This window comes from Neodiprion lecontei, chromosome 1 (assembly GCF_021901455.1).
Source record: "Neodiprion lecontei isolate iyNeoLeco1 chromosome 1, iyNeoLeco1.1, whole genome shotgun sequence".
NCBI lineage: Eukaryota > Metazoa > Arthropoda > Insecta > Hymenoptera > Diprionidae > Neodiprion > Neodiprion lecontei.
In genome coordinates this window covers 3,250,468-3,394,646 of record NC_060260.1, presented here as the reverse complement: position 1 = coordinate 3,394,646, position 144,179 = coordinate 3,250,468, and the positions used below count along the sequence as shown (strand labels likewise).

General features: G+C 47.5%; 1 protein-coding gene across 1 annotated transcript; it reads right to left on the bottom strand.

Annotated features, from left to right (window-relative positions):
- Positions 1-56,794: 56,794 nt before the first annotated feature.
- LOC107216762 (homeotic protein antennapedia) lies at positions 56,795-120,297 on the bottom strand. The gene is made up of 5 exons (XM_015654048.2): positions 119,808-120,297; positions 118,564-118,667; positions 70,182-70,406; positions 68,955-69,961; positions 56,795-63,196 (listed from the first exon to the last, which is right to left on the bottom strand). Exons 4-5 carry the CDS (start codon positions 69,748-69,750, stop codon positions 62,943-62,945), a joined length of 1,050 nt encoding a protein of 349 aa, XP_015509534.1. The 5' UTR covers positions 69,751-69,961; positions 70,182-70,406; positions 118,564-118,667; positions 119,808-120,297; the 3' UTR covers positions 56,795-62,942.
- Between the last annotated feature and the right edge of the window lie 23,882 nt (positions 120,298-144,179).

Sequence of the window (144,179 nt, the reverse complement as noted above, 5' to 3'; positions counted from 1 at the left end):
CTGTCCAACTCACGTGCAGCTTCCTTTTTCTTACCACTTACTTACACTTCGACTCTACGGGCAAATGTATTTCCGATACATACCGACTCTCTATCTTGATCCTCGCGGAAATAACCCTCTACTTGGCTGTAAATTCGCACCCCCAATTTTTTTCCTACAGGAATTTACGATTATCCATGAGTTGGGGGTGCAAATTCACACTCAATTTGTTTTTTTTCCCCTTCCCCCGCCCCCGTGAGGGTCCGCTACTCGCTTTTACATGTAATTGTATCCCAGGTGAACAACGGTTGCTCGAATAGCGGTGTCTTTGACGATGAGTAAGTACGAGACCCAGACTATCAGAATTTTTGATGTATCGTGGAAGTGATTAAATATTCGTGGGAAGATTACACCGACTCGGAATTCCAGAGTGTGGTAAGTTCGTTGATGATCCTCCGAATGGCCGAAGAACGCGTGAGCACGGAAACGAGCGCATATTCGAGGCATGGAATTACGGCAGGTTGACCTCTAATGGTTTTCCTTCCTTTTGATCAGCCCATTTAGATCATCTAGGTTCGTTAATGCAGAGTCGAAGGAGGGTGTCCGGTACATCAGGATGGCTGATTGCGGAAGGAAATTGTGGTAAATGAATATTTTATACCGCGGCATGGAAGGGCCGAGGCTGAAACTGACTTACTTTCGAGAGCCGAGGCATTCCTAATTTCCGAGGTGAAGTGGGTCGCATGTTTGAGCGACACGGACAGATCGTTCGGTTCGGTAATTAAGGCTGCCTTTTTTCATACTCTCGTACTTTTTCGTCGATTTTCTTTTCTTCCTCGTTTTTCATGGGTTTCACTTCTCGCCGGCCGTCCCGCGGTTGCTCCTCACCGCCGCATCGCCGCCGAGACGAAACCGTACGTACACCTACAAATGGCGACCAGCGCCCGGTTTCTCCTCGGATTGGTTTTAAAATTAATGTTGTTTCTTTCGTTTCACCTCCTAATGGGTTCTGGGAGGGGCTCGCCGAGAGCCAATCACCTATCCTGTCCGCCGCCTAGTGAAAGCTTGACACCCACGACTCAAGCCCGACTACAACCGGATCTGAACCAAACCCGAATCCCCGCATCTTCGATCCGATACGCGCCCGATGGGAATGGCTACATCGATACCCACCTCGATTACTCACCTCGAAATCCCTCTCGTGCCCGTCACGATTGTTTACCCGCTGTTAATAGTATGCAGGTATGCAGTCGCGTCGATCACTTCCAAAGATTACCGCTTCGCGTCCCGTAGATAACTTCACCTAGCTGACGTTGCCACTGTTATTAAAATTGGGATAGGACTAGGTCCGAAGTGTTCAAAATCACACCGTAAGTAGAGCTCGATTATACCTTCGTAACGCTTGACCCGAAAAATTTCATGATAATACTCGACCTTGGTACCAACCCTAATAGCTTGATGCGTACGCGGATTTATACACGCACCAATTATGCAACTGATGGCTTTTTAACAACTACAAGATAGGACGTCGTGTTTTCGTCGTACTTCAAAGCTCTTTAATAATCACTATTTAATTTCCTCCCCAGCTTCAGGACCGTTATTATACATTTTTATTACTCATTTGGTTCATTCTTTGCATGATTCAAAATTTCACATCAACGTAATCGCGTTTGATTAAATCACAGTGTTTCACTCTACCCTGGCTTTCTTAGTCATGGTCAACGAACGTATTTCATCCGCAACATTTTTGAGTATCCAAACAAAAATTTCATGCTTGCGGGATCGCTATTTTCCGTAAACCGACGTGAATCTGGGTAAACATTCGCGCGATGCAGGATAACGATTCAAAGTATTTAAAAAAATATCAAAACGTAAATCGCCTGAAGTCATACCCAGGGTGGGTTATTTATCGGTCAATCACGCCTGTGACACTTGTAATAAAATTACTAAGTCTCGGTGGATGTTTAGCAGGCAGTTTAAACCCCCAGGTTGATATAGGATGCGAGCAGAGGTAGGTAGGTGGGCACTTTGTGCGTGGGCCAAAAGGATTGAGACGTCGAGCACCCGGGGTGTCTGATGGATGTCCAGCATTCACTACCACACGGAACTCGGTGCCATGCAACACACTGGATCATTTCCCTTCGCGGGAATTCTGTACGAACGATTCTACGATGCGGTACTAAAAAGCGTGATTCAACGGTAATAATAAAAAAGAAAAAAAAAAAAAAAAAACACCGATAAGAATCTGAAAAGTACAATAGCCTCATCTCACGGGGCTTCAAAGCAGCATCGCATCAGTGTCACTTGTAAGTGTTCGTACGAATCCATTTCCGAGGTCAGCTGGCGCTAATCGTCGACATAATTGACGATCATTAATCAGACGTTAATCGCCACGTGTGCTTTGAGAAAAGAATATTCATCGTTTCGCAGGATCGTATTTCCCTCCATAGCGTAAACGATCCGTTGAAGTCATGATCGATGCGTGCAATAACGACAATTTCAAATCGATCCCGAACGTACTTCGCGACGGTTTTCGCTCGCGGAGGATGAACGCGAGTCGTTCCTTCGAGCCTGGACTTTCGGGGGTGTCCGGGGGGCGAGCAGGCGAGGTTTTACAAGGGTGAAGAAGGGGACCGGGGGTAAAGAGGAGATGTGCGTATACCTTGAACGTGGCGCGTACAAATTACCCCCCCGTTTCCTTGCATTTGTCATTTCAGCCAAGAGGCAACCCAGCTCGAGCTTCTTTCATTTCCCAAATAATTCCGAACCCTCATTAATAACCCAATGCGTCAGCGACCAGAGGACCGTTGGTGGACAGGTAGCCTCGGGCGAATGTTAAGCGAGTATCCAAGCCTTCCACGGAAATCGAGCCTCCGCAAATTTGACCAAAAAGATTGAATAAAACAAAAAGTTTCAGCATTGCCGTAGTATTTATCAACGGCTCCTTCACCTCGTTCCCACGTCTCACGGTCTCATCTCCCTTCCGTCAATTCATCCGCACTTAAATAACTCGATTCCTTTCGTCTAACGAAGGATCGATTGCCAGTTCAAACCAGCTGAAAAGACCCTGAGAACAAGGTTTCGAGCTTGGGTGATGAAAAACAGGAGGAGGTGAGGAGCGCCTGCGGATGAGCGAAGGAAGCGGAAATTGGGGAATATATAAAGACGTTGTAGATTCGGACAGATTTGACAAGTTGAAATAATAGCAACCGACCGGGGACGAGGTCGAGCGATGGGAATGAACGAACGAATGAATGAGCGGTGGGATTAGGCGAACGGGAACGACTCAATTTAGTTGTGTGGATTATGAGGACGATTATACACGTTCGAATAGTAGCGCCGATGGATAATCCTCCGAATTGAGAATAATAAAGGGTTTTCCGAGCGGAACGTTTGCGTTCGCTCCCCGCGGTTCTGATCGATGTCAGTTTGACTGGGGCTACCCGCGGAGAGCGAGACATTGGATTGAAACGTCTGGGCAGCGGTCTGAGACGATGGACGAGTGTCACTTACGGGGGCCTGAGAGGTCGCCATTTTGAATTTCATGATCGGACAGCCGGTTCGAGTTTGAGGAATCGTTGGCGGAGATGAAAGCCCGCTAGTGGAGGAAGCCGTCACCCGTCAGGGTCGAGGTACCGGGGCGAAGCTCTCGTACGTCTGAGGCTGTAAGCGTGACGTCGAAGCGAGACGAGGGAATACACCTACCCTTCCTTCCAGGTCGAGGATAAGCGGCTGCGGGAGGGATGAAGGGAGGGCGGGAGGGTGAGGGACGAGGCGGAGGTGCGCCTCCCGCGAAGTCATTTATCATTGCGGAGCTCATTAAGGCCGAATCTGCCGCACACTGATCGCCTGGGATTACACTCCCTCCTCCGGCTCGTCCCGCCCCCGTTCGCCCCCCCGATCCACCTCGCGTGGTAACGCAGCTTCTCTTTTTTCCTCTATAACGGAGACGCCACCTACGCAGCTCGCACGCACTCTTACCGAGCCGCGAAATATGACCACCTGGTTCGATTCTGAGGGCTGCCATTCCGTTAGGTGGAAAATTTATGCTGCCCCCATCGTTTTCTGACGTACGCGCGAGGCCGCGGACTCATGTGGGATCTCCGTTTTCCCGGAGCCTCGGACACCGGAATTTACCTAATCGCGGTTTTCAGATGGAACATCCACCGTCACGGGTACAGATCGTCGTTCGAAGGGATGCCGCAGATGATTATCCGTTCGTCTGAAAGTTTTGCTTCCTGAAAATTAGTCTTCTATATTTCGTCTACTCGGTCAGTCATAACAAAGTCCGCGATTGATCAGATTTGAATAAAAATGAAAGAGAAAAAGAAAAAAGAAAATTATATGAAGCATAAGAAGAAGAAAAAGGTGAATAATTAATTGCGGAATGCGTGATAAAAAATGTCTTTCCGTATATTCGGCCACCACCCGAGACCAGCGGCAGAGCATGCGATTCGGACATTGATCAAATTCCAGGATCAGGTTCGCCGGAATTTCTTACGTTGGTGTATATACGTTATACCTGCAGAAAAAGGAGAGAGAAAGAGAGAGAGAAAAAAAACGACGGTAGGGTTCAGGAGGAAATTTACTTTTTATCCGAGAAACGAACCGGCGAATGGCGATCGCTCACTTCGCACGCGGCGACTCCCACGAATTCGCGCTTGTCCGCAGGACCTTTCGTATCGAACTCCAGGTTCCATCGTGCACGCGGTTTTTCCCCCGGTTCGAACTCGCGGGTTTCTCAAAAGAAGAGTGCATTAGTCCGCCTTTAGGCTTCGTCGTTCGCCGCTGAGCTCGGCCTAATGACGCCGTGGCGTCCCTGTAAAGATCTTCGCTCGCGCGCGCTTTATTTCTTCTCTTCTTCTTCCTCAGGCCTGTTTTTTCAACCCCTCTCCCGCCCTTATTCACCGTCTTCCTTGCGCCGTCCTCCGCCTCCGTTCCCTCCTTCTCCACCCCGCGGCACTCCGGTTGCCAGTGATCCATCTCGGGCGAAAAAATCCCTCTATATAAAGGGAGGAAAAATGGCATTTGTTTTTGGACCGCGACGTCGAGCTCTCTGCTTCTTTTCGCCCTTACCCAGCTATCGCTGACAAAGAACCTGCTATCCACCGGAAAAGTGATCTCTGAAACTATTCCCAGAGGATCATCGATTAAGACCCGCCTTTCGCCGTTGCGTTCGTGGTAAACCTTTCGCCTTTAACAAAACTCGTTGTAGGTACGAAAATGAAAAAGAAGAAGTAAAGCCACGATATTTCTCTACCAGTCAATCAACGCGATCGGTGAACGAAGTTCGTAAGATCTCGGGGAATACAAATCCGTCAAACTTTTTGACCGTTTCCGTGGAATCTGTTCCTTCGACGAAGCCCAATGCCTTGGTACAGGGGTGATTCGGGTCTCCCGAAGCCGGGATGCAACTCTCAAAGAGCGAGGCGGCAATCGAGCGACATTTGTCGCGAGAGCAAAGCAAACACTCCGGGCCTCCATCAACGTCGCGCGGAGTTTCTTTCGTCCGTTCCTCGCTCGTAGGCGGCGTTGGTGCTTGGCGCTATATTCGGGACGGAGACCCGGAGGCACTCTATCGCTTTTCGGTTTTTACCGTCGAAACCCCGGGGCCTGGGGCGCCCGGGAGTCGGGTGAGAAATGTTGCTACTTTTATTTTGCCAGTTCCCTACGTTAGCGATTTTTCCATCGCCACGGCAGATATTTCACCGGCAATCTAAGAGTCTCAAATGGAGTCCACAATGAGCCAGAAATGGCTCCGCACCCTGATGGCCTCCACATCCGTCTTTCTTCTGTTCTCGTTCTCTGCGTGGTTCTTTCGTCCGCTCAGCTATCGCCGACTCATTCCTCCGGCACCCTTATTCTTCTATCCTGTTCTCACTTGACACCGAATCGAAGCCATAAGAGTCGTCCTGCAATATCAAACATGCAACGTCCTTCAACGATCATTGATCGATCGGAAAGCGCACTCTTGGCACGTTAATTTCCTTCTCCTTTCACGCATCGGTTTCATTTCCAATCTCTCGGCGAATAACAAGTTACCACAGTATCGTCTTCCAACGAGGGGCGAACATTCAAGGCGTAAACTTGCAGCCGCCGCAGAGACGACGACGAGATTTTCCTATGGAGTCAAACAAAACCGGGTTGCAAAAGGTTCGGTAAAACGAGCGAGCAACGAGCCACTCGCATGCACCACGGACCATCGGCGTTCCTGCAATTATAAGTCCATCAAGGATAGCAAACCGGTACGTTTTTGCCACGCCGCAGCGGCATGACGAGGAAGGACCGCAAGGATCGGAGCAAAGGCGCAGGAGGCAGGCGAATCAGGGAGGAAGGAACGTCGGGGCATCGAGGAGACGGCGTAACGTGGGCATTTCGTGCATCAAGAACGGTTGATGAGATTTTAATCGCGCCCCCGACCCCACCGCCACCCTTCTTCTCTCCTCCTTCCCCGGCCACGTTGGAGATGACCAACCCCTTTATCGTCCTCGAGTCGTGTAGAGCGAATTAATTTCAACACGGCGTACACGCTCCCTTGCCATAGAGAAATCACGAGGTAATAGCCGACCACCGTTAATCGAGTTTCTCTAACTCCCACTCAATACAAGATGGCGTGAAAAAATTCCACCGCTTTCAGAACTCAAGAATTTACAACCGAATGGTAGGAGAATTTTCCTAAAAAATGTCAAGACTTGTCCTATTTTCTTGTTTACCTTTACAAGGTTCGCAAGCCCTGATCTTTTACAAGTTTCTTGAAATATTTTTAAACAAAATCAGAACGACAATAATGAGAAATTTTTCGATGATGTATTATTCCATAAAAATTAAGACCCTGCCACTACGATCATTCAAGTTTACGATCCATCGCAGCTGTCATCCGGGATAATGTTATCAAAAGAGTAAATGAAAAAGCGGATAGATACGTACTTACCGAAAGTCAAGTTGAAAAAAATATTTCATTGCGGTTATCCCTCACTGTGAATTTGCAATAAGCAAATGGTCAGCGGCAGGTACGCGAAGTCGTGTATATGGTCAGGGCGATACGAAGCAGCAATGGGGAAGGACGATCCGTGTCATGGGAAGAGAATGGACACGGTATAAATATGCATGTATCCATCGCGGGCCGGCGCGGCGAGTTGCGATTGTTATATCTTCATCTGACCGGAGTTGGAGGAGGAAGGGTTGCTGCCCGGGCAATACATTCAAACTTGGATATAGAATTGCAGAGGCCGGCGGTGTGCGGCCGAGGGGACAGGCGGGTCTGCCAGGGAGGTTTCTCGTGTTTCATTTCCTGAGCTCCTATATAACTTTGTTGCTCAACTCGACACCAGATTAATAACACCCCTCCCCTCTACCTTCAACCGTCCCGCTCCGTCTCGTTCGCCCCACTCGCTGCTCTCTCTCTTTTTCTCCCTCGCCCCCTCGGCTTATCCTCCTCTCAATCCTTCGCGTTCTATCTCGCATTTTCCTCCTCTCCGAGCCCTCGACGAATTGGGCCCGATACACAAAAATCTCTTATCCGAGCTCGGCCCGGACACCCCGAGATTGTCGCGGGTTTTCAAATTCACATGCCGGAGATCAATGCGAGTTGTCCACCGAATCGGGGTGACCATATTTTATTCCAAGATTGCATACACCGCACAGCTTTTCAGACCACTGTCCAAGGAAATGACCCGGCATGGGGCGGGGGGACATCAAGATAAAGCGTTCGGAAGGTGATCATTTTTCCTGACCCATTCGCTGATTGTGCATTGCACTCGGTTGTTGAGCCGTGTGCGAATTTCCAGGGCCTGTGTGAAAACGCGCCATTCATTTTTCGCTTTTCCACCGTTGACCCGCGACTTGTGCAAGGCACTTGACCTTTCTGCGATTCGGTATCGTGGTAACAATACGTTTCGCATTTCCACTCGTGGCGCGATTGTTCGAACGCAAAAGAAAGTCGGACTGTTCGCTTGTGTACCTACGAGAAAGAACAAACCATCGGTTGGTAGTTGTTAAGTTCACTCGCTGTTTTCCGAGACCACGCGATAATATATATCCGTGCCAATTTCTCAGCGTACGTCCGTACATGTGAAAATTCGAAGTCGTTGATGCGGGTTCAGAACGAGTGAAAAATGCAAAAGTCCATAAGCCGAGATCTCGCGGTGTCCGATAACCTTAAGCTTTTCCTGAGTGACCAAAAGAAGAATCTCGGTGAAGATGACCACGCGGTGCTTTTGTGCACGACGTTCAAGAGGCTACTTCGGAGCTGCAACGATCAGCGATTTTTTTTTCCCTCCGTTTGCACTCGGCATGCCTGAGGCGCCGCGACGCTGGGCGTCGGGGATCGCTGCACGAACGAAACGGGTAGTGGATCGCGGGGTCCACGCTCTCGAGGATACGCCGCTGATTGCAGAGTTGCGTGCCTCCGCATGCGGTCGACTTTCAGGCCGCGGCCATCGTCGGACCTCCGCAACGTCCCAGCGTGTAATATAGGCGCATATACACGCAGAAATACGGCCCTTGGCCCCGCACCAACACCCCTACGTCATAGGCGTACGTGTCGCGAGGGTGATTTGACACGCGTCTATGCAAACAGTTGTTTCGCGGCCGGTCGTTCGGGCGTGGTCGAAACCACAGCCACGAAAAGTCAAGTTTTGAACCAACGACGAGGGGTTGAAATGGGCTAATGCGTATTTGATTACACGGCTGAAGTATATCCGTCGTATCACCGCGCAGAGGGATTTGATCAACGGTTGATCGGCTGCCATGAAACGCTGCGGCGTAAAAACCAATCTTGGATCACCGAAACGAGATTAAAAACTTCTCGGAACTAATGCACGAGTTTGACCGATGGTCGACATTCACCCGGTAATTTTTCAGGGTACGTTTTCTCTGGACACCCTCCATTATCGACGTCGAATGACGAGCGATTTCCAGCCAGAAGATTTGGCATCGCCGAATGAAAACGACAGTGCATGAGAAAACGGTGAATGCCTACTTCGGGTGAAATGATAATGGCACCGAAATAACGCTACGTTTTGGCTAAAATCACTTGGGTAACGGCCACGGAGTACACGGAGTAGTTTCCACGCGTGGATACGCGTTTGTCAAGGGAAAAGACAAATGTCGACCATCTTTCCGCGTAGTTTTAACACGATTCCCGCGATGATCGCCGGTAAACGTCAAGCTGTCATACTTAGGCGTACAATAACTATGAATCAAAAGGCGTCGATACGTCCAGCAATATCGAAGAAAATTGCGGAGAATTTACCCCAGGCTAAAACACAGGCGTCATGGCCTCCCTGTCCCTAGACGCACTAGATGACAAATTGTCATTTTTACGCCCTGCGGTTTCCGTAAACGATCTCTGTGCTTCGCGTGTGATTTTTCACCCTGCGAAAAATCGCTGTAGGTACGCTACTTTTACCCCGCGTTTTGATTTTCTCAAATGTTGCGATATTCGTATATATTTCTGTTGCAGAAGAGAAAAAGTTCCCGATACTCATTTAATTACATAAAAATTATTGCAAACTGACCCTCGCTTGAAACAATCGAACGCAGAAATCGATTCCAAAATTCTCAGCAACTTCATTGTTGTTTCAATTGCGAAAAATTCCGTTTCTGACTCTACTCGAGGATTAACTTGTAAAGCGAACGAGCGCATGTTACAGGGGTCGGTTTCAGTGACGAAGGTCGAGAAGAGCACGCAATGCTCGGGGTCCTCTAGCGCTTGAGTTTGTCGATAAAGTGAGAACTCGACTAGGCTCGAAGCACGCATAGATAACGGCAGCATCAGCCGCGGGAACCACGGCGTCCATCAGTCCGCCCGCTAATAGTCGGTCTTGTGGCACTCCGCTGACACCTAATGATGATGACGCTCATGATTATAGTTAACCGCGGCTACCAACGCCTAACCCGCACCGCTTTTCGTCGTTTCCCACTTATTATAACCGAATAATTCGTCGCTGCGTGTACAGCGTAAAAGGTGAAAACGTGTTTCTTATCAGTACAAATTGCTTGCAATTAAATTATAACAATTTTCCATTCATAATCGTCTTGCTTGTTTGAAAATCGCGGGAGAGGAATTCTGCTTTTTGGAGAGAAAAAAAAGAACGTTGCAGCGCCGGGTATAAAAGCGATGTGTAGCGTCGTATATGAAGAAGGAGATGAAAACATGAGGTATCGATATTTTATAAAGGACCGGGCATAAGGCTTGAGGTACGTACATAACTCCACCTTTGCATATTCAATTCAGTAGCTATCCAGATAGATCGTTGTACGTTACTCCGTATGTATTGACAAATGCCCTTGGTTATTAATTTAATTGCTTACAATTATAACCTGGCTCTAAATGATTAAAGTTGAACCAAAGTGAGCGGCCCATCAGAGGCAGGAACGAAGATTATTCTCTTATTGTAGATGTGTATACATATATATAGCTAGGGTACAGGCTCTGCGAAAATTTTATCAGAAAATAAGCAAGGAGAGGTTGATTTACGCTGGCTAAATAACCACATAAGTAAGAGCCATTCCGTTGAGCAAATTTTTATCGGCTTTTTTACCCCGTTTCGAATCAATCAAGAGAATCAAATGTACGAAATTTAGTGTCCCTGAGTTTGATGATACGGTGAAATAATATTGAATTTAGAGAAAAAAATTGTTTCTCTATTTTATCGTCAAGCAGGGATCGTAAAAACTTTTTGCCAAGGGTGTGAAGGAATCCGCGAAGACGTGTAGAAGCGAAGAACGACGTGTAGCAAGGGAGGCTCTGAGAACGACGGTGCTGTAATGAATTTGGAAAGTGCAATCAGTAGCGAGCCAGGGGCGGTTAGAGGGCGGTTCAGGGGCGGCTCAAGGGTGGAAAAGGGAGAGGCGGATGTGACGCGGAATGATGGAGCGCGGCCCGCGGAGAAAAATGAGAGTGGCGGAAAGGCGAGGGTGGTGGGACGCTGATGGATCGGTGGCCCCTCCCTGGGGTGGCCCGGGGGTGGCTCGGGGGGGTGGAAAACCCCGGCGATATTACTCATAGTCCGCGAGGTTCGCTGCTCGCTCCGCGGCGCTGTGCCGTGCCGGTGCGGCGATGCGCGCGCGTTTGTGTGGGTGCTTTTCCTCCGCTCGCACGGCCACCTCGCAGCCCGCATTATTTATTCATATTTCTATTTGGATAATGCCCGCCCTTGTCCTCCCTTCCCTTATATATTTTATTATTTGCTCAAACAATATTGACGGATTTTTTTGAATTACTAAAACCACTTCTTTCCCCATCAAACTCCCCCGTCGATTTCCTGCCTTATCAGATCCTCACCAAATTCATACACCTTCATATTTCACATTGTATATTTCCTTATGAAAATTTATGGATATAGTAGGTATTTTCACTGGACTGTATTATTTGTGAATTATCTGACATTGAAATCGTTCGCTTAAAATTAAATCGAATCATTTGAAAAATCGGTTTCTTCCAAATTTCAAAACATTTTTATAAAAATTCTGCAATACCGATACTATGCTACGTTTGATTTTCAACCAGAGTATGATCATAACATCACACTTGTAAGGTACGAACCACATTTGAATAGATTCAGACGATTTTATTGTCCTGATGTCGTTTATTTATTTTCTAGGTTGAGCTGAACTATTCTTCAGCGCTACTGGACAGAAATTTTATTCTAATCATCTATTATAACGCTGACTACACAGCACGAAAAAGCAATATAATCCGAGAAGGTTAAATCTCCTCGTAACTTGATTCAATGAGAAACGAAACAGCATTGCGATTTTATTTATCGGTATAATTTGTTCATTCAGCAGACCGAGGATCATGTACCTACCTACATGTTATCGTATACGCGTGCATGGAAGGTGTTACAAGCCGGTGTATTTGGTAGAGGATAAAAAGCGCGGTTGGTTCAAGGCGGAATGGTTATAGGTATAAGGTACTCGCCGGATCTATTGGTTATAGTTGAGGGCAAAACCTTGGCGTAGGTACCGCGTGATCACGTAGGCACGTTATAACATTCACGAACAGGGGGTAGTGGGTGCGACGGGGTACGCACACAGCGTTAAAGTCGTAGGTCCGCGGTTCGGCGGCGGCGGCGGCGGCGGCGGCGGAGGCAGCCTCACCGACCGCCATTACTCAACTATTCACTGGGTAACGCAATCACACGTCACAAAGGCCTTTCATTTGCAAGCGCATTGTGGAAACCCGGCGATATTAATTGCCGCGGCTCGTTACCCGGTCCTCCCCCGCCCCGGTCCGCCCACCCCTCCACCTCTTCTCCCCCTGGAGACAGCCAGCCAGTCCATGTCTATACGTACACCTACACGTAGCCAATACCGACACACACCGTTCGTAGTCGTAGGTACCAAGAGACACTCACCACTCTCTCGCTCTCCCTCTCGCATCTCTTTGTCTCTGTCCCACCGCCCCGTGCCGCGCGTTCAACCCACTGCCACCTACGCCGGAACGGAACGGAACCGAACGGAACAGAACAGAACAGAACAGAACGGAACGCACCGTGCGCGTTATGGAATGCGGGACCGAGAGCGCCCCGAAGGACCCTGAAAGCATTCTTGCGCGCGCGACGAGAGCAAACATCAAGATGCTCCGGATACTCCGCGTTGATTAGCTCTCGAAAGAGGGAGGCATGAATGATGGCTTACACCAGGCGATAGGGATCAGATGCTTCAACGACAGGATCAAATCCTTCTCGAACGCTCCCAGTCTCTCTGTGCTCTTGTTGTCGATCCCGTACCTGGCATGATCGTGGAGACGGCCGGTAATTATCCCACCGTTAATATTCGCCAAGGGGAAAGGCAAAGACTGTAGGGGCACGAGAAAGCGAAACGTTACGGTCCCGCTTTTTGTTTACCCAAAGGTACCCCCCCCCCCCCCCCCCCTGATATTTGTATTTTGAGTCTCGGTCGATCGCGCGAATGAGATTGAAAGACTGCTGGAAACTCCAGTGTCGGACAATGAGTTCCGGAGACGCTGGATTCCTCGACTCGGCATTCGTAAAATACATGAAAAATGCGATTCCGTGACGTTGTGGGTTTGACAAGAAAGGATGAAGAGGGATGCCGAAGATGCGGCAGATTGCTCGCGCGTTCGCCTTTGAATTGAATGATCCTCGTCAGCTCGGTGGGATTCAAAATGGGGTCCATCAGCGCGGCGTACAGGCGGAGAAGCGACCGGAGCTAGGCAAGCAGCTGGGCTTTGGCTTCGGGTTTGGCTGCGGCTGGCTGGCTGACTGGGCGTCACACTCTGGGAATCGAAAAAAGCGATCACTGACGTTTGACGGATCGAGGGCACACCGGCAGGGGCAGGGGGCGAGTTTTTCCGTGGCCTCTGTGCGTGCATGTCGAGGTTGGAAGAGAGGAAGAGAGAATGAGGGAGGGAGGGAGGGAACGGGATGCCCTCATCATCTTCCCCGTCGCGCCTCTGGACCAAGAACAAAGACATCAACTTGATGGATGCTCACCGCCGACTGAACCGTCTACCAACGCTCATCCTCAGACGAAACACACTTCTCTTCTTGCTTTCGTTCGGCAACAAGTCATCCCCGTCCGCTGCCTATTATCTACACTTCTTGCCCCAACCCTCCAAACTGCCACCCTTTTCGAGTGACATTAGCCAAGTACTTAGAGCGACCTGGTTCACCCGGCTAGCCAACTCGGGCCACCTTCTCGCTCCGCGACGTCGGTTCTTTCACGAGTTGCGAAAACGTATGATCTCTGTATGCGGTTAACCCTGCGAGAAGGCAGAGAAGAAGAAGAAGAAGAAGAGGAAGATTAAATTTTTGCGAAAAGCGAAAAGAAAGGTTCAACTTTATTGCAAACCGTCGCCCGATCTAACGAATATTACACTTTCGACTTTCTTGCCGCTCCAAAGAACCTGCCAACGATCTCGATCCCTTCCATTTCGAGAAATTATCATATTCAAACGCTGAAAGCACCTCGTCGACACGGATAATCACGCTTTTCGACAATAACAGCTGTATTTTTTAGCATAATATTCAGACGCAACGAACTCAAGAGCCTGAAGCCTGAGCAGCTGATAATCGCATTCGAACGCGTCGTCGTGGGTAACAGAAGACATTCACAACAGCAGAAAAACAAAAAAAAAAAAAAAAGTCTATGCTGACAGGAAACAAGGCAAAGCCGTCTATTAGTTGACTAAAACGAGATGCAGTAAGGTTTCGTTTTATGATTTATGTGGGAGTTTTGACACAGCCAGCACTTATTCCCATCAACGCTTCTTCGCCCGTGAAATTTGGACGGTGCTCGTTTTGTCTTTACTTCATCGAGCAATATTTCCACCTTCCAATGGCTTCGCGCTCTCTGCTCAATTTACAAACAGTACAATAATTCACCCTCAAGAGCCAAGGCAGCGCACGATGTTCTTCGGAAGTAGCTCAAGGGGTTGAAGGCGCAATAAATGTTGAATAAGAAGTTGTAACCCGAACCTTTTCCACCCTTCCAAGCGTTTAACTGTCGTTAAGGAAGTGAAACAAATCCCGAACAGCTCGCTAACTCGTTACATTAGACCTTCGCTTATAATGCTGTCCAATATTTACCTGGGCACCCGAATTTCCGCCATAAATATATCCAGGCGCATCGAGGCAGGTACACGACTCAATCATCACTCCAGTCGAAGCCCATTAGGCTAAATGATTCGAGGTAGCCGGACGACGTTGCGTTACGCAAGTTTGGTTGACATATATTCTTACTTCAAGCTTATTGTTAGAATGGAAGAGAGTCGTGAATTTGATAAATAGATCCTAACGTGTGGCGGAACAGGGGATTCGGTGACCGTGATTAAATTGTTCTGACAGGTTGAATATCGCGTCATATTGAGCTTGCGTCTTATCGAAATAAATTGCGTATTGTTCGAGGGAATAAACGACGGGATCCACGCTTAATTTGTTCACATATTTTACTAGACCGGCTGAACGCGAATCCGCTTAATCCCGGTTTGGATTCACGGATGAGTTGCTTGCTTCTCTCTTCTTATACACTTGCTTATCTCAGTCGTCTTATATCTGAGGTGATTTCCAGAAGAAGACGGGAGTCGGTTTACTCCATACGTCATCATGGACGTCTTGCCTATAGATTTTAATAGAAATATGCCGCGTTTTCCTGGCAACAAATCACGTCCCAGAAAATATCGTCGTATAAGCTGTCCGTAGGCTCCGCAGTAGCGACAGTAGTACAGAAACATCAGGAAATCACTATTTATGCGTGGCCAGATACGTACGATGTGTGTATAAAAATATTTTCTAGGTACATACAGACATAATATACGAAGCAAGAAATACCGAGAGAACGCAAACACGAATGATGGATGACGCGGTACTAACTGTACTACTACCTACATCATCCGCAAGCAACACTTTGTCCGCCAATTTACCTCTATTATCATCCATCTGCTCGATGGACGGCGAAACAGTCGGTGTGAGCGGATAGACGATTTTATAAATAATCGAAAACCCGTCAGAAGTGCATGATAAGTGAACTTTTTTTCCCATTCGGCAGCCCTTTTTACACATTTCGCACAGCTTACGCGATTTCATCACGTGAATATCGCGGCAGGCGGATCTTGGTGATAAAGATTGATCATTGGGGTAATAAATCATCCGAGTTTGGTTGAAAGGGATCGCGAAGTCGAGATCAAAAGTACGGAATGGAATTTGGCATTTCGTGCGAGAATCTGCCCGGCTGTGATTCGGTGAGAAATGCATGAAACATAAGCGGTGTTCCGAGCAAAGCTTGACCGGCTTAGCGGTCCACGAAGCCGGCTGTCCACTCAGCCATTTTATATTTTCACGTCTCTCGGCGGTTACATTGAGCCGAGAAAATGGCGTTCTCGGCACCGTATTACAGATATTACGAAGCGGTAGCATAACGCGTTGTTCTGCCTATAAATACGGGAGCATGCCGGGGTCGGTCATCATCATTAGGTAGCAAACCATCGTGCTATTATACTTTATCTCTGTAACACCGCGCGCATGTAATGCGTTGATATAAGAGGATGGCGCTGGTCACGATTAAATATGCAAAAGTCAAATTTGAATAATGAGAGCTTAATGATACCTTGGCCGGTGCTACCGAAAGCGGTTCGAGGGAAAGCGGCTTCAAAAACGAAAGGCGCATCGATGCCGGTGACATCGTCCTTATCCTTCGTCCTCATCTCGCCGCGGTCACCTGCGTACGAACAGAACGAATCAACGATAGCCGAAGAATTCAAGAGCCTTGGGAAAACCGAATCTAAGTGGATACACCTTGATTATTCCCTCTGCGACAGCTTTTATCTATTTCAGAAGCACCGGCGGCAACACGGTCGACATCTGTTCAATTTGAAACGTCGCCTTCTTTCCGATACCACGACGTTGATATCCGAGACGTTGGCCGACCGAATAAACGATTTTAATCAGTAATCCATGCTGCTAATCGAACCAGCCTGTTCAACAAAAGCCCATCGCGAGTAGCGAAGAGCTTGCGGAGGGGCTGCCCTCGCTTACAAACGGCAAAACTGGCTGATATAAATAGTGAAACCCGGTTTGATGGATTGGAAGAGCTAAGTAAGGGGTTGTTTCTAATTGCGTAATTTGTTTATTTGTTCTGCTCCTCGGGTAAAGACAGTAGGACCGGTGGAAATTGAAAAGCATTAATAATTCCCCGGATTGGAAGGGGTTCCGAAGGATGAACTCAGAACCGAGTCCCGTACAAGTCGCCGCTGGACGCCAGGTCGTAATTTATTTCCTTTCGCTTCCGCCTCGCGGCCGAACGACGGGGGGCGTCTGGGGGCGTTGAGATGGGGGGCAAACGAGGAGGCCGGGGGGGCCGTGGGGGGCGGGGAGGGGGACGCCATGGTCCACGGGCCGGTGAACCCCCTTCGCTTCGGGACCGACCAAATTTCAAGAAAATCGCTAGACCAACGAATGCGCTTGATAAATAGCTCTAATAATTTTCCTCCTTCCCCCTCCACCGCCGCCCTTCGTCATGAATTCCGTGATTTTTTTCCCTCAGTTTCACTCTCTTCTCTTTATTTCTGTTTACGCTCTGCCTTCCCTCCTCGCGCAACTATCTTACGCCGTTTCAGTTTGATCAGAATTGCAGATGACAAAATCGTTTTTATTGAGCCGTAATTTTGTTTTTGTCACATTTGCTGTTAATACGTGAACACCGAGCGCAGAAACAAGGTTTGGTTTTTTCTGCTGCGTTCGGGAGGATTTGTCAGAGGGTAGGAAAAAAATAATAATATGCCTGAGTAGATACCAAAGCTATCGTTGGAACTAATCATTTGTTATGACGAATATTAGCAGATTCGTATAGTTTATTCCGAAGTTTCAAGAGAGTAATCAAAAGTTGTCCAATCTAACAAATTTCCCCTAGTTGAAATTGCATAATTAAGCGAACGACGAAACTCACGTGTATATTTCTATTTCAGTAAGGCTGTTCCTACAGCTCGTCACGATATTCATTTCAGGCCATAACATCTGCCACATTCATTCACAGCGAATGATCAATGTCGGCGTTACGTAAAAATGCAAATTACATACACCGCATCGAATCAGTTTGTTAATTGTTTGTACATTTACGTATATTGAGTGGCGAAAATTTCTGGCATACGACAGAGCTATGCATGTATAATGAGATTTTGAACTAGAATTCGTAAAATACGCATATCGAGTTTCAACGTAATTCGACGGACATCATTCGACGCCTACCAAAAGGACCAACTGCGCGAAAAATCGATACGCGATAAAATGAAATGAATCACTTTGCTGACTGCGCAGAGTGAAATGACGGGAACATTTATCGCAGTGAAAATACATGCGGGTACCGTAATACGAAACAAGTCAAAATCACATCTCACTGCAATGCAATTGGCGCATTCTGTATTCATACCGTTTGACATTATCTCTGCATCTCACTGGTAATGGCATTCGTCGTTATCATTATTCTGTGATAAAGTAACGAATAATATTCACGTATATACTACAAAAATGCACCCACAAATCGAATGATTATACAAATTTCGTTGCAGCAGCATTGGCACTTTTGCCACTTCAATCCATAAAGCAAATGGGTGAGAAGTACTTCAGGACTTACGGCCAAAACATGAGTCGAATGAAAACTCCATGAAAAAATTCACCTCGCGACACAAGTTGAGAAACTGTCAGCAAAATCCAGGGAGTAATTTTCCAGTACAGGTAATTGTAAACGCAGTTAGCGAGTCAGCCAGTCACCCTTGCAGGTAAGCGGCGATGTCGGGGGTGAAGGAGAGCCGGTACAGCCGACCTGTTTCACTTTGTGCGTTACACATTCCCGCAAGTTAACTTGAAAAGCAAGGAGCGAAGGACACTCGAAGCACCGCCGTTCCTGGATGTTGCGCGTAACTGGGTAGCCTCTTGCATCCCTTCATTGTGCAGAGCGGACACAAGGAGCTGCCGGAGACGATGACCTCGGCAAGGATTTACAACCTGGTCCTTTGTCCCATCCCCTCCGCGTAAGTCAAGGTCGGCTTCGCGGTAAGGACAATTCGCCATTCGCAGCGTGAGGTGACCCACAGCACCCTAAACATTGGATACCCCGTAACGAAGTGCTGCTGAATCGTCAGTGTCATTCAGCCTAAAAATTCGACCTCGAAAGCAAATTTTTGCTCACGAACTGCGAATATTCGTCCACGGTGGCGTGTCATTTCTAAGAAGCATCTCATCTCTCGTATATTTTTTTTTTTTTTTAGTTTGTATAATTTTTGTGAATTCGTGGGGGTATTTTTTCTGACGAGAGTCGAGTTTCACACTGCGTGTATGCGAATGTGCGTGTGTGTGTGTGTGTGTGTTTGCGTCCGTGTGTGCGGGAGTAATATAATACCGGAGAAAGAAATATGTATCTCGGTTGCCGAAAAATAATTCCAATTTCCAATGCATCAACGCCTCTGAATCACTTTTTTTCCACACAGAAGCCGTGCCCAGAGTGAGACTGAATAAAGTGTCGGAACAAAATAAGTAAAAATGGAACACAAGAAGAAGAGAGAGAGAGAGAGAGAGAGAGAGAAAAAAAAAACAAAGAAAAATTTGAATAAATTTCTCGTTTTGGGGTGGAAGAACCCCGCGCGGTGAGTCCAACGCGTAAGATTTAGAGACTTATTCTTATTCGCGATGTAGATGGAAATGATGAAAATAAAAAAATTCCCGTGACTTCTCAGCATCGCGTATAGATACGTTTATACCTACGTAACGTGCAATTATTACCCCGATTTTTCAGCCAAAAAAAAAAAAAATTAAAAAGATAAAAAAAACTGGTTACGTTTTGTCAATCGATAAAAATTGCGAAAGGGAGAGAGAGAGAGAGAGACACCCTTTTGAAAATCGTCGATCTTCCCTCGCCAAATAATTAGTACTGCATTAAATACAACGCTGAGAGCAATAAAATTAGAATGGCATTTTGACAAAGGGGAGGAGGGTTAGCAGGCAGTGAGCACTGAATGTCAGGTGCTTCGCCGGTCGGTGGTAACTCTAATTAAAAAGCCATGTCCGCAGTGGCGTCACGGGCGACCGGAGCATAAATACTTTTTATTTATTTTCCGTCCCCTCTCTCTCTCGCCGTTCTCTCGTTTTTGACGCGGATGCCCCTGGCGTCTGGTTTTATGCCGGCATGGCGGGGCTATTCCTCTGACAGATATACACACGCACGTACACAAACGCAGAGGTATAATAACGCGTCGTCTGCAGCGTCGTCCTGGATGCAGGCATCCTCGCGTTAATTTCGAACTGGAAAAAGTTACGCTTGGGATATAATAAAAAACATTTAAAAAATAAAGAAAGAAAACATTTAAATAAAATTGCCAACCGGTAGCGAAGAATTTTTATTTTTTCTTCAACGCTCTTCCCCACGCGCGTTCTCTCATCGTGCGTTTCATTGCTCGTTTTTCGAGTAGGTATACATTTTCTATTTTTTATTTATTTATTTATTTTTTTCATCTTCAAAAAACAAGCAGGTGATCAAGTCGTACGAAATTATTCAAAACTCTTACGACATTTAATTACACCGCATATCTACCAGCTGCCACCACAGGCGTGTCCAAGCCTCGACACACACGCATTATACACCTTGTGTTTGTACGGTATAAGACAGTGATATAAAAACAAGAGGAATACACAAACTTTCCAAAAGAAGTATTAAAACTGGTTGAAATAAATGACTCGAGTTTAATCCGTTGAAAATATTTGGTGCCTAAATTTCAGGAAAGTTTTGGTATCAAACGCATAACGCCGACCCGTGCAACACCGCCTCGCGTATAGAAAAAGAACGAAAAATGAAAGTAATAAAAAAAGAGAAGAAAAAAAAAATTCAGTCGGCCCCGCGGCAAGCAGCGACTTGAGGCAATTAATCTGTAGCTAACTTTGAACCTATTAATAGAATTGAAGAAGAGGGAGAGAAACAAGAAGTAGAAGATAAAATATAAAAGATATCGTTTCCGCAGGCCATAATAATTTATTTATAAAATACATCGTGTTCGTTTCGTACATCGGTGATAATGCGAGCAAAATATTCTATCACCGGTACGAGAACCAGCCGAACACCGAAAGGTAAACGAATCATTTCCCCCGTCGTATTTCGGGCAAGGAAAGCAAGAGGTCAAGGTAGACCAACGCGGACACGATATCCCGAAGGGTTTAATTGAAATTACTTATTTCCGTAGTCGCGCAGATTACAAGCGATTCAAGAATGGATGCCCGCGCCTAACGAATCGGACGATTTGACGCATGGATATTAAACGATTTATCGAAGGACTCGAAGGAGGAGGAGGAGGAGGGCTAGATGCAGGGTCGTTTCGGAGATCCTTCAAATAATAGGAAGCGCTGAGGAGGCTCGTGTGTGCCTCGTGGATGCGCGTCGATGTGTGAACCCTGCGTCACGTACCCGGGCTATTCCCACCGACACAAAGATCGGCGGTATACCGGGGAACGGGGGGCGGCATGGAGGCGGGTGAAGCGCGCGGAGGCCGCCATGATATCAGTCTTGCTTGCGCCGACAGTTCGTCATTTGTCACTGTCGCAGCCATTAATAACTCCGCGGTCCTGTCACTGTGGATAATACGAGTGGGTCTCTCTCGCTGGGTTTGTAGCTGTAGCGATGCGGCGGTTCGGCCCGGCAGGGGTGGGTTCCGTTCAATTCAGTTCAGTTTAGGGGTTGCCACGGGGATTGGACGGGAATGCAGTGCCGTTGAGGGGACGCCGGTCCCGTCAGTGTCAATCTTAAAACATGGCGCTCCTTTGCCGCCCGTCCATCTTGCCCAAGACGCCTGATCCGGTCCCCTCGACCCTCCGCGATCCGATCGACGGTTAAATATTTCAACTTTCCCGTGTAGCGGAAACGTGTTTGAACAGGTGTGCGGCTCGATCCTGCGCGCCTTGCGAAGCCAAAAATATTCTCATTTCTTAAATTCCAAATCAGCTCCCTCAATTTCGTAAACATTAAGGGAAATCACTGATTAAGCGCCCCGAACTTACCGCGGCAGGCATGTATTTTTTTTTTTTTTTTTCTCTTCAATTATTTTCCTCCGTACAAAGAAGTTCTCTCTACCTAAGATCATGGAAATTTCAAACAGGGATACGAACTATACGTGTACCGTCCGCGAGCAATTGATATTTCGGTGTGAGAAATAATCTGCATCTAGGTACCGAGGAATATACGATAACTATACGAAGCAAAGGAGGCACGGAATCATTAATAATCCTAACTAGGAATAAGCAAAGGACGAATGATCGAGTTGTTGGATATGGGGAGGCGGGATGGAACGCGGCGAGTCGGTAAGAGCGATACGCGTACACCTATGCGTATCTGTGTACATACGTATGTGGATAAATACACGTACATACGCACGATGTGAAAGAAAAAAAGCAAAAAGGAAATAAAACCGCGGGTTGTGTACAAAATCAAAATAAATATATTTACAGATTATCCACGGCAATAACTCATGCGTGGTTTGAATAGGCGGCAGGGGGTCTCTCTCTCTCTCTCTCTTCTTCTGAAATGCTCTCGCGCGCCGCTCTCCTCTCCTCTCCTCTCCTCTCTTATCCTTTCCTCTCTCCACGGTCCTCGTTCCCTCCAGATCCAACGCTCGCGACGCTTTGGCTTCACTCGTTGCTGCCGTTGGCGCTGCTTTGTATTCCGCGTCGCTCGTTCCTTCCCACCTTCATCCCCCCGACCGCCACCTGCCACCCCTCCAACCCTCCACCCGCCACCCACCAGCCGACGAAGCCCCGTCTCACACTCGCCTTCGTCCTTTTCTCCGCGACTCCTTGAAGGCTTGGTGCTAAGGCCCCTTGATCCACCCCTTTCCATCCCTGGGACACCCCTCGATAGCTCCGACGCGTAACGACCAAAACCCCCCGCCCCCTCGGTTGATCCCTGTGAGCGCTCAACTTCGCGGATCTTTCGGGGAGATTTTCGAAAAAGAATTCATAACTCGGCTAACAGTTATATCCTGGGAGATTTTCTCCGGGGGGTCAAAGCTGGGCGATCCAAGACGCCCTTGAGAAACTGTAGGAATAAAATTCTCCGATCACTCGATGCTGATTTGGAAGAACGATCACGAGGATCGTAAAAAAAAAAACAAAAAAACGAACAACACATTTCCCGGAGTCGGTTTGAAAATTAGCACATGCGAACGAGAGACTCGTTTGTACGCATCTGTGACTCTTCCGTTTGATTGGTGAACCGGGCCCGGATCTCGGGGGTTGTTGCAAGGAAAAGGGAGGCAGAAATGGGGGGCGGGAACACGCGATCCGGCTGATCTGCAGCTCCGCAGCGCGGAAATCCCTGGTGGCAACCCGGGGTTCCAAAACATCAGCGTGATTGCGTTCCTCGAGCGAAGGGATTCCATTACCGGGGCGAGCCGCCCGGTTTCTCCCCTTCCAACCAACCCCCGATACACACAATGGGACCCCACCCACCACCCCCGCCCCCGCATACCGACAAACACAACAACGACGGTCACGACCGCGATTTCTATCGACATTGTTCGACGATTCGTGTCTCTCTCCCGCTTTTCTCACCGCATGCACGCATCCGCGAATCAAAAAACATTTTTACCCCATAAGTTTGATCGATGTCCGAGTTTTGAATTGACCATCTCAAATTTTCACCCTCGATATTCGACTGCGATAAATCGTCATTATAAACGAAGTTAAAAGAAAAGTGCATATTTAACCCAAGTTCTGACTCATTTATCTAACGAACTGATATTATACCCCTTACAATTGTCAAGGACGCGGAATGCGCAGAGAGAGAGAGAGAGAGAAAGAGAGAGAGAAGGATAAAAGTCGAAGTCTCTCCCCCCCCCCCCCTCCTCCTCCTCCTCCTCCGCCATCGCCGCCGATTTTAATCGGAAATTGGTACACACCGATGTTCGGCCGGGTTTTCATTAACATTCCACAAATCCTGCAGCAACAAATTAAATTACTTCTGCATAGCTGCGGCCAACGGGTAGACGGGGGGTCTCGGGTAGATAATCAATAGGCCCGGGGAGGCGCGGGCTTGAACGGGTCCTGCCAATGGCAGTTCCCTCTGGAGTAGATACACTGACGACGAGGACCGGGAGGACGAGGAGAAGGAGAGGCGGGCGTGTGTACGACCTGCACGTATGTGCCAATGCTCCAGAAGCTCGAACCGCGAGGGGCGGGGGGGGGGGGGTGAGGGGGGACGCAGAAGGTAATGGGGTTTGCTGGGAGTGACACGGGGCTAACCGAGCGGAATCACGAGCCCCGAGGAATCGAATCCATGCGTCACCCGGGCTGCCAACACCACCCGTTCGGTCCTCCTCTCTTCGCCGAGCTTTTCGCCGAACCGAAGCTCGCGTAGCTCCGCGAGACGATCGAAAGGAAAATTCCCGAACCATCGGCTAGACGGGGTGCGAACCCCTGACTTCTATTCCACCCTCCTCGGAAGTCCGAGATGCAATTTCGAAATAATTGGGTATACTTTGTTAACGGTGTATCAAACAAAAAGCACGTCCCAACGTTCTACGTTTCACTTTTGGGATCCCGGCTTGAAATGCGAGAAAATCTGACGAGGGACCGAAAGGAATTCATCTCGCAGGAAGAGAATTGTGCAAAATCTTAACGTCCAAGGGCGGAGGGTCCGGGGGAGGAAAAGGGGAGGGGTGTGCGACGAGTATGAGAGAAGAATCGTCAAAGAACGAGACGTGGCACCGCGCTTGCGAGCTGGGGCGATATTCTCGTCTGTGTTGAAGCTCCCGCGGGCGTAAGTGATGGCGCGCGGCATTATCTATTGTGCGCCCATTCCATTTAATATTGTATTCCATAACGCAAACAAAGGTAAAATGCGAATTAATGTAGTCGATTTATCACGCTTTTGTGCGCGAGAGCTTGGGACGCGAGAAACAGAGAAGGAGATAGAATAGAGAGGGATGAAACCAGAGCTCAAACCCTCCTGTCAGCCTTTCCCGCCGCGTCTCTCGTACCGGGTTTCCGGCCCTCTTCCGTCCGCGATAGCTTTCGCGGCAAGGGGTTGCATCTACCCTCCTTCGTTCGGCCCCGCAGGCAATGCGCGCACCTCGTCCAGATTTTAAGGTTCCGACACCGTCCGAGTTCGACCCGGTTTGGCAAAGCTGGCAGATATTTTATTATTCATCGAGTGTAAGCCAGTGTTGCGGGCAGCCGTGACCGCCGGTCAGCGTGGGATGAACGGGCGGAAAATTGCGTGTCAAAATGTCGTTTCAATTCCACAACTACCGTTGAGGAATGGGGAAGGGGTAATTCGATCCTCGACAATTAGCAAGTCAATTGTACACCGCGGTTGATTTAATACGGAGGCGAAAGTACCCCATTACATCCCCAACCCTCCACCTATCGTGATGGACGTAATTTAGAGGCACGGTACTCGGCAAGGGATAGTTCATAGCTTCTCCGTGTATCGATCCTGCGACTTACCTACTTCCGGTTTCTTCTGCCATCCTTAATTTGTACTTCGGAAACCGTTGGAGATCGATAATTAACAGTGTCAATTTTCATCATCTATATCCTTACGTATATACGTAGCAGATCGCGAGGAAGAAAACGTATTTTCAATTCGTATAAGAGAAATGAGAATAAGGTGCGGCTGAGAGAAAAACGAAGTGGAAGAAAGAAAGGAGGGAAAAAAGCTACGCAGAGGCGCCGTTCTATTACCGAAACCAGGCAGCAAAACATTTTTCTTTGTTGCTTTTTGGAAGGTACGGTTGAAGGAGGATTGGGAACTAGCAGATGACGCTCATTTTCCTCTCCCTCTTCACCCCTCGTTCCCCTCCCCCGAATCCCAACCTCGCGAGTTCTCTCGTTCCTTTCCCTTCTCTCACTCTATAGATCGTTCCACCTCCAGCTTCCAGCGGTTTGTAATCCCCGAACAGGATGCTGCAAGGATCACCCGCAGCCTTGGTACTCGTTCTTCTCAACCTTCGAACATTCCACGCCACTGCAGCAGAGCTCGCTGTAACGCTTAAAAAAAATTCCACACCCGTTATCCTCGCAGCGTGATCCATTCGTCGTCGATTTCGAAAGCAAATACGACATTTTCGGCGACGCGAGGAAAGGGTGAAAATGAAAAGTAGCGCGTAAAAAAAAAAAAAATAAAAATAAAAAACAATATAAAAAAAAGCGGTTCGAGCTTTCGGGGCATCGCGAAGAGCCCTCAGAGGTGAGTCGAAGGTGGACTCAAGGTGGCCGAAGGTGCGGGTTGAGCCAAAGTTTGCCCCTCTTGCTCGGAGCGTGCGAGGGCGTCGGGACGCCCGGACGCCGGGGGTAGTTCTGCCGGCTAATGCGCGATGATTAAACTAACGTGGCTCACCGATCATTCTGCCACTACTATTCCGCTTCTGTTGCGTGTGTGTCTTACATACATCTCTGGACGCCTGCACCTCTACCTATGCCCGTAGAACCTCCCAGGAATACGCCTATGAGGCAACGTGGATTACAACAACTTGGAGTAACACGGTGCGAAGGTAATACCTGGAATCGCGGGATAATCGGGACAAGCTTTGGGCAATTTGGGCGAGCTTTTTCCCGCCTCCGTTTCGTAATAAAAATCAAACGCGGTATTTTGAGCGATTCGGAAAAATCGGCACGGCTGCGAAGAGGAAGGGTATAAGCAACGTTTTACCAACAGCTGCGGGTTACGCGTCCGGTAAAGCGAATGGACCGTGACGCAACCGCGGGTGTCACGACGATCATATTTAGCGCGAGGGATACGGAAGGTGGTTAACCATCGGTTATTTATTAGCACTACTTAAATAACCATAGCGTGTTAATAGCCGGTGGTGGGGAGGGAGTCTCGGCAACGGGCCGCGGATTTATTTATGGGGGGGTATTTGTTGCCCGGTGTGTAAATTCCCGTGCAATTCCCACCGCCTGAAACATCGTCGTGAACTCCGCGGCGGCGGCTGTTAAGTAAGAGCTGGCGAGCGTGCATAATCCGGCAGAGTGAGGGAGACGCGAAAAGACGACGGCCGCTTCTCTTCCGGCTCCGGAGCGTCTGTTTCGCGGGGAATCAATTTCACCACCGTAATCACGCCGTGCCGCGGATCGCGTCTGCGAGGAGTGAAAATTTCAACGCCCCCGTCGCGTTGGGTAGGAAAAACGGCGCGCTGACCCGCGGAGCGGTTATTATTGGACACGTGAGTCAAATATTTAAGGTGAACGATTTAAACCCGACGTGCCGCAGCTAAAGACGCGAGCACGTGCGGCCGAAAACACACCCGGCATTTTACTCGCAGCCCATACGTTACTCGCGGCTCGCGACGACGACGACGACGCCGCTGCCTTGTTTGAAAAGTCACATAATCTCGATTGATTTACAACCCCTTAAGAGCGGCCGCCCTCGGAGAGGGTTCCTCTCGACGAAGAACGACGTCGGGTTCCCCCGGATCCTCCGGACGTCGTTCGCTCCTCCAGGTTTATACCGATTCGACGCCCCGGTTTTTCTCACCGCGTTCGTACGCACGAAAGAAATTCAATTTCCACTTCGACAATAGGGCCCAAAAAACAGCGGCGCTCATTGTCCGCGGATCGACCGCAACAAGGTGCATGGAATATTGTGATTCCGACTCCTCGATGCGTGCGTAGCGGATGCACAAAGAGACGCTAGATTCATCAATCACCGACCGGCAATGAGGGCGTCGGCAGGATTCATTTAGCTACTTACTCATTTATCATTATTAGAGACTCCATGTTTTCTTTTCGCCTTCTCTCTCTCTCTCTCTCTCTCTCTCTCTCTCTCTCTCTCTCTCTCTCTCTCTCTCTCTCTCTCTCTCTCTCTCTCTTCCCGCTTCACACCATTCAGATATGAACACAGGCAACGGGCTGCGATGGGCTTGGCCAGATCATTCTGCCTCGCTGTCGCTGCTCCCGCTCTTCATAATTTTTCCCTGACGGACAGATGGGCTTCGTTTTACACCTTTCCGAATCCCTGACACCACGCGCAACACACCCCCAACCAGCCCGTCTGAAACACGCTCTGATTATGTTGGCGAAACGAATTAGAACTCCAAACGTAATTTTTTTCAAGGAATTATAGCTGGACGCAACTTTAGTCTAAACTCAAATCATCTGCACGAATTTATTCCGCTAAGGGTTGGCTGTACGCTGGAAACTGTTAACACTATCCAAAGATACGATGAGCTCAGAAGCCGAATGGACAATTTTCGAAAAATATTGCAAGTGCCAAAATCAAAACATGATGCTGGTTACCACAGGCGCTATAAACTGCAGGGTATAATACCTATACCTTAAACGACGAGGACGAAATGCCAGTGAATACGTCTAGAGTTACAGTTTGATTTTTTTTAGAAGAAAGCAGACGATTTGATTACGATTTCGCAGCTGTTTCGAAAAATTTCAACCCATCGAAGAAACGGTTTCGGTCTTTGCAGCCGCAAAACTTTAACCCTGCGCGAATGCGATGAAAGAAGCGGTGTGAGAGGCGTGACAGAAGAATAATCGCACGCGGCAAGTCCTTCCGTAAACCTTGACCGAGCAAAAGTATCGGTGGTAGAATAAAGGAAGAGAGCGAAGAGGGGAGTCTCGGACTTTTGGAAATAATTGAAGCGAGACGAATCGGTGAAGCGGATCGGTCGAATAACGCCGCGGGGTGCGTTTGGCATTTCCTGAGGGACCGCCGAGGTCAGGGGGGCAGGATTCGGTTATAAGGGTTACGCAGTTATGCAAAACAAACGCGGCCCGAGTCTTCCGATATACCTGCGCGATGCGTAAAGTCAAGGCCTGCGGCCGCAGAAGCGAAAGAAAACCGACAGGCGAATTCTCGGGCGACGCCGTCGGCGGCAAAGCCCGGCTCTTCCAGCCAGCCAAATTCCTCCGCACGAGGAAGGATATTGGTTCAAGCTTTGATTTACAGCATCCTACGTAGGCCAAAGGCTTGCCAATAAACCCTGCTCCTAGCCTTGCAGCGTGCGGCTTACCGAATACGCAAATTTCCGCCCTCAAGGTCACCTGCAAGGGTTCACCTTGCGCTTTCCGTACCTGCGATTCAGTTCTCGCTCCACTTTCTGTCCGTTTGCACGCCTGCGGCTTCTACATCCGTTTTCCTCGAGTGTGTGACCCAGTTTTCCGCGCTTCTCCCGTGTACCTTGAATCAAAAGTTAATTTTTTTCTTTCGTCTAAGCGAGTCTGCGATGCGTTCGGAAAAAAAAGGCCTGCAACGTGAGACGAAGAAACAATTTCATCTCCCGAGTCGACTACCAGTTGGACGATAATACTCGGACCGTGAAGTTGGTACCGAGTTAACAAAGTTCGTACAAAGTGTTGCCGGGTTGGGCAGAGTGCCTAAGTTGTATAACCGACTTACGCGTAAAGCTTCTTCGCCGAGATTCAACACGGTTATAATTAATAACAAACAAACCTAGCCGTGGCACCGGAAGCCTTAAGTAACAGGTAACTACCGAAATCAGGTTCAAGTGTTCTCCCCGTGTTAAGTCGACGTTTTCACGTTCCGTGATTAACGAGGGAAATTTGATAACGTTCAGCGACGCGTACATGACCGCGATTTTATATCGAGGTACGAGAGATGCGACGAATAATATTCAAATCAGAATTCGAACGATTCGCGCATCAGTTGTCGCAACTGCGTGTGCCGAGGTACCTAATTCGCCTCTCGACTTATCGCCCGCAGACCGCGATATAATGTGTAATTAGCGGTAAAGTGGCAACTTACATTACACGGCTATTATATTATTGGTCGGATCGTGTAACGATCATGGACAAGGTATTAAGATAAATTGCCTTGAGATAAGAGAACGGGGGAAGAAAAAAGTAGGAGAGGGAAGTGAGCAATGTTTTAGCATCACGGCTTATCCGCTGATATTACGGTCAATCAAGCCGCTGTTCTTTTTTCATCTAATATTAACAACCGCTATTATTACGCCGGAGCTTTTTCACTCGTTTTCGTCAGCACCAAGAGACACTCTCGAAAATAGCAGTACACAGCTGTATCGTACGGCAGTGAAATAAAAAAGATAATCGGCGAGATGTTTGTTGGCCTCACGACCGAAAGTCCTCGGTTGGACATCGTCGCGAAAATTCTTTATTTATTGCCGGGCGATAAGCGACGATAATCACCCACTTAAACACTCGACAATAACGACCGCGTGCGAACATGGAATCGGTTTATCAAACGGAATTTCCACCCTGTGCTTTTCCTTTTCCCGAGAATCAACCACGCGAAAAAAACACGCCGACATTTGCGAATTACTCGCGGCGCGATTCAATTTGCAATCTGATCATCGGTTCGATTTTGAAATTTTCACCGCACGAACGACGCCGCCGCCAGCGTGTGCGTTGTGACGTACGGGCGTCGCGATGGCGGACGGCGAGCGTCGGCCGTCGGACATGGCGGCCTCCGTCGGCGCCGCCTCGTTATAGAAATCTAGCCGGGAAGCAAAATTTGATACATTTCCAACGTCACGGCTCATTAATACGGGCCAGTTGTTCCCGGCCATTGCGATGCAGTTATATTTCTATTAATATTTTTGACACTCCGGATATTATGTACGTGGAATTGCACCCGACGAAGATTGTTATTAATACCGCGGCGTGAAATCGCATCGCTTTCAGAGGCGCGGCCTTCCAAGCCGCGCGTGAACCATGCGAGAATTTTCGTATTCCATCGAGATCTCCGCATATTGCATTCTCGTTCCCCTCGTTTTCATCATCAACTTTTACATGCGTAACTTAATTACAGGAAAACCGCGCTTCTCGAGGTAATCGCGAATCATCTGCATATCCTACGCGATGCGTATCCTCGATAGATGCACGAAAGGCGTTGAATTGTGAAAATAATTCCGGAAAGATTAAGCTCTCGCGATAGTGGTTCCCTAATTACTCGGCGTTAACTTTTCGCTGTCTATTGTTGCGTCTGGTTCTACTACGCGTTGAATCTCACGCACCGTGCGTGATGGAATATAATTTTCCTTCAATTTTGATCACGGTTAAACGATCGCTCGTCGATGATTGTTACAAGAATGGGCGGTGAGCTTGCACGAAGACTTATTTGAAAAGAATAAAGAGAAAAAACGCGTATACGTATAACTCGTGCCGTGCAGCGGTACAAACAAACGATGCGACGGACAAACTCTAACCGTAGTTTGACTCGTTTTGAATAATTGATTACCTTGTCACGTTATACTAATGGTGAATACTTTTCTTTCACTTACAAAACAGTCGAGCTCTGTGCGTATACGTACGTGATACGCGCATATGCAGGGAACCACGACGGAGAATTTATTCATTGATATGTCAACCGCGGAGTTTGAATGAGTCGCGCCGTCGTTCGAGATCGAGTATAACGCCTATAGATGCGTGCGAGAGACCCGTTTTACCACGATAAAAGAACAACTCTCTCTCTCTTTCGCGAACAATACAGTTTCGTTGGAATGAAAGATCGTCGTGCATACCGGCTCGCAGATTATCGGGGATCAAAAAATCACGAGGCGATTTGCGATAAGTCGCGTGGTGTCGCGGTGAGGCCCAAATCGACGCGTCAGGGAGAGATGAATTGTTCGGTAGTCTAATTAGCGATTTCAGAGAGTTTTGATCGGATCGAAGAATCTCGCAAGGCTCGAATGAACGCATCGTTGATTCGAAAACAGTAGCGAGTGAAAAATTTCACACACATTCAACAAGAACTTTGTCGCCGATTTATACGGTGAAAAATCTCCACGCGATCCCGTCGTCATCGAAATATCAGCAGCTCTGTGTTGTAAATTCGGTATCGGAATATTCAAGACGACGTATATACGCTCGTTCACGGAGAGATGCAGAAATGAAATATAAGGAATATACGTACCTAAGAGTGTGAATGCCGCATGGGCGTCATTCTAACGAATAGGCTACAAACGCAACATCATTATTCTCTCTTTTTATCTTTCTCTCTCTCTCTCACTCTCCATCTTTATTTTCGTGTAGGCATAAAACACGAATGACCCTGCAAGCCGACGTACAAGCAACATAATCGCCTCCGCAGTGAGAAATAAAACTCGAAACGGAATGCGCCTACGCGTATTTCCATCAAACAATTTTATTATTCATTCAACGGATTGCGTCCGTGTTTCGAAATTTGAGTGCGCGTGCACGGGTAATGGGATTTTTTTCTTTAAATTTATTTATTTATTTTTTTTCATCATCGAAGTATCAAAAACAAAACATCGTGTAGGTACATATTCGTCATTCACAGACGCGGTCGGAAGAAACGATTCATCTTCTCACGATATTTTTGCAACATCGCAGCGAATCTTAGCCGAAGAGAAAGAATGCAGCCTGCGTAAACCGAATCACTCCACGAATCCGTCCACGTTATCTTTCTTTTAATTACGATTGTTCCCGACCCAGCGTTTTTAATCCCGCAAAATTGATCGACAATCCGGATTCCAGCTCTACGGAAAAACTCGTCGCTAACCGCAAATACCGCGTTCTTCGTAAGCAGGCGCGCACGCGTTCCGCACCTTATGACAAACGCGCGTACATTTATTAAGCCCATTTTTGACCGCGGGGCGTAGGTGAGTAGGTGGGTAGGTGTGGGTGTAGGTACGGTGTGTCTATACACGTATTTCGAAACGAATGCTTCGTGACGCGCCACCGCGACGCTGTCGTCAACGCTGCATGCGAAAAGTGAAATATTTCCGTCGTATTTTCACATACGTCCCCGACAAATGACCTCCTGTGCGTCTGACGGAAAAATCCCCCCGCCGTCCCTCCATTCTGTCCGCCACTACCGAGCGACGAGTTAAAAAATGCTACCGAATATGTGACTGTTTTATCAACGAGACTCTACCCTGTCCCTCTCCACCCCCGCCCCTGCCACCGTTTTCCCCTCGCTGACCAAATGCCCTCGGGCCGTTACAAGCTCCTTCCTCTTTCGCCGCCCCACGTCAGTGACATCGTCCATTTTTGGTACAAGAAATTATCGCAGAATATCATACGTATCACGAAGTTTTTGCTGTCACAAATTGACCCTGGAATTTTCTATTGGAAAGCAGATCAATTGAATTGCGAAAGCTCGCGAATATGATTTAGCGAAGGAATAGAAGAGCCGGTATTGTTAATATTTATTCTAGGATTCAACGTCAGTCGTGAGATTACATCGATAATAAATATGTAATTGATCAATTTCACCGCGTAACACTTGTTGTACAAATATGGAAGATAATTCATTGACACGTAATTATTCGAAAAGATCTTGGTATTTCGTTGAAAGTTAATATTTTTCACGCGACGATCAGCGAGCGTGTGCGGAGAGAAAAAAAAAATGGCACGCGAGGATCGGCGAGGTTTAAAAAATGTCTAACATTTGGCGGATGACACGTTACCGGGGATTGATTTACCATCCGGATAAGCCGGGATGGAGCAAAGAGCATCGTAGGTGGAATGAGAATAATATTTTCTTTCTTCGACCCCCGGAGACCCCGACTGTAACGGCAGTTGCCAGTCGCGCAGCGAGGGGTGGTTTCTTCCCTCCGCACTCCGCGGATCCCGTTCTCGCGGATGTTCGCGAACGAGCGAGCGACAAACCAAACAATGAGACGGTGCCGCGGTTGGTTTTATTTTTGAAAAATGGAAGACCCAGCCTGCCGAGCGGACTTCCGGAAGCCTCGGCCCCCGAAACCACCGCCGCCGCCGTCGCCACCCCGAATTTTCTCCGCACGGAGGACATAACCACGGGAGGATACACCGCGCGGTACGAATATAGCCGTGAGTGTGTGTATAAATATTACGGAAAGACGTAGGCGCGTGTGCGTGAGTCACAGACACAAGCGGAGGAATCGTCCGTTTGCTCGTTCGCTCACTCGCTGCTTCCATGATTCATTGCTGCCGCGATGGATGATCCATCTTTTCCCCTAACGCCTGGCTAGTCAGCCCCGACCATCCCCTACACGCGGCTTGGTCCAGCCTCGGTTTTCTCTCTTTCCCTATCCTCTCTCTCTCTTTTTCCTCGACTCCGAAGAGCAATATTATCCCACGTCTTGTTATTTCTCCGTTATCTTCCCGCACCTCTGCAGCATGTTCAGACAAATTATCGCGTTTCCAAACGAACGCCTCGCCTCGCCTCGACGCGCTTAATTCAGCCGCACACTCCGGCGACCAGATACGAAATAAATATACGTTTGCAGAAATTCCCCGATGATTCGAGGACACCCTCGTTTGACGGGAGCCGCGAATATTTCTCCCGACAAGTGGCCGTAATTGGGCAAGTCGCGAGATCCTTGCGTCAAGATACACTTCCGAAACAAGGGTAGTCGAGATCGTCTCTGCGTCGGAGCTGCTAGCGACAGGGATGACGACGCCACGCGTCGGACGGGTAGCAACGGGGTAATTAACGTTGAGGATGGTTCATCAGTCAAGACTCCCTCTCCTCGTCACCAACCGTCTCTAGACGTTACCTGTCATCTCTTCATTAAATAAGCCTTGCCGAAAGCCCGCGATCCCAAAAGGAAACGTCTGTTGTTCGCACGCGAGACGGCGAGTGGATCGCGAAAGCACACATTGTGACGTAAGAATTTTTTCTCCTCAAGGTGATCCAGGCGTGAATGATTTTTCGTGAATATATTTGTCCACACGCGGAATTACAAAGCGGGACGTAACGAACGAGATACATCTGCACAACGGCGTGACGATGCAGGTTCTTTTGATTAACGAGGGGGCTGCATGCACCGAAACTCCGAAAGTTTTCACCGCAACGTACCACAAACACAATACACCGGCGGGTGAACGTAGCTTGCGCACATAATAGTGGAAAATGGAAAATTAATCTAGTGTAACGGGAATGCCACACCCGCGTGTTCATCGACGCGGACGAACGCGATAATACAAAAACAAAAGCGGAAGAAGCATTATCAGGATGCACGAGATGCGGATGCGACATATACCGGCGGAACAGCGGGATTGATTCAATTAGGCGGCAAAAGCTCGTGACTCGGGAATCTGCGGTGCATATTGGAAATCGAATTTATCAGGGGTAAAAAATTCTCACCCATAAATAGGAACCGGTCGTTTCCAAGCCGGTACTGCGGAGAGTCGGAGACCGGAACTGACCCAGTTCCAGTTCCATTTCCCGTTCCGTCGTAGAGTCCTGCGAAACCTCTTACGTGTCTGAGTGGTCGTGGTTCGTGCGCGCGGACTCACACAAGAAATGCGAAAGCGTGTAGACCCGACAAGACAATGCGGTCCGAGATCATAAATCCTCGGATGAGGTAGCTGCAGGACGAGCTGCACGTGTGTACATGAAACGAGACTGAAAACAGCAAATGTGCAGCCACGGAGTTTAGGGAAATGACAATGCTGCTGCACCGCTGAGTTATTCTTTCCACATCCAGCAAGAAATATTATGCTAACCAAAAACTCAGACCAACAAATAAAGAAACGCTTTGGGATAATGGGTTTCTGCAGAAACACGGCGGAATGAAATCGGACAGAAATTACCGTTTCCGAATCTTATCCTGATTATCTGAGATTGAAAATTCGGTGAATAATTCGGTATCGTGTCACCTCGAGCCTCGTACAATCTGTGCGAAGTGTGGGTGTGTCCGAAAGGAACGTCTCAATGAGTCATTGTGAATTTTGTTATTCATGTGTAAATGAAACGTCCATTCGAAATGAATAATTCATCACAACGATATTGATATTAATTGTATGATCCTGACTTTGACTGCGCAGAAATTAACGCGTTAGTTGCACAGAGCACAGAGAAAGATTCTTTCAGAAATACGGTACAAACCATACGAGACCTCGATTGATTTGAGGAATTTAACCGTGCAGGTCTCGTTTCGAAACCACGCCATAAAAACTCTCACCTGAATAAAGTTCTCGGGCGACCACCCTCTCCTCTTTTGGCAGACCATTCTGCGGCGTAAAACTTGGCGACAATAATCGTAAAGAGTAAGTAGAGAGCGAGGGGAAAGAATATAAAGGCACTTGGAGGATAGAGGAGAAGCAATGAAAGCAAGAGAGCAGCAGCAAGTGGCTCGTTCGTCAGCCGGTGGCTCGTAAACGTCAGTATAGTGTGGCGCCCGTAAGCGTAAACGTGCGATGCTGTGCAGGGTTTACGTAGCGAGTGTTTCCACTAGAATCCGACGCGCAGAACGGATAATAATCTCGCCTCTCGGCGTCATTTTCGCGACACCTTAAATCCCGAATGGATCCCGAATTTTTTTATCCCCCGAATCGAGACGCACGGGGATCAGAAACGAGAAATCGGGGTAACAAAATGGCCGCCGTGAGACGTTTTCGAGACGAAAATCACCCCGGAAGACGGAGACGAGACGGATCCGTGATCGATCGATCGATCGTCAAATTGAGTTTCGGACAAGCGTTGAGACGGCGCGAAGTAACGAAAATAACGAGCGACGATGTACATATAATTGTATCGTGGGGTGCGGATAATTGGGTATTCATTATCTTCCGCGATAACATCGGTAATTGAAATGTAACTGGCATTAATTCAGCAAACTCGGGACTCCGAAGTGGGCGCGACGTCGGGACTCGGCGGGTTTCATTTATCAGAGCACAGAGGCGTAAATGAATATCAATTTAAATTAGCGATAAGAAGTCGATCCCTCTCCCTCGGTTCCTCACTTTCCCTCACCCTCTACCTCTCTTTCTTTCTCGCTCGGAATCAAAACAAAGCGGGATAAATACCGGGGGTGCGAGGGGGCGCCGCGCATTATTGAATGGAATAAAGGCGGGACACGCGGGGGTGAACGAAACGGAAATACCGAGGGCGAGAGGGCCGGGAAGGGGGAGGGCCAAGAGGGAAAGAGCTATCGCCGAGGCCGAGCGCGGGTCGCGGGCAACGAGCTTTGGGTAGTGATTAAACTGGGGGATGAATTCCACGAGCTGAGCTCTTGCTGCCGCGGGAAATACGCGGAGGGGCGCCGGCGGAAGGAGCGAAACACCGGCGTTCTGTGTTTAATCATGTCTGAGCGAACCGAGCTGGGGGACCTTCGAACGGGGGGTGGGATTTGCATAGCCGGGCCCTCCGTCCGCCGCAATGTCCTACCTTCACCCGCCATCCTCCTCCGCACGCATACACGTGCACCACCTACGTTGACAGAGATTGCGGAACCGGCGGACAATGCCGGGGTTCCTTGTGCGAGGTTCTGACGCGGGCTCCCCGATAGCTGGGGGTGCATGAGAATTCCCGCTGTTCCTCCTCGTGCTCGGAAAGTAAAGCCAAAGGTTGCCTGAACTCGAGGAAAGCTCTTCATCGAGATTCTAACCCATGCACGCTATCGCAGAGGACAATGGATGCAGGAACCATCCTTGTTCGTGTCGTAAGACTTTGGTGTGAAACATTCATTTTATAACATGTGAAAGCTGGTTAAATAGTCTTTTACAGATCATTGGAAAAAAGCACAAAACGGGCGATTTCACCATTTGAAACGATATTATTATATATTGGGTACGAGCGTATCGGAGATGCGGAAACATTTCATTCGGTGAATGTAAGACAAGGAATATTTTCAAGACGATGTCTTGATCGTTGTACACTTATACACAAGCCTGTGGGTATACCGCGTTTCGCCAAAGGCCAAGAAGGGCGAATCGTTCGGACATTGACCAAGACTCGACTGATCACGATGCAGGATCGAAATTACGAGAGAACGATGGGTCTGCGGTAAAAATAGAGGAAACCTTAACGGTGAACCGAAATTACGATAATGATTCGGAAGAGTTTTCAGTTAAGACATTACGCCCGGTAATATAATTTGCCTGCACGCGGAATATCCTGTCTTGTACGCGAGAAACGTGCAAGGCACGTAAAGACCGAGGGGATGAGGGCCGGCCAACGGGGTTGGAAAGGCGCCGCCGAATCGGGGACACAGCTGTAATGACGATGAGCGTTAACGCGCGTTATGCAGATTGTTTGGAAAGAAGGCGAGATGAAATAAAAATTGAAACGAGAAAGTGTACGGAAGAAATATCATCTGTATATTCCTGAAGGACGGGATAACGAATCAGGATAAACGAAGAGGAAAAACCAGCATCCTTGTGGAATGTGCATCGTTCCTAAATTTCCGAATTTCGAAGGGGTAGGTGAATGTCAAAAACGCGATCAGGTTCAGTTGCTTCGTTATACTCGTGTACGGACGTGATGCAGTGCGCTGTACCAAGGACTGGATAACGAGCGAGGATTTCACTTTGTGTAACTGCATGTTTGAAGGATGAAAAAGAAATTGAGAATTAAAGAGCAGATCGTGAGGCGGAGAATAACGGGGAGGTGGTTAGGGTGAGATATAACAGTCTTTAGCCTGTAGGATCGAAATTACAGGATAGGATAATCGGGTGGTTTGTAAGAGCAGCAAGGAGACGAAAATTGGTACTGAATGAATTTCTTTCCATTTAATCCCTCGGCATGCCACATCCGCTGCATGACCGGGCGTTGCGCGTGGAGAAAGGGAAAATTAAAGAGATAGAGAGAGAGAGAGAGAGGTACGCGAGGGCTGAGAACTCGTGATTCAAGGTGAACAATAAAGAACAGGGGGATTGATCGTCGCGGGAGGCTTCGGCTCTCGAGGCGTGGGTACATCAAGGCGAGGCCCGTAACCACGTGGTTCTTGACAATCAGAAATGATTTTTATGAATCACCTAACGTGTCGTTCCTGATGAAGGTCCGTGTCGGTTTCGTGTCGGTTTCGTGTCGGTTTCGTGTCCGTCCGTAAGTCTCGCCTCGCGTTGGACAATCATCAATCTTTCCAGCCTTTTAGGATGTTTGCTTTGCTCCGGGCTGTGATGTATAGACGGACGGCCATGCACCATCGGCACGTTACAAATGAGATAAGCTGCCATATTTATACACGCAGAGAATGGCGCGATGTGGACCGACGCCGATGATACACTCCCAGCAACAAGGAACTATCCTAGAGATCAATAACCGCACGCGGATTTCGAGTCGTTGCAATTTTCTCAAAACCATACCGACCCCTGAACCCGCGGGAATTTTAAGACGCTCGTTAAGAACCTGTGCGGCGATATTTCGAAACCGGTTTACGGTCTAGGTGCCGGCGAGAATTAAACGCAATCCCGCACCTGTCGCAGCGTTTTTGAATAAAACGCACGTTTCCCAGTTTTATTCCTCACCCGGATGAACACCTCTGATGACCACGTTTTGCATATAACACGACGGCGCACTCTCGCCGTGTGTATAAACGAGCGTAATTACCCAGCGACGAGTGTATTTTGAATAAAAAATGAGGAGTGAGGATAAATTCGTAATCGAGGTGGAATTTTTTCGGACGAATGCTGCGCGTGTAATTAAAATACTCGACAACACGCGCGTGCACGATTTCAAGGAAAAACGTGGTACGCACGGTACGGGATCGATACCGGAGTAAACGGTTAATCTTCGGGATTCGGTAAAGAGTTCTTTTCTCTCGGTTTTGAGGAATATGAGCGTGTAGCGAGTGACACCCCGGAGAGAGATGGCGAGGAGGGAGAGGCTGATGGATGACAAATAGCTCCTCCACGGCGCGTCACTCTGGGCGCTGCTAGGGGCTGTCTCTCCCCTCTCTCTCTCTCTCTCTCTCTCTCTTCATCTCCGTCTCTCTCTCGTTCTCCCGGAGAACCACCCTCACTCGTTCCTTCCTATACGTGCGGCAGGGGGGTGGGGCGGGGCGGCGAGGGTGAACGGGTCGGCGGAGATAAAGTGGGACGTCTGATCCTCCGACGGAGCGAGCAAAAAGATCCCGGTGCTCGGCGTCCCGAGAGACGGGAGCCGGGAACGAGAAAAACTCCCCCTGCCAACCCCCCGTCGCCCCCGATGCGATGCGATGCGATGCGATGCGAGCGGCGCTCTCGGCCACCCTCGGGGAAGAGCGAGAGGATAAAGAAATAAAGAGAGAAAGAGCGAGCGAAGTAAAATGAGAGAAAAAAAAGGGAGAGACACGAAACGAAGGAGAAAAAGAAGGCACGAAAGTGAGGGAAAAAAAAGGGATGGAGAAGGAAACTTTGACGAGGAAGAATCTCCACTTCACTTCTTCCGAGCCCGGCATTAATGAGTTGGAGCCAATCTCCTATAAATAAAACTCCCGAAGCGCCCGTCTCGCGACCCCCCGGCATCACAATAGCCACGCGAACGTCGCTGGGAATTTCCTAGCGATTTCTAGATCTTACCACCACGGGGAAGAAGAGACAAAGTAAATAAAAATAAGAAAGAAAATCGCGTACCGAGAATAACCGAGAGGTCGATACGTCGGTGCGAGCTCTTGACCCGAACGAATACCCCAAGTTCCTCCGCAAGCTTGGAGCGAACCCTTCGCTCCGTAAATTCATCATTTTGTAACATGCAAGTACAGATGCGGCGTATTCCAGTGAATTAACGATATACGCGACGGTTAAGGTCTCGCCGACGTTGATCCGTCTGGGAAAAGCGGGAACTTTTTAAGCCAGGGTGAGCCGTGTTAGGATCTTTTGATCAGAGTTGAAGGGGGGAAAGGAAACCCTCTTGTACTTGGCAGTCTGTAGCTGGAATATGTCGCATGAGTAGGCGATGCACGATGCCTCGAGCAGCCACAAATCCGTGGATAAACCGAGGCGAGCGAGATGTCCCTGGCTCGTTTTCTCTCTTTCCAATTTTCCCTCTCCCACTCACTCTCTCTCTCTCCCACTCTCCCTCTTCCTCTTCCTCTCGCGCGGTTGCACCAGCGGATGAGAGACGTTGTTCCAGCTACACCGGGATGCTGCGGGCGAGAGGATGAGCGCGGAAACGAGAGGGAGGGAGGGAGGAAGAGGGATGGGCGACTGATCGAATGTCGTTATTACAAATGACGTGACAATCTAGAACACGAGCCGCTGTATATATATTGCGCGTTATACCCATTGCCTACCCGGTCCAGGCTTCGGGGCTGCAATATAAATAATGGACGCCACCAGCTACCGTCGACCTTCAACCTACAACCTTCAAATCTCGTTCTTCTTCTAGCGGTGCTAATGAAGTGAACAGGGGCGATTTCTCTCTGATCGGAATAAGACGGCCGACCCGGTTTAACCTACTAAATCCGCCTTGTCTCAATGCGCGATTTTTTATCGTAAATATTTTCGTATTGTTTTTTGGTAACGAAAATTTATAAAGGTCAACATCATTTGAAACAACGATTACTCACAATAAAGGATACGTATCATCTGAATAAATTAGAAAATGTTCTATATCATATTACGATACGAAGATTATAAATAATTCCGTGTATTTTTTTTTTAATCAATCTTGTAGCGATTACAGCCGCAAACCACATTGTATATTTATTTACTCTTCCGGGTAATCATTGTCTCATTCGGTGCATAAATTATTTGTCAAAAGGTGTATAGCGTTAAAATTGTAAATGGAAATCGTCTTTATTTCCATAAAATTGTCTCCCTGAGCTTTCGTTATTTATTTTTAAATAGTCTGTCTTTCATTTTTATACATTTCGGTGAAGCTTCGACTTTTTAGTTTTTTAAATTGTTTTCCTGATAGTAACTTAACTTTTTGTTACAATTAGTGAAGATGTTCCGTCGATGACGTTAATAATGGTGACACGTTCGTTGAAAGCGTAGATCCACGTTGTTTCATTTTTTTAAGATAACTCAAACGAATTTTATGTTTTACTTCACACTGACTTGGTTTTCATGTAATAGAATCTAAGTCGAAATACGTTATATGATGATGAGAATATTATACTACAATTTCGGGTGGGCATGTTTGAATCGTTATATTAAACATATTTTTCATTTTCTTTTGTCGGTCGACACTTGCTCATGGAATTTATTTCATTCTTCAATTTGCATTTTATACTAGGATTTGATCGATAAGGAACACCGAAACTGAACAACCCTATGCGAATCGAATCTAATTGTGAGATTAAAGAGTTTTCAGATTTTGTTAGATAAGTAGGGATTAGGAATTAACTGTTCATTTTATTTCTCTTACGAGAAAACATATTCTAATAGCCATGGCAAGTTTTTTTGATTCTACGAAATGTTTTTTTTTGTAAGTTCAAAATATATATAATATATATATATATATATATAAATATAAATAAGTTATTATTGGATTGTGGCGACTATAATGCTTTTGTAAATTTGTTTCGATATTACCCACGAAATAATGGAGTAGCAAAGTGTACAAATGTATTTAAATATACATACACGACTCTGTACTTTATTACTTTCAAATATCTTAAAACAGATATTAATTCATTGAATTCACCACATTAATGTCAAGACTTCGTTCATATCGTGTAAGTACATGTATTTCATTTAATAAAATTTTCTCTGCCATTCCAGCGCAATTATTTAGTCGATTTTTGGATTTGCAATGAAACATTGTTTTCCTTTGAAAAAAAAAAATCCACATACTTCGTTTACGAATTGGATTTATCAAAGAAACAAAAATCGTACGAGCTCGTGTGTTTCGCAAAGAGATCGTATGAAAATGGTTGAAAATGAGCTGTGATAGAAGGTAAAGAAAGACAGACTGCAAGTTTAATCTCTTCCAGTGTGTTACACAAACTTCTACACCGCTGATGGCCAGATGTTCCGAACGTTTGAAACGTTTGTTCGAATGAGAGTTTTTTTTTTTTTCTTTATTTTATATCAATTTCCATTTGATTGTTGACGGTATTTCCTCGGAGGTTATTTCCTCTGCGGCATCGTTCTCGTTAAACGTCCTCTTTTCATCAGGTTTGTTATTTCTCAAGTCACGGTTTGAAACGCGTTCGGAGATGCATAGCTTTGACTTCTTAATCACGAGCCCTTGTCAAACGGTTGACGAAGACGAAAGGGCTTCTTTTTTCCGTTCCTCATCTCCACCGCACCAAGAGACCTTGAACCGTCACCTCAAAACGAAGGGGATCTCGAAGCGAGGATCGCGTGCGTACCTGGTTACGCATACCATGCACAAGAGGCCAGTACCAATTCACAGGTATAAGTCAGACGCGCCTAAACCTCGCCAATTTCTCACAGGCGGTCCGCAGGACTCTCGAAAGCTGCGTAAGAAAACGGCGGTTTTCCGCGCGAGGACGCGCTCGCAAAGAGGATACAATAACCGCTGGCTCCCTGGGCGAAAAAAGCTCTTTCGAAAAGATCCGAGGAGCGAGAGAGAGAGAGAGAGAGAGAGAGGGGGACGGCTTCGAAGCGACTCCGTCATTAATAAAAGTGTCAATAGTGTCAGTGGACTAATGTCGGCAGTCGCTCGCTCGCTCGCTGGCTGACTGCCTAGCTGGCAACGGTCGGCTCGTCCTATCGGAGCCTAGAATTCCTCGGCGAGACCCTCTCCGCGCAGCATCCCTCGCCAGGCGCGGACGACGTTTCTCCTCGTCTTGCACGCGAGACGCGTAACGCTCGAAACCTTCCTTCGCAAAACGCACCGCCGATCACCCCGCTTGCATCGCGACGCGGATACTTGGCTCGGCTTCGTCCCGCCGCGATTCGAACCACGTTTTCACCAAGTACTTCCTCGACTTGACGCACCGAGCAGCTGCACTTCGAAATGGCGAAACGCGTAACGCGTCTGCACGCCTGTTACGTCGAAGACGCCTCGGCCACCGGGCGCTGATTTTCCACTTTGCGCGTACGAATTTAGACTCTCAGACTCGAACCGCGTCGCGTTTCCGTCCGATCATCATTCAGAGGTCGGTCTTCCGATAAGGGTGCACCGATGATCTGTCAACTCGGGCCGTCGAACGGGGGGCGGAATATCTAATCAGAGACGCGCTCATCCATCGTCGAGGTTGGGCGAAATCGGGGACTGTCACCGTGGACGTTAGCCTTCTCTTCTTTTCTCTTCTCCTCGCTCGGTGATTTACATAGTAATAATATATATCAGTATATAGTCCGCCGGAGAGTTCTCCCCCCTCCGCATGTGTTACCGCACCCCTGCAACCACGTTCCTCCCCCTCTCCCGCTTTCCGGTTTCGGTAATAGTAGCCGTATGGAAATGCGCGGATAGTAAAGGATCAGTCTTTTTTACGAAATCCCTCCGCGATGCAGCGGTGCACTTAAACGCTTCGCGGGATGATTTAAGTGGCCCCGCATGTTCCGGCGCAGTTGTACCCGCGTCGGTGATCCTTGTACCGGGCTAATTGTCTAATTGCAAGGTCGACGCGGATTCCCGGTTATACCGTGAGGAAATCGTCAGCCCGATTGGCTCGAGGCTCCGAAATACTACGTGCCGCAAAGAGCTGTAATTTATATCCTGCAGGTCTTTTCGAGTTGAACAATATTCACCGTGCACTTCATCGAGCCTGACGCAAAGTGTACCGAACACCGTAAATGAAGCAGATATTTTTTATTTCTTCTTCTAGGAACCAGACTCCGGAAAATCGTCGAAACCGGCAACGATTCTGGGTGCAACTCGACGTCGAAGGAAGCTAGCTGGGAGTTGATGCAGATAGCAACGAAGAGAGAGAAAGAGAGAGAGAAAGAGAGAGAGAGAGCCGACTAGGGGGCTCGGCTCTAACGCTATTAGAATATCAAGCGAAAACGGGACGCGCATAATAATTTCAAGCAACATAAACAATAAATGGGGTTGGGTTGGTTTCCTGGGGCTCGACGTGCCGCGAGAAGGGGAGACGACGTGTATTGACGTCTTGTTTTACGGTGGGACGTTAATGAACGAGCAGCTCTCGAAGCGGGGTGCGATTCTCAATCAACGAAGGCATCCAGAACCCCGGTGAGTTCCTCGATACGTGGTCAAACAGTCCCGAGAGTATCTCACCCCCGTTTTTTCGTTGCAGTAAAAGCTGCGTCTCTTGCGTCCAACGACGACGACGACGACGACGACTTACAACGCACCCCGAATCCGACGCCGACGCCGGTTGACGCGCTCCACTGACGCGGAGAGCGGAGATTAATGGCTTCGGACTCTGAAATCCTGGAAAATAAATAGCGAGGGACACGTCAGAGTCCTGCGGGGCAAGATCTCCCGCTCCCTTCCCGACTGCTCCGCACCCCGGGGACCTGCCCAGCTCCGCCATCATCCCGCAAGTCCAAGGCAGGCCAACCCCTCGGATCGAGGAGGGTATCAAGGCGCTATTATCGCCTCAATTGTATCGCCCTTCGGACGTCGCTCGAACCGTATCCCTGTTTTCGATAAAAATTTTCATCGACGATTTTCGACGCCGGTCTAATTCTTGAATTTTCTTATTCGTTTTCTTCGAACACGCCGATTTCGCTGTGATTAAAAATTTTTATCCAAAGCGTACGTTGCTTGTTTCAGGCTGCACCGACCCGATTGCAGCATCCGCTCGCATAACACTTTCTCTACACGTAACGCGCAGCTCCTCTCCGCAATTCTCAACCTAGCGTTACTGCCGCTTCGGCGTTTGGATTAATTGCTAATTCTGCAGGCTACCAGTTGCTGCTGCTCTGCCCGATGCTAGATCACGAATGTAAAGGTATAAGATAGAATTATCCACGCATCCCGTTTATGCGTTTACACGAGAGTCGGATACCGTCGGTTCCTCTGTCGTGAAAGAAAGTTAAATTATTATAGCAACGTTTGTAATCTTCATACGTAGCGAGATCAACGTTAGGTATAAAATTTGATCCGGAGAAGGGCGTCCGATTTTTTTTATTTTTTCTCTCTAACATTTTTTTTGCTGTTGAAAACTCGTCAGCCGAAACGCGACGGTTTCAACACCGCATCGAACAAGGTTTGAACGTGTGTGCGTGTGCAACGTGTCCGGTGTGTTGGTACAATATTATAGGTGTACAAGAAAAACTCACGTGGCGCGATGGAGGGAAAAAATTGTAGAAGAGCAAGCGATATTAATAACCCGTGAGAGTAAAAAATATTTACTTTGTATTATGCCTGTTTTGAGGGCTGCGAGCGTGGTAGCTTGCCCTAGAGTGATTCATTGTCTTTGCTTTTAACCGGTGCGCTCACAGTCGGCTCTGTGTGTTGGCACGGTCCTGCAATATCTGTGTAGGTAATCCACCGCACTCTGATCCTCGGCACACCACGGGCTACTTACGCGGCACCGTTTCCTATCTCGAACTTAATTATGTCTCTACTTGACGGAGCGATATTTTACGTAACGCCGAACCGAACGAACGCGGTATCGTTGCCCGCGTGTAACTCACCGAGCGTAAGTAATCGAATTAAGAATTGTATCAATGTTTTTATTTTATTTTATTTTATTCTCTTAATCTCTCACCCCGATCAAAATTGTGGGGATAAAATCAGCTATCCGCAGCCTGCGCAATCATTGAATCACCCTGTAACCTTGATAGCTAGAATTTCGCTCTCATTAATCAAGCCCGAGCTCAAACTGGGAACGAAGATTTATCACCATAGGTGGCAAGAAATAAATTTGTTATGCACGTCAGCTGATTAAGAATTATACGCTAATCAAAGTCGGGCTATAAGATTTCGTAGTCTCTTACTGGGAATTTTGGTTCCTAGAATTTGGGATCGGAAGAAAAAAATTCAAACGTCGTTTGAGGGTTTGAAAATTTTCCACTTTCCTTCCATTCCCGAATACGGATCAAGTTTTCAACAGATTTTGTCAACTTATGGATAAAATTTGCGATATAAACGAGGGAAAATCTATCATAGTATTAATACACGTTTAATACAACACCTGTGTGAATAGAACGTCTTGCACAAGCGTTGTCGAGAGTTATAACATATCTAATTCTTAGATCGAGCAAAGATTGATGGCGCGGTCTTGAGACTCTACGAGCGATACGTTGCGCGGTGTTCATTTTCTGCGTACAAATATTCGAGAACGGCGAAATGTGATGCAGGTAGAGAAAAGAGGACTTGTACGAGCGAAGGACTCGGCAATATCCGAGATCTACAATCCGCAATCTCGCGTCGAATCTACACACGACAGATCGTGCACCAGAATCGTTTGACGGGAGGCTGGAGACGTCGGTTACCGTTATGGAGTGAAGAGGATTTGCCCATCCGTTTCGTTTCTTCGAAAACACCCACGATATCGCGATATTCGCTCTCATCCTACTCCTCGTGTCTCTCCGTTCGTTAAAACGTTCGGTTACACGTCTCACGCAGCGAAAATATCATTCGGTATACCGAATAAAATTAAAGCCACGAAACGAGGAACACGAGATCTCGTACGACTCGAAGCACTGTGTACGCTTAATCCCACCCGCCAATCACGACTCTCTGTAATCCACCCACTCCTGACCGGTGAAAAAGGTAAAAAAAAAACCACTTCGAGCAAATAGAAGAAATGGAACAAAATGCTGAGCCTAAATATCCGTAACCTGTGTAAAGAGCTTCGCGACGTCACTCTTTGCTGCATCGCTTCACGAACAATCAACACGTTTTTCCGTCGCGGAAGAGAATCCGTTTTTCTGTATTCAACCGACCATGAACGTTAATGCGTGTGCACCAAAAAAAAAAAACGGATATTTACCATCCCAAACACCCACATCCCTTTGTTACGCTAAAACGAATAGAAACAAAAAAAAAAGAAAAAAATAAGTTTCCGAATCCTAGTATTAAATCCGCAGGTATATAAACTGTTCATCAAGCGATCGTTTCTCGACTACAGGTGATAATTACCATGAATTTCTGAAAAAGGTTTTTTTTTCTCCAAGTTCTAAGATCTCGTACCGTGGGAAAAAATTTGAGAACGGGATTTTCTCGATTTTTGAAACCGATTTACCCGCGCTAAGCAGCTGTACGTAAGTAGAGGAGTATAAACAGAATTCTAAGTTTAATCGAACTCAAAACTGGTAGAGATCTAGAAGCATTTGTTAGTAGGTTGGAGCAAGTGGGAGGGGAGGGTGAACGACCCTATAAATATATAAATTTCCAACGTGTCAACGGATCGGTAGAATCTTTGGCTAGACTCGGGTACACGGCCGGGTCGTAAATAACTTGATTACACGACGCACAGAATGCACGCAACCTACTGTAGACTGATTATGGTGTAGATTTATAGCGTATTCATTAGGAAATGTGTATACGGGGTCCGAGCTTCACTACCGGGGCAAAGAGAGGCGTCCATGAATTCCTGCCTAATATTTCCTATCGATAATGATATCGCTCCAGCTATTTCATATCGTCCTACTAATTGTATTGTTATTTTAATGAACATGATAAATCACCCGGAGCTTTTTTTCGAATAACCCAATCAAATTCAACGGATCAGAATCTTCCTACGGTATGAATAAAACTAATATACGCACACGGAGTCGAAGCTATTCCGTGACACACGGTAGCACGTATTCACACACACAAACACACATTCGGTCACATTCACATTGTAAATTAGGCACGTTTGTTGAGCAATAAAATTTTTCTGCTTTTGTGAGCAGCACGCATGACTTCTAATCACGTGCCGATTAGAACATACGTACGTGATCACATGTATCTGTATAAAAAGAATAATATATTCATATAATTCGTCGACGCTAAATACGTGTGCGTATTAACGTATTCATTATTACTCCTAACGTCTTTCCAAGCTGATATTACAACGCCGGAGAGATCGATAGTTATTTATAGGCGAATTATCTGCACTTTTTATACCGCGCTAAGATTTATTCGCAAAGATGGACTTGAGTTACATTTATATACTGGAAGAAACTGCGATGCAGAAACGATGATCCGCGTTATTGCCGGAGTTCAACCGCGTTTTCTACGTTCTCCGAACAACGGAGCAGGGTACAAGGTACGTTAACGGATTTCGGTTATTTACACCAAATTTAAATGTCGCACAGATTCGACTGGCGCTATTTTCCCACTCTAGTTTTTCGACTTGCGAGATTTTTTCCCTCGCCATAAGCAGCCTCCCGCATGGAGCGGAAATTCTCCAGCGTTTCGAAGCCAGGTAGGAGCCGTTGCGAATCCACGGAGACTCGGACGGTCGTATTCTTGCGTAATGCGAAAATTTCAGGCTCGCAAGGACTGCGATATCTGGAGTGAAGGGACGGCTTTGTTCGAGGCAACACGTGCTCGTCGTGCGGACCAAAGGCTACTTTCAAAACTGGAGCAATTTATGGGCTCCGACTAAAATTCTTAAGAATATTCGGCGCTCGCCGCCGGCATCTTTCAGCCTGCATGCAACGTTAGGCGCGATTGTTCCACTCTAACTATTCTCGTAAATCCTAGATCCCGCACATGCCGTACCGATGTTCAGCTTATAACGAGAGAAACGCAAATTTTCTATACCGGGAAACATGCGCATGCAAATCTGTTACACTTTCGAAACGTAGGAAAGAAATGCAAAGAACACGACAACTCGCTAGGAAACGTATATTTCTCAAGTTTACAGAGAACGAATTAAGCAATCGTAAAACTTACCCATCTTCTAGGTTTGGCAAAAATTTGTGCCGAGTACAGTGAGTCGCAAAAGTATATCGCATCGCCGACGAACACGTGGTCTTATCGTGACGTTTGTTAGAGCGCGTGTACGTGACAAAAACGCGAGTAAAATACGAATCAAGCACGATGCTAGAAATTGGCGATACAAGAACGAACGCGGAGGCGTAGACAAAACGTGTACGGAGAAAACGATCAATAATAAATCGTGAAATTTAGTTGAAAGTATGTCCGCGGGGGTGGCAGCACCTCGCCAGACTTTTTCAGGGGGCACATCAATGGCCGAATTTTTTTCGTAGATTAGGCTAATGCGATGGTCCTGATGAGAAATGGCCTGGCGAATAGGAGCGGCTCTGGGGCGGGCCGTGCCCTGGGAACAGCGTACCCTGGCCCGAGAACCACGACGTGGACTAAGTGCTGGGTGGAGCCCCGTCTAGGCACTACCTACCCGCTCGAGGAACCATCATCCCGAGGGTACCCGTTTCTGGTTATGGCCGCCGACCTTCCGCAGCGGGAGGAACGCCACTTTTGAAACGAGATTAGAGGACATAGGTCGTCGCGTCGCGTACGCGCCAGCTGCTCCGCACCGTCTTCGGAGGCAAGTTTTTGATTTTAAAATCGCGAATAATAGAGAGCGAGATGAAGAGAGAGAGAGAGAGAGACCACCAGTGGCTAAATACTAGCCGAGATATTAGTATTCGAGAACCGATGCTGCAAATGCGATGCAAAATAACGCCAAGTAGGTACCGATTCAATTGTTCGTTTAATTCTGGTCTACGTTTTATTCGTACAATTTGGTTTTTGCCACGCTCTGTGCGCAGCTATACCTGATCTCGAAACGTTTTTAGGCCCGAGAGAATTATTGGTGGCTGAGATTTCTAAATGCTCGAGGTATTAATAACGTGCCTTGGCTCGTGGCTTTGTTACCGCGGTTACATGCTTTCGTTTCTTCGCAATGGTTAATTACCCCGTACAACGGTGAAATTTACTCAGGAAAGCATCGCGGAGAACTACGCGATACACCAACGAGTACCTATACGTAATTGATTTAGCTGCGATATTTATTAAACGCAGGTCAGACGGTAGAATATTGTGATATAATGGTTAATTCAACGGTAGCAAAGACACGCAACGTACGTCTGGGATCAATCGTCGAGGAAATCGCCGTAGTAGAGAGATTAAAAATAAAAGTCGATCGAAGATAAGAGTCCATTACTCATTCACGAGCAGTAACGTGTTGACAACTTTCTTCGAGCTATCAGTTACGTCATCAAAACTCAGAACTGACAACACAAATACGACAATTGTTGGTACAACGAACCGTGTGGCAATGCGGTAAAGATTTTCATCACGAAACAACGAACAACAATTACAGCGTAAATAAAACTAAATCGTCAACGATTTCAGGCATGAGAAAACAACGTTTAGATATTACTCACAGACCGTTCCAGCTGCTGCGATGCATCCCGCAGATGTCATCAGCGTCGACGGATTCCTTGGCCACTCATCTCTGCACAGGTAGTCAAAGTCATTCGAGTCCACGAAACAGCAACACCGCGTCACAAAAAGCTCTCGCAATTTATGAATCGCGCTGCACAAACGTGGTTTCGGAAGTCCGCACCGTTCACTGGCACATTGCGCACTATCTTTGATACCGTACCGAGAGACACATCCGAGTCACTGACGAGTTGAAAACAAACAAGCTACAGACTGGGACGTGTGTTTACCTGAGATCACCTCTGTACCTATGAACAGTTATTGTCTCACGCGGCACTGTTTAACTTCGAATCGATCACACGAAACGTCTTTTCAGCGGCGGCTGCGGCGTCTCGTCCAATTTCCTGTAATACTACTTACATATATTACAAGAGAGAGAGAGAGAGAGAGAGAGAGAGAGAGAGGGAGAGAGAGGGTGCAGAGAGGAAATTACGCGGCGCGCGATTTCACCGCTGGCAAATCTAATCAGCGCCGATGATTTATCGCAAATTTTCCATCGCCGGCTGCCAGGAGGAAAGCTCGGGTGTCTCGTCCTTCGGCCGAGGGAAGGACTCTCGCAAATACGAGACTCGGTGGCTCGTCGCGAGCGTTGTTCGCGTCGTGCCCACGGGACACTCACCAAGTGTCATAGGGGCATCCGGCTAATTGCGAGAGTGCTTCGCTGCTCGGAGCTACAAGCCTTTTCGTTTAGCCGTTGTTTGTGGCTGCCGTGGGATGCAGCCCTGGATCTTAATAAGGCCGGGCCGTGCCGTTGGGAAGTTGAACTTTCGCCCAAAAATTAACCTGCAGTCTGCAATTAGTTTTCCCTTTTCGAAACCGGTGTCACCTCTGATTTTCAGCGAAATTTTACACAAACAAGTCTCCGCCTACCGCAGCATTTGTTATTGTTAAGTCCGAAAGTCCTGCAGGTGAATAAAACCAGGAGCAATTTTATACGTACGTATGATATATGTAACAAAAGAAAAAAAAAAAAAAAATCATTAGGGATAGAAAAAATTTACAGAAAAATTAACGACTTGCGCACGACAGCCTGCAAAGGGAACGAATTTTTTTCACGGTTGAACAAACGAGCAGTCGGAACGTGGGTGTAACACGTCCGTCTGTGTACGTCTCGGCGATTCGAATACATGGATTTTCTGACGTGGAGACGTGAACATTGATTGCGAGAGGACTCCGCGGCCAGGGGAGGGGGGCGGGAGAGGGAGAGAGGGAGAGAGAGGAACGAAGTGAGAACGAGAACGAAACGCCGGGGAAAAGACGAGGGCACCGAAACAGGGGGCGGGGGAATGACGGGCGGACGATACTATTGATTTATGTTGTAGGTACAGTTTCGCGTTACATTCCGTTACCCTCCGACCTCTTCGTACCTACTTGCTAAAACTTTTACTCGAGGATATACCGCGAACGGCTAAGATATCCGCCGTTTGAACAGAGCCACGCTCTATCCCTCCGTGAAACCGACGTTCGCGTTACCCGTTAAACATCCGCCTCGACGAAACGGTCACCGACTTTTAATTCACCGCAACAAGGTTCTCCTTGTGATGCACTTTGTTGATTCATTCCATTCCGCGATTTATTTTTCCTCATATTTTTCTTCCGCGAAACCTGCAGCGGCACGACGTAGATGCGGTATAAGCCGAGTATGCATCGCGGTCCTATTTTTTCTTTTTTTTTTTTTTGTTCACAATCGCGTTGCAGATACGGTTGTAACAGAATTCGCAACCCGGTTGCAAAAATATATACCGCTGTCGCAAGCGAGTATCTGCAGTGTTATGCACATCTTCGTCGTGTGGGCTGGAAGTGAATTACGACCGTTTAGTGGCTACGAGTGTTTGGTTAGACTTGTGAAACGTTAACAGCACTCTTCGACCTCGGGTATAAATATCGCGAGTCGAAACGAACGGTTTGTCTCAATAACGAAAGGACCGCAGATTTAATCTGACGAATTTTTGTTCCGTATCAGGCACAACCGAATTGGAGGTATGAATTATTCGCTGCGCCTGTCAAAGTGAACGGATAATTCTAATGGTTAATCGCTGAATCCTCGTTGGTGACGAGTCGTCTTTGCACCCCGATTCCGTAGGGCGAACGCAGGTGGCATTAAAGCGGTGGACAATGTTTTCAATTAAACCAAACATGAATAACATTATGAAACGCTGCGCGAGGGGATGCGGAATTGATGCATTTCGTATGCAAAACCGAGGGTACAGTCTCGGCCAGCGTGCGGGGTACAGTCCGCACTCTGTGTCCGGAGTGAAAATGAGGGGTTATAGGTGGTCGGGCCGAGGCTCGACTTTATTGGTTTATCTCCCCATCCCCGGGAGCATGACACGGAGGCGGCACTGCGACGGAACCAAACTGCATAGAAGTGGTTAACACTCTATTAACACTAACGGCGGTCATACATAACGGCTCGCTGCTGGCAGCATAACCCAACGCGAGAGATGGAATTTATGGTCTGTTAATGGGGGTGCCTACTTTGTGCGCCTGTGCTCTCCGCATGTGTCGTGCGCCACGCGTGCGTTCGCTTCTTGTCTCCCCGGAATCGCATGCGGCAGGTATAAGGACGCGTAAATTTATCCCCACCGTCACCGGATCTCTTCGGGTCCTTTCACCTTAAAGGACAGCAAGGAAACTTACGCGAACCCTTCTTAGGGCTGAGGGCTTAACCTGACTTGGCCTTTGGTCCGGACGGTCGTCATTTGAGACACGAATCTGCTCTGAGAGAAATTTTTAGTCCCGGTTACCGTTCAGTCTATGACTATTTTTATTTCTTACCACAATCGAAAAATACAGTTCTAGGTACAGGATGAAAGTTAGTTTTATACCTGTTACCAGAAAGTCTAGTATCCGTCACTATTCTGTTTTTAAAATTTAACGCTTGTTCAAGAATAAATTGACGTTACAGCCTTGTTTAACTCGAAAAGTAGAGTAAACCTCAGAAACTGATTTTGCGTTGCAATTGCCAAAAAAGGATCGACGATAGCGCAAAATAGTTACGCGTAGCTCGTTTTTCGTAATGAACAACAGTATTCAAACAGTTTTTTAACGATACTTGTTTTACCGAATTTTTCTAGTTACTGTAACAAATGAAATTTTTCTCAGTGTGGCAGCGTGCTCCGGCCAAACTCGTACTTTCTTTAACAAATTACCTCGAATAGATGTTGACGTTGATACCTGCACTTGTCGCTACAGAGTTTCAGTGTTCGATGAACAAAAAGTGTATCAAAGCTCTGTCAAAGTGTTTTTATACGGATCGAAGTTAAACGGAACAACTTAGAAAAAGCTTTTCACCTTTTATGGACGTGATAAAAATCGAACGTGTCCGGCTTAGGTGCTGCGAAAAGTTGATATTCGACTCGGGTTGCTTTTCTTTTACTAACCGCCAGCGGCGTTTACGATTCGAATTTCATGACAGGGTTGGCTGCGGGCCGCGGGAGTACCAATTAGAAATAATATATTCGATCCTGAAACGTTTCAGGCCCCCGAGCAGTGCCGAGCATTTTGAGATTTTCAATAGCTCCCGGAGGCTGGCCAGGAGGCTCAGCTGGTTAAACCGATTTATTATTGCCTAATAGTCGGGCGCCTAATTCCCGGACCATAATACACCCGGACTTAACATGCAGGTGATTTTAGTTAGCAAATCATGCTGCTGCGCCCGTCGATTATAATCGATAGCTATTATTTTCTTTCGCACGTCACTTAAGTGCCTCGAATAAAGTTATTATAATTTCGTTGCGAGCCGAATCGAACGAACTGACCTGTAAACTGAATTACCGAAAAGAAAACCATGCGTCGCGCGGTAGTTGAAAATCGGCGATAAACGGGAAAACAAGTCGCTTACCGAACGACGAGCGAATGCAGCGGTTGCTGGAGTCCCAAAGTTCATCATGAAATCCAGCTTCTCTCAGGCCGAGGTAATACCGGCAAAGTGATAAAGCGGCCATAAATAAGCGAGGCTCTCTCTCTCTCTCGCTCCTTCGCCGAGTCTGCCTGCTCGGAGCTCTCTCTCTATCTCTCTCTCCCTCACTCACTTCCTCGCTGCTTCCCGCTCCGCGAAACTTTCTTTCTCGCTCGCACTTTCACGCCCTGCGAAAAGAAGAGTCGTCGAGGACCTGCAACAGGGAAATCGAGGATATTAGCGAGAACGCAAAGCCCGTCAACCCGTCATCGAGTCCAACTCACCTCTTCCGCTGTCCTGCGTTCCCAGTTATCCGCAATATTCCGAGATCTCCGTCCTCTTTTCTCGAGAGAAAAATCTCGATCATGATATGATTTTCGGATCTACAAGGAGCGGTTCTCGAGTTCGAGATTCGCTCCGTTTTAAATATTGTAAAAAAATTTCTTCGGGCAATTTTCCGTGCGCAAGCTTTCATCGGGGACGAATGAAGTTTGGAAAATCGAGCCGAGAGAGAGACGGGACCACCAGGGTGGCTGAGGTCGTGCGAAGAAGGCTTGTCTCAGGCCTGCAGGGAGGACTCGAGGAGGGCCAGGAGGGCCACGGAGGGCCAGGGGCGAAACCGACAGAAAAGCCAATAAATCATCCCGTCACGAAGCATGAGCCAAGGCGGAGCCTCTCGCCTCGTATTAGCCAATAATAATCCTCTCCGAGGTAGAGGCCATCTTGGATTATACAATGGGTGCCTCTCGGCAAGCTGCAACGCACGTTCGTTCGCCTTCCTAATGCAAACTCCGGTCCCTGCAGGGCCCGCGGATGGACCTCCGGGGGTGGACCGGCTAATTATTTTCCCCAAGTATCGTCCTCGTGCCCGTCTCTCCTCGTCGACGCGTGTAGGTGTGGAGGTGAAATTATTCAGGCCACGGTTAGGACCCCCGAGGTTTCGCCCTCCGATTCCGCGGTACGAGTTCCTCCCGAGACATTGGCCAAAGATTGACGACGCGACGACGGAAAATTATAAAACCGGCCGATCGGATGCTGACGCAAATTCGAAAGTCCTAACCGCGACTTTACGCCTGATAAAAGGTCCGACGACGTTCATATTCAACCACAATTTATTTCTCGTTTTCAAACACAGTTATTATAATTAATACCATTATTATTAATATGGACAGACTCTTATATATAATACAATATGGTTTAGACTCATCGAAATAATAGCAATATTTCCATCTATATTACTATCGTCTTAATATCGTCGTATAATCAATTAATGCGCAATAATTCATCGTTTGTTTTTAACCTTCCTTTCTTTATCATGTGTACACTTGTAGTTTACATACTGCGGGACACTACAAAATAATCCATACGTTATTTATGCGTAATTATACAATAATATCATAATTTTATTCTATTTATTCGTTACATTATTACTTTTTTTTTCTTCTTCTTCTTCTTCCCCTCCTTTCATAGATATATGTACGAATTTATATATAATATATATATGTATATATATATATATTTATTTATATATATAGGTTTTTTTTTTTCTCGTTAATAATTATATTCATTATGTAGTACGACCTACGCTCTCATTATGTATACCCCGAATTGTATAATCTTTGTAATCGCTTGTTTAAAAATTGAAGAAAATCACCCATACGTCTGTAACATGTCCGTGCATGCGGCAGGGAACAATTTGCAAGATCATAGTTTATTCGTCCAACGCATACCCAAAATATATCCGTACACAGAGTATATCGTATTTTACGGTATAACGTCTATCACGGATCATATCGTATCGTATCGTATCGTTATATACGTGCGAATTGAACCGTTTCTGTACAGCTTATTCTCAACGCGGAGCAGGGTGGGCAGGTAGGTACATGTATATGAATGTATATCTATACAGTTATGTAAAAGCTTGGTAGGCATAGAAACGCGTATCTACGGTTATTCACCTCCGTGTGTTCGCCTATGTGTTTTTGTAGGTGTGTTTCCGTCTATGCGCGTATATATACAATATATATGTACACACACACGCACACACACACACACACACACGCATACATGTTATTACACATATACCGTGTGCGTGCAAGAGAGCGGAAAGAAAAATGTGTCTCTGCGACTTCCGAAAATTGTTAAATAAATATCAACATACTTATCACGAGGAACTGTCGTACACACGAGTTTGCCCATACCTATAATGATGTATAGACTTTTAGCACGTGCGGCGACGGCAGCGTTGCGACGCTTAATATATATTGTCATGTCTTACTCTAGCGGCCGTAATTTTACAATTAATTACTTTAATCGCGAATCGCGCGCGTTCCGATTTTTCTATTTGTTATTCACTTACTCATTGTTCACTTGTTTACATTTTCTTCTTTTTTAACTGTTTTTTGCAGCTTTTATTTTTCCTCAGTATTTATGTAATACATTATTATTATTGTTATTATTGTTGCTGTTGTTTTTTTTTAATATTAATATTAATATTATTATCGTTATTAATGTTATTATTATTATCGTTATTACAATTCTCATTATAGTATATCATAATAAATAGTTTAATTCTCTGCTACCGTTATTTTGTATAATTTTTTTCCCATTTTTTTTTTATTTATTTTTTTTTTAATTTTTTTGTTTCGATTTTTCATATTCTAATTCAACAGGTACCTACTTTACCTACGCGGTATCGTATACACAGAGTCGCGGCACGCGATTCGGCGCCGCGACGCCGGCCGTCACCTTAGCCGCATTGCTCCGATGATAATTTTGACGCAGGAGTGAAGATAAGGAGAGAAAAAAAAGAATTTCCGTATCCTTCATTCGCTATGTCATTATTTGATTGAATTTTTATTCTTGTTTGTTTTTTTTTTTCATTTTCAAGCTTTAGATTTGCAACTGACGTAACCGCCTCACTAATTCACTAGCAAATGACTATGTCCAAAAGATCGTCGTAAACAATAACAATTTTTATATTGCAATGATTGTATCATTAATGACAATGAAATAAAGCAGCGTGAAGAACTGATATAGAAAAAAATTTCAAGTTCATAAAGAAAAAAAAAAAAAAAGAAAGGAACACACCATTTCACCTCGTGTCCCACTTTTCCAAAACCATTTTTCATTCGTTATTCGTATTTTTCATGAATGTAAGATATCAGTCTTAATAAGGTGGAACTCTTAATCGGTGAGACCAGGTGAAAACTTTTTTTTCTTCTCCCCGACTCTCTCGTTCATGTATAGCTTCAAAAGCGATGTAGATATAACATGTAGCCGTAAAACGACGCGAAATACGAATAGAATAAATTATTAAAAAATAAATAAATAAACCGAGATTGGACCATTATGCTATATAAATGAAATTTTCCCTCCCCACTCTTATTGTTTTTAAATAAATAATCACTCCGTAAACCGTTACGTGCACCGTGGCCTCACCGTCAACAGAGTATACACAAAGTGCCCTTAGTCATTTGTACATATGCATATACATACATGTATATATTCAGCTTCGAGTTATAAAAAGATGCAGGTTGGCATTCAGCTGACACCAGGAGGGTAAACATTAAGTATAGGTAAGTAAAAGTAAACGGATAGTTTATTTATACGTATATGTATCTGTGTATGTATGTATCTTTATACCGAAGTAACTAAGTAAGATATAGTTTATTTACTCAGCCACTCGTATTTGTGTGTGTGTGTGTGTCTGTTAACCACGAGTAAGGTATACATAACTATCGGCACCTGCTGGGAGAGCGGCAACAGGAGCAGAGGAACTCTTCAACGCCGTGCTTACCGGGACAGGGAGGTGTTGTTATTCCAGCGTTTGCAAAATAAGATGCAATAAAAAAAAAAAAAGAAAAAAATATCAAATATTCGCGACTTATCGATGCAGAGAAACGCGATAAACAACTTGTTAGCTGAATGTCTGATAGTGAAAATGCGAAAGGTAGGGGTATTGCATTTGTAATTGATTACTCGAGGAATTTTGAATTTGAAGGTGAATTTACAGAGAAACTTGTCCAATTTGTTAGTTTTTATTTCCACGAGGAAAATGAATTGATTATCGATTTCTAAGAAGTGATAACAACGGATCGTTGCCGCGTGTCGATCGCGTATATATAATGTAACGGCTCGCGAATTGATCGCGCGATCGGAATATTAAATTATGTACATCTTTGCGAAGCCTGAAATTGAAGTTTGAACCGCTTTTTTTTTTTTTATTCGATGCAATTTAATTTCCACTTAATATGTTCTTGTAATTTGACTGCATTCCTGTTACTTGTTTTACAAAGTAAAGAGGTTTTAACCACGGTTTAAACTTCTCAACGACCGACTCGAGTTTCAACCGTGATATCAGAATTTTCGAAATCGCTAAAAAAAAAATAAAAAACACGCTTTAAACACGCCCTGCCCGTAGCAGTCGACGCTTTTTTGTTTCCTTAAATTTTAATTTTATCCTTAATCGAAAAGTTTCTTTTTCTTTTAAGTTCAATTTAGAGCTTACACCCTATCCCGAACGCCTAAATATTACAATGTATCCTATATATATAGACCCATATACACCTCGTACGAATTTTTTTTTTAGCTCGCTATGTTACATCCACGGGATTCAATTACTTGTATATATATATATATAATTACGTAATTCGATTTATTTACCAATTTATTACGCGACTGTAAATAGATTATATAATATGTACGGGTACAGTTAAAATATATAATTTTTGCATTTATAATTTTCACGTGTAATTCTAATAAAAATTATCCTTGTTTTTTTCTTTTTCTTTCTTTCGTCACTTTTCATACTTTTACGTACATTGGTTTATATGTTTATAACTGACAATCGTTCTCCGTGCAAACTCACGCGTTACTAAATACCGCAGCCTTGGAAAAGTACGCTGACTCGAGTTTCTCAGCAGCCGTTGAAGAGTTGCAAATTTTTCACCGTACTCTTTTATTTCTGTTTTTCCTTCTCATATTCTCCGGTTACCGACGAGCGATTCATGCGAATCAAGTATTTGCGAGCGACAATGTGCCTATACTAATATACGCGACGATATTTGAATAAAACATTTTCGCGACGAATGGAAAACCTGCAGTCCTTACGACAGACATGCAAATTGGACCGCTACAAAGTTCATGAATTCGCGGTTTTCGCAATGAGTAAAGCGTCTTGTTTAACAAAGTAGATGAAAAAAATGCTGCGAACTCATCGCCGGTAACTGAAAATCTCACAATATCTATCACCTGGTCCAAGTTCACAGAACGATTGCCAAGGATTTAACTTTTCGTTGCGGATTTTATAGTTTCTTTTTTACGTATATCGTTAAGGGTATAGGTATAGTATATAATACTTAGAAAATGGAAATTACATAAATAAATCTCTGAAGGAATAAAGGCTGGTCAAGATCGACAAACGATCGATTAACGAGCTGGACCAAATTACGTATATCGGTTTCGCACTGCGCACTTCACTAAAATACTGCACGCTTCGGGCGTCTCGTGTTTCTTCATGTATACATATTATATACACATAGATTGTTATTCTTTTTCTTTTTTTTTTTTTGTTCTTGTTGTTTGAATTTCGTTATCATTTATTTATACGTATAAACATATAATCCTAAATTTTTATCCTCATATATTTTTTAAGTATACAAACCGGAGATGCATCCCGCAGTTTGCCTCATACGTATTTCGGTAATTTTCGTTTAAATAGAGCTAGTGTCTATATGCGTAAGTATTCGCTATGTATGATTTATAATATAATAAGAACAATATATAATGATGGATGATCATTATCAAAGTTTAATAATAATAATAATAATGACAATAATAATAATGATAATATTTTACGTACATCGCATGTTGTGATAATAAACTACGTGTGAATCTAATAATTTTACAACACAGCACAAGAATTTTCGCAGCCCGTCAAACGGCCGGAAATTGAGGCTGATGGGGGGAAAAAATTCAATATACATACGCATGTCGTATCGGATTTGAAAAAGATTCGAGTTTAGGACCACCGATTTCTAGTCAAAGGTACTCTTTTTTTTTGCACACTCATAAGTTCGGTGCTTTAACGCAATGGACGTAATTTATTATATCGTGAAAATATTCGAAGAATAAATTATTATTATTTTCATTGTTCTTTGTTTTTTTTTTTTTAACGATATCCTTCAGAAATCTGCAAATTTGAGTTTACCGGTTCATCAAAATGAACGAACTGCACTGTATTTGAAAATCGTAATAACGCAATAATAATTCTTACTACATGCTATTTCACTGGTAACTTGGCCTCACGTCCGCGGAGCAGGGTGAATTTAATAATTTTTCATCTTTCTTTCTTTGATTTTTTTTCTTTTTTTTTTTTGTTTTTTTTTTTTAAATAGGGTAATGTATGTATAATATAAGGTAAAGGTACTTAACCATAATACTTAATTATACCAAAAAATTTCTTTTTCCACCGTAAATTAATCGTTCTCTCCTCGTATTAAATAGTTTTAAAAACGAATAATCTCAAATTCCTTTCATTCAATATGTACAGAACACTGCAGCTGTTATTACGCGCGTGTTATATCATATATCCGTGTATATATACATCCTATACACACCTACCGTTTAAACTCACTATATAAACTCACTTTCGAGATCAACCCAATATCCTGTTCACGCGTTCTGCGAGATACTGAGTATAACGCATAAGTTGGCTACACTTCTAGTAATATCAGAATCAATTGGGTAGTAGTAGTAATAATAATAATAATAATAGTAGTAGTAGTAGTAGTAGTAGTAGTAGTAGTAGTAGTAGTAGTAGTAGATGTAAGAGTAGTGTAGTAATAATAGTAGTGTAGTAGTTGTAAGAGTAGTCGTAGTAGCGCATAGTAGCAGTAGAATTAAACCGTACTGATGCGGCCGAGCAATTGTCTTTCCGTGTGAAATGAAGTTGTCAAAATCGGTTTGCAGCTCCTCAACGAAATTCTCGTTTATATAGGTACATTCGATGAACCGCCCTCGCGATGACGTTGGGGAGGAAAGATGAGTCGCTTTGCAACAGTTTCTGCTTAGTTCTTAGGTTTTCCGCTATTTTACACAACCCGGAAAATTTCTAACAGCCGTTTGCAATCCGCTTCGACGCTTAAACCATACGGTTTGAGTCTCATTATTTTTCTCTTGTTTTCTCTTTTTCTATCGCCCTCCCTTCCGATCGTAAGTGCGCGGAAAGTGAAGACAGATTCAAGATGCTCAAAGCAACGAACGAACTTCAACCGTTTGAGGGTTCGGGCATGCAATAGCAAATTTATCACCGTTGCACCGGGGGTTTGATTTTCTCGATTACAGAGCACTATGACAATACTGCAACTTCCGCGCGTACGTTGTACTACTATATTATATAATATAACGTAAGTCTCGTTAAAATTACTGTACAATAATTAAATAAGTTCGTCCAATTTCCGAGACGTTTGATTTGACGGTTCAATTTTGTTCAATATATATTTTTCGCGTGCTTCTTCTTTCTTTTTACTATCAACTTTTTAGCTGAGTTCTCTTGACAGATTTTTCTTTTTTTTTTTTTTTTTTCTTTCTTTCATTTATATAAAATTTGCATTAAATTTCACATTTTTCCTTTACGTACGTAAATATTGTAGGTACTTCTTGCCCGTAACGTGAATTTAAAATCGTTTCAATCTTCATTCTCTCGTTTTACGGAGACAAAAAAATCGTACTTGGCACGTCGCGTGTATTTCCCACCCTTGCCGAGCCAGCACCGCGGTATAATAAACGTATAAGGGAGCTATCTAAACAATCTAAATTCTAAGCTGCCTATATATGAATCATACATACCGCTACATAATAAAGATGTATGTAGGTTACAGGGGATTAAACCGTGTTTTCTACCGTTACGCTATTAAATCCTAATCGCTGTAACTTCGCATATATATAATGTATATAACGCAACACATCCGACGTGTACAAGAGAATAATAAATAATAATAAACGCTTTCTAAATTTTACAATTATCGCCTGCGCGCGCGTGCGTCGGTCTGCGTGTGTGTGAGTGTGTGAGTGTTTCTGTCCTTTCTATCCCTTCGCATTATCTCCACCTTCGTCTTATCGTGGTTTCGTTAAGTTACGTATTTAAGGTATATAATCTTTACATCTATATAGGCTTTAGTAAATTATTCAATTAAACGTAATAGAGGTTAACGTGGTTCTGATTAGCATGTGATCCAGTATTTTTCCGTAGCATTGCGCATCACCGTAATACGTACATCGTACATCTGTCCCTTTGTATATATCCCTATCAGCGTATTTATATTCACTTTTCCGCATCCGGCCTCACCAATTCCTCTACTTCTGTACAATCTCCTCAACGTCTCTGCACGCTCCTACATCGGCTTGCGACTTGCGACTTCGATTTCGATTTCGGCCGCAGAGTTCGCGTATATGCGTTTATGCGTATGCACACACACGTACGCGTGTACGTACGTGAATAAAACAGAAATAAAAAAAAAAAAAAAAAAAACAACTCTGCCATTTCTCTACAACATCATTTTTTGGTACGAGCAACTTGATTAACACGACAAGATAAGCGTCATTGCTGTGTGTGGGGTCGGGGGGGGGGCAGGGGGGGGTCATTTTGGAGGTCATCGGGGAGGAGGTAGTGCTGAAGACAAGGTGCGACCCTGAGAGATGCAGAGACCTCTGTAGGAAGCTCACCCGCGTCCAGGGTTCAACCCTGCGGCGAGGTCTGCGGCGAGATGTCCGTGTCGCCGTCGCCGGAACCTGGCTCGCCCTTCGTCTTGTTCTCCTTCTTCCACTTCATTCTTCTGTTTTGGAACCAGATTTTTATCTGCCTCTCGGTAAGACATAGGGCGTGCGCAATCTCGATGCGTCGCCGCCTCGTGAGGTACCGATTGAAGTGGAACTCCTTCTCGAGCTCCAATGTTTGGTATCGCGTATACGTTTGCCTGCCCCGTTTCCTCTCTGGAAAAATTCAAAAGCAAAAACACATTCCTCATCAAACCGAAGGTTAAATCGGGTGTATATAATAGTTGTTTACAGGTACGTCGATCGCCGGAACAACGGTTTTCACAGTACGTAAACGCGTGCCGACCGAGAAGGTAGGTGCGATTTTTAAAACGCCGTGGTTGTAGAACTAATCCCCGCGTGGGGTTCAAACTTCTGAAACTATCCGTGGCTGTGTGTAATCTGAGAGAGTCGGAGGTAAAGGGCGGGGAGTGTTCCAAGGTGACTAGACGAGTAGGACGATAAAGGGGAGGACAAGAACGAGGGAGAAGAAATTAGAAGAGGAGGAAAAGGAGGAGGAGGAAGGAGCGGCAGGCATTCGAGGCAAACGCCGCCCGTCGTGCTGTCGGCCGATGAAGACGGATCGAGGTTTCGCGGCCGAGAGAGACCGCGAGATCACCCGGATAAGGATCCGAGCTTGCGAGAGAAGAAGCGAGACAGACGAAGAAAGAGAGAAAAAGATGGAGAAAGATACAGACGGAGAGAGACGACGCGGCCCCGCGAAGCGGAGGACGGTCTGATCCCGGTCGACGAACATGCCCTGCCCCATCGCCCCTCGGGCCAGACTCTCAAATTAACAGCATACCGATCCCGCCGATCCTCCGCACGCGGAGAGAAAGAATTCGGTAAAACTCCGCGGAATTCCGCAGCGACGTATCACGGTTTTAGCGAGCTTTCGCACGTCCGTCCATCCGTCCGTTCCTTCGCGAGCGAACGATTCCAGAGCTTAACCGAACCGCGGTGTCATTGGATCCCGGGTTCCTCCGCGGCGCCGTTGCGGAGCGGCCGCACCGGCGAGGTTTGACTTTAAACGCGCGTAGCGATAAATTAACGGCGTTGGGTTACGCAAGGATCAAATGTCCCTCGGAGTATGCCCGCGAGATTTATGGGTCTGCCTTGGAGCTGCTGCCTTCGCTCGAGCTCGCGCAGCGTGAACCGAACCAGCGCAACATCCCGCAACTCGGTGCGTGTGCGTTCCGTCCACACGGCCGGGGCTTCGTCCGTGATACCGACACCGGACCGACCGGGCCCCCTTGCTTATTATAGGCCAGGGTACGCTCGTCGCTCCTCTCGCCCCTCGCCCCCCCGATATCTTCTGGCGCTGCCGCGCCGAACCTGCTGCACCGGACCCAACTGGTCTTTCGAGCCGCCGCAGGACACGCCAGGACTTTTCAGATTAACAGCTAGCCGGATGTTGTAACCCGCTAATAAGGCGCGGTCCGCACCAGACTCTGGGTCCAATTAAACCAGTCTTGCATATACGCGGGCTTGGGAATCGGCGCCCGACCTTTGCGATTAGATACTAGAACTCGATCTCCGACGTTATCTCGGTTCTAAGATGGAACGGCTTTTCTCATTCTCGGGTATCCGCGACTTGTCTAACCACGATTTCAACTTCGTTTGGTTCAACACCAAACCCAACTCACAGCTCGAACCTTGGACCGGGACCTCGACTCGTTCGGAAGTGCGGCAAAAGAAGCGAGACGACAATTCAAGACCGGGACCAACTATTCATGCGCGAAAGCCTGCAAGCTTCCACCGTCGCCTCGCAGCTTACGACCGCTTTCGCCCCACCTAATATCCTCCGAATAAATCTTAAAGTGCCCAAGAATTGTTGAGCGAACTTTCGCAGCTCGTGTGGATACGTAAGTGAATTTAATGCGATCAAGAACCGTCCTACGAATTCCCATGCGCAATCATAAGCATTTCTGTAAAGCAAAAATAACCCCCTAATTACGAATTACCGTGCAAGTTCAAGGAGTGGTCAACAGGTCGTGACGTTTGACTATCAGGATCGTAGGGGGTGGTAATTATGGAGCAGACCGAAGACCGACTATCGGCGATTGTCGCGTCCGCTTCTGTACCTAACGAGTTTGGAACGCAACGGAATAAAGCGCCTCTCGGCGTCGAATCCGTACATTGAATCGTATGCCCGGAAGCTGTGAGTTTGGAGAGAAAAAAAAGCAAAGAGAAAGGGAAAGGAAGAGAGAGAGAGAGAGAGAAAGAGAGCAAGAAAATTCTCCCCGACCGTTAAATCGCGGCGAGGTGTACCAACGCGTAGACGGAGGGGGATTGCCAAGCAACCCCGCGTCACAACAAAAAGGGAATTATACTGCCCCGCCTGGCCGCGGGCCCGGGGGATAACGTATTCAAAGGGGTTAAAGGGGGCCGCGGTGAGGCGAGAGGGGAGCCTCGCGTTTTTGCCCCGAACGTCTGCAGCACGGCGGACAGACGGACGCCGGGATCCCGCAGACAGACTCCGGCTAGACCCCGGAGCGGTGCCGCGGCGTTTTGAGATAATGAGCGAAAAGCGGCTCCGCCGAGTCGTGGGCCAGCCGTCTAATCTCACCCCGAAACTCGTGCAGGCGTCGTCTTCGTCTTCCCGACTCGGCTAGCCGCGTCACGGGTCCTGCGGCTGATACTATATGCGGCATGGCCGCCGCGCACGAAACCGACGAGAGCCTAGCCGCGCGTCTTCCCGTAGGATCATCCGTCATCGTCATCCCTCGGCTACTCCCCCCTCGCCTGTTACCCAAACGCCTAGCTCTCCTCCTCGGGACTAGCTTCATTTTCTTCGCTCCGTTCCCTCCTCCCATGCTCCAGCCCCCTTTTGAATTCCAAAGCCGCCACCATCGTTCCGGTTCAACCGACGAGAAATGCCGACCAAATTATAATTAAAAGAAAACTCCTATTAACGAGAACATCCATGACGGATTTTCTCCTTCTTCTTCTTCTTCTTCTGTTTCTTATTTTCGGACGAGAGGAGGAGACGGGTACCTACCGATGAGAAAAATGTGCGCCTCCGGTACACTGGCGAGTAAATCACTGCCGCTTGCGGTTCACCGTCGTCAGCAAAGTCCAACGAATTCAGCGCAAGCGGCCAGGACGATCGGACCGCGCGTGCGAAATGTTTTTGTCACGTCACCCGTCGCACTAGCAGAGCTTTCTTACCGAGCACTGAATCAGAAATAAACGAATTACCCCGCGCGTACCCGCCGCCGCCGATCTACACATGAATAACGTGACCGGGTTATAAAATATTCATGAGGGGATATCAAATCATAAATCGTCCCTTGGACCTTGTGTCAACAATATCTTTCGCCCTTTCTTTCTACACTTTTGCAGAGGTAACGGAGGCTCGCCTGGAAGAAAGGAACCGGTCGAGTAAAATCAACGTCACCTTTTCAGGTTGGCTACCGGAGGATGATGAGATTTGGATTGATCCTATGAAAAGAATCGCCGCGATCGTTGTTTCAGATCTTCATAAAGCAGAGCGGAAGTTTCCTGTCATAATTTCCGACAGCCGACACAACGTATCTTTGAAGACAAAGGAAATCGAGGTCTCCTTCGTGTCGGCGGAAGTTTACCGGGATTCTTCGTACGTTCAAAACTCGAATACAAACGATACCGCGGCCTCTCTTCTCTTGACATATCGCGTCTAATATTGTATTTTACCGTTTCAATTTGCGGCTTAGACAGGCTAATGGATGCGAGCTCGTAAAACATGAGGTCCGTTCGTTCACAAAAAGGAACGTAGCGATGTATTCGTCACGAGTGCCCGCGGACAGCATATCACAAACAGAAACGGTACACGGTTTCATCCATCCCCGGAAGTCGTGGCGAGGATATGAAAGAAATTTTCAAAAAATTTTTTCCTTCAAAGAAAATTATTTCCGAGTAAATTCTGCGGAAATTACCTCAGCCATACGTGGCATCGGACGCCTGGAGAATTCCGCGATCAATCTCCAGACGTCACGTACCTTTTTCTTACCTAAACTTTTTTCCGAGGCAAACGGATAGGAAGGCAACGAAATTCTTACGGTTTTTTCGAATGTGTTTTTATGAATGCGCAGGATTATATACCTAGATCGCATTGAATCTGCAGCGGAACGAAGGGACGATGCATAATTCATCGATTTATTTATAAGCTCGACGGGAGGCTCGGGATTTTAATTTGTTACAAATAGCGAACAAGCTGCTACATACTTTTTACAAAAGGTGACGGTAATTCGAGTCGGACATGAAACGGGTTGAAAAAGGGGGAAAAACAGCGTGCGAGATGAAGCCAAGCTGGGTCCATGTGCCGACATCTGTGAGAAAGCTCGGAGACCCTCTCTTCCTGCCGTCGTTGCATTCGCGTCGTCATACATGAGGAACGGTAGGCCTGCTTATCGGCCAATCACGCGGCGAGGTTACCCTACCTCGCCGAGAAGAGACGGTACCCGCGCAAGGTATGCTTCGAATGAAATTTCAAAAACACAGGGAACTCGTGGAAGACTTACCGAGAGCCTGGATCTTATCGCGGAAGGTCATTCGGTGGGTCGAAAACGTTCCACTATCAGTTCAAGCGACCCTCTTCTCTACTCTCACTGGCCTAAGCTCGAGGTCTCGATTGCACTAATTATTTTCCGCATTCCGCGAATTCGATGTCTCTTAAGCTCGTTATTATTTCTCCTCTTGGAAAAATCCATCGTGTACGTTATCACGGAACGAAAAAAAATTCGCAAGAGGCGAGAAATCACGAGGAGTTTCGCGGAGAGCGAATGAAACGCGTTATGGCAAAGCCCGGTGACTTACGACTGAGCCGAACGTCATACTCGCGCAACTAGGCACCTACGGACCGACCTTCGTGCGGATTGAGAACCGAGGTTAGGTAATACCTCGAGGTATATTTCTCAGGAGTTGGGCAATATGCTGGGCCATAGGGGGTCCAAGGATGGTGACGAAATAAGAGCAAACTCAGCGGGGGTCCGGACGCCCTACAACCTGTACAGTTAAGCATCCGATACCTGGCCGCCTCAAAGGGCGGTATACCGACCCAGACGTAAGTTACGACCGGGGCTATTATCACTTCGTTAAAACCGTCATAAATCCTCCCCTTGTTGCGCGCTCTTTCGGGTCTTGAGTCGCTATAGTTTTCTCCGCAGTAGCCCGGTTTCCAAAACGCATCCTTGGAAGTCTCCGAACCTCCCAAAAATCAACGCCTGCGTCTGTTGGCGGAATTCGACGTCGGAGAGATGGAGAAAAAAGAGTGATTTTGATGAGGAGAAATCGCGCGAGGTTTCGGTAACTCGATAGTCAAAGCACAGGCCGCTGAGCGATGGCATAAAACTGGATGGACAAGAATCTTGCAGTCTAGGTGCACGAGCTTCTGGTATGAAGAGGCATGTAAGTAAGGCGAGTATACTCTAGAAACGGTAAGCGAGGAAAAAGACTTTTATGGGGCTGGTAACCGCGCGCGTTGAAACTGACGGGCTAAAAGGTCAGGGTAATAAATAACCCGGATCGCTGCGACGTGTCTAGAAAAGTGGAGGCATTGTGCCGCGGCGATGCAGCGCGCTCTCGGGCCGGCAATATCTGTTCGCAACAGTTGATATACAATCTGGTCTAGTTTTACGCACGGTTGCGGCACGGCCGGGCAGTTCTCTCGAACCGGGCTGCAGGTATCCCGCCGCAGCGATTGTCAGTACCTCGAAGCTACCTGGAAATAATTTCGAGAAAACGTACGCTCACCGGAGCGTTCAAGACTTTCGAAAAAGAGACGACGCGACACTGTGGATTCAAACGTCCAAAGTGGATCTAGAACTCGTTCGGGCTGCGGCAACCGCGAATCTCCGTTCGGCGAAGAAATACTCCGGCGACGAGTAGCCTAAGCCCTGAAATATCTCTAAGCTGGAAGCATACGATCTAGTATAGGTGGAATCCGCGCGCTTACCAAACTGACTCCTCATCCAGGGATAGAGCGGACTGGGAAGGTTGGCACCCGCGGTGCCCTGCGGTGCTCCTTGCTGCTGCTGTCCGATGGGCGACGTGACGACGCCCTGATGCTGGGGGGGAGGTTGCTGCTGCTGCTGGGGGTGCATGGCGGCCTGTTGCTGCTGAGGAGCGGCCTGCTGCTGTTGTTGGTACATCATGTGCTGCTGCTGCTGCATGTGCTGCTGATGTTGCTGGATCGGAGGTTGCTGCGCCTGCATGTGGGGATGCTGGGGGTGCATCTGATGGTGCATTTGCGACTCGACAAGGGGGTCGGGGCTGTCGGGTCCGTCGAGGACGCCACCCTGGTGGTCGACCGCGGCCGCCTGGAGCTTGCAGCTCGCGTAGACGATCGGCGTCGACGGATGTCCGTTCGGCGTTGGCGTGTGCCCCATGTGCCCACCCATCGCCGAGCTCGGCGACGACGACCTGTAACCGGCCATGCCGTCCATCCCCGCGTGCTCCTGCTGCTGCTGGTAGTAAGCTGCGTTGCGAATGTCCATTCGATCGTAGGGTGGAAACCTGGGGTACGGCATGCCCTGCTGTCCCGCCGTCGCCCCGTAGTGGTGACCGGGAACACCCTGCCTGAGGAGGCTCGGGTCGCAGGGGTCGGCGGCCTGCTGAGGCTGCTGCTGCATTCCCTGGGTCTGCTGGGGCACCTGTACGGCAGCCCCGTAGTGCTGCTGGTGCTGATGGGGGTGCTCGACCCCGCCATTGCGAAGGTCAGTAACGAACTGATTGGCAAAGTACGAACTCATGCTACCACTATCACCGCAAATCCACACCTTTTCACCCGCGCCTCTATCACCGCTAAGGCTCCGTTTCCTTATTTCGTTCACTCGATATTCCACTTTACTTTTCTACAATGCGGATTTCGTGCACACTTCACTGATTCTCGTATTCTTTAATATACTCGTACAGGTTTCATTCGCACTTATCCGGAACGGTGACGATACGGCACCGAGTTTTCTTTTTGAAAAAAAAAAGAAAAAAAAAAAGAAGAAATATAACAATACCAGAAAATCACACGCACTTTTTCGTATATCACTTTTTACTTTTTATCCGGCGTCACCGGGGGTTTCGGGGCACGGTTGTGGGGCGGGGATTAGATTTTTCAACAATTCCAAATTGGGGATGAAAGAACAAAAGAAACCAACAAACTTGGTCACACCACCACACCGAGACTTACCGAGGGGCGTAGATGCTACTCTTGGCCGCACTAGAACCACGTTACTACCGTTTCCGGGCGATAAATAATAGCGAAGCTTCGTCCTCTCCGTGATAATTAGGCAGATAATTCCGATGATGTCGGACTCTCTTGACGATGGATCGGGGAGGCGCCGATGACAACGCGACGGTTGTTATGTCTCCTTCCTGTTCCGTGCTGCTCGCCGCTGTCGACGCTACGCCGCACCTGTAACACGTTGGGAAGAAAAATTCTATATTTACTCCGTGCGGTTTTGATCAGATCGGAATCAGCACTCAACTATTATTATACAAATGCGGCTTTCGAGCCGGAGCGCGCTCGCGTGGGCACAAAGCCGGCAATCAGCGGGCAAAGGGAAAACATCTCGCCGGAATGACGGAGACCGAACAGCGGCCGCTTGCTCCCATTGCGCAAAAGCTCACTTTACCAAAGTTTGACTGGTGAACCGAGGTCTGTTTCAGTGACAGACGGCGACGGGCACACGTGCTCGTCACGCTGACGGCCATCGCCCAGACGGCCCTCGTCTATGCCTGCAACCGTCCTACTTCCAGCCCTGCGTCGCGTCGTTGTGGGCGGGCTAAAACGATCGCTAAATTTGGAGAAAAATCTCACGAGTTGATTTTAATGGCCAGCCGCGTGTTGGCCGATTTCTTTCATGTCGTTACACTCTCGCAAGCTTTGACTACGACTGTGATACACTGTCGGCGTTAGATTTGTACAAAGTAACAGCTGCGCTATCTCGCCCACGTTAATCATTGCGGTCATCAAAGTCGTTTAATTTCCTTCAAATTGGCCTCAAGCTTGGTTCGGAGCCATGTCTCGTGGGTTTCTTTGCACTTTTACGTCAGCTCTACTGCCGTACAATCTTCAGCGTTAATACACGATGCTGCACTGTACGGATTAATTAATATTCATCTAAAATGTTTCTTTGTTTTGATATGCGCGAACGAAGTTTTTCAGCGGACAGAATTTGCATGCAACGACGCATTTCACGTTAAATTGGAACTGCGTAGGTGAGCGGTCAATCTTATAGTGGATAATTTAATCACTGAGATTTGCAAACTCGGATTAATCTTGGTACGAACTTGATTAGAGGAGTAACTACAGTGAATAATAACAAGCTGTGAATACAATGCAATATGGTTGGAAATAAATTTTTCAAAATATAATACGCGCATGTCCTGACCAGGAAAATTGTGAATACAAACTCTTTCGCACGGGTAAAAATAAAAGTTGCCGAACGGAACGCTGAGTGCCCGCGAATATGGATTCATCAGGTCACGTCTGGAGTATAAATAATTCAAATAACGGTGCTACGCCGTCTGTGTTTTACAATAAAAAAAATTACCTTTCTTTTTTTCCCGACGAAACAAAAAATATGACGTTTTGTAAATTGATATATGTGATAATAATAAGTGATTCATACAAATTCCTCAAGCCAATAGACTCGCATGTAATAGTACAGACAAATGCTGCTATATCCACAGTGGATAACGAACACCGTATATGTGCAGATGACGAGATCCTGACCAAGGGCTCGGTAGGCAACCGGAAAATCGAGATGTATTTTAGCTTGCATACTTGCAGGCGCTATCCGAGCAGTGTTGCTCATTCAGTGTATCTGATTTTCACGCCTGGTTAATTCTCTCTCGAGATACGAGAGAAAGGATTCGTTGGATTAATCAAATATGTATGTAGACAAGGGGAAAACATGGTTTCGCCATTCAAGTAGTTTTCAATTCAGTCGAGTAAATGAGATTACATCGGACGATGCATAAATTATTAATCCAGTGTATGATTTTTAAAATATAATTTTTTCACCTCTGTAACAATTAGAAGAAAAAAGAAGCACTTACAATTTCACCATATATTATCGTTACATTTGGCCAAGTAAAATAATTATCTTCAGTTGCTTCAACAAATCTTGTCTGGGTGTGTGTAACAATATCTTGGCAATTTTTTAATTACGAGTTACATTTATTTAGTTATAATGCAAAAATATTTTACAGTAAGAAATTGCACGATTTCTTTATCCGAGGGTACCGACTCTTATCTCAATCTTATCGTCTGGATTTCTCTGATACTTTCATTTGTCAATGCAGTCATATTATGTCATTCCGTGATATTGCGGCATTAACAATTTTGAAAAATAAAAAAAAAAATCAAAAATTAATTTCAATGCAGTCAAAGATATTCCACTTCAACTAATAGTACGAAACCCTTGAGGGACTTGTCCGAGATTAGAGAGCATATGTTACATAACACATCCGTACACCCGATCTAGATGTGCATAAATTTCATACGACGATGGTTTCATCGCCGGCAGGAATATCGCGGTCTTCTGAAACCCTGCGGGGGTTTAAAAAACAGGAGTGTAAAAGTATCGCGCCTCGCGGTCCTCGCTATGCACACATGTGCGAAGCGACTCAAGCTGGAAGGATCGGCGTGCGATGGAATATACACGTGGGCGTGGGGGTGGCTGGGAGTGGACGACCCTCGGGATTTCGAACGCGGCACGCGGGTGTCGGGGGGGGGGGGGGGGGGGGGGTGGAGGGCGGGGGTGGATCGCGATTAACATTCCGCGCGTTCGCCCGCTGTTCGCGCGGCGCTTTCATTAATTCCCGCGTATTGATTCCCCGGATTGATGAATGGCCGCCGATAGCGCTTCTATGCGCTCCGCGCCTCCGCCGCCCCGCGTACCTGGGCACGTCCACCCCCGGGTCCGTTCTTCCGTCCGTCCATCCGGCGTCTGGCCGTCCACATAAATCGTCCCTCCTCCCAGCGTCCGATTCGAACTCAATTCCACGCGGCGATTGTCTTTGTATTTTAGTTGCTCGGGGTACCTGCAGTAAAATCGGCTTATCTTGCAAGCTCGCGAAAGGACGCTTTTGTTGCTCCCTTAGTTCGTTCGATCAGCGCTTTGGCGCCGAATTTTTAAAAAGCTCGGCCAATCTGCGTCGGAAAGTTGCGTCCGACTTACTTTTGGACCGGCTGATCGAGACCCCGTAAGTTTTTGGACACCCGGTAGACAAGCGATCATGGGTGGCGGCATCGGTCGGAAGGTTCATAAACCGACGTACCGTTTCTGGGATTAAGACGTTGGCCGTTTCGCCGTGAGATGGCGATAGCGATATCCGTCGGAAAGTGGTGGAAAAAACGGGGTGGAGCGAGCTTGACAGCTGGGTGGGTTCGAGGCCAAGGTGATTGAAAGCAGGGTGGAGCGCCATGGAGCGCCACGTGACGCCATCGCTGGATATAGAAGATGACGTCGCGCTGCTACGATGGCCTCTATTTATCAAAATGGCCTCGCCAGCGGTCCCTTTGTTCTCTCTAGCTACTTCTGACGCTCAGCCCCGTTTCCCTCTCGTCTCGTCTCCTCGTCTATTCTTCCGCCGGCTATCTCGCCGCGATTACATTCGAGCGTAGCATCACCGAGTCGCGCCTGCAGTCTGGTACGGAGTGAGCGAAAGAATCGTTCGTTCGATTAAGGAGCGCTGCAACGTAAATCGAATCGATAGGCATAAATCCTGCCGGAGGTGCGTGCCTCCTGTGTGGGATCCACAAAAAAAGCCAACCACCCCGAACGGTATCGAGTCTCTCAAGTCCGAGTAGGTGTTATAGTATGCCTGGATATCGAGAGCAGCGGTAAGATGGACTGCGATTGAATTGATTTAGGACGTGTTGACTCGTGGAGATAAACGGCCAGATGGGCCTCCGATGACTATTGGGCCGTAAATGGCACTCGTAATGGGCCGGGGCGGACCGGGACCCGTGCCGGCCGTAAAACAGTCATAAACTAACTCCTCAAGAGCCAGTTCTTCAGGAGCCAACTCGGGAAGAACCGCCGAGGGGCCGTAAAAATGCTAAGCGAAGGAGCAGACGAGCCGATGACACTGACGGATCTCTAAGATCCTCCGCGTCTTGGTGGTAGGAATAATTCAGACCGAGGATAGGTGTGCGTCAGGCAAAACCAACCAAAAGCAAAATTTTTCCGCATTACGTAACCAGAGGATGCGTCTGATTGAATTTGGCAGTTGATATGACGAAAAAAAACGACGGAATCGTTGTAAGACGTCTGCAGCTTGCGTCAATGACGCTTGGAACTTTTTTGCCCTCGGTTTTGAAATCGAACTCAAACTCCGAACAGATCACCGCGATACCGAGCTTCTGCAGCGGGCGAGCGAGAAGAGCTTTCGAAAAGTTATCTGCACGCGCGTGTTCGCCGATTAGCATAATCGCGAGTCCAGGAAACCAGTTTGCAAGGACGCACGGTCGAAAGCAGCGTCGCGCGCAAGTTGCGTGCGTGCGTGGCAATCGCGTTCGTAATTCTCCTCGGCAGCTACGCCATCGTCAGCTGACCCAGAGATAAACTGCGCAGCTGGCAGATACCGGACCGCAACCTCCGAGGTAGGCTGTCCGCCGTTTGCTCCGCGTTTCGCTTGCAGTGATTTCGAATTGGAAATCGTGCGAGCTTTTCGAGTGTCCAAAGTTTTCGAGAGCTTACCCACCAACGACTCGGTGGAATCAGGATGCGGATGGCGCGATTCGAGTGATAAATCCCGACGTTGATCGGACCGGCGATTCCGCTGCGATAACGCTGACGAACGTGTATAAAGATAGAGAGAACCGGTTGCCTCGAGTGGAACGCGTCAAGTCCAGCGTTTCCATTAACATTGGAATTACGGAATTTCGTATACATGTTTTCTACGGTCCGACGGTGATGCTGAGTAAGAAAATTTCAGGGTCACTTGTGAATTTGCATATAATCCGTGCTTAGGAGGAGAGCGAGCGGGAAAACAAACGAAAAAAAAAAATATGCATCAACACCGAGATAAAGGAAGCGAAATGTAACACGCGCATTACACAGCGTCACGTTTGTTGCTACATTTCGCACTATCATATCTCTCAGGTAAAAATGACGCGGACCCGATCTGCGAACGGCGAATCGCTCGCTTGGTCAAACTCGCCCGACGGAGGCTAGATCGTATCTACGGATGCTTTCGTACCCGTATAATATACAGCGACGTCCGCGCACGCTGTCCCGTATACGTAGCCAGAGATTGGTTAAACCGTCCGAAAATTATTACCGCGTTGATCATTTCGGCCGTGGACAAAGGCGGGCGATTTTCTATTATCTCAAGCGCAGCTTGTATTTAATAAACAGAAAAGCGGCGAAACGAGGCGGCTCTCCCCGGTCAGGAAACACGGAAAACGCCGGTGAGAGGGAGGGAGGGTCGATAGGGCCGCCGGCGGTGAGCGGAAGATAAACGTCATCGATTACAACCTGCACTCCTGTAGCTTTGAGGGGAGCTTGGCACTCGCGTTTTAAATCCGCGCCTCACGCGCCAAGTTTCGGACGGACGAGTTACATCGGTGCGATGAAAAGGGGAATATCGGGGTTGAAAAATCCTTCGCATCCGCAGGAAGAATGACGAGTCGGTTTATCGCAAAAAATAATAATAAAAAATAATAACAGTAAAGAATAAATAAATAAAACGCAGGCTGGCACGCGGACCGGAAAATTTTTAGCGAAGTCGTTTTTCCCGAAGCAGTAGCGTCAGATCACGGAACTAAAAGGAAGAGGGAATTAGAAAATAGAGCGAAAGCGTTTGTTGTCTGGCAGGTTTGCATAACGCGCCCAGCGGGAGGTCGAACACCTTGAACGGGCACCCTCGTGGAAGGCTCATCCCTAACTTTCACATTTTTTGGGTAAAACTTTTGCCGCTGTATGGGTACACGGATATATACATTTTTTCTATCTTCTCCTTGTTTTCGAGTCCGGGGAAACGAGTCGCTTTCACTTTGGGCCCTAGAGATCCCCGGGTCTCGAGGAAGGTCAGTGGAAGTCAGTAAAACCGACATAAAATGCGGTGAATTGTCACTAGATACCTAGTTTAATCTTGTCAGGTTTAACCGGAATGGCTCGTAAAAGTCCCATGGTTCACTTCTTTCTTCTCCTCCTTTTTGCGGCTCCGCGCGAGTCTCCTGACAAAGTTCAAGCTTCAATCGCTACCGACCCTGGGCCGCGGCGGCTCGGCTAACGAACACGAACGCATGTGGTACAATTTTTTTTTTTCATACTTGTCATTAAGAGAAAAAAAAAGAAAAGAAGAGAAAACAATAAAACAAAATGAGAAATTTCCACGACGGTATAAGACGCACGTGATGTCAGTCCTGAGTCAAAGCGATTCTACTGTATCATCAAGGTGATGTTCTTTCGTCTACCAAAAATTCCTTCCCCGGACCGGGTTCCCGGCTATCGCGGTCACCGGATCGCTGCAGGCACTCCGAAACTCGAACTCGGTAATATTACGGCGCGCGGTGACTTCGAAATTAAAGAAACGTTTCACCGAAAACTTTCGGAGCTGTAGGTACGAGAGTGAAACGAGCTGTCCCGCATCTAGGAATAAAAGCGGTCCTTGTAATAATTTCATACGACGAGGGTCGCGACGATGAGGAGAACGGCGACGAAGAAGGGCGACGGAGGGAATTCGCGCGAACATCCCTGAAGCGTTGGGACCCGCACGGCTCTCGACCGGGCGACACCAGAGTGCAAAGTTTTGACGTCACCGCGTAAATCACCCGGGTGGAAGCCACTCGCTCGTTCAGAAAGCCTGCAAATTCTCTCTCTCTCTCTCTTTCTATCTGAGCGCGGTGCCGGGATACGGGCATGTTACACGTTCGTCTGTTGCCCGGCTGCAGCGTGCACATACGTATATTATATACCCACACGGCCCATCATCCAGAAATTCCAGCGATCCCGGAACGCTATAACTTTTAAATAATTACCCGACGGATTTATTCTGAGCTACGGTCGCACACATCAACTTAAATTAAAATTGCCGACACGTTTACGGCCCTGGGGGACCACCTCGTCGCTTCGCCTTGATACTGATTAAATTTTTCCCCATTGTGCGCCCGGCTTTAGGTACATACCTGTGTCCTTCCCCGTGAGCATACCTGCAGCAGAACTCGGGATGATATTCAAGGAAACGAATAAAGAAACGAATGAACACTCGTATTGAATTAATCAAATCTCGCGCAAGCTTCCGGGCTTCGACTCGTGCGATGGGCGAAGAAGAACGAGTAAAAGAAACGGTGAAAGGTGGACGAGCCGTAGATCGTCCGGTGATGTTTATCGGTTAAACGCGACCCGGGAAACCAGTAGGATGCCGGTTTTTCCCGCCCCCCGTATGCAAAGGTGTACCTACGCGTGTGTATATACCTACATTTTACAGCCAGCCACGAGGAAAGTGATAAATAGGACCACCGAAAACGAACGTAACTCGGCTCCGTGGAAACGAGGCAATTAGGAAGCTAGTTTTGTGTTGGTACGTATCGGTACGCAGCACGTAGTCGATATTATCCTGAGTTATGTCACGCAATTAGTAAGAAGCCAGGATCTGTCAACACCTGGCTCAGGTGGCGAAGAGTCCCAAGTTACTTGACTCTTGGCGTAATAACGAATCCTGCCGGGATGACGATTCTTATCGAGATGATATCTTTTCCGCGGTTAGTCCTGCACGTGGCGATCCTTGCGCTGTAACGGGACCGATTTTGTAATATCGTCGATTTCACCGTGCGAACGATACGACGAGGTGTGAGACCTGCATGGTTTAGATAAAATGGGTTCACCATCTCCGGACTTTTTAATCGTCGTCGTTTGATGACGGGAAATAATTAACGAATCTACCGTTGAAACAGAGTTGCAAGATCGATTCAATCGTCGAGAATCAGCCTCTGCCGGATATTCGGCCGCCGATGTTTATTTTATCTGATTAAAAACCAGCAGAACTTGTTTTACGATTTTTATGGGTATACTTTTTCAATTTTTTTTTTCCGCTACACCTGCATGTGTCCAATGTCAAACGTACGGAATACCAAATCAGCTAAATAACTACCGACGAGCGTACATCCTTCGCCAAAACTACAATTTCTACTAATTGGAATTTTTGTAAAATTATACTTCATCGAATGACGAAATCCCGTATCCTAGGAATATCAAATCGCTGCGTGACTCTCATTAACCGACGTAAAATTTTGGATCACGATACATCTGGCTTTCTGTAGTGAAAGCTTCGCTGTATACAGCCAAGCAAGCTTTAAAATTTCAAACCGTCCAAACTCTCACGCTTCTCCTCTCTTCACGTCCACAAAAACATATTCCGACAAAAAATGTGGCACTAAAAACAAGCATGCAGCAGCGCCGAAAATTTCATTTATATAAATCACGATACTCGTTGACAAGATAATAACGCTCTATTGAATATACGTTAATTTTTCTCCATTCTTACACCACCAAATTTCCCCATCGGTTTCGCTCAGTTTTAAGAACTCTTTTAAACAAAAATTTGTTCAAGATACAATTTTTAATTGGGACAGAGGAACGTCTCTTCAACGATTCCACTCCGACCGAATTACCGTATTTACCAACGACTGTTACAGCGTTACAGCATCTTTAAACAAATCAAGCAGCGATATGCATACACATGTATATTTGTCGAGGGTAAAATGTGCAAGCGAGTGTTTCTCGAGTTGAAAGGGGGGAAAAAAAAACGAAGTTTAGATTTGTTTCGGGGTAGCCTGAACGGCGGTGGTTCGAGTGCAGTCTTTCGGGGGAGTGTACCTAATGAAAAAATGTGATCCCCCGTGGCAGCTGGTTCTGCAGCAGCAGCAGCAGCAGCAGCAGCTAGGGCTCGACGAAGGCTCGCCACGGTCGCTCCCAGGCGACGGTTCGGGTGGATCCGGGTGGATAGGAGGTCCGGGAGAGGAGCCGAGGGGTTGGCCGGGTATTGGATCCCGGGTTGGTCGGCAGGAGGGGTAGTTTGACAAGTTGACAAGAGCACAAAGGCCGAAGCACGGAGCGCGGAGCGAAGCCTGGGAGGAAGAGGAGGAGGACGAGGCAGAGGATGGGGGAGAGGGGGGGGGGGGGGGAGGGAGGCGTCGCGACGCTCAACGTCCGTTCCCGCAGCGGTGCGGGAGAGGAAGACGGGGCAGCGGAAAGGGATGACGGGGAAGAAAATGGCAGGGCCGTGAACAAAAGGAAGACGCCACCCCGGCGGTCGTCTCGCCATCGGTTTCGAAGTTTCGAACAAGATTACCTATAGACGCGTCGCTACACCCACTTCGCCGAAGGGGGAGGAGGGGGTGGCTAATATCCGAAACTTTCATTAAGGGCGTGCAGCTTCTCCGGAGAAAATACCCGCTTAATTAAATCTCCGGATCGATGAAAGCCGGGCAGGGAGAACGAGCGCGAGGAATTGCGGATGAGAAAAAAATCAGTCACTCGCGTTATTCGGTGGATCGAATTCGATCGTTCTTATTCTTTACCTGGAGGTTTTTCGAGAATAATTCACGGAGCACCGTATGCAGAGTGTTTATTCTCGTTTAGAGAAGAATTCAGAGGTCGAATAGATAGAGAGGAACGTGGCGAAGGGTTGACAACGATTTCGCACAATGGCATGCGCTCTTCCATGTAAGGTATATATCGGATTGGCAATAAATATTTCTCCTAACCGTGCAGGTTAGGCGAACCACAATAGCTGCTGGTCCATTCAGAGCTCGCACGTTTGTTGCGTTGCGTATAGACAGGGTAGCCGGATACACCGGCTGCTCCCCCCCATTGCTGTACCTACGCGGGAATCTAGCGTGATATATCGGGATGGAAAATACCTCACGAATCATTAAGAATATCGTTGTAACGCACGCCTATACCTCATCTTCCGACCTCCGAACACCCCACGCGTTACGGACAACCCGATATCGCCGATGATGAATCCGAAATTGACAGAGCGAGTGAATGATACACCGTGACGCGAGGGGTGTGCCGCAAACTTTGGTGGGTATAAATTATTGCCAACGAATGGTGCAGTCGTCGATCCGCAGTTTATTTGCTGCACTGAGAAGAGTTTCATGTGTTATAGTAACCAGAAAAATTGAGTAAAACAGATATAGTTAAGTAAAATGTTTGAATATTGTTGGGATTACGAAAAACGAGGTACGCCTAACCATTTTGCGCTATCGACGATCCTTTTTTGGTAATCGCAACGCAAAATCAATTTTCGGAGGTTTATTCTACTTTTTTAGTTAAATAAGACTTTAACGTCAATTTATTGTTGCACAGGCATTAAATTTTCGCAACGGTTACAAGAAAATATGGTAAGAGCAATCGTAATGAGAAAGAATAGTAACGGATGCCAGACTTTCTGGTAACAGCTAGAAAACCGATTTTCATTTTGTACCTAGAACTATATTTTTCGATTGTGTTAAAAAATAAAAATAGTTAACGACTGAGCGGTAAGCGGAACTGAAAATTTCTCCAAGTGTGGCCTCGAGTTTGAGGCGGAAATTACAAAGTAAATGGCCGGATGTCTCGTTACCCGGCATTATACGGAGCGAACAACTCTCGTGTAGGTGAATAAAAAGAATTTCGTTTGGTGGAATCGCGTCAGTAGCTATTGTCTCGTTAAAAGCCACCGACAATTTTCACCCCGCCCAACCAAACCGCGCATCTCGCGACTGAGTAGCTTTGTGTCGCGTGTGTCGCACAGGCACTGTGAGCAACGATGTTCCGCGTGTACGTGAGAGGAAATTTATGTGTTTACGGTTAGAAACCCTATCTCTAATCCCTGTCCCATCGTAGGTGGTGGTGGAAACTCCTGGCTGTTCTCGGTAGCGGGTTGAGGGTGAGAAGAAACCCCGATCAAAACAAGGGGTGGCGAAAGATCCTTTCTTGAGGAATGGCCGTCGCCGAGATGCTGGAACGGGTAAACGTCCGCACCCTCGTCCCGGCTCTCCTTTTGCTCTCGCCAATTTGAAGAGGAAGAATTTCGCGAAAAGAACGAGCAATCAACGTTGAACGAAGCGAGCAATTTCCGATGGACGCAAAGCTCGGGTATCCAGCTTTTGGTCTCTTGATTCTGCAGAGACCGTGTAACCTTTGACCTCCAGCGATAATAATATTCGGTACATGTAAGCCGGGCGTTCCGGGTCCATCCTGTCGCCCCGAAGGATCCCGGCCCTTCTCGCTCCGCGCAGGATCAGTAAATCAGAAGCGCAACGAAGCGTCCGCAGCGCCGGCAGCACCGTTCGCGGCTCGCAACGTCGACCCCAGGGGTTGGCAAGGTTCTGCGAAGGTTAGCCGCTGCAGGGCTGCGGAAGGTTATCCCCCTCATCCACGCGGAAGACGAAGGGCCGGGGGTGTAGGGCGTATTAGTATGCCAGACGTCTCTGTTATCTGCCCCTAATGAAGTGGAGCGACCCGTTGTCCTTCTTCCTCCAGGTAGTCGGGATCGTGGAACTGGACCAAAACGATTCCCGCTAGTTCCCCGTTCGAGATCCAGACTGGCAGATAGCGGCAGACGGCGGCGCGTTCTTCCGTCGAATCAGTTATCGAGGAAACAGCTGTTCGGTGAAAACGTCTCGATATACCGAGAGGTCGACCTGCAACCGGCTCGAGAAACGCGGCGACGACACCCAGGAGGCGGGATGCTTCACGGGCACGGATGAAACGGAAATAGAATATTCCTCGTCGTCGACTAGCCGAAATATATAATTCGTAGAGTTAAAAGCGGACCGCTGTCGTGAATAATATATTTATCTAAACAGTTTTTCTCTCATACTTTTTCTTCCGCCTCTTCTTCGGGCGAACAAGACTGACCCAGATGCATGACTAAGCGATTGCCGTTTCGATTATTCTAATGGCCGGAATTGCCGTGTCGTATATAGAGCCGGAAACTGTTATTTAAGAAAGTTCATTCAATTATACGGTGTCGGTTATAAATTGATCGGTGAAACGAAATGTCCATACCCGGATAATAAAACATTCCTCGCGACCATCGCTACTCTTTCGAACCTAGCCGCACACCTAGGGCTGCACTGCGAGTCCAGAAACTCGTTCCGAGGACCAATGACAGCGGAGAGCCAGGCCCACCGTAAACGGTTCTACATTCTAATCGCATCCGCCATCCATATCATTCACGGGAACACCACGTGGCTGGTTATATGGGTTAGCCCAGCTCTCGTGTACGTCGAGATATTAAACATACCAGCGCGCCTCCGCAATCGTTTTAGTTACTTAGCTGCCTGCTCGACGCTGACAAATAGTTCAATGGATACACATGCGCACAGACACGCGCGTACAGATGTATCAAAATTTATTAGCAGTCTCTAGAGTTTTCTAGAGTACGTGCGGTTGAAGTGCGGTTGAAAGGTTCATCAATTAAAACTGGGTGGATGTATTTCGAATTTGAAATTTAAAAAAAGACCCCGAACCCTCGAGATCTCGGTAGACGGCGGCTTCGTCGCCGTATCGCTGGATCGTTGGGTGCTCTGTTAAACATCGAGAGAGATAATCGCACGTGGCGATGAAATAATCATAACTGCTTTTGGTTTCACTTGGGTAAATAATAATTTCGGTTCATCGATATACGCTTACGAATTACCTCGATAACGTAACGAATGTATAATAACCCGTCATCGGAAACATACCCAACACCGACGACGTCCTTGTATCCATAATGACGCAGTTGCCGTTGTGAATCCAGAAAGTATTCGCAAACACGTTCATATTATCACTGCTTTTGCGCGCGGGCGTGTGGGTGGGACGAAAAGAAACACTCGAACACGAGCGCGAGACGAATAGTGCCGCGTAAACTATCGCTAAAACCGCACTGAACTGCACTACCGCATGCGACGCGGCGACAGATCCGCGTGAAGGTGTGTAAGACACGTGAAAAAAAAAACGGCGAGTGAAACGGCATAAAAAAAATCAGCATAAAACAAGGAGAATTAGTGCAATCGCACTTAAACGAGACACGCAGCCGGAGACAACACTGTATCACTTTGGAAAACCGGTAGACGTCTAATGTCCGTGTATAATTATCCGGGGAACCGGCGTACGTGCGCACGTGGTTCCGCGTAGGTATTGGAAACGTGTCGTCGGCAGTCGGCTGGATACTGGCTAAGCGGTTGCACGGTGGCTGAATTGATAGGCACACACAAGTGCCAATTATCTGACGGGCGGGTAACGGTTGAATACCAGCGATTCTCGTCGGCGTCTCGAGCCGAGGTCCGGCAGCATCGCTGAACCAGAATAACCGGGGAATCTGGCCGCTTCTGGTTTGCGGAAAAGTGTCAAACGCGCCGTCCCGACGCCGGTGGTTCGATTCGGGCAAAGCGAACCCGCGCGACTGTGTCGGAGATTCCGACCCGGCGAGTGCAAACAGAGACGAGGCTAGGTAGAATATGACGAGCCGCGTACGAAGCGGCGGCACTACACCACCACCACTTGTGCCGTCGCTGGTTCCACTATAGCACAACACACAACGATGCCGACACTAATGCCGACAGCGGGACCACCGCCACCACCACCACCACCACTACTGCCGCCGATGCTTTCGACTCGAGCCGATTTCGGGCCAATGCGTGAATGCTGCCGGGACTCGGACGCGTGTGCGACCATGTGCGTGCCGGTGTTGGGCGCGCGGGAACACGGCCGCGGGTCGGGGCTCGTTGTGCCCGTGTGAATGCGCGCCGAAAGAGAGAAACGGAGAGAGGAGAGAGAGGAGAGAGCGTATCCTCCCGTTCGGCATTGAAGGGAGCGAACGCGTCGAGCTGTCAGCGCACCCCACCCCAACCCCTGTACGCCGAAACCAACCCCCGAAACCCCCGGCGTTTCCCGAGTCCTCCTCCTCATCCTCTTCCTCATCCTCCTTCTATTCCCGTCCTCGTCCTCCTCCACGCTGCAACTACACACCGGCAACCGGCAAACACCGAAGCGCGAGAGAGTGCCGAACTCTCTCCTTCTCCTCCTCATCCTCATCCTCCTCCTGCCCCTCTTTATCTGCGCTCGAAGTCAGTCCCTTTGCGTTTTCACCACCGCTTGGATCATAATTCTTCCTCTCCCTCGAACTACCCCCGCCTGCCTTCTATCCATTTTGCTCATTTCCTCCCTTCCCAGTCCCCCCACTCCCACTCTATTTCACCCCCCGAATCCGTCCGCCTGACTGACTGACTGCCGGACGAGCGGACGCCACCCCCGTTGCGAGCCGAAAATATCTGCTAGACGGCATAGAGTCGTCATTTTTTCACTCCGGGTTCGGCCTCGGCGGTGAAAAAAACCCGACCGCTCCTGGAAAGACCGAAGATCGTGGAGATGGAGGTTCTTCCATTATAGTTGTCAAAATGGTGATAGGGATCGGAGATTTTTAGCTCAGGTTCTACGGCGGCGTGAGCTTGGTTCGTTAAGTCGGCGCGACGCGGCAGACAATGATTAGAGAAAGAGAGAGTTGATTGAGAAACGAGAAATAGGTTTTTGTTTGCGCAAGCTTGTAACGCAGGAGATTAAACGCTCGGAGCGGATTAATCAGAGGCGAGATGGAGGAAAGGTTACGGTTGGAGGTTATCGTTTTTTTCAATACGCATGTTATGCAGCCGTATGTTACTGGACTCTGGCTCTGGTCGAAGTGTTTATTAATTCCGTACGGGCAATTAAAATTTCCGTTCAACTCTTGCCGACGCGGCGTATATACGTATATACGTGTATCACTTATGCAAGGTTACGCAGAGCTCTCAAGTTTTTCGATCGCATTTCCGAGCCGTACGATTAAGTAATACCCTAATTACGAGCGGTACTAATCTCGCGTGCGCCGAGAAGAAAAGTGAGGAAGGAGCGTAAAGAGGGGAACCCGAAACAACCAGGTTAAAAACCTTTGAAACGCCCATTCCAACTGCCCAAGTAGTTCAACTGATGGCTCTATCCAATCCACTCGCTCAATTTCTCATCCGTATTCGTTTCTCCTTCGTGGGGCTGACCCGTCCAAGGAATACAAGGGAAAGGAGCAGGGAATACGGGACGCGTCGAGGGATAGAGGGAAAGAGGGAAAAAGGTAAGAAGGGGCAAAGAACAGAGGGAGACGAGAAGCGCCTATGATTTATCGCCGCCATTACAGAGCTGATAATTATATGCTGCCCCATCAACGCCCCCCTTTTCGGCCGTGCCCGCATGCACGAAAAGAGCGGAGAAACGGTAGATGATATCCTGTGCCCGACGATATTCACCCGCTTGCCAGCTTGGATTCGAGAAAACAGGACCCTGCGCTCCTGGCTGCCCCGAAAACTCGCCTCACAAATGCTCTGGGAACCGAGCAGCGAGTTCGTCCAATCGATCCGACGTGATCGATAACCGATTCCATAGTCCTGGAGCTCCTTTATCCTTTCGAGGCTCGCGAAATTTTCCCTGGTTTCAGCGCGGCTCCTCGCGTTGAGTGGAGTAAAAGGGAAAAACCGCGTGGAAAGGCGAAACAGCGAATTTTTCCGGTGGAAATCTTGGCTCGTAACTTGGACGGGAGGAGTCGGTCGGCTGCAATGGTGCTCGTAAATATTGTAGAGGGTGGCCAGCTTCCTCCTTCGGCGAGTTGCTTCGGTTAGCGCTTAGTGTTCCCATAGGAGCGGTTATTACGCCGGGTGATCACTCGGTGAACCGCCGCTGCAATCACCTAAGTATTTCTTAACGACTTTCCCTCTGTAACGAAGTAAATTTACCGAACTAATGACACGTTGGGTTCATCGCGCGACGTATCATTTCTATGTGTTGTATCAGCTCGCCTGCGTGCAGCGATATTCGTTGATTGCGCTACACTAATTGACCTGTGGATGCTGTATAAAAAAATAAGAAGGAGTAAAAGCAACGGGGCAGACGTGTCTTTACTTAATTTATCTTCGCCGAACTCCGCGTTACAAGCATCTCGTGTAACGTGATTGCAAAATAGCAGGGGCAAAATATCGGCTGCGGCGTCGTTCTTGGGTTGTTTATAAATATGATAATTGCGAGTGCATTGCCAGAGACGCAGACCCGCAGCTTTGGAGACGGTAAGCCGAGCGCGAAGGAAACATTCAATTAAACTCGTTTCAATATTGCTCAAGATTATACCGTCCAACGGATTATATCATTTAGCCTCTTTTCTGGCTGTTAAATATCGTTATTATTCTTAATAAACGACAGATGTGACCGAAAATGAAACGAAACAACTCACGCGTTCAAGTTTCGTCCGTCGAATCAGACGATTGGCCTCAACGTTGAGCGGGGTAAATTTCTGGCTGAAATTGAGACCACGGTCACGTCACCAACGATGATTGAGACATTGGCGAGCTTAATGCACCGTTACGTCACGCGCCGAACTGTTACAATAATAAATCGAGCGGGCATTGTTCCTCCTCTCGAGGATGTGTGCGCAACCATTTGACTGAGCGCCTGAGAGAGGGAGAGAGAGAGAGAGAGAGAGGCTCTGTCATTAGCATAACCGACCAACCAACCAGCCGATCCGATCCACCCGGCCTGAGAGTCGGGAAACACCATCAGCTACAACACGTGGAAGTCGTGAGAGGGATGCTGACCGTATCGCCCGTCCCTAAACTGGATGGAAGAAGCGCATAACGATCGACCAGATGACCACCTGGTGGTTAGGTTCTCCGCCAGTGAAACTGACGTGAGACAGGCGACGGAGAAGAGAGAGGAGGATAGGTTGAAACAAGCTTGGATTCGGGGGGTATAATCGAATCGAATATAATCGAGAAGGTCGTTTAGTGAATGTTATATCCGAGTTACATCTTGCTGTCACGGTACCATAAACGTAGATACGGGCAGCCGGTGAAGCGGCATTATTTATTTAATTTGTATACAACTTTTATCGCCTGTCTATAGTCATCGTTTTCTGACCGATTAACCGTTAACACTGTGCCCGTACCTTTGAAAACAAGAAGAAGAAGAAGTAAACATTTCTTTGGTATATTTTGTGCTGTGCGAACTTCGCTGAATAATTTTTGTTAAGACGGAAAACTTTTCGCTGTTGAACAAAATCAATTTGTTGATGCTTTCTGTAGAAATTTCTTTCGGTGGAACGCAACGTTTCTCAGCAAACATCAAAAGCTGTCGGACAATTACTCTGACGATGTGGTCACAGCGACATTTAATAAATACAATATTCTAATACTTACGAAAATTCGATATTGATCTTGTAAACTTAAAGAACTAATGTTTGTTTCGTATTATTAAAATATTGAAGCAGCCTATTAATCAAATCGTAAGAGTCACTAATTATCGACAGCAATCAAAAGATATTTCACGCCTTGAATTTACGAAATTTGTTATTGGAGTGTCTATCTCTAAGATGTACATATATACTTATCTCACACGAGATATAATATAATGTACGCAGTTATTAAGATGGGCTCCAGTCATCTATCTAGTTAAATCAGTACAACTAAATCATTAGTTTTCGAAACTCAATTTTCAAATAATATAAATTTTGACTAAGATTGAAAGGGGCCTGCTTCATTGTATTTTCATTGATTTTATTGTTACTCGTGACTTTTAGGGGCCAGTGAATTTTTCTTTTAAAATTGATTTCAAGTTGCTTCAGCGAACAGATTCTCTTCTCATAAAGCCGAAAAACACAGCCAAAAAGTCATAGGATCAACCACTAGAAAAGCGAACGAGTCTCTGTAGTATTCAAGAGGAAAAACAACTCTGCGTACTTTTGTCGCCGAAGTGAGGTGAGTCCGGCAATTTATCTCGAAAAGATTTTCCTCAAGAAACTACTGCGCGACTATGGCTGGTGGGTAAGTAACGCGAAATGTATAACAAAGCAACACCGTAAAAGAAGCATCGTGTTCTTTCGAACTTACTTATAATTCATCCTCGTTGACGCGCGCACTTAGCCGTGGTAACAGACGGTGTGTAGAAAAGCTGCGATATACCGAGCGTCTTTCTGTGTAGGTAGGTATGAGTTGTATATTCCGTGTACACAAGTGTCAGGCATACACGGATAATCATTTTGTGAACGAAGGTAGGTAGGTAGGTAGGTGGGTAGGATACCATGTGATAAATACACGCTGCAAGTATAGTGGTAGCCTTGTAAATAAGGCGTTTAACAAGGCGGGGGAGTGCGGCAAACTTTACGAGCCCAATAAAGAAGAGGAACATAATAATCATAACGTTGATACAACAGCTTTGGAACAACGACTCGTTTACGGCCCGTAATACGATTTGTATATTTAGTCAAAATGTCGACTACATCACACTGTAACAGACCCCCCAAAACCCCCGGCCAGGAGATTCCATCCATCTGCATAAGCCAGGAGAAAACTGGTCCGCGCGAGCGACGACAAGCTTCGGGCGGACCAGTAAAAGTCCACTTTGATTAATGGGAGAAACGCAGATTTAGTTATCTTGTAATTATTCTCTGATGTGTCTAAGCTCGGGTACTCGTAAAAAGAAGTAACGATTACACGGAGCAAAGTTCAGCGGACTTGAGCTTTTACTCATCGTCGACGTAATCGATCGCAACTGCATCTATGAAAACGATTTGGAGTTTATCGGTGGCTTCATCTCAACCGCTAGGGTGTTTGGTACCCCAAGTAAGAAGCCACGAGAGCTTTTGGTCGGCTGTACGTACCGAGGCGAGATTCGATGACTAAGAGCGAAAAAAGTTCGCTTAGCTAAAGGAGCGTGTAACTTGCGAACTGCGTGGCGTTTGCCGGATTCCCTACCGCGAGTTTGACAGCACTTTTCACTGTACGAATTTGATCTCGCGGACGAACTCTCGTCTCTCGGATAGTCGCGTACCGGGTGAATCAAAGACGAAGACCGACAGGCCAGTCATCTGGCTGGTTCGCGATCCGTAGTTACGTGAAGCCCGGCGGTGTTGTCCACAGCGATGCAATTAGTGCGCCATAAATCCTTCGGATAACGAGACGCGGCGCCCCCAAGGCGTCACCCGAGGCGTCACCCGAACCGTCACACCGCGGAGATACTCGAGAATCTTGGTCGAGCCGCCGCCTGCAAGTTCGACCAAGAACTTACAACTTCTCCGGAGACGTTGTACCGGCGTCGCAAGACCAAACGCCGGAACCTCGGCATCCATCTTTTATCGTCTTTTATCGTACCGAGGTCTGAGACGAGCTCGGTTGAACGAATTTAGAAACTTTTAACTTGGAAACGACCGCAAGGACAGGATTGTGCATCTCTTCTCGAGGTACGACTGGAAACGAAAGTCTGCGTTGAAATCTTCGAACGTTGTGTTTCGACTCGAAGTCGAAATTCGCGTGACGCATTTTCTCCACCGTCGCCTAAATCACCGTCAGGGAAGTGAGTCATCCGACTCGACGCTCCGTTTCGCGTGGGAATTCGCAGGCGAATGTCCTAGTAGAGCGGTCTCTACGTTTCTCCGCAGGATTTAGGACCGAATAGAAAGTCCGGGTCAAGGCGTCCGCGTTAAAATCGGCTGGATCGAGTTTAAACGAAATTAATAAGTCCGTGCGGAATATGGAGGCGAGATAATCAAACATTTCGCGTTATTCAGAGAATTTGCTCGAGGGTGGCCGTTTCGGCGAATATAATCTCGAGGTTTCGGGGCAAGAGAGAAAGAGCGAGAGAGAGAGAGAGAGTTCTCTAATCTCCACAGCTCGGCTTCACCGTGACAGGGTCCTCCGCTCTTCCGTCCTCCTCTCCTCCCGCCTCGCTTCTTCCTGTCTGTCGCTTCTCCGGGCCGCTCGGGTCCTCCATCCTTCCGCCGCCGCACGCTGATTTATCGCGATGGAAAATACGACGAGAAATGAGAAGCGAGTGAGCCCTCTCCCTCTCCCTACCCTTATCTCTCCCTCTCTCTCCCTCTCTCTTTTTCTCTCTCTTTCGCTTCCTCCCCGTGAACCGTTCGCGACGTCGGATATGCGGCTGGAGAATCGCGTCTGCAAGCAACGGCTCTCGGTGAAATACCGAGCTTCGAGCGAATAAAAATACCCCTGTGAGCGGTAGCCGAGTTCCATGGCGTCGTGGGAAGGTCGCGTCCGCGAGAAAATTTTGTGATTCAAACGATCGGGGTGAATAACAAGACGCGGAAACTGGCCTACGGGCATAAATCTGGCCCGCTTAAGTCCCTTGATTATTTGAGTAATGAATGTTTTGTCTGTCCGATACGACTGAGCCCGTGTTCTCCTACCTACGCGTGTCATAACACCTCCGTCCCTCCCGAACTTCCCTCGTCTTCCGCTCCTCGCCTAACGATAAATAATGACCGACGAACTTCTTCGCCAAACTTCTGTCTCCGTGAGGAGGGAAAAATTTATCCACTTTTTTAACGAATGCGACAGTCCTTGAATTGGGTCGTCGCGCCTGCCACTGATTATCGGAAACTTCGGTATTATACTAAAAATAAAAATTATATTATTCCGAGACTCTTGTTTGGCCGGTAAACCGATAGCGGAATTGACGCCGCGTAAAATACTGTTCAAGTATTCTTGATCAAATATTTTTGTAAAGTAAAGCATTTGTCGCGCAGCGCATCCGATGATTCATAGATCGTAGTATGAAATACCTCCGTAATAACGTTACAAAAATCATCGTGACTCGTGCTTTCAGATTACTTGATATTTCTTTCTCAAATTACATTGTCAGCGTCGCTGTTCAGCCTCGAGAACGAGAGAAGATGGATCGTACATAAAGTTTTCAAGGTGGTGTATATGAGAGTGCGGCCGAGGCGCGGGCAAATCTAATATATAATCCCCGTGACTAATCAGGTTAAGAAATGAGTACCTACCAATTTATAAACACGTGAGTTTCAAACCGCCGTCTCTACAGGGGTTGAAACCTCCCGAAATCGATTAAAAACGCAATTCTCTCAGCGCCCCGAAAGTCTGTAGAAATTTTCTCGTTCCATCGCTGCTCCATCACGCGGACGAAAAATCGAAATCACCGAAACCGCAGCACGGTGAAATATATTTTTGCACCGCTGATCAGCGTGACAGAATTATCGGCGTGGATTCAGGTAGCCGCACGTGGCGGATCAGAAGGCGGGCTAATCAGGTTAAGAAACGACTCGGCATAATCCGCGCGCATATACCTGAAGATCGTGCATACACGCCTAACTGTGCGGTATATCGGTATAAACGTTGCAGTTGAAATGTGCCGTTTAACCGGGGGGGGAACTCTCGGCAGGGGGGAGGGAGAGGGGGGGGGGCAGGCTTTAACACGTGATTAGCGCGCTTGTGAACAAGATCGGGCCGCAGATACGGCATAAATCTCACGCGCTCTCGACTCCGCTAGTTGGCCCGAGCCGAATCCTGCACGCGGTTGAGGCAGCGTCGGGGTGGCTTCCGCGTTACGGATCCGAACAGGTAACCCGGCTTTCCCTCCTCCCGTCTTCTCCTCTCCTTCCTTCCTCTCTCCCGCGTTTATCCCGAACGGCTCGTACGTGCGCCTCCGGCTTTTGCCGAGTCAAAAAAGCGCCGTTCGCCTCGCTTTTCTCTGGGGGTAGTTGTTCGGGGATGAGTGTAAAAGAGGCGCAGGGGAAAGTTTGCGCAATACAGCGCCCATTGTGCCGTGCGGTATTCGCCGCGCACCTTTCGGACGAAAAGAAAGTTTCGAGCTATACCTTGCAGCGTATTATACCTACACCCTGGTATTGCGACTGCAGTCACATTGTTGCGCTTATTAGGTCACCCGACCTTTTCCGCAGGGGGGAAAAACGAAACTCGTCTTGCGTCAACCGGCCTCGTACATAATATCAAAATTTACAGCCCTCGCCGAGCAGGGATTTTGGCCTGGCTAGTTTCAGGCTCGACTCATCGTCGCTTTACGTGTTACTCATCGATGGACAGTCGGGGCGGAACTTTTGTCGAGTCAATATTAGTCGGAGATTTGTTCTCCGTCGATAAGTTGAGAAGAAACGAAATGGTAATAAGTTTTCATCGTCACCGTGGTTTTCACCGTACAACTCTTTCGATTCACCCCTTAACCATAAACGTAAACACCGGTGTTCAGAGAAGGGGTTGAAAGAAAACTTCGGGTGTATTATGCGTATATATTTTGCGGAAAAAGTGTTAGCAAAAACAAAAAGAACCTCAAAGCAAAGTGTTAAGAAATAGGAAAAGTTGCGGGACTCATCTTTTTCATCCCCCTAGACAGCGATGCAAATTTCTTCGCGATTCCCTTACCTTCCCTTCTCTTTCCCAAACCCGGAGGGATTTCCGTCGAAAGTCGCAGGTGGTTGGGATCCCTGTGCACAACAGCGCGGCGCTCTTCCCACAGTACGAACTGGATCACCGCGGTAGAAACAGGATCTCAAGAATTTCGCGACTAGACCGCGTCGCGCGGTTATAATTCTGCAGGATAATGCACGGTGCAGAAACGGCGCGGATCGCGGGATAGTCGGATCTGACCAGGCTGGCGGAAATTCGATGCGGGTAAGTGCCCCGATTTATCACTCTCGTATTACGGTTAGGTGCCGGGATCGACGAGGCGATACCCCGATATCATTACTCAGCCGTGAGTAAAGAAGAATGAGATGAAAAAAAAAAGGAAAAAAAAAAGGAGAAAAAGAAACAACAACGGCGCAGAAAAAGAGGGAGAAAATCGAACCCGTCCAATGTTTATTAATAACAGCTCGTGTAGCGTGTAGCCGGGGGACTTTCACGTGGTTTCTCAGCGTCGGTACGATCGGTAATCGGTTATCCGGTAATCGTCGTAATGATCGGTGTGCCCGGTTTGACGTATGGCGGGAGATAATGCGCGGCTAGGTGGACGGAGGGACGAACCGACGAACGGGCCCCGTGACGCCGGCAGATGCAGCCGACCGTGACGCGTCATTGATAGCCGCCCCCGCTTCCACTCACCGTCAAATTTTCCAATCACCTCTCCCCCGCCCCCCTCTGCCGTTAGGCTACCGCTATTTCCTGCCCCCCTCGCGTTCATCCTCACCCCTCGTCGGTCCGGCAGCGAAACGGAAGGGACGCGAACATGGAGTTCGTGCGACGAAGGGGCCAGACCCGCCAACCAGGGACTCGTTCAAACGTCATGGAGGCGACGTCGCGACGCGAGACGCCGCCGCTTTTTCCGCATCGCGATTCCACGTAGGCGTAATCCGCGGTCTTTCCGAGAGTACGAAGAGGGGGTGGAGAGCGGTGATTCTCGTTGCCGTTCGACCGACCGCAAGGTACTCGAAAGGTGTTTTGCGAAGGGGCAGAGAATGATTGGCTTCTGAGAATATTCGATGAGAAAATGTATCGCCGCTGTACTCGAGGCGGGGAATATTGTTTGTATGATATTTATTTGTTTTGCCGGACAATTTGATCGGAACGTCGATGAGATTAGCGGACAGCGAACGTAGGCTGGAAACGGTACGAAGAAACATGTGTAACGCATTCTTCGGTCTTAATTACAAACCCGCGGTGGTCGAAAAACCGGCGAGTAAGACCCAGCGGGTCGGTTATGCAGTTAACAACGGAATTTGTGTTTTTGCTACGCTATGTACAAACTGTGTCTATCTCTTCCACGGAGGGCTTTCGGAATTCGCCGCTCATGCCTGTGCAGCCCTCGTTGATCCTACGGGACAATTACAATTAAACGCGGTCAGGTGAATTACCGGACACGTACGGTACGAGCTCCGTACCTACGGCGTTTGGAAACTTGCTACGAAATTCTTCGTATTTTATTATAAATTTATACTCTTATATTCGTCCCGCGCTTCGATTTTTATCCTCATCATATTTTTATACCCGCAGTATCAACGTCGAGACGATCACCCATCAACATTTTATTACCTCGTTCGAAGACGCGATCGCGTGTTTCTATTTTCCTACATCCGTGTACCTCGACTATCGTAGGTATATAATTGAATCTGTTCCGTAATCACGTCTCGAGATCCGAAACTTTTTATTTTTCCAGTACAATATAATGCAATAAACGTACAGAAAAGTAAGAAGAATAAAAATAAACATTTATAAAAAGTCCCGCTCGTAAATACATCCGAATCACGACGCGAGTATTTTTACCACTTTGAGAACACATCCTCTGCACCGAAATACGAACTTGCGGGAGACTCGAATAACTCTTTTATACCCAACATCTCGAACGTAGTTTTCACCGTTCTTCCGATGCGCGAGTCTCAAGTGTTATAAAATATAATGAGCCATAAATAAATCGATTGATCGTATTAAAAATTTTTTTTCAACGGCGTGATTTGTTGCGCTTTATTTAAACACGTGTACATATGCGTACACGCGATGTGGCGAACAGTTTGATCTATTCGAAATTCAACAACGGCGCGATATGAAAAATCCTTAGACCTTTGGAAAGAACTTGGCGAAAGTATTCGCGCGATAACCTTTTCGGCTCACCTCCGTCGCTTCTTTTTACGTCGTCTCCGTCGGCGAGGTCGCCTCCTTGTGGTCCCCCTGGGCCAGGGGGCGATAGCTTTCGTCCGCGGTTTCAGGGCCGTTGCTAGGCTCCGGTCGGGCCCTTCCCGAGTGGCCGATTCCTTGGCCGGACTTCCCTGCACCGGGGGCCTTCGCTCTGCCCCGGCGCTGGGCCCCGTCGTGGTTGATACTTGTCGCCGCCTCGCCCTGCTTCCTCTTCCTCCAGTCCGGGGCTCCGCGAGCCGCTAGTCACCGATGATACCGGGAGGAAGTCTTTTTCGCAGAGGCGAAAGCCCGCCGCGGCATTTGGGCCCGATAGTTCGGCATAGGAATTATTGAAACGAAAACCGGGATCCCTGCTTCCGGGATTTTCGTCACCGCCGACAATTGTATCAATTTACCTCGTCGAGTGGTCGGCCGCGGGCTTTCTTCGGCAATGTTTTTGCCACTTCATCCCGAGGGACGATCGCGTGGTATTAAAAAATATTTGTAAATCTTGCCGCAGGATCAGTTTTCCCACTATTTTGTCCGTTCGTCCATCCGCTCGTACCTCGAGTCGAATCACCGAGTCGGTCGAACCAGCACAACGCGTATCAACACCACTCTCGATTTGCCAATAAATAAGAATAAAAAAATAAGCGAGCGATTCTCCTACCCGGTGATACGTCCACGCATACGCTGCTACGTAATTACAGTCATTTTTCAATCTCCTGCCTCGGTTATTAAGGGCAACAGCTGCCCGTTGATCCTCGTCACGACGTAGGGGGGCAGCTAGTTGGAGGACCCCGTCTTTCACCGTCCGTTAAGTCACGGAATTATTTCACCCTCGGTGTTGTTTCCGAGGTACGTTTTATCACTGGGCATCGTAACCTGCATTGATACAAGCGTGTTGCGAGTGTGATCCGAAAGCTCGTCGAATCAACGCGAGTCCAATTATACAGTTTTCAGTTCACTTTTCAACGGTCGTTGATAAAATATCCGTTCTGCTCAGGGGGGGAAAAGTAAAGAAGACTCCGAAGACTTCGGCTTTTCACAAAAACACAATTTCCCGATAAGCAGAAATCCGCACGTGTGGCGCGACGTTCGTTCTACACTCGTGAATACTCTACGCGAGGTTTCTCTCCCGGTTCGAACACGGGACGAAAAGGACTTGCGGTAAAAAAAAATCGAGCCGAGAGAATCGGGCCGATCTCAGAGTCGCGGTGCTGACCTGACCGCGTGATAAACGCGGACGGGGTACGCGATCACCGTATCTTTGCAGCGATGCGATCACTCTGATCCGCGCACTGTGTTCGCCCGCTTTCGCAGCCTCCGGCCGCGGGAGCGCCGCGACGCGGCGAGACGCCCTCCTGCACATGCGTTGAGCTTTTCCCTCCCGCGCCCTCCGTCGGCCCCCGGACGCCCCGACTGCTCTCTGCAACCCTCCGCCCCCTCGAAATATCCCGACAACCCTCACCAACCCCCGCTTCATCCCTCTGCGGTGGTGCGGTGCCGCCGAAGAACGATAGAGGAGAGACCTCCGCTCCTTATTCCTCGTGCGACAAAAGATTCGACTCGAAGTTCACGCGTCCGTTTCATCATCGACGTTTCTTTAAAACTGACGTTGCAGACGTCGCTGAATCGGAGGATACGCAGCTATGGGTGCAGGTCACGCGACGAATTCACGTCGACTTCGGTTTACAGAAAATTCGCCGAGGGACGTGACTCGGAAAAATCCGCCCTCGCCGGCTATCGCATGTGAAACAAATAATCGATTTCAATTTATATCCCCATTTTATTGTGCGATTCTTATTCGCCGTCTGGGAATGCGAAGAAGATTTTATTCCGCGGATACTTAATCGATCCTAAAAGTGTTTCTTTCTTTTTTTTTTCTCTCTTTTCTTTTTTTGTATTTTGCCAATACTGACTCAACATCGAAAGAAATATATCAACCTGTAAAACATTTCTCCATGACAACGCAAATTGTACCAACGTCACTGCGGACGCTGATTTCAAACCTGATAAAACTATGTCAATTGAGTGTAGTTTGAGTTCGTTTTTACAGAAGCAAACTGTACTGACTGGAATTGAGTGAACTTTGGCAGAAAATAATATACACATGCACGAGTTGTTTGCTAGAAAATAATAAATGTATCATCCTGAAATAGTATACGTATACGGTTTATCCATTATGTAACGATTTCATACCGATCAAATATTTTCAACGCACGATTCCGGATATCTGGTGTAAGAATAGCGAGCCTGTATGAATAAATATTACATAATAATATCAAACGAACGATGAGTCAAAGATCAATGTTATTATTCATTCAACTGAACAGACATCGGATTTTGGGGTATGCCTGTAATACAAGCGAGGTTTCATAATTTTTCTAAACGAAAAACGTCAACGCTTTTCGTTCGTTTTTCCGCATCCCCCACACACCCCGATAACAAATGTAATTTAGTAGCGTAGCTCGGAGCGAAAACTCCAGCTGGGAATAACCATGCCGTGCACAATCGAACATCACGAATCAACGAACTGCGCGCCGTCTCTACGTTTACGAAAATTAATTATCAATTAATTTCATTAACTTTACGAGCCGCAGCTAAACAGGACAGCCGGTGCGTAATCAGCGAACGAAAAACAACCGAAAATAAATTAATTTTCGTACAGCGTTATTACATCGCGCAGCGCTCGACGCCGCGGGCTTTTATCGACTCGCGATTCAGCCGGGACTATTTACATATTTAACAAACTACACAAACACAGGCATCACCTGCGTCGTAAGTTCTCTCTCTCTCTTTCTTCTTCTTCTTCCTTTTCCAATTGCACAACGCGGAAGTTCTCTAATTGTCCGAGTTCAAAGCGAACGACTGCTGCGCACGGTCTGCGCGTTTCACGCACGATACACATCAAGTATAATATTGTCGAATTCAGCGAACGCTACGAATAACAAGAATTGGCGCGAGTCGCAAAATTGCTTTCGAAATACTTCGTCCAATTTATCGACCATCCGGCAAAGCGAGGATCGGAAAAATCGAGTCTCGAATTATCGTTCGGAAGTGGATTGAAAATAAGGACAATTAAAAAAAAAAAAAAAAAAAAAAAAAAACAACAAAAAAGAAAACATTGCATAGAGGATAATGAAGAATAAAGAGAGGACACGAGAATACTGGGCAAGTAAAAATAAAAAAAAATTGCAGGAAATCCAGAGGAACCGAAGTAACCGTCCACGCGCACGAGTGCGCTGACGGATTCGGTCGTCAATCTTTCAACGAGAACCGTAAAGCTATCAAGCGGCGGTCGGCATCGCGCCCACCAGTCTACAACGCCGAACCGGGGCTGCTTGCGACGTCTGTAGAACCCAGCTACTCTCGAGCCACTTTTCTGCGCCGTCTTTCTCGCGCGAAGAGCGCCATATATCCGTCCCTAAGTCTGTAAGAGAGACAGGAAGTCCATGTCGAAAATAGCGCCTTTGACCAGGAGCTGGCTATCATCGATAATAGCAAAGCGCAGGTACGTCCTCGGAATTTTTTTCCTCCGAAACCGTCGTTCGTTCGTACAGATAAATTCTAATATACGTTATATACGTACGCATAAATTATTATTAGCGTTTCCGTTTTTCGTTTCGTACAACAAATCTCAGTAATTCAAGTCTCGAATTGGCACCGGAAACTCACCTTCTCCAGCCGTGGGCTGTATCGTATACTCAATTATATCAGCGACTTACGTAAACGGAGGTGTTCTTACCTGAAACAGAAAAGGAATCCCAAGTTTACACACTTGTTCAATACGCGATACGTTCTTACGTAATTGTGGTAAATTTAGAACGTAAATTAGAGGCGTGAAATTTATTCACTCAACAGCGGTCGTATCAACCGGATAAGAGTGAGCTTTTTCGTGGTTATTTCTGAGAGGAAAATAACGAGAGATTTCGGGCAGCAAATAAGAATCGTAGCGTAGTGGAAGAGAGTGAGAAGAAAAAAACGAGTAAAAAAATGCGGCCGAGGTAGGTGTCAGCAACAACGTGTTAGTAGCTGCGACGAGGACGATGCTGCAGGGTAGGAAGAAGACCAGGGGCCGTGAAACAAAGCAGGAGCCCGTGACCCGTGTAATTGGACTCTCAAAGAGTCCTGGGATTTTCTTGTTTTAAAAAATAAAAAGCACGGAGAACCTCGGCCGTCGTGGGTCTCCTCCGACATCCGCTAATCGCGACTCGTCCTACCTGCCTGCACCCGAAGCGTATAAAGCGACATGTTGTAACGCGACAAGCAAAGGTGAACGCGTGTTTGATCAGTTGTTCCTCGATCAATTCCTCAGTCTGTTAGTCGCCGCCGCCTTAGCCGTGAGCTTATCATCGAGCAGTAATTTCCCACCGAATGGCTCACTGCTCGTCCCCCAGAGCGAAGACCAGGTATTTCTGACGAGCTGTTACAGCCAAATCCATACCGACTGCTTATTCGTTTGCAAGCTTTCCGAGACGCGGGAAAAAAAAAACCTGTGTCATCGGCCGATGTAGCGATCTTTAAATTTTAGTTGCTGAGAATTATTGAATGTATCTAAGCAATGGAAGGTCAAGAAGAGAGGAAATAGAGAGCGACAGGGGGCTAAAAAGGACAAGTACAACAAAATATCACAAACGCGTGACTCGATTTCCGTTTCCCTTTACGACTCGGTATAATACGTACCGGGATTTTTTATATCCAAACCGATTTTCCGCGGGTCTCGACCGCCCACGTTGACGCGTTGCCAAAAAGGATGCGGAGTTAAATGAAGATCTTAAAATCAAGGGACGCGAGATAAAAGAGAAAAAAAAATCACACGACGTGTTCCATTTTCCCGGTCTGCGGAACGACGATCGCGGTATGATCGTGACGTGTGGGTTTGTAGGCCTCTCACATGCAGCACCGCCGCGCAAGATAGAGAATTCGGGTTTAGGCAGGGAACTCTCGGCGGCAGTCGAGGTAGGTTAGGTGGTTTGGGCCGCGGAGGTATATGGAGCCCGGAGGCGAAGCGAGGGAAGTTTCCCTCTGTAGCGTGACGGGAAGGCGGGCGGTTGGGGGCGGCTGGGGGATGACGGGGGGCATGAAACGGAGGGTGGCATGCCACGCTACGTAGACGCGCGGAGGGTTGTCGGCGAGGGGGTGGGGGGGGGGGGGCGAAGAGGGGGATGAGCCCGAGTTGGAGCGATGGCAGAGTATTGATTTAGTGAGCTTCACCGTCTCCTTCTATTCGTCTCTTCGCCTCTACGTATCTCCCGGTGTTCTCTAGCGCGGTCTGCGCCTCCCGTCTACAACCTCTAGTCTCGATTCTCGCTCTCACGGTGATATAACACTCGGTGATCAAGAAGTAAGAAACCGTTCCGACAAGCCGTAGGTGAGGCGTACTTTGTTTAAGTTAACGGCTGGATATTTCGTCTAAATATTTCTCGCGATTTCCAGCGATAGAAATAAGGATCGATGATAGAAATTGCCTCATTTCGAGATTCATCTAGTTATAAGAAGGATCGCAGATTCGTTAACGGGAGCGATTCATTAAACGATAGGAAGTCGAACCGAATCATTTTCTTCGATGATCGGTGAATTTGCAAATTTTTGCTAAACTCCGGGCTCCGCGGAAGGAATAAGAGACCGAGGGAAAGATATCTGTGCCACGGACGATGAGCAATAATATTTCATCTCGATAAGGTCAATAATAATTTTTCACTTATACGCGAAAAGGTTGGAAAGGGCAGCTTAGGAAGGCCCGGAATTACGGCGAGATTCTATCTCTATATACAGTTAAGAGGTGTTTACAGCGGGAGAACTGAATCTGTGGGTAAGTGCGAGAGAAGATGGCAGTAAATATTCCTGGGCCCCTCCGACGCCGAGAACCACACCGCGTCGCGACGTGGAATTCCAATTTACTCTCTTTCCAGTCGTTCGATTGCGTCCGTTCTGCCTCGAACGAAAACACACACACACACACGCACACACACTCACGCACACTCATAGACAATTGATTATACGTGTACAGCAAGGAGAAGCAGAGCGATGGTGAAATGGAGAATCACTTCTACGATCCCCCCGAAAATTTCGGGCTTCATTTTATCGAACGAACGAATTTCCGTCGTGTCTTGTACAATATAAGTTTACCGCTTTGTTTTACACAGACCGACGAGTATTACGCTGTTGCGTGTAAATTAAGGGAGTTCTCTGAAATTGGTTTGTTTCGGGGACAAGAATGTTTCGCTTTATTTTATTTTCCAAATGGATTTTAAGCAGCACCTACAGGACGGTGTTAAAATAGATTTCGACTCACTGCTTCCGTCCGACCTCTTTGCCCCGCTACGCCTCTGACGAGAATGCAACAGTTGAAATCGGTTTTCAATCCGATGAAAAAAAAAAAGAAACTAAAAAACAAAAAAAAAAACGTACAAAACAAATCAGCTCAACGCTGCTGAAATAATCCAGTGCCCACAGTCGCTCGAAATACTTTATCGGGAAAAACGAAATTTTTCGAACTTAACAAAATAGAATTGTAACGATTGATATACGAGCGACGTGATTCGTGACACACAATTACCGAAGTATATCGATGAATTGATAAGTCCTAATTTTTTGAAAACAGGAAAGCCGTTCACGTAATATTGTGCAGTGAATTTTTTTTTTTTTTGGCACTTTGCCACCCCGTTTCGATGCCCGTAAGCTTCCACGGTCTCTGCTGGTAATCGTTCCCTTTTATTTCAACGTCAGTCCAACAAAGCCAGCGGGGCTGCCTTTTGGAGAAGGGCCGAGCCCGTGAGTCGGGATCGTGGAATTAAGAAACGCAAGGGCCGTCCTGCGGATCGCGTGCCGTGTCCCTTTAAATTACGTTGTTTTTTAATCAAGTCATTATGACGCCCAAAGTAAGGCCCCCATCTTCTCGTGCGACCGCGTTGTCGGCCACTTAGGAGCAGCGGAGAATCGTTAGCCACCCGGACGTCAACCTCGATGCGCCCTCGCCGCGCGCCTCCGTCTTCATTAGGAGACATCCGGGTGTTTTCGTCCGAAACAATGGTTTCTTGGCTGGTAAACTTCAGCAAATTCGCGATAAGACTCTCGTACTTGTACCTTGTCGTCGCGGCTACTCGCCTAGACTTATCCAGGTATATATATATGTGTGTGTGTGTGTGTGTGTGTGTGTGTATCCATCGGTTGCCGCGGCATTTCGACGATCCTAAATATCAGAACAAAGGTTAGCTCGACAGGGATCACCCTCGGTTTCACGCTTTCCCTCGGGGGTGCTCTGGGAGTAGAACAGAAAAAGAGGAGAACCAGGACTTTGGGTGAAGAAAATTTTTCAACCTAGCTTTCCTAAAGGAGAAAAATTCTCCCCAGTAGGTGCTGCTGGTCAGATTCGGAGCTTTTGGTCTCGCCGTGACACTTTTTTGTTCTTTGGATGACGTGGGACTAACGGCACATTTGTCAGGATATCCGAGTACGCCAGAGTAGATGTTATAGTTTTTTTTTTTTTTTTTTATTTTTTTTTTATGTAATCGTAATGGTTAGAGAGAAGCTTTTGTCGCCTTAAATGAATGGATCATTGCTTGAAACGAATTTGACGTTTAACTGAAAAATGATAAACAGACGCTACGAAGGAAACGAGCGTTTTAGAATTGAGTGGAAATGGTTTTGGATTTGGATTTTTGTTCTAACTTGGGAAGTGTAATCTTATTACGTTTGCATTTCAGTCTTGGATACGTGATACTCCGATTACAAAACTTGTTTCCTAATTCTGAAGGAATGTCTGAAACAAGAATCTCACATGATTAAGGAAATCGTTTTGTTTCGTGATTGTTACCATTTGTCACTTCCTGACTTCAAACAAACACCACCAGTGAATGTGGCTGTTTGGGAAAAAGTCCAGCCCAAATTTCTAGATCGGAATTCGTGTAGATTACGTATACGTGGGGAAGTTGAGTGTTTTTCAAGGCAATTTTTAAAAGTGAGTTAATAGTTTCGATTCAACGAATGACAGTATTACAGACATCGTCGATGCTGATCGGGCAAAAATAATCGTGGAGTATGTTAAGCGCAGATCGAAAGCCAAATAATTCTTCTCGGGAATCGGTTATTTCAGGTCGCGAGGAGACGTTCAGCGCTATGACTCGTGGATTTCCATCGGTTTTCGGCATGTTATCACAGCGAGCATTTCCAGGCCGCTTCGGAGGACGTGTGGGAAACGACGGAGTGCGCGACACGGTAGCAACACAGCTGGCGCGCCCTCTCTCGTGGGCCAAAATCACCCGTCGCCGAGGGTATGAGGGTGGTGAACGAGGGTGAGAGTGCCGGCGGAAAGCGGGGGGTGGGGGTTGGCTGCTGACGGCGGTCCGACCGATACGAGAACCGCGGGTAGCTGGAAATGAAAGGCCAACCCGATAGGCGATATAACTCATTCCTGAAGCGTATACCCCCGACCAACCGACCAACGGAGCGAGTACGCGCGATCACTTTCAAAGAAACCGCGTGTCGTATCGCGGCAAGGGGGTGAAACGGGTTGCCCGACAAAAATAAGCCGTGGTTACGAGCGAGGGGTTAGATTTCACGTAGAAAGTAAGAAACGAGTAACGCGTGGAATCGTGATTAAGAGAGAAAACTGCGTCGTCTCTACTCGAGAGGCGAGCGTTGGGGATGATCGGAAGCGAAGAGGACTTGTTTAAAAGTAAGAAAGTAAGTAAATAAAACGAAGCGGTTTTCTTTCACTCGAATCTCTCCTCTACGACTGCCTGGAGTATACTGCGGGAGATCGAGTCCCGGAGAAGCTTTGGGGAGCGGGGAGAGACACCGTTAGGCTTTTTACCATTCGTTTGGTCCGCGATGCGCCCTTGGGACCGGTAAGGGTGCGTTGTCTCCGCTCGTCCTGTGACGGGGGAAGTGAAACTCGCCCAGGCTTTGTTAGTTTTTCAGGCTTTTAACGAAAATTGGGCTCGACCCGTAGCGCTATAAACTCCGGACTTTCTCTGTCATAAAAATATAAAGGCCAAGGCGAGGCAGAGAAAGACTGAGGCGCGGACTCCTCGACGCGGATCGGGAACCCTGAGTCTTGACCCACGATCCGGTTTCTCGGGGTACCGATACTTGATATTCAAAACTCATCGTCGCCACGTGGGAGATGAAAACCTTTCGTAATTAACTCCATCAAAACCTGAATAAGTCAGGATACGTAATATCCGTGGACATGAGCTTGATTGAAAAAATATTTTAGGAAGGTATATATCAAATTAAATTATCTTCAACACTGTATTTTATTTACCCAATTTGAATATCAAGACACCGTGTGAAGTGTAAAGATTCTCGCAATGATCAAGTCAGATAACCTGAAACGAGTTGACCCACCTTTTTTTTATTTTTTGAGACAAGAGTAGATAAAAATAAATACGTTCTGATTGATGTTCGAAAGTTTGAAACTCGTGATAAAATTGTGGCTTGTAAAATAGAGTAAAAAATTGCTGCCGAATTTCGACCTGGAAATAATTTAGGCTAAGAGATCCGTTCGCTGTGCGAAAGAAAGTTTTAAAAATATTTTAAGTAGTAAAAAAGAGAGTGAAAGATCAACGTTTCGAAAACTAGTGGAATAGGGTTTCAATTTTGACGAGTAAAATATTGTCAATTTGGTTGACAATCCAGGAGTCTAAACATAGTAATTTAAAAAATTGATCTATTGGAATATTATCAAAACGATACTTTCGAAAATCGATCGCCCGCGTCAAGCTCCTTGTTCGAGCTTATCTGGTGAAGAAAATAGCGAGACGGTCTGGCGCAGAGCCGATTTAATTTTAGGGTCATCGGGTAATGGACAGCCCTGGTATACTGCCGGGGAAAAACTATTCGGCCCTAGGAGCGTAGCGGTGTAACCTCCCCGTTGGGCGGACGTAACAGAAGGAGGGTTGCAAGCGAAGCTTGTGCTCGAAGCGTAACTGGCAAAAGGTCGGCCTCGGAAGGAGGGGTCGGCCGAACGAAGGGATATTGAGACGTCATCCCCCCGACGCGTCCACCACCCACCCTTACCGAGCTTCCGTCCGCCCCTCTACCCCTGCCCCGCGCCTTGCTGACGGACGGAAGCAAGAGGATCGACGCAATCCCGATAGTTTCGAAAAATTTTTCCCGGGGGTCTGGATGACTCAGAGATCGAGCTTTGGTGCGGAGATTAAAGCGAAGTGTTTTTCTTTTCTTTTTCGACTGCACAAATTTTTATCCTTGCATTGAATCTGTTTATTCAAGTGACGTACCTTGTTTTTTTTTTTTTTTGTTTTTTGTTTCTCTCATTCCGCAGGCACGAGGATAGAACCGTTCGAGGGCGGACGGAGGCTGTACCTACTTTCCGACAGCGAGGCTCTAAATTCCGTGGGCCTCGGGATTAGCTCTTCCAATCAGACGAAACATTGGAAGGGCGGGCTTAATTAAAATCTCCGCGAGATCGAGCTGCTAAGACTTTGTAGCCAGCTAGCTAGCTACCTACAGCTATAGATATACAAAGAGGAGGCTGCCGGATGGGGGGAATGGAGAATGGCGAAGAGCGGGTCGATCGAACGTGGCGTTTTGTCTGAAACGATAACGGACATTCCTCCCCGATGATTACCTTCCCCGAAACAAGGTGGGTGCACGTAAGGATGAAAAAAACATTTTCTGCTTTGTTTTTCGTTTCATTTTTCCTCTTTTCTTTTTTAAACTCGCGATATTTGCACCGCGCAGCTGACGCCTCACACGAATTATGGAAATATGTTTCGGCCCGTCTGATCGTAACTTTCTATAATCACGAGGGATAGGAGTAATACGTATAATTATAAGATAATCAATACCCATAAATCACAGGGTAGAAAAAAAGGAAGAGGCTAAAAACGGTATTTAAGAAAAAGATCGCGTCGATTATTGTTACTTTGAAATTCGCTATACACTCGCTCCGGTCTGGCAGAAAACCAGTTAATTAAACACGAACGTAAAGTCACGCGAGTGCGAATTTTCGAAATTCGAGAAGTAGCGCAGCTGCAGCGTTTCTCCTTTATCGCAGTTTGATTCTCCAAGAAATTCGCGATTAGCATGCTTCTTTTGACAATATTTTGAAAATTCACGTTAGTTGAACGTCGATGAGACAGCAACTGCGGGTATATTGCGAAGAAATTTGCGGACATACGTAACGGCAAAACGAAAGCGTTCGAAATACTTCCGGTAACAATCTGTTTGGGATTTGATAGAATTTATCGTTCGCGAGTACTAAAATAAAAGCGCGGAGGGTGCGGAGTTCCATTCCGTCGGCTGGAGGAGCGAGTTGCACTCGGGTTGCCGGCTGGGCGATGCTCGAGGATGAGGGGAATATACACAGATATACGTATGTAAACGGGGTAAATGAATTTGCATACCCGCTTGTTATTCAAATGCCGTTTCACTCTCTCGTGATTCTCAATGAAGGAAATTACCTGCTCACCGCGACTTATCTCGAGTGAGCATCCCTGCCGGATATAACAAACGGAGAACAAGCCGCGTCGTCTCCTTCTACGCATAGGCGGGGTTTAAATTATACCTGAACGTAGACGGACTATTGAATGCGTGCCCACGCGAGGTGGGCGATAAACGGTGGAATTAGCACCTAAATGCGGGGCCGAAAACACGGCGGCAACGAGGTTAATAACGCGAGTCATTATCGCCTACGTATAGCTTGAACTTCAGACCGATATCAACAGGTTTGAAAAACCTGGAAATCGAAAATTTGCTGGTTTCGGCCAGCGCGTAAAGTGGGCGGGAGTAATTATTCACTCCGCAATTAAAGGCTGAACGGTTATTGAAATCGTGGCTAAATCTTTACACGGATGGTAAAAGCTCGCGGCGAGCTCCGATCCGAATGCAGTAAAAGTCGGCTGATTATTTACCAATAAGTGTAAGTCATTTCTGAGCGGTTTACGTACGTACGCTTATTGAGTGTACGCCGGGCGATAAATTTGCCCGTAGGGTAACTCTCCGAACCTGTATTTACTCTATTATGCAGGGCCGTTTTTATAAGCCGTTTACGTTAACGGCAAGTAATCGTTTAGATGCCGCGGCGAGATACCGGGGCGATAAATCGTCCAGAGGCCCCGCGGTACGCGCCGCGACGCCGTTCGGCGTCGATGGTAACGTTGTGACGGCTCGCCGTGGTGAACCTGAGGGGTAGGTCAGTGCCGCTTGGGCTCCGCGACGACGCGCCAAAAGGTGGCAGCACGAAAACACGTCGACTGCCATCTGGCGTCGTTCCTGCAAACCGAACCTCCGTGTCCCGGTTCAGCTCCTCTCAGTCAGAGGGCCTTCCACCCGGCCTGAAACGCGCCTGCGTCACTCTCTCAACCGTCGATTTAACCCGCGAGCATTTTCAAGGGATGAAATCCCGCCGCCCGTGAAGCACGCGCTCCGCTCACCCCCTCGAGCTTTGCTGCTCGAACTTGGTCAATTTATTCCTACGATGGAATTATTCAATATGGTTCGAACTTGAGTTTGACTGCTAGATTTTCTACCGCCGGGGGTGCAAGCTTCAGTCAATTTCAGAACAATTGAATTCCGTTTCACATCGATGCTTTCAACCCTCGAAAATTGGCGATTTGAGATCGGAAGCTTTTTGAGAATCCCTGTTCGTGATACGAGTTCAAACCTTGTGCATGAATTATTTCAAGTGATTTCTGAGCCGTTGTTTCAGGGTTGATCAAAAGGAAGCGTGATACGAATTCGGTTAATTGAAAGCTCGTGTTTTCGTTCGGGGATTTTGAAGACTCTTTTCCTTCGCGGAACGGATCGATGAGTTACTACGAAGTCTACTATCAGCCTTGAATACGTATATCTAAAGAAGGTTGGGAGCATCGGAGTCACCTACGTGTCCGAAATGCTTAAATACATAAATAGAGAGACATATGCATTCGAAATACGATGAGACGCGAGGTGGCGATATTATGCGAGTCGCGACCGCGGTCCACCCATACGTGCATAAATGGTCCGGTTCCGCGTGTCCGACACCGCGTGCGGTCGTGTCGCCTTATTCGTCAGCAACGCGGCGGTGGTTGCAGGTAGTTCGCGTCTCTGCGCGTGACTCTGCTTATCAATCAGGGTTACGGAACGGATCGACCTACTGCGGCCGTTCCGCGGCCGACAATCGGTGCCGTGGGTGGTCCTCTCGTCTCCGATGGTACAGCGATCAGGTGTCGTGGTCTATTATTAACCGGGACCAGAGCACGCTGAGCACGTCTCCGCAATCGTCAGGGTTCTCCAGCTCCCGCGGAACCGTCTCTCTCTCTTCCCTCCTCCTCGTTCCCCTGACGATCACGCACCGATTTGTGTGCCACTGGTGTACGCGTAAAATTGCACACCTCGATGGAATATCGATTAGAGACTCTTAGCGTCACCCCCTCTCGATGTCCCGTGATCCCTTGACAAATACCGACACCTACAAACCCCCAAGTACCTACTACCTGAAAACACTCGTGTCGGTTGACCCGGTATGACGTTCGGCAACTCTTGATTTCTTATATACTTGTATATAACAAGCTTGGCGCACGTCACGATCAATTTCGCGAGGATATCTTTAATAGGTTTTCATCACTATCCAACTCGGCAGATACGTGAGTTACGATATCGAATAATCGGCGTTGGTATGCACAGTCGTACGAAAAATAATTAACATCGGACGCGAATCGCGAGTCAAACGCAAGGCGTAACGCGTGGCGCTCTATGTGTGTGCGTATAGCTACAAATTGTAGGAGGTGGATGAATACAAGTCAATATCCCCAGGCTGAAGAGAATGAAAATTATGCGAGGGAACGTGCAGACGGTTTTATTTCTTCTTACTCTTCCGACAATCTTATCATCATCATTGTGTTGTTTTCTATACTCCGCCTCTCGTCGCGGCGCTGTATAAAATACTGAGTAATTACGCATGCCGTACAAATAATACCTACACGATACTGAGAAGTAATTATTAGTTGTATGCAGCGTGTTGTCTGCCAATTTAATGCGCAGAACGTTTCGATGCGTTAATTTTTTTCCTTCGTATCTTCCGACGATTTACATCGTTTACTGCAAAGATTATTGGGATAATTATAAAAATAAGATTTAAAAACGGGTATACCCGAATTTACCGTTACGTCGATGCGAAGCATTTGAATTTTGAAACGTGGAACGAAGATTCACAATCGATATATAGACACGTTCAGAGTAGAGTTCAAATAACCGTTTGTCCAATATCGTGCAAACGATCGCGCAAACTAACGAGCTGGAGATTGAAATCAAACGACGTGCATTATAGATTTTACAAGGAATATACCGTTTATTTTTGACTAAAAAATTTTTTGTATCTTTTCAGAACGAGGCCCGATCGTATTTCCATGTTTTTCGAGAAATCGCGGACGCCGCGTGCAAGAGCAACGCTTTAACCGCCGGTTCACCTTTGGGAAAGAAGGTTAAACTCGAGGCGAGCACCTTAAAACGGAAAGATGAATGATAGCGAGCGAAGGGGCATCACACAGCATCACTGGACAGGTAGTAATACAGCTTGCAGAGGCTGTAACTCATCCGGCGGTGCGCCGCGCGGCTAGCCCGCTGCACATAGCGTAGGGGATACGCGAGGGAAGGAAGACGAGGAACGAATGAAAAAGAAAAGGAAGAAGAGGACGAAAGGAATCAGAATGCACTGAGAAGCAAACGAGAGGGGGGGAAAAAAAATGCAGAGGCCGCAGCTGAGCGCAGGGAGGAAAAAAATTGACAAAAAATGGAAGGAACCGAATCAACCCGCCGATTCGCGAAGATATCGAGGGAAGCAATTAGCCCACATACGTATTACTACGCGGTTAGTATGAGCGCGTATTGCACGCGTGTGAAGCGGACTTTCGAGGCCTGGAAGTTCGGCCGGTTCTGCCGGGCCGAACTTGGGCAAAGATCGTAATCTCGGGCCCAACGAGTTGGTTCGATTCCACCTGTTCCCCCCTGGGCTCGGTTGAGAAATTACATAAATAAAACCGCCTAATGACATTTCTCATCGTTTCGTCACTCGCGGGCAACAGACTAGTGACCGTAAAACACGCCTTTCCCCCAAGCTGTGAGAACCGAGCGCGTTACACCTTTCAAAACTCATCGGTCCGGCTGGTTATCTACGAATAATTGTTTCCTATTAATTAATTTTGGATTCTCAACACAGTGCAGACCGCGTATAGGAGAGGAACTCGCCGGTTTTACACAGCACCGTCTCATTTCCACGTGGGCGAGCACAACGGTACTTTTAACCGTATTTTTAACGTATTATAACGAGGTGCAGCATGTGAAAAATTGCATCCGAAATCATCTGAAAGGTGTCTGTCTGTGTTTCTATTTCGTCAGACTTTAGAGAGCTGAAATTCAATTTTCTTCACGAATAATTTACCATAAGATTTTCGTTCTTTATTCTGTCTTTCGTTTTTTTTACTTCGTAACAAGGATAAACTTGCTTCTGAAACTGCGACTTTGTCAGAGAATAATCAGCGTCTCATATTTTTAAACTTGAAAATTATAAATTATTACCACGTATACCAAATAGATATTATATATTCGCATATTTTATTCGCACAGGAAGACAATGGAGGCTGAGAATTGGACACGAGGATCCTCGTCCTGCGTCGAGGGCGTCCATAGTGAAGAGAGAGGCCGCCTCGTCATCACTCAACTGTCAGACGGCCAACCAATCCTGCCTGGAAGGTGCCAGAAATCGTAACTGGGGAGTCAACCAACCAGAAACGCTGGGAAAACGACGAGGGTGGATCGCGGATCTGATCCGATCCACCCTCAATTTTTGCTATTAAATTCATTGAAAAAGTTATTTTTCTCTCTCTCTCTCTCGCTACACGACAAGTACTACAATTGTCCAAGACGTTTTAGACGCAATGTAATTAAGTTTAGAATCTAGCAAAGAGACTGTCAGACCTCCGGATCACGGATTCTGCTGAAACTTCTGGGTATGGGGTTTCCGATGTGTAATTTTATTACCATTTGCCATTGGGCCTTCTTTCACTCAATTCACTATGGCTCAGATTGTTGAAAGAAAGATTGTTGAGTCCCACGAGATTAAACTACGAATCACAAGGTCTGATACTCTCCTTACAAGTTCAGCGTAATAATTCAAAGGGCGTTTAGGGTATTCAAAACGATAATATCGCGGCTTATGGTACGTACTTGTTGATACGGCATATTAACCGTCTGCATACAGAAATTATAATAATCAAACGGCGTGTGTTTCTTCTATTGGTTGCAACGACGTGCACTTGAGCACGCGTCATTCTAGAATTATGCGTAGCAATTAGCGCGATTGTCCGTATATTCCACAATCACGACTACGTGTTTTATACCTAGAGCAATATCTTGAGAAGCATCGGAGCAGGGACACGGTAATGAGCACAAGAGCTATGCGGGATATGGGCCTAAGTTTCTATGGGGTATAAGGCACGTTGAGCGAAGCGCGTGTGGAGCGGATGTGGAACCATGTCATCGGGCTCTGGGAAAAGGAGCTGCTGGCCGACATCACGTGGTATACATAATTAATATATCCTTAACGATTTAGCCATGTAAATTTACCTCACAAGTCGCTCTTCTTCCTCCGCTTGTTGTTGTCTTATTCGGTTTAACTTGATAAAACGCAAAAACGAATCCAAGTGCTGCGCATCGCCTTACACACACTCGTAACGAGAGAGAGAAAGAGAGAGAGGTTACCGTTGGTGTAATTCAGCAGTAGATGTTCTCAGTCGAGTTTCTACCTCGCTTCGAGGACCACTTGTGCCTCCTACCTGCCCTACCTACTCCTCAATGACGCGATCAGTCCTACAACTGTCACACAACCACGACGTGGCTTATTCCATCAATTTACGACGCTTTCGTGCTTGGAACGCATCATCAGCCGCTGCCAGATTCAATGGTTGAATGCAAACCAAGGTCTTAACGTTGAAACGGGAACTTCGAGAAGAATCAAAGCTCTGGACTAGCAAGAAGATCGCAAGCCATGCGAAAAGTTGTCCTTCAAATCTGTTCAACATTTTCTAATTTATTAAACGACCTTGCAATCCCCCCTTCTAATCCACTCCGCTCATCGGTGAACCATCGAGAGGCACAAAGGTGTAACGGTACCGTCGAAACGATAGACGCCGAAACAGGTAGGAGAAACGAATTTGGTGGCGGAGGAGAGGGACGGAAGGAGGATCGGGAGAGAAAGAGCGGCGGGGAAGAAAGGGGCGAGAAAAAAAAAGAAATAATAAGTAGGTCCAATACAAACTCGCAGGCACGAATCAGTCCCTGAGGGCTCGAGGAGGGAACTACACGACCCCGGTGGCTATTATTGTTTGTTGGTCAATTCCCGTTCATTTTGCCGAGTGTTCTTCGGTTTTCTGATCCAGGTATATGTATCCGCACATCTGTATGTGGACGCAGTTCCCGAGCTATGTATGTACCCGTAATTACTCCGAGAACAGAGAATGCTTTTAAGGGGGCCGAAACTGCCCTTGCACCAAACCACCGCGAAGCTTTGGCCTCGACCAAGACCCACCGAGGGTGGCGAACCCTCAGACGGTAGGAAGACGCCTGGGCGTTATTGTTTCGCCATTGATTAGCCCTTGGTCGTGGAAGTTCCCCTTGCATCACGTGACGAGGATGGTGCAACGGTGTCTCACGTGTCACGGGTAGTTTACGTCTTCAAACGTTTCATGCGTAGAGAAATTTTTTTAGCAAATTGGAAGTTACTTAATTAAAAGCTTAACGCGTAGGAAGGACGTGGGTAATTAAAAGAGTGATTTAGTATTCGAGACATAATAGCTGTTTTGTAGGAAATTAATTGCCGTATCTTAAAATTAGATATTCCATGTGCCTGTTTTTAAAATTTAAATGTCTAGTAGTATTTATGCAGATGTCGAGGGAAAACATATTATAGTTTATGGAAATTGAGGTGCATGCATGACGTTATACATGCCAATGCCGAAATGGTAACGCTTATTTAGTCACGAATCGAAAAAAACGTTCGTTAACGTCAGAAAATGAACACATCGATCTTTCGAGGAACGTCGTTCACTCGTGGGCGGGCAAACTATATTCAAAAGCGAGCGAGCGAAAGAGGCGAGAAATCAAAGCTGAACCGTAAAAAATTGAAGAACCCCTGAAGATAAAAGTTTCAATACACGGGTGTAATCAGTGATACCGAATGTGAACATCACGCCGCCGCCACCCATTCACACATCGGTGCTATTTATATTTGCATCACGTTTGATAAGAGAGTGTGTAAACGCGGGGCAATCAATGTTTATGGATTTCTCCCGCACACAAGCATTTCGCTCCACGCGAAATCGCGTATACCTGTAGCAATTACGAATCGCGTGATTTGTGGCAGTAACTCCTCGCGACGGCGGCGTCGTGACGCTCCCAGGTTATACCTGCAGGTGGCCGACACGAAGCTACCGTGTACTCCGACCCTGTTTTTGGAAACAAAATATTATTTCAGCGTATTACGTACGCCTGTCGCGGTATCAAGGTGCAACGGAAACCCGGGCTGCCTAGACCAGATTTGCCTGCACAGCACGCTCTGCTTCGTAAATCCCTCGCTTGTCTCCGACACTTTGGTACCAGCGACGAGAATACAACCCAAGCGACTAGCAAGGCCGAACAACGCGTAGCAGTCCTAAAACCGGACTTTTTTCAGACGCCGATGCTCAAGGAAATTGACTTCGTTGTAACAAAAGTCAAGACCAAAAAACGGCAGATACTTCGCACGTGGTAACGCGGTCAAGCCGAGGAATTGCACTCAAATTTTGAACCTTGACATTTTTTCACAACACACGTACTATTTACAACCTTCTCCGCTGGAGGAAAAAAAGGAAAATATGATTTGTGGTACCGTGGTGCAATAATTTTGGGACAAACGGCCGGGTATATAACGTTTTACAGTCGAAAATTTCTCGGTACCCAAGACAGTCTCTTTCGCAGGTCAGGTCACGTGTCGGACATTCGGTTTAGACGAACCGGACCTTTGGCCTTGTTAAAGAGACAGAGTTAGATTATACCTCTGAGAAAAATGCTTTTGAGCAGGTACGTAGCATGAGTTTAGTGTCCGCCATGAGACGAGTTTTCAGAGATGAAACAGTGATAAGCTAAAAGAATAAAGTGAAGCTAAAAAAGAACGAATCCCGCGGAGAAAATAACCACGTCTCAACGACGTCCTACTCAACTCTTGATCTCTGGTATTGCGCAACGCGTCAATAAAACTTGGATTTAATTAAATTTTCACAACGGTATATAAGTAGGTAAGTATGTAACGAGGTAGGCCTGAATCTCAACAAGGTTTACGATCAGTTTCTAGTTTTAAGCCCGCAGTTAAGAAGCGAGTATTTTCTTTCACTTCGTTACCGAAAGGAACGAGGATTTGTCTGCTTTTGAAAAATTTGAGGGCGGCTCTTCGGCTCGGTATCAGTGGTGGTCCGCCCTTCTGTCGGGAGTTCCTGTTTATTCAAATGAGCTTTCGACACTCCTAGAATGATGTAGCGTGCCGCTAACCGCTGTCACCCACAAAGCCTGCCGTGGAATTGGTCCGAAATCGTGGCTGAATTGGCTCGACGAAGGTGTCGTGCAGAGCCCACATTAGCCGACCGGTTTCGGTATGAGCTGGATATACGTATATTAAAATTCGAGCAAGTTCACACGCGACTCGTCGCGGAGGTTGGCAACTGCAGGTAGGTGACCGTGCATGCATTCGCAGTATGTACTTAAGTAACCATGCATCGCATACATGTATGCCACGTGTAAATCCTCGCTTTGTACACCGCGGTCCGGATGAAACTTTACCCGCACTCAGGTTGTCGTTATACCGTAATATTATTCAATCTTAAAGGTCGTGTCGTTCAGACCGGGTTAATTAATTACAGAATTTGCATTGCACGGGCGTCTGACGAGATCGGTCGGATCCATGTGCGAAGAGCACGGAAAAAAAAAATCAGTAGAAATCGGCAAACCAGTCTTAGAGACGAAAATTCTTGTCGATGAATCGAAAATTTACCGATACAACAGCAACTAATCGTATCCACGAGTGATGAGTGTGCATGAGTTTTAAAATAAATTACATCGATTTGTATAATATATACATTTCGCAAGGTTTTATTCGACGTGCGAATATTAGGCCTGACGCAATCACCGCACGGAAATCAGTTAGCAAATTTATTTTTATAAAAAAAATGTCTACAACCGAGAATATGTTTTGTCGCGAATTGACGCGATCGCGTAACGCATAATTCAGTTGATTAAACATTCAAACGATATCCTATAAATCGATAAACGATCTTGCATCCTCGATGTAGTTGACAGGTTAGCGACTTTATGCGCGAATTAAAAAAAAAAACAAAAAATTGATAGAAACAATGAGCAGACGATGGGATGAATGGATCATAAAGTGTATAATGTAAAAGACCAGGGACTAGAAAATAGGAATTGGCAAAAATGCAGCAAAAAAAAAAAAAAAAGAAAATAAAGAAAAAAAACGCAAACCAAAAACCGCTACACTCGACAAATACGCGCGAGCCTGGTAATTACGAGAGTCCATTTGAGGGGGGAGACAATAATTATAATGGTTATTGGGGTAGGGAGGCAGGAAGGCGGCCGCTCGGGGGTTAAATTACAGGTTTGCTGCGTGCGGCCAACGTATAGAGGCATAGGTTCGATAGATGGGTATCTGTGTGCCGCACACTGCCTCACTCCCGTACTTTTGTACACCACCAAGAACCACGCGGTGTGTACCCGGTATCTTGCTCACGTACCGTCGACCAAAGAACGACGACGCAACGGAGAATTCTGCAGTTGGGAGCCGGGCAACGGACGGAATTATACCCGGAGTGTAATCCACACTCCGGCGTACGACACTGAGCAAACAAATGTTACACACCAGATAATTTGACGTTTCGAAACAACGATTACTGCCTCTGGTCTACGTGTGCCTCATACTTGGTATCGCTGTGCGACTTACGCGATACGTTGTAGAGGAGTCTCATCACACCCTAAAATCATTGAGAAAGGGATTCGTGCTGCTGACTTACTGTTCCATCAATTACCTGTCAGTGGACTCGGAACTTAGATTCTTTCATTTGTAACCACATTCGAAATATAGATGAAAGTCAAAATTTGGAGCTCAAAATCTTCGACGATCAATCGAGATTTGAAATGAGATTGGTGCAGAAATATTCTAAAGTGACACAAGTTTGACACAAGCTAACAGTTTCGTTTCTCTGAAACTTGATCCGATATTTTGATGGTAAACTTTCACGAACACGATGCGAAGAAGAGTGTTCTTCACCGAGTACGAAGGAACATCAGCCGCGCTATGAACGTGGCAACGTGGTATAATACCATGCCTACTTCGCGGGACTTCGATGAACGATTTATCACTCTTATTAATAGCACGGCAACCGGCTCTTATACCGATCGCATCCAGCTACAAGAGGCTACACCTAGAGAATCCTGCCTTGAACAACTGGATCATGCCCTGTCCTGCCGAAGCGAGAAATCCTTTCCAGCATTCCGTTCCTTGAGAAATATCCTCGTCCAAGGTGTGTACTACACACCCCCGTAGTGACGGTCACGACATCCGGAACACAAGGTGCAGCGGCTGGAACGCCCGGTAGAGAGAAGCAAATATAGCATGCGTATCGCGGATAAATAGCACACAACCAAGGACCTCGCGTTACAGCCGTGGAATATTGCGTGTAAGGATTGTTCGTGATGTTGGCTTGGTGTTCGGCTGGACACCTAATTATACGATTGTCGTTTGTTCGAGAGTCTGAGATATCAGGACGAACCGGACAGTCGGCGTTGGACTCTTTCCTCGACTTGGCCTGACTCGGCTCGGTTTGCTTTGCCTTGTTTCGCTTTCCTTCGCCTCTGCTTTGCTCGGCCCAAGTTTGCGGAGGCAAAGATTGTCGCGCGATTAGCGCTCGGCCAGTGATGTCACGCTGGAAGACGCATGGTGTCCGCGTTTATATGGGCTAACGCCGCAAGTGCGTAATCGCCGATCGCATCTGCCTGCACTTTGCGTCAACTCCGGCACCTTGCCCGCACTCGCCTTACTCCGGCAATCCTTTTCAGATCTACCTCTCTAAGTAATAGTCGGCGGATTATCGTACGCGTCTCTCTCTCCCAGGTAATATCCACACGCCAGATTCTCTGAGCATCCTCGTTACTCACCGACCGATAAAAAGATTCGGTCTCAAAATGAGCCGACGAATTTTGACGAACAAAAATAATACGGCACATCGGCTGCCGTGCATAAATCGCTGGAGATCGATAATTGATTCCGATCCCTCAAAGAGCCTAACCATCCATACTCGTTGATATTCAATTGACTTCGTCTCGCTGAAGACCATTTGTCTCTGCGTATGTAAGAGGCTTGCAAGATCCGGTTCTCTGACCGGCCGTTTATTCTCCGAGCAAACTTGACTACCGATGTATCGAGCCTCGAAACGACGGCATCGACATTGCAAGATCATTATATCATTTTCCGGCGCTACTTTTTCACGGTGTGAAATCTAATCAGCAAATCACAGGGATCGGATCAACCGGGCGGCATTTTTAGTCACGGTGAAAGTTAATTTATTGCGCCAGGGCGTGTTTGGGCGGGCTACTCGATATCCGCGCGTGGAATCGCGAACCTCGGTTTGAAGCTAGCGTCGAAAAGTGCTGCCCGGAGAGCCGCAGCTACGTGGGAAAACGCTCGGCGAAAGAACCCGTGGCGGAACTGCTAAGCCGTCGAATCGACGGGCCTTAAGACCTTCCGAGGACGAGGACGTTCCGCAGCGACGTCCCGAACGTAGGTTTGTTCGCAATCGACGGGACGTTTGTATGGCAAGTCGTTGGCAGTTCTATCGTCGGCTTCGTGCTACCAGAGACCGTTTGGTACCATGGTTTCAATATCCGTTCGAACGCAGATGTCCCGCGCCATCCGATACCTTCTTCTTTTTCTTTTTCTTTTTAATTTCATCCATTCATTTTTTACCTCTTCTCAAATACGCTCCGCGTGTACGCGGCCCGTACATAAAGTTTGCCTGACCGGTGCGCATTTGCCCTTTTCCACCATTCGCTCCCTCCACCCGCCATTCGTAGCCAGGAATTTGTACAGCTTAACCCTGCCAGGCCCTCCGGGACTCTTGCGGTCGTTCTCAAGAAGCGTCCGAGACCATGGGGCCGAGACTTACCACCGCGGTGGTGGAAGAGTCTGTATATTTTTATGAACTCTCCCGTCAGAAGAGAATTTCGTACCCGAACCCTTCCCTGACGGCAGTTTATCCACATTTTAACCAACAATAATTCTCCGAGACTCGAACTCTTCGAAAGATTTTTCACTTTATGATCTGAAATTTCGAGTACATACAAAGAAATAGGATGAGCTTTTTGTTGAATGCCAACTTGCCGCGCAATGTCTTTACTGACTTGTGCATCGGATACGCGAGGCTGGAAGGAGGGTTTGAGTTTTGAGAAAAACGAGAATACGAGCATGCCGCAGCGAAGTTGTGGTTGGAGAGCAAACGGCTGTGAATGATTCACCGCGTCTCATTACTCAGGCAGCTTTTTACTTTAATCACATTAATGAAGCATTTAATCTCACCGCGTGTCTTACAAGCCGACGGTGTGTGGCCCGGCCGGGTTCACCGTTGACGAAGGAGGGGCCAGAAGAAACGGGGAGAGGAGGATAGCGGGGAACGGAAAGAACGGGGCACGATCCGTAGACACCACAGCCACAAACTACGGCCTGTACGAACCGGCCCCGACAGCCGGCCAGCTTATTATATTCTTATTTCTCACAGGGCCCGGGCCCCGTCGCACCCCGCTGTTCCTCGTTCCACCGTTCCGCCGTTCCACCGTTCCCCGCGAGGTGCCCTGGTCCCTCCCGCAGGGCCCGCTAATAACCGCGGGCTTCTTTAAACTCGTTTGCACCTGTACACCCGCGGTCATATCTAATTATTTATGTATTTATTACGATTCCTTTTCTCTTACGATCCGCCAGTTCCCAAACTTCACTTTCGGGAATCGCTTGAGCACCACCGACCGACCACCCCTGCGTCCGTCGTGGCTCACACATGCAACACGCATCGCCGCGGAGGACGAGTCGAGTTCTCGATTTCTTGGAATTCAACAATTTTTGCTCAGCGCATGAATATCCATGATGGAACTTCGTTACCTTACAGCACTGCCGCAGGGCGAGTCGACTCATGTCGGCATGGTAAATGGAATCCGCGAGTACCGGGTGCCGAGCCGCCCCTCGAGTGTCGCAACGTCACTTACCTGGAACAATAAATAACCCGCTATTATACAACACAACTCGCACATGTACCGGTGAGTCGGAATATGTGCTACTAATTAATCAACACCTTCTGTAAGCGAGGGCGCAAGGTCGCTGCCTTGAACGAACCCCGCGATGAGGTGCAAAATCGGTTAGATAATTAGTCGACTATTTATTAATACCGAATTTTGTTACATTCCATCGTTTTTTCACCATCGCACACGACGTGAAACAAAAAGGTCCGTACACACGTTGTTTGTCACCTAAGATTTGATAAAAATACATTCAGGCACCGAATGGAATTACAGATGTTTTGGCAACTCGAAACTACACGTATTGGAACATCGGACAATGTACGCGTGCATCTTGCGGTGAAAATAGAAAAGTATTTCAACATTCATATTTTCAGCAAGTTTGCGAGGAGTTGCTCGTTCTCTCGCGACGCTTTAACGCGGAAACAGAACTCGTTTCGACACACCAGATTTACATCCGTGATATGCCCGGCCAGTTTATTCTAAGATTATATAAAATCCTACTGTGAGAACCCACCTGTACTCATTCATATTTATTCACTGGCAAGATGCCACTGTTATTATTATCAAGATTATTGTGACTTTTATTTTGCTAAAGAAGGTAGGCCGATTTGAATCTCTTCACGTCTCACTTTCCCCACGGTCTCGACTCCTAAAAGTCTCGTCTCACTAGAGGTTCTTTCTTTTTACCTTAGAGTACAACGTGCCTGGTAATTATTTAAACGCGTGTTTTCAGGACAAGAGGCCGCGACGTTACGGAATCGGTACTAGGCTTGTAAGGATAAACGTCTTCGCAAAGAACGTTCATTAACACGTGATTCATGGATATGAATCGTTTCGCACAATGGGCGGATTTGCAGACGACCATCGGGATCTATTTCGCGTGTTGGAATCCGCCCCGGCGTCGGGTCTGTCAAATTTCACTGTATCACCGCGGCGAGCTTTTGTCTTGGGTTTTTTTTTTTTTTATTTCCGACCAGGACGATTTAGCGAGCCTGAGTATTCCGTCTGCATTTCAATTCCGAAACGAGCCATTACGCGATAAAAAAGAAACAACAATCTCCCCGGCGAGAGTGAATTCTGCGCGAGATAAAACACTGGCAAACTAACCGAGTGGTTCGAGGTTCCGGTCGGCGGGGTTCTTAGGTAAATCACGGTCTGGCACGAGTTCCTCCAAATTCCGAGCGCTTCATTACCGCCTGCATCCAACCCGGGTCCAGATCATCCGGTAATCCTATTGGCCGAACTCGAAGCCAACACTCGCGCACTTATTGGCTGCACTTGGCACGTGGCACCGCACAAGCACACGCGGGTAAAGGGAGAGCCGATCATCGGTGTCGCGGCAGCCACGTTGTGAGTGCCCCCTACCCCCGGAATAAGTGATCGGATCAACCCTCACCCCCTGCACCAAGTCGCGAAAAACTCTCCTCCGTCTCCGGATCGCGACGTAAACGCAACGCGCGATGTCCGACGAGCGCGACGTCAGACCATTTCAGTTTCACCGTTATCAATTTGTTCCCCCAAAGAAACAAGAGGGTTGGTTAGTTGGTTCGTCGGTTATATATGGATCGGCAAAACCGCGAACAGGTGTACCTATGGACACACTGGGAACATAAACCTCCTCGGTCGCGAGCGCTCGCATAAATATAACAAGAAGGAAGGTAGGCCCCTCGTGATGGTCGGCATTGCCCGCCGAGCCGTCACGACGCGAGCGATGGGGGGAGGCGGACGATGAAGGGGGATGGTGGGGGAGGGGCAGGGGGGCACACCGACGCCGCTGCGCCACTGCTGTACGGTACCTGTGCCGGGCGCACACTTAGAGGATCGAGGGTGTGTGGGTGGTCATGTACGGCGCAACACGACGGTGTGAAACACTGGGAAACGGCGGAATGATCGATGGGATTCTGCGCTGTGGGAGGCGTGGGTGCCCTCCGCTCCCCGTTCTTCCCGGGCCGCGAAGCTCGCCCCACGACGCCGGGCGTCCCCTCCCCCCCCCACCATCGCGGAAAAGCGGCGTAACTTCCCCACCGACGCCGGGTGCTCGCGGCCCTTTGACGGTCGGCAAAAGCTCGCTCGCTCGCTAGTCGGCGCAACTTAGTCGGGCGGGAAAGGGTGGGGGATGGAGGGGAAGGGACACGCACGTGGTCAGGACGGGGTTACGTCTCCGTTCCCTAGATGGCGTCGCGACGGTGGCGACGCCAGCACTGTCTATCGGAAAAAAGCTCAAGCTCTCAGACCCGGCGGCAATGCAGCTTGGCGTTTTGAACGAGACGAACAATTTTCACGACCATACGATTCCCCGAGCGGTGATCAGTGATGAAATAGGCTTAAGCTTGTACGCAGAATTTTATTATCAATCGTTGCGCAAAAACGGACATGATTATACTTTACGTAATCCCTGCTGTGGGGAAGGGGCGGAGGACACTTTTCATACCCCGCAGGATCAATTAAAAATTACGCAGCCAGTTTGCGTAGAGTTCTACGATCTGCCTTATAATCCGCGGCTCTCTTACCCGTATACGTTATACATATACGTAGAGCTACGTGTTCGATCGCGGTATAATATGTATTTATTCATCCGCATGCGAAACGCCGACTCTCTGACACTGCTACCCTCCTTGTACGGCTGTGTTTATACCCGACTCTTTTCGTACCCGGCGGCACTCTCCGGTTGCCGCAGTGAGGTGTAATTAACGCGTTGCGAGGCCGCTCACGCACCGTTTTCCACGCACACCGTCGTCCCGAATGTTCACCGACTGAACTCCCAGCGTCACTCACACCGATCCGGCCGCGGCGCACGCGCTCATAAACCACGGACACCGCGGGCATGCCAGAGTTTCCACCCGCACACAAGACGACCACCCATGAATGTGCCCGTGACCACCCGCGGCCTTCCCGTGGCTTTTGTCCCGCGAGTTGAAATTTTTTCTCGGCCAATCGCGAGGCCCGAGTCACGCCAAAACTGGAGCTGTAATCAGGTTGCGTTCACGCTCCTCGTGCAGGTGTCGAGGTATTCCAGAAGCGGTCGGGCTTCGGCCACGTGGCTTTCAGGAATTCCTTTTGATCGGTGCGTGAGAGCGCTGGGTTAAACGTGTTTATGTAAGTTGTGGCGCAGCCCAGGCAGCGCAGGGCAGGGCAGGGCAGAGATACGCTCAGATTATTAATCGTCAATTTACGAGGGAAGAGAAATTCTGGTACGTTTCACAGAATGCAAATGCCAACGCCGCGTCCAGTAGGCACAAACGAACGAGACGCCCGACGTCCGGATTTCAACCGGAGTGGGTCCGAGCGCTGCCCCAACCGAATTCCTAGCTATATCACGCCTCGAGCTCCCTCTAAGTACGTATTTTGTGAGCATGGAACGTTCCTGCCGAACGCGGCCCGAAACAAAATGATTACTTTCTAACGTTTCCCGTTCATCCGTCAACGTTGGTCGTCATGGCGCGTTCACCGTTGTCCAATACCGGCACGATTTTTCCTCCCGCATCTCAAGTGGGTAGGACAGAAAACCGCTCGTCAGATTTCAAAGCATCCGGACGTTGAACCGTCGTAAGTCTGTCGGTTTCCTACGCAATTGTAGTGTAAATATTTCGCGACGGCGTGGCGGCGCCGGAATACAGACTAAATCCGAATACGTACAGAGCGGTGATTTTCGAACCAAACTATATAGTTTTAATTAAAAAGAAACGCTGTGCAATCTTCCTATTAGCTGGCACCTCTTCTGAACCACGAGCGCATCGAGCCGAGTCGAATTAAACAGATCGTGAAACACGGTATCTACGCGAATGACGTGTTATTACCCTCTTCGGAACATTAAGTATACGTGTTGCAGAGGTGTACAAGAATATCGTTTGTAACCTACTAATCTGCGTTTAAAGGAAGAAAAAAAGGTCACGCAGTCTGTGTGTCAAAACGTAAAGACATATGCTGACCTAATGTTGGAGTGTATTAATAAAATAAATTGATTGACGATCACGAATTGGCGAGTATGGTGTTGTTGATAGTGGCGCAATAATCGAGACGAAATTTGTTGAAAGGTGGATAAAGAGGGAAGTCATTTCTCTGCTCGCTCGTATTAAGGCCAATTGTTTTCTAATTACAGCAGCGTTTTACCGTCATCGTAACACCCGAGGATGCGAGGGTGAGGGTGAGGGTGAGGGTGGTGGCCCTGCGGGTGCCGCAACGCGTTGTATTTTATGGCTGGAAAGTAGTGCAAAGCACGGCGTGCTGGCAATTGATCAATATAGCGCCACGGCCACCGCCACCGCTGGCAACCCCTTCCTTCCCTCCCTCCCCCCCGGCCAACGTCGTCTCTTCTCTTTTCTCTCCAGCCCAAGCTTTCTCCCCCGTTTCGTTCACCCCCCCCCCCCCCCCCCTTCCCCTTTCTCCGCCTCGGGCACCCGTGGTGCGTTCCCTACCGCCGCGGGGAAAACGAACGAACGAACGAACGAACCCCCATAACAAGTTTCTTACTCATCTTTTTCGTTCAATAACTCTCCATCCAAGATGGCCACCACGGGTCGTCCCTCATTGGCCATGGGATGGGGTGGTCGCAAGGTAGAAGCCGAAGGGTGCTGCGGGGGGTTGAAACCAGTGACGCCATCTATCTTCCGTTGCCTTGGCTCGGAGTAACATAAGGCAAGATAAATTGCGGGATCTCCTGGGTTCTTGAACCTTTCTGGCAAATTGCATAAGAATATCCACCCCCGTCGCTGCCACCAGCCACCCAGCGACCCCCGCCTCACCTCCACCACCCCCTCGCTCCTCCAATGGAATTGGAATTAACTTGAATAAATCAGCCCTCCACCACCTCAAGACACCCTGAGCTACACGCGCTCGGCCCGCCCGCCTTGCCCCACGGAAAATACTTAAAAACCGTCCTTGCCAAACTAGGTAACGTTATCCGAGGAAAAAGGGAGAAACGGAATATCGTTCATTCCAAGAGTGGGTAGGTATTTTACCTTCAATCTGTCGGAGCATTCGCCGGGAAAAGGTATCCCTCGTATTCCTCCCACCAAATAAGAGAGAAAAAATTAAATCCCTGAACATCTCTCCGAGGCAAAAGGAAGTTCGAGCAATCTTCCGGGTCTTTTGGAAGTAAGCAATAGCGAGGAACGAACGCGCGCGCACTTAAAGGGGGAATCGTTTCACGGTGCACAACAGTGTCGAGAGTGTATACCTACGGCATAAAGTGATAATAATAATTTAGTGACGATTAGGAGAAATGTGGCTGTTGACGGTGTTCCATCTCCCCATTCCCATGCTTGGATGTGTACGACACGGAAATCTCCTCGTCTTCACGGTGTAGGTGTCAAGTTCCATTCAGCCGAGCAAATGAGCGATAAAACCATTCATGGTCTAACCACCGTTCGCTGGTCGTTCGAGTCGTTTCAAGGGTCGTAAAGTAATGCTGACATCTGGTGGCATTCGCTCGAACACCGTTCTCCTCCTCTTCGGGTTGAACAAGGACGGACCTATACTGGTTTTCGGAGTCCTGCCAAAGACGCGGAGAGGGAGGGAAGCGTCTAACCAGCGCACGCGCCTCTCCGCGGCCCATTGATCGAAAGAACTTATAGCTTGTAAAATTGGTGGAAGAAGAAAGGAGGCCATAAAAACACAACGAGCTATTCCATCTTCGAGATACCGACGCAGAACTTCCGCTCTTGCTCCAAATACGCCCGATTTCTCACCGTCGCAAGGGGAATCACCGAATTCGCAAGCTCATCGTCAATGCGAAAAAAAAAAACAACTAATCGTTTGGATATTTTATCTCCCATTCATTCTGAAGTATTACCGTCTTTTCAATTCAGGTACACACATTACGGATGAAGCAGGTGCTCCTGAAAATTAGATTTTTCATACTTGACGCAAATGTTCAAGGGTTGGCTAAGCAGCTGATCTTCCTTCGTTGGTCTATGAAATTTTAGAAAACTTTGGATGGGATTGAACAGAGGATAATTCTTGGTTTTTTCACTTCTGTTTTTTGAGTCGCTCTGTGTACAGAATTCCAAAATCACGACACAAATCCATTACTGGAAATCCAATAGGACATCTATCAAGAAGTTTCCAAGTGTTTCCAGAGGATAATCAAAGTTGTTTAATTGGCTTTGAAGACACGAAGGAAAGACATGCACGAGACTCGAGTAGCTCGATTAAATAGCGTCAGTCAAATTACTTCTTGACGAACCGTTAATGAGCCAGAACCCAGGATAAATGAATCAAGAATTAGATAACACATGCAAAAAACGTATTGTCATAAATTAGCATCGGCCTATAGACAAATGCAAATACACTAGAACGCCTTTTAACGCATGGTTAGGTAAGCAATAAAACGTTTCGTGCTGTGATTTTGAAGAAAAAATTATAACGACGAACAACGTATAAGCAATTCGTTTGAATACAATGGTGTCGCAGCAGCAGCAGCAGCAGCAGCAGTCACCACAACAAGAGAAAGGATTACCCACTCGGAGCAATAAGAGTAGGACATAAAAATACGGAATGCGGTGGGAGAGCGCAGGGGCAGCCGGTGATTTCACCCAGAAAATTGTGTTAGGGTAAGGTTAGTGAGCTCAAGGCGCACTTTACGATTTGTTTACACCCGTGGGTTGGCGGCGGGCTGTATCAGTGCGGGAATATCTGTAAAAGCGCCGCGTCCGTCCAGATTGAGCGCTCGGCGTGCGTGCGCGTGTGGGTGGGTCGGCATCGCATCGCATCGCATCGGTTGTCAGAGAGGAGCGCACGGTGCGAGAAGTGGTTGATTCGCGTGTACGGAGAGGCTGCGGCCAATACAACGATCCGTACGTATAGGAGTGTAGGGTACACGAGAGCACGAAGGGCCACGTGATCGTGCAGGCCATAAACGCGCGGTTATGCGCTCGTAAAGCGAACCCCACTCAGCGCCGGCACTTCGAGCTCATAAAACTCTTGTTTTACGATTATGCCGGGTATCTAGTGGCCCAGTCGGGACTACGGAATCCCGTGGTGGAAGACCGGGGGCATCGGGCCTTCCGACAGCGCCTCCCTCGCGACGTCATCGACCGATGACGCGTCTCCCGTGACGCCGTGCCGGCGGACGTCACGGCCGGAGAGACGGAGAGACGGAGAGAGAGAGAGAGAGAGAGAGGGAGAAGCGGGAGTACCGGCTGAGGAACGGAGAGGGACGGAAGAGTGAAAGCGAGGTGAGGCGAGCGGCGTGACGTCACGGCTCTGACGCAACGACCCGACGCCCGGATAGAGAAGCCATGTTTGGTACGGGAAGGAAGAACGCGGAGCCATTATAGAAGGGGCGCGCCTAGCCCCTCCGTCCGACCGGCCCTCCGAGGAACAGCTGTCAGCTGAGGACCCACCCCGCCTCACCCCGCTCACCCACTCGCTCACCCACCCCAATGTTAAAATATTCCGTCGCTGAGAGAGAGAGAGAGAGAGAGAGAGAGAGACGGCGAGGAGAAAGGGAGGAGGACAGCGTGCGAGAGTTATGGCCGCCTCCGAGACTCAAATAACTCTCTAATCCACCGTCGCGTGTTCGTGTGTGAGAGCGACAACGCGTGAATGCGTGAGCCCCGGCACACGCGTGTTTCGTTTCGTCGATGCAGCGGGTTGGCGGACGAGGATCGACGGGAAATCACAGCCACCACTACTACCGAGGCCACTTTCAGACGGGGGAAAATGGAATAGAACTCGCATTCAATTTCTTCGGTGAGTTTAGCAACAAAGTTTTAACTCGATGTTTTATACCGCGCGCTTGTAACACGGGTGTACATCGTTTGCATGCAAATACGATGACGCCGGTTTAACCGACATATGTAACCGTGTTTCCATTTACTTCACCTTACGTACCCTTCAACTCGTTTCATATAATAATGAGGCCTGAATCAACGTCCCGTAATTTGGAAATAAATATCATAGTCATTTCTCAGTGGACAGTAATAAGTTATGTCCGTGCTTTAAGTGCGTTCTGATGTGATTTGTTAGAATGTGGCTGAAGCAGTTCATTTTACATCGTATCGTATCCTGTTATATTTGCGAAGTTCCAAAAGTCGCACCTGATTATCCAGGATAACAGAAGCTTGGAATTATTTTATTTTTCAATTGTAAGCTGTTTGACTGCCCTTCATCGATCAAGAAGCTTCGAAATTTACGAATTTACCGATTTACGAATTTGCGAATTTATTGCAGCATTGAGGTAACCAAATTCGACGGCTCAAAAAGCTCCAAATTTAATTTGATTTTGGTTTGCATTTGTAAGAGAGCTTTAGCTTTCGCGAAATGTACAATGTACCTTTTACAAATGTCTCTTAATTTGTATGTTGAATTTGCGGACGTCAGGTGTAGTATCTTAAAAAAATGCCATCTCTTACGGAGCAAAGTGCTGTACCAAAATACAAACGACCCGATTTTATTTAGGAAGGGGATAAATGTCACCTGCCTTGTCAATTTTTACACAATTATCAACACGCGCAACTTTGACCAGGGGAATCTAATTGAGGGTTGATCAAGCAGCCTCGAATTGCCCCATAAAACGAGATCTCAACAGCTCGAGGTTGGACGCCCGGGATGATGGATCGCGAATTGAATGGAGTGCACAGGTACAAATAACACGCGTTAAAATTACTCGAGGCTGTCGCGTGATTGTCGGAGGAATTAAGAAAAGAAAAAACGGATACACGAAGAAGGTGGCCATCTCGTTCTCGCTCGTTCTCGGTCCCCCGCCCTTTTAGGCGATGGTCCGACTCGCTTTTGGGATCTCTCACTCGCTCTCAAAACTCGCCGAGCAAGTTAGACTCGGCGGTCTGCATATAGACAGTTTGGTGAGTCGCTTAAGGCGGAGCAACGCTGGAAGCGTAAAGAGATAAGTTTAGTTGGCTGTTTAAGCGTTATACACTCAATCTTTTCGCTATTATTATCTCGTAACCGCGGGACTCGAATGATCCTCGAGGAATCCATAACTCAAACACACCGAAACTTACTTACATAAACCAGCGGCATTCATTCGCGTCCGAATCACTTCTAGCTTTTAATTGATTTGTCGCATTATTACCACGCCCGATAGCGAATCGGCAATTACACGCTTAATTCTCCACAAGAGGTGTCCGAAAAACATTGAACGCGCGAAGATGTCATTTGGGTTTCGATTCAGCAACGCTGGCCGAAGGATCGGATCGATGGAGGCCGGCGTGGCTACCAGCTCGATGCCTACTGTGTATCCCGCGTCATTCATCACTCATTAATGAAAATTTATTACCTGTTGCACGGCCAGCGAACGGCACACGAGGCTCGGCGTTAATCCACCTGCTCGAATGGAACAAACATTATTCGACGTACTATTTTCAGATGGTACGCAGATAATATGAGCGGTGGGTTTTACGGGGGCGATTCACGGCTAAGATTACTACGTTATACCCCACCGTTCGTTTACAAGTTCGTTAGGAAAGGTGGCTCCAATAAATTTTCACCAATTTTACATCACCGTCGTGAAATATTCCAGGCTCGTAGTCCCGGCTCTTCTACACTTTCCTCGGCGTAAAACAACATTCAAACTACTAAAAATACACTCGTACTCGAGACAAAGTACAACTTATCTTGCAGCCTAAAAACAACATGTGAAAAATACCGTTACTAAACCTGAGTAAGCTCCGAATATGACGGAAAAAAACGAGTCGAAATTTATCGTGCGCTTTACACCAAGCTGCAGGATGCGTTACGCAGGGAGCATAAGAGAACCGGAGGTACGATATTGCAGGGAACGGATTATCAGTCGCGTATCACTCGCAAGCTCGCTGGCCACTTCGGGTGACCTGCGTTCCGAGAGTCCTGCGAAGTGTCCTCAAGGTCTGGGAAGTTGAACGAAGTGGATACATGACTCGAAGGCACCGTTAGGGACGAGACTGCCATACAGCCGAGTGGCGCAGGTACGGCAGTGGCGAAAAGGGCGACGTTTGAAAAAACCGGCGGGCAGGTTGGGCAAGGCAAGGTCGAATTCGGGATCAGGATTAGCCGGTGAACGAGGGAGGACTCGCGAGATTGTTATACGAGGAAGGTCAACTGCGACGGAAAATTAGAAGCTGTGTAGGAAAAATCGTGGGTAAAAAATACACCGCAAACGGACACAACCGTAAAACCATAAATCTAACGCTGCTGTTTTTCGGTTGTAAAAAATAAAAAAAAATACAAAGGCAAATATACCGTATGCCCGAGAGAGAGGAGAGGCTCTGTTACTACCGACGGAGGTAACGAAGTAGGAAGAGGGGCGAGGGAGGAAGGAAGGAAAGAAGAGAATAAGAACCACGAGCTCTGGTCGTCCCGGGAACAATGCGCGTCGCGACGAAGAATGCGGTCCGTCGGGCTGGCGATCGGCGAACCGGCGAACCGGCGAACGACGAACGTGGTCCACGCACAAAGATACTTTTATGCAGGCTCTCTTATATATTATCGCTACTCGAACCGAGACGAGTGTGCCGAAAAATTTACAGTTTTTTTCGATTCCGTGTCAACGGATCGCAATTACAATCCGATAATGAGAATTCCGTGTTCGTATTCGAAAAGACGCCGTTTTCGCATGTTTTTTTTTTTATATCTTTTTTTTTTTTTTTTTTTGATATTTTTTAGCGCCAAAAACCACTCAGCATACATCACCGTGTGTATAAATATTCAAAGGCGAATTTGAACCGCTCACGTAACACTAACTGCCAATTAATTATTTATCGATTCCGTACAATGCAATCGAGTGGCTTGGCAACTTGCTTCTTCGTCATGGCTCTGTAATAGAGTGCGCGAAAAGGCGAATTGGGTCTTCGGCCAAGTGTTCGAAGCAGGGAGAGTGCAAGAGGGAACGAGATACGGACGGCATTGCGAAGTCTCGCAGGCAAACGTCAAAGTTCAAAAGACGAATGGCCAGTAGCGCTGACCGACGTTGCGTGTACGCCGACATATTGAAATACACGAGGTGGAAACTTTTAAATCATTGCCTTCGTTGCTATTCTCCACTCCTCGGATCGTTCGAGTCCCGCAACTGAGTCTAGGGCTCGACGTGTGGGGAACTTTTCGACGAGTTTCAAGCTTACCGAACAGCTTTACGGGTACCACTGGGTTTTCGATTTAATTTTTGAAACGAATTTCAACGAGAAGTCCAACAAATATTGCAAAACAAATGAGAAACGTGTACCTACGCTTTTGCGAGCGCGTGCCTAACGAGGATTAGCACTGATATAAATTTGTCAGTGGAAAATATCGAAGGAGAAGAAAAGCAATGGTTGCGTGGTTACAACGCGAGGATCGATCGTCGGGATGAAGATATCCCTCGCCAATTCCCGATGCACTCGATAGCCAGCGTTGTACAGTGTGTTATATCGATATAATTGCAAGATACTCCGTTGATTTATTGAGAGAGACGCGAGTTCCTGGCCGCATCATTTATTGCGCTTCTGAACGGCGCTGCGGGGAAAAAGTGTACACGAAGAGACCTGGAATGGGAAAGAAAGCAAGACAGAGAAAGAAAGCGAGAGAGAGAGAGAGAGAGAGCGAGAGAGAAAGGGAGAGCCTTAAGTAGCACGAAGAACTGCTACGGCAGCGCTAATGTCACCCCCGTCTCGGGGGTTTCGAGATAAGAAGCCACCCCTCCCACCTCCGCCTGAGTTATGGGGACGATTTTTATTATTCGCTCCCGCGTTTCTCGACTTCCTCCTTTTCCTATCTGCCGTGGCTCATAGGCACCGGCATGGTATGCAGCTTATATTTTCAACCGCGCGGCATAAAAGCGGTGTTGTATAAACTCGACGCGATATTTTTCGAAGAAGTTTTCTTACTTCATACTCGAACAAAATTGCCTAGCTTACAGGTTCAACGACCCCAAAAAAAAAAAACCAAAAAAAAAACTCGTCGCGGATTCCCGAAATACTAGTTTCACCTCATTCCCAGAGAAAAAATTAAAAAAAAAGAAAAACCTGTTGAAGTTAAAGTAGGTAAGACATATATATATATATATTTTTTTTTTTTGGTCAAGTCAAACGATTACACGTGCACCGCAGTACAACATGTCGCGTAATTGCGACCCGCATCATGTCTCACGCATTGGGTAATCAGCTGCAGAAATAACTGCGATTATTTCAAACTCGTGTAAGTAAGGCCGCGTTATTCGTCGCGCAACGAGCCATAATGGCCGTCGAGGAAATTTCTTTCAAGCTGATATCGTCGCCGTTGCTGGTGTTTCTGTTTCACTGGTCCCGCTATCTTTTTTCGCACTCTTGAACACCCCCTTGTACTTCCTTCCCCGTTTATACCCCGAACTCCTGGCACCCAACCCCCGCTGTGCTTAAGCTATTACACCAAGTTTCGCGTAAGGGAGCTAATAACCTCGAGTAAGCGTCTTTTCAATGCAACGCCCCGCGGTGAACGAGTAAATTTTCATAAATTTCTTCTGCAAATTATGTTCCCAGCATTGTGTCAGCAGGGTGTATATAGCTGCGTGTCATATATGGCGAGAGCGAGCGTAGAGCTGCATCGTAGGCTATTGCATAATGGAGGACTCCTACAAGTTTTTTAATAAGAATAATATAACGGTAAGCGTAATATCGCGAGCAATGCAAATGTGCGCTACTTGAAAATAAAAAATTGAAAAGCGGTAATCCAGTACGCGAATGAAACTTGCATACACGGATGCAGGAGTAAACGAACGTATGGTCAATAAAGCTTCCGGGCTTCCACGCTGATCCGGGTGGAGGGCAAAGTCGCCGACGAAAGCAGTTATATTATATACATATACGTGTATGTGTATACATATATGTGCAGGGAGGAGAGCGAGTGACTCGGCGTTGCTTAGCAACGTTCGGCGCACAGCGGGGCTACATTAATTGATCCCGAAAAAGAGGAGAAAAAATCATTTGGAAAAATAAGAGGATTGAAAAAAAAATAAGTAGAAAAAAAAAAAACACCCACACACACGCACAAATGGAGGCGGAGAAAAAACCCACAGAGATGGAGAAATAAAAGGACGAATATATCGGTTTGCTGCCGGCCGAGAACCGGCGCGGCGGCGTTTGTGAAACGACATAATTAAGGAAAGTTGGAGAGGCCATATTGACATGCGCTTTCGGCCGAATTGAACCTGTGTAACAACATAATCCGCTGCGAGTTTTCCCCCCCCCCCGATAATGGCGCCTGTCGCAAAAATCTGGCTCCGGATCAATTTCAACCCCTTTCCACTGATAATATATTTCGTCTTAAAGATGAATCAGGGAAATTAGTACAATTCTCAGGATGATCATAGGCGAAATGCACCCATCGAGGGTAGAGATAATTTTACGCTTTATTTTACTAAAAGCTCTATATTTCTTGTATCAAATTTTCGAAGAACGTTTCGGTCAAGCATGACGCGGTTGACGAAAGAGTTTACGGTTTGACTCTGGTATTGACCGACGGAGAAGAAAATGTGGAAAAAAAAATTCACAAGTTGGCGGGGTGAAGAGCAACTGTGAATAACGAAGTGGTTATTAAAGAGAAACACGGAAAGGGATGGCGAGGAATGGTTCTTCGATTCATCATCGTCGGATACGCGTGCGAATGAATCAGAGATCACGTGTGAGCATACGGATAGACCGAGTACCTATGCCAGTAAATAAATTACACTACGTATAATCTGTGTGTATACCTAGGCCAATCCGCAATATCAATTTCCCAAGGGAAGCCAAAAGGTTCCTTATTACTTTGGCTCGGATCCAACCAAAGTAATTACATACTTCCCATATCCGTCTCCACGTACACATTCGTACAAGCACCGACGAGCCTGCAAAGCTAGGCTAAAATTCACCAGAGTCCATAAATGATCCGGCGTGTTTACACGGTGGCTGGACTATGATTTCGAAATGGTCAAAACACCGTTTACACACGCGTGTCAGGAGGCGGAGCGCAATCGGCGATAACAATGACGGCGCAATGTAGGTAGGTAGGTACCTTCTCTTTTGAACGGTCAAGCCGCGCGTGTAGGTGCAGAGCTCGATGGTTACGTGAGGGCATGCGAAGGGTGGGAGATGGGGGGGGGGGGGGGGGGGGAGGAGGAGAGGAGAGTTATGAGGCTGCACAATTAGCAGTTCGCGTGAGAGAGATCGATTGCAAGCGACAACGTGTAACCTACATCAACGATGTAACGGACGGTTGTATACCGGCAATTACAACTGCAAAAGGCCGATCGGTATGCGCCGTCGCCGATTCGTTCCCCGTAAACGTCCGAGGCGAAAATTATTTACCGAATCAATTATTATCGGAACGATTTTCGCCCCGGGGGTAAATTTTCCAAGATCGAAAGGGGTGAAAATCGGGCAGTTTTACCTGTCAAACGTCCAGATGATCCGTCGCCGGTGTTTTCGAACGGTATCTCGGTCCTCACTCATGTTTTGTCACATTATAAATAACAACACCGGGTGGATATCGAATCTCCCCGTAACACTCGCGGATCTGCTTGTCCATCTGTACGGGAACGCGCAACAAGAGCGGTAGAATCGCGACGGGAAGATCGGAAGAACGCAAGCCGTCGTATCTCAACGGCACGTGGCCCCGAGGTGACTAAGGAGGCGTTTATGAGGTATAAGCGATTCCACGGATAAGATTGCCGGCCGGAGCCCGAGGAAACCGGACGCGTATTTCAAGCACTTTTAAGCCGAACTCTCCTCCCGCCGCAGCCGGAATCCCTGCTGCAGCTCGTCGGATGAGAAGGACCGCCTGCGACTGTCTGATTTACTATGGTGGACTAGCCGCATCCCTGCCGACTATACTCGGGGAAGGGAGAAAGACTGGTTTGTGACGGCGAGGCGGGTTGCCGCCGATGGACGGGGTGCCGAGTGCCTTCGTGCATTGGGGAGAAAATCGGCAGGGCCCGCCCTGTAGGGCTTCGTGGTCCCCTCGACGATTATGTCGGGGTGCGTCCCGGTTCGGGTTTTATTCACGCGGGCGACGGGCAAATGGCGGAGGAGAATGGTCCGCGGGTTTTTCGAGGATCGGAGGATCGCCCGATGTACGGTTAATTTCGAACTTTTATTTCCATTTTTTTTTTCCGTCGATAGTTATAACCGCGCGGCAGGTCTCGGTTTAACAGAGTTTTCGAATATCGTAAATCCGTATCGACTACCAGTGAGCTGTGATATTTACGACGCGAGCTGGTGAACTGCGCAGTTTTAATTTATTGGAATTTTTATTATCGTGATCTGTTGTTACCTATCTCTGCGGAGTTGTTGACCTTTTATTTTTCCCGCATCTTGTTTTCCTCCAAAACGAGACATGCGGTCCGCGGAATTTTTTTCAAAAGGTCTCGAGTTTGAGCCGCAGGTGCTTTCGGGGGAAAAAAATTTCCACAAATTCCTCGACTGACGGCATTTTTTGAAAAACAACTTTTGGTCAAAGCTCGAACGAAAAAAATACCCGAGGTATCAGGTATGGGGTGGAGCCTGGAACAGTTCATCATCCAACCCTCACTCCGATCCAGGGGTGGCTGCATTGGTTCACAGATATTCTACAATAGGCCCCAGGGTGCATCCCAATAGGCTAAGGTCTGCGAACGGGGCACGGAATAAATTTCCTTTCATCTTATTTTTTTGTATGGGAGGGTGAAAAAACGCTTTTCACGGGCTGATGAATTCCTTTGGTGAAATTAATAGTATTTATATATCAATAGAACGCAAATGTATACGAAATTGATTAACGGCTTTTAAAAATGGGCAATTTTTGTCGCCGACTGTTTGAAAATGCATGCGCTAGGTTTCGTCCCGTGCGCATCCCTCGCAATATGCTCGGGTCCAAGTCGTATTTCACCCGAATTATACGTATCAATTCTAGTCTTTCATTCGGGTTGATTTCACGTCTCACATTCGCATGAATTATTCACAATATCTGTAACGTACGTGACTTGCAATATTTCTTCCAACGTTACGAATAACTCGCGTGCTGAAAACGTCAAAAAATACACAGGGCGCGTACAAGGGACGTGCAAATTACAGACAATTACCGGTCCGCGTTTAGAAGGGAGGCTCGAATTTTCGGGTGAATTAGAGAAAATTAAAGGCGGTCGGAAACTCGGTTATTAGACCAAGTATAGACCGTAGAAGAAAATCTCAAAGATTCGAATCCATCGAGTGTTTATCGCGCAGAGCACAGTGTAATAACCTAACGACATAATTACACGCCGTTTTACCGCCGTTCATAGCGGGCGCTATTCACGGAGGGAAATCGAGTATTTAGCCTCTCGAAAGTGGAACGAATGAGTAAAAATTCGTCAGAAATCGTTAGAGGAAATGAGAGATTCGAGGGATGTTACAAAAATCGTGTCTGGAAAAATGTTCAATGAATCGCAATGTAAGAACTGATGAGCAAGAGAGCGACCGGTTTCAAGAGTACAGCGCAATTGTTGAGGCCTCAGATGATGAATAAAGTTACCTCGAGGCTATAAGTAATTCAAGATCATCGAGTTGTAATATCACAGTGCTCGTCGAGTCTCGGGGAGCGGTTTTTTTTATCGTTTTTATATTTGACGAACCGAATCATTATTCGGAGACGATAGATCTTGATACGCGGAGTGACAGACGGGTACAGCTTTGGCTGACCGCATGTGAATTAAGCAATCGGCCCGTGCAGGAGGCAACGAGCGACGTTAATCAATCAACGTCAGTTGCACTTTTAAGCAGTATATAGAAGCGGCGATACGTATATAGCCGGCGCAGCTCCGTTGCATTCTTATTTAGCTAACTGTACTGTACGAGGAGTAGAGCCGAGCCGGCAGCCTAGGTTCGTCGATGCCCGCAAGCACCGCTTCTCGTCCTAGACCGCGTCAAACGCGATCCCTGACGGACCGGATTCATCCGATCGGTAGTAGAACAAAACATCGGCAAACATCGACAAAACGCCGCGAGTTGACGGCAGGAATTTTTCGAACCCACTTTCAAGGTCGAATTTGAACCCAATGAGCTCAATTACGCGGCAACGACTCGAGCATCCAGAGAGGTGCACGTTACCATGGTTTTGGGGTGTAACGTTGTTGGTTAACGAGGAGCTCCCAGTTTATCAGGACGTCGTCTCGAAGGTGGAGGTGCGGGGGTCGGAAAAGGCGTGGGTGGCTGTGTACCCGCGGATACATAACCTGCCCATCCACTACCAGACTCCGGGGCGAGTTGTCAGCCAGGTTGGCGGGGTGGAGACGCCGTCCTAGCCCAGTGCAAGAGCTGAGTAATATGGCCGGCAGTGTATTACGCAACAGTACGCCCGCCTGACTGCAGGGTTAGGACCTTCCGCACCCCGTTGACTTCACCCACCTCGCCTTACCGCACACCATATCCCACGCCGTACCGACGCCCGACCTCCACCTACCCCTGGTATATCACTAGCCAGCGCCGGGGGGGTGATTAACGACATCATCCCTTCCACTTCGGGCGATTCATAACTGTCGCCACTTCTGAACTCCAATCTAGTCGGGACTCGGTGATTCCTTACGATTTCACCCCGGAGCCTCTTTCGCTATTTGCGGCTCATAAACGGCCGTCTGAATGCACCCTTTGATTGAACATGCTCGATGGAGACTTCAAGACCACCGTCTAGCTCCGCATGCTCTCGGCACAATGGTGAATTATGACGGGTACTTGCGACCGCGGTAAAAGGCGCGTCGAGGCAAGGCCGCAAACACCTGGACTCCGGTGGTGGTGGGGGGAAGCTTTTAATGGAGTGCCGGAAACGATGTTAAGTCAGAGGCGTGGAAGGGGTGTCGAGAATCACGCGTAAATGGCCGGGACCCAAGAGGAGAGATATTACTTCCTGGGAAGATCGCGACCTTGTTTTAACGATCCCTCAGATTTTCATACATCCAATGAGGAATTTCTCGGGTTGCATCGCGTGTGTCGAATTGTTCACGGATCCTTTACGACGATCTCTTCGGTGATATGGGATTACATTTTTACATCCAACCTCAGGGGCTTCTATGCCTCTTAAATATCTATACCGAGTTGAAAGCGACGCAGCTGTTCAAAGGAGAACGAAAATCTGGAGGTAAGCCAAAGTTGAGAAGGTTAAGTCGAGTCAGTTAACTTGGACTTTCCTCAGAGGAGAACCGAATGGCTGTATCAGGACGGGTGCCTGATGGACGGTTTTCGATGATAAATTTGTCGGACGCTTATAGGAGCCGATGAAAATGTCCCATCGATTCGAGGTCCGCTGATAATGGCATATTTCCCGTGTTTTCTTACGTCAAGATATTTCGATCGACGCTCCCGATCGCGAATTTGAGATCGCTCGGTGACGGGCAGGAGCGTCTAGGGAGAAATGCCCGCTGATATAGGAGCGCAATTTATCGAATGATAAATTCCGCGGAGATAGGATCGCGGCTAGATTAAACGACAATTCCCTCCTCCTCGCCCCCGTCCCCAGGCTCTATCTTCCCCGGGGCCTCCCTGCCCCCGTCTCTCCTCTCGAAATAAAATATAGGGTGGAATTGCAGTTCTGGCGGCTACGGAGATATATGTATACCACCGCCTCATCACCCGTCTCATTCTCTCCCCGCAGATTCTCGTCCCTCCGTCCTTCCCTCGTTCCGATTCGCCCTTCCACACTATTCCGCGTCCTTATCTCCCGCCGCAGACTCCCCCGCCCCCATGGTCCTCCTTCACCCATACCTCTCGCCCCGAGGCCCACCGCCCAAAGTCCTCGGAACCGCACCTCCGCTTCTTGTATCAGGAAGCCACTCAGCCTGCCAACCGCGATTTCACCCCCAACGTCCCCCCCCCCCGGCCGCTGTGCCAAGCCGAGTGTGTCTGCAGTGTACACAAACCCACCCCCGCAGGCAGGGTCGGCGGTAGACCGAAGACGACGCGAATTTTGCGGTGGACAATTAACTCCTCCGAGGTGGTAACGCATGGCAGACATCCCCGGAATCAAACGTCCGAGGTCTGGCACCACCTGGCCGCATCGTAGTTTCATTTTTCACGGATTCTGGAGTCCGGTTGACGGGCTGCAGTTATACGCGAGGGTTCTTTGTTTCTTCGATGATAGGTAATTGCACGGGCGTCAAGGGACCGGGAAAAAAATAGGGAAGCCTCGCCCCTCGAGCCGAAAATGTGGTCTTTTGTTTTTGAACCGAATATACGTGGGGGCGGGGGTGAGGGCCATAGACCGTCAAACCGCTTTATTGGAACAGCAGAATGCTACTAGCCCCCGGAGGGTTGCGCAGATGTACGTCGATCGGTATAAACGCCAATTTCTGGGGTACTCGAGTCCTCCACCCTCCTCGCTGACACGAGTTAATTGAAACGCACTCGCGACGCCTGTCGATGGATGGAAGTTTTCCTTGAGCCGTCGAGCCGCGTAGCTTCCGCTTGTTCGCGAGATTAGCGATAAGATGTCAGACCCTTAGGGACAACGATTCGCGTTTATCTTTCCGGTTTTGCGCGCGTACATGTTGTACCGACGCGTTGTAGCGTCCTCGAACGAAAGTTGCGCCCTCTGTAGGTGTTTCCCGGCAGACATCCTGCCACCCCTCGCTCTCTCGCAACCCTCGAAAACTCGGCGGTGTATGTCCGTGTGCGCCGGGGGTTGAGCGGAGAGAAGTAGCAGCAGCAGCAACAGCAACAGCAGAAGCAGCAGCAGCAGTGTGCTGCCCGCACCAGGCCCCCCCTCGCATATTTCACCCGGAATTTACGAGCCTCGATACGACAGGGAAATTGCAAGAATGGCGGAGTAATCTATCTCTCCGTTGCTCTCCGTCGGCCCACTTCTTTTCTTGGGGGTTCCTCTCTCGGACTTCTTTCTATACACGCCCTCCGCGGATCCGGGAAAACTCCTCTATCTCCCTTACAGATAACTCGGATTTGTCCTCTGCCCCCGAACGGGGGCTGATGTGGGCAGCCTAATTGTGTTCTGCCAAGATAACGCCCGATCTATCTCCTTATTCCTCACTACCGGCGTATATCGCTGACCCTTCCCCCATAAACCTCGAGACAAATACCGAAAAAACACAAGAAAAAGCTTCTCGGGCTTACAGTTCTTAACGTGGCTTCGAGGAAGACGAAGTCATGTTTGATACACACGACAAAAACGATACGAAGGATCATTCATCGACTACAACACGGTTCGCTGACTTGACAGTGAAACAAATATTGCTTAGACGATCGGGCTTAATTGAGTTCAACAGAAATGATCCTATAAAAGATTTTCTAGCGTGGCAGCAAAGCATCGTGGAGAGAAGCTTAGCTTCCACATAAAATGCAATCACGTAAGCGTCTCGAACTGATTCAAAAACAAGCTATTACTAGTTTTCATTTCACGTCACGTTTTACAATGGAGAAATGAAAAATTATATCTAGCCTATCAACGTGGGATCTAGAATGTGCGATGTTCGGAATACACACGTAACATGTAACACGCAAAAGTCTGCTTCAACGGTAATTGCAGCTAATGGGAAATTTCCTCAAGAAGTTGTTAACGAATGAATAAATCTGCTGGATACGACTCACCGTCACGCATATCAAATAACCATAGCTAATTACCATTACCAAGACCTCTACACAATAATTATAAATAGGTATGGTACAAACAAGGGAACGCATTAGGCGCTAAAAGATCCTCCACATACACGGTGTACGAGGAAAGCCGAACCTGCGTCGACTTCGTGCCGTGGCGCAAAGCTCGGGGGTTCCGGATTCCACCCCCATCGACCCCGCTGGTCGGTTTAATTTAACACAGCAGCTGTAATCCCATCCATTACGCCGGCGGTAATATACGATCGCTCGAGATTCATACTCCGTTTTTTCACTAATTAACAGACGGGACAAATCGCTCCACCGAACTTCCCTCCCTCCCGCCCACTCATAACCCCCGCATCCCTCGCGATTCTAACCCCTTCGCTTCTCTCACGCCCGCGCCGACCGGGATAATCACCCCTATATTGCAAACGCTCGCGCCAGGATTTCAACCGACCAATAAAGCACCGCGTCCTCCTCTTCCCCTGCCCCTTGCCGCCAACCAACGCCGTGTGTAACGACGTGCATTTCTTGCCGAGGATCCAGCTTGGAATCCCCGTTCAGGTATGTTGCCGGCAAAGTCATCGAGTCAACGGCACGTATGATACGCCCTGCAGGGCTTGATTAATAAAGTGCATAGGTACTCGGACGAGTTCATATATCTCTCGCGACGAAACGGATTTACCACCCGAGTGATAAAAGCGAAAAGAAAAGGGAAGTGAAAAAGAAACTACGCGTACAGGCATCGCGATACCAGACGGAGAAGAGATCCGCGAAACGGTCTTTCTGCAAGAAAACGTAAAGATACGCGGGGCAAGAAATCGTCGTCGGTTACACGTAACAACCGTCAGCTCTGCACGGGCAGGTAGGTATTTATTGTAACGACCTCACCGGTGATAATTACTCTTATGGAATTTGTGCAATTTGATTTTCATTCCCGTTCCATACCGTGTCAGAAATTATAATTTCATACGCTGCAGGGGTTTCAGGGAATTTTCCAACACTGTTGCGAAATCGCGATATATTTTTTATAATAATTACTACGCGCAACTATTGCGGACGTTGCATCGGACAACGCGTGTTCCAAAACTTCAACCACGTGGCTAAGAGCTCGGGAGATTTTTTATACCGCTCGTGAGACGTTGCGAGTAATCGCACCTCCTCGAAAACGAGCTTGCACAGACCCACGTGGATCTCGAGGATCTCTGGAAGCCTGGATAGGATAGAGAAAGAGAGGGAGACAGGAATAGGGTCTCGAATAGAGGAAGAGGAGAGGAGAGAGAGAGAGAGAGAGCTGGCGGTTCTCGGTACAACGCGAGAGTCGCTCGTATATGTCGCGTCTGCGCACTCTTGCAGCGCGGTGGACACGGGCAGGGGATTTAATTGGATGGACACCATCACACGCTGCTTAATTAACTAATTAATTTCACGCGGGATGCGAACACGAGAGGACCCGACCATCGCTGTGTATCCATCCTGAAACCCAGCTGTACGCAACCGCCAACCGTACAGAACCGCTTTCTTTCGACCGATTTTCATTTCGTCCGAGAGTGCGGATCACCGCATGTGTATAAGTTGATCCGGAGACCACGAGAGTGAGTCGGTCGGTAGTTTCAAACACTGATTCATTTTATAACCCTTCAGTGCGACAAGGTTGCGTCGTTATTCTACGTAGGAAATACTTTGGTAAAATTCGACGAATGCTTACTGAGCAAATGAGCGAATAAGAAACAGAATAAATCGATTTGGACAATTTTTTTATACTTGTTTTTGGAAAACCTCCCGACGTCTCGTCTAAAACCTCAACCCTATTACGCGGATCGAGAGAAACTCATCGTAAATATATTTCCATAAATTTGCGTTTATGTTTCGAGGATTGCGGGCTGGTAGAATGTAGCCCGAAAATTTAGCTGGATAAAATTTGGCGAAATGAAAGGGTTGCGGGGAGTTATTTCGGGACATTTCTGATATCCGCAAACCCTCGCGAATAATAGACGTCGTCGTCAGCGCGGGGCTCGGCCGTTGCGGCGCCTCCGGACGGAAGGGGTTTTCAGCGTATTCTTGGCAGCAGTGCGGCAACTTTGCACCGTAGCCCGGGGAAAGACGGGACGCCGGGGGGTGGAACGGGGGAATGGAGAAAAGAGGAGGTTGCCGAGGGATGGCGAACGAGCAGTGATACCGAGCCGGGGTATGAGATGTTGGCTACAACGGCAGTATATCCGTCCCGTGTCGAGTCAGCTCGCGCGCCCCGCCGACCAAAGCAAATATTTGGAGCTTCGCCACTAAAAACTCGAGCTCGCCAGCAGACGAGTCGATTTGTTTTCCTACGTCACGGCACCAGCCTTAAGCGTATGCGTTCTTTTTTCATTTCTTTGTGTTTTTTTGTATTTTTCTTTTTTGTTCATCTTTTCCTTTTCATTTCGAACCTGCACCTCCCGACCAGCATGGGGTGCTTGCCCCCTCATCCACGAATTTTGGTCTTGTACGAGGGCACATGAATCTCGTTACGATCTTCATTAATCAATTTTTCAGGCTGTATGGCATAGAGAGAGAGGTTGAAGGGGTATAACGATGCGGGAAGTTTCCTTACCCTTGATAAGTTTTTACGAACGCTTTTACCGAACATGGAAAACCACGTGATGAATAGGGAATAAATAATAACAACTTTATGGTTTGACAGCGAGTAACGTGAAGAACCAGCAAGGCCAATTATTGTTTGTTTGAAATCCCTACGTGGGCTTGAATACTTGATTGAATAATTCAACACTCGGATACGAGAACGGCTCGAGCATCCGTCCATACTAAAATCTTTAACGAAAGTTAATCCCGGCGTGAATCAGCGCTGCGATAAATTTGGAAAATTGGTGTATCTTGATCGCTCGACGATTTGTGTCTCATTATATGTTAAAAGTTTGTCAAGCACTGCAAGCCGAATGAAGACATGATCTTACCCAACATAAAAATGCAAATATCATCATTCAATGACCGTGAATAATTTTACGGTCAGTTTATGGTCAATGTTACGCAGAAATTTAACAGTAAATCTTACGTATTTTGATAACTGCGAAGCATCTTTATATATAAGTCACTGGTGTGAAACTCGCGAAAAGAAACGTGAAAAATATCAACGAAATAGGCAGTTCTGTCGAGACTCGAAATATACAGTGAAATCTGTACAGGTCAAAGAACTCGAAGGTAACCTAAACCAACTCCAGTCTTACACACTCGACTATCCGTACATTAGGTTTCATATGCACCTCCGCGCGCATCTCGGTGCCTATACCAAATCTCATCACGTCTGTGTTTCGTACGTGTTTATTCGTGGGCAACGCTTGAGCGGAAATATCGTCCCGTCTCTCTTCTCCAAGGTATTTGAGAGCCAGCCTCGTCAATCGAAAAACATTTGCCCTCTCCTCGGAATTATTGATAGTCTTACATTATACAGGTATTAATAGCCTACTAATGCGACTCGTGATAGTTCGATAGTTATAAATCAAACCTGTCATTCAACGCGATCGGATCTCGTGTCACCGAATTACTATTGTTGTATTTTTGTTTCTATATCCCCCTAACACGATCGTAGATCTTCTCGGACTGGATGTTTTTCTTTCTATGTCACCAAGAACGATGATAACCCATAACGTGGTCGGTATGTCAGCGGTAACGCGATTAAAGCGCAATGTCTACTTTCCGAAATAGGGAGTCCGTATAGAGGGAGACTATAAAAGCCAAATTGAGCATCATTGGACACGCCTCATTTGCGTCCGTTTCCCGGCGACGTGGCCGCAAAGAAGAATAACAGTGATCGAATACCGGGGGGAGTGTATCTCGGAGCGACGGGTAGAGGATTTCGCGTAAGATGCGTCAGGGAACCTGCAGAGAACAATAAGAACCGAAGCGTGCGGCCGGCTGCGGAGGGATGGAACGAAGATGCCATGCGGCCCGAATATGTGTTGGCACGCGGAGAAACGCATCGTACTATACAGACGGCAGTTAATTCCGTGGCGTATACAAGGGGTCTAAAAAGCGATGACTTTCGAGTAGCTTTTGCCGGGCGAAACGATTCGCCGCTGCGGTTCCCCGCGTCCGCAGGTACTAATTCAGGTAAAAACAGCCCCGACGAGCGATCGACGGCGAATTTGCGCTCGCGATTTCGAGCGTGCAAAAGCTCCACGCTGGCGCGAGGACGGCCAAATTGCAACACATCGAGTGCTCCGGCTGTGAGCAGAAGTTTAAAAGGAGAGCGTGCAGCGCGAGCGGAACCGCAAAAGTGTGCGTGGAAGCTAGCGCCAAACCGTCGCATCGAAAGGAAACATGGAGGGCGTGCGAGCTTCGTTTTCATCCATTCGTAGCCACAACCCAAGCTTAAATATACCCTCCACGCGTGTTCAAGATAAACAACCGGAGAACTTGAGAACCTCGACGTGACACACGTCGAGCACGAGGCTGATGCTGCGGACATTCACTTTCTTGCATGTGTAATGTCTTCGAACGAATCACTGGCTATTCGTAAACCCTTTCTAATTATGTTTTGTGTAATTGAAAGTTGATGGTCACTCGGTTGTTCCATCGTCGTCTAATAAATTCGTTGGCTATGCCCGTTTGCAGCTTGCAAGCGCTTTCAAAGGAGGCTCGAGATCCCCTTAACGGTCGCTCCGTACCTCGGAACGGTAGGACAAAGCAAAAGCTGTGTATTTGAATATTAAAATCCGAGAACTCGGCTCAGCGAGTCCGAATGAATCGGCGTGTGAATTGTGTCAAGGCTTTCCGTAGGCACGTTATCCGTAACCGCACGGAGGCGGCCAACGACGGCCACGCGATACTCGACGAAACTATCGGCTGTCTAGAAATGGCACGGGAGCGAAACGGACCACCCTATACGGAGCCTGGATCATCGGAACATGGAGAGGAAAAAGGAGGGAGGGGAAAAAGATGAGCGCTTCGACTGCTTGCTCGCTTTGGGGACACTGTGTGTGATTCTTACAGCGAGACGTCGAGCCGA

Bases quoted from the DNA above. Each gene is read 5' to 3' on its own strand.
- LOC107216762 (XM_015654048.2), bottom strand. From the start codon at position 69,750: ATGAGTTCGTACTTTGCCAATCAGTTCGTTACTGACCTTCGCAATGGC. The intron at 63,197-68,954 runs GTAAGCGCGCGG...GAATTTTTCCAG, and splicing joins CTGGATGAGGAGTCAGTTTG to AGAGGAAACGGGGCAGGCAA.